Source organism: Aplidium turbinatum, chromosome 14, assembly GCF_918807975.1.
Source record: "Aplidium turbinatum chromosome 14, kaAplTurb1.1, whole genome shotgun sequence".
Lineage (NCBI taxonomy): Eukaryota > Metazoa > Chordata > Ascidiacea > Aplousobranchia > Polyclinidae > Aplidium > Aplidium turbinatum.
In genome coordinates, this window is record NC_137485.1 from 9,894,423 (window position 1) to 10,013,610 (window position 119,188).

The following is a 119,188-nucleotide window of genomic DNA, read 5'->3' on the forward strand; positions in this document are numbered from 1 at the left end:
AACAGCACCAATGGACCACCTCTTCATATATCGAATGGCAATAGCAACTCATAAATGGTTGCGGACTCATTGATCGACACTTATGTACGGACTTATGTATAAGATTAAGCATTATGTAGATGAAAAAACACTGATGATGTTATACTATGCTCTTATATATACTCATCTCCAATATGGCATCACAAGCTGGGGCACAGCTGACTCTTCCAATCTTAAAATTCTAAACACCTTGCAAAACAATGCACTGAGATGTATAGCCAACTGTGACTACTATACAAAACTTTCCCCCAAATATAAGGAGTTTGATATACTCAAGATAGAGGATATTCATCGACTAGAACTAGGAAAATTTATGTTTAAAATCCACCATAATATATTACCAAATCATTTTGAAAACATGTTCACAAAATCTAAAGACATTCACAAGTATTCAACCAGAAGTGCTAAGAAAGAGTCTATATATATTCAGCAAATAAATTCCAATTCTGGGAAAAAATGCATTAAATATGCTGGAGCAACCTTGTGGAATAATATCCCAAAGCAAATCACAATGTTGTCGTTTTCTTCTTTCAAAAAGGAATATAAAAAACAACTCATTTCAAATTACTAAAGCTGATTTTTGGCATTATTTACATTGTTGGCATTGATAAACTGATTTAGGCTACTAGTTACTGACCCATTTAAGTGTTATTTTGTGATAATATTGTTGCTTTAGGCTACTGTTGTTGATAACTTTTTTTTTTCCTTTTTTGTTGTTGTTGTTTTTCTTTGTGTTTGTTTGTTTTTTCTGTACTATTAATCCAATTATATATTGTATCCAGTAAAACATCCCATGTGGGGGCACCTTGACTTAGATAACCGCATGGTTTTTTCGGTGCCTCCATGGTGTACGTAGTTTCCATATATATAAAAAAAGCTATTTGTTATATCTCCTGATGTGTACTTTGAAAATGAATGTGGAGCTATGCCGAAAATAAACTTGATTGATTGATTGATCGGCTGTGAACACTCATATTATGCATCTAAGTTGACCACATTGAATGAACCTAGAACTGTGCAGAAACTATTTACTGATTTATACCAAATACTGTCATGGCGCTTATACTGGTATAACAAACTGAACTGGAAAAACAAACAGACTACAAACAAACTGAAATGAACAGTGTTTCGCTTTTTGAAAAATTAAGATCATTCGCTAGCCCACACCAAATTCTTTCAAATATTTTGGCTATCCCAACACAGTTAGGTGTTGATAGAGCCTCCTTGAAAAAATGCTAGGAAAACACCACTGATTTGGGCTACTTTTTATTTGCAGTTAATCTCTTTTTTAGTATGGTATAACGTACCAAACATACGATCTGGAAAAGCAAGCTACAATCAAATTGGTGCCAAATCGTTACATGTATTGAAAATTAAAGCTAGCTTTCCAAAGGGCGTGTCCGTTTTGTGACTGCATCTAAACCTCATCCCAAACTTGTTCTATCTTGTGCAGACGGGCGATCCTATTGAACGCGCTGTTAAGTTGGCTTGTCTTTACCACGAATGAAATCGTGACGAAAGTTAACTAGTTGACTAATATTTCTAAACGCTATCATGAAAAGTTTTCTGTTTGCTTTCACAGATAGGAATAAGCCGCTGTCCGTTCATACCCAGAGGGCATATCCGGATTACAGGGATGCCAGCGACAAATTTCCAATAAACCTAGATTGTGTGCTAAAAAAAACCCAGATGAGACAAAAAAAACCCAGGTCCAGAAAATATGTAGTAAAGCAGTTAAAAAAACCTACATATGCTTTTAGCACCACTTTAAATCATTACACAGAAGCCTTAGAAAGCTGCAAATAATAACACGTGTATATAATTATACAGTATACAATATGGTAGGCCTAGTTAATATGAAATATAACTATATACAAAAACAAGAGCTTGGTAAGCCTATATGGGCTTACAGCAAAGATTTTGGCTCAAAATTACCTTTATGGTAAAGCGTCTAGCTAGCAAGGTTCAATGTGTGTTTAACCAAAATTTCTAAAACTGACTAGATGTATGATTGAATAGACTAGCTATTTAGGTTAGTTTTGACTTTTGAACTAAACTTTTTGCTGTGTGAGTTGTAGACTGCGGCTGGGGAGAATCATCATGTCTGCTTACAGTTTGGTGTACAACTAACTTGGTTCTTAGCAATATACCCTGCTTAGCCTTTTTCATTAGAACATAACGTTAAAAAGAATAACTCAAATTCACAATAAATAAATGTTCAGTAACACAAATAGCTGTACTACTCCAATTTTTAGTCATCCACATTTTCATAAAGTTGGATCATTTCTTCAGCATCCTTCGCTTGCTCAAGTCTCCGAGCATACCTCTTGTAAGCACTTCCATCTTTCAGATCTTGAAGTAACGCTTTTCCAGGTTCCCATGATGAACATGTGCCATTGTTTTTTGTCACAATCTGCTTTGCAAGAATTCTGTCTGTGGTAGTTTGAACCTTAAGTTTGTTGGTGGTACTTGTCTTTACATAATTAACTTGAGAAAAGATTCTTTCAACACATGCTGATGAGTGGGGCAAGACAGTCAAATTTGTCATAAAATTAGATAACAAAGGAAATTTTGGCTGATCAACACCATCAGTTAGCTTTCGGAGTTCGTACCAGAACTCAGGAATTTTGTTTTTCTCACACTTGGAGTGTAGCTCTATCATCATTCTGAAATTTCTCCATTCATCGTCTAGATCGTTTAACTCGTTTTCTGTGACCAGTGATTTAAAATGGGCTGCTACATTAGCAATGGAAGATGGCATACCAGATGCGTTGGTGGGATCTAAAATTCTCAACTTGGCAATCAAGCTATTTTCATCGAATGGAAACCTTTTTTTAAATTGCAAACAAAGTTCCACAAGAAATCTTACACAATCAGTTTTAAATCTCCGAACACTTTCAACAGAAAGGGGTTCCTGTTCCAACAGGGCCATTGTCCGTCCACCAAAGTGCACAGCTGACATGTTCTTATGATTTTCAGCATTGCTTGGATCTATTTCTCCTAATTTTCTGTGCATGATGTAATCTTCTCTGATGAAAAGACTCAAAATATTTCTATATTCTGTAGAAACCATAAAATACAACTTGTGCAAACGAAAATGCTCACACTGAAATTCCAGGTTGAGACTATTTACCTTTTTAAGAACATATTGTAAAAAAGCAAGCATATGCTTTGTTCCACGATTAACAAGTGCATCATAAATCCGTTTTGCACCATCAACCTTGTCAGTCTTACATTGAGACTGAAAATACAAAACCAACGCTTCCCACTGCTCTAATATACTGCTGATGACCTGTTCTCGAGAAAGCCATCGTGTTTGTGCTAATTTTGGGATTTTATGTTGAGCTGTATCAGCAGCTTTTTGAATCAAAGAAAAATCATTCTGCCTTTTACTACTTCTAGAAAAGTAAGATGTCAAATCTTTTAATAGTGACTCCAAATATGAAGGTAACACAGACACAGCATTGCTTGCACATAGAGCAAAAGAGTGGCAAATGCAACCACAAATAAAAACTGATGGCAATTTATCCTTCAGCAACTTTTGAAAACCATTTTTCTTCCCTGTCATAGTGGAGCAATTATCACTTCCAAATCCTATAACATTACTTAAAGGAATATTCCTTTTACCAAAAAGACATTCAACAGAATGGAACAGCCCTTCTGCAGTCCCATTTTCTACTACAACCATGTCAAGAAGGGCATCAACAACATCCATTTTATTTTGGTCAAAGTATCGTACTACAATAGCCAAAACTTGAGTAACAGAAATGTCAGTGCTTTCATCAATGATTATGGAAAACTTTTGATTTTGACATATATCATCAATAGCCAACTTTTCATGGTAAGCTAAACCATCTTGGATAGTGTATGAAAGCTTGGTGCGTTTCATATCTATTTTTTTTGCAATCGCACTATCAGGAAATGCTTTCCTACAAACATCAACAAGATGATTAATGTGAGTGAATGGTACATGATGCTCAGAAAAATAACCAGCAAGCAATGCTTCTGCTTTGGCAATTTGATCTGACTGCGTGGCTAAATTTTGTGTTAAAAAGGTATTGATTTTCACATGAGACTTTGCAGCACTGTAGTTTTGTTTATGCTTTTCAGTCTTGCTGTGAGCTAACAACATTGATTTATTAGCATTTTTCAGTATGGCTTTGCAACATTTACAATAACTGTTGATTTTATTTGAAGCATCTTCTTTCATTTGCAACCAATCTTTGAATTCAGGTACTTTTAGCCAGTCCTTTTTAAATGATTGTCCATACCATAATTTTTGCTTCTTTTTGGGTGTTTCATTTTCATCACTCATTTTTCTAAGAATACCGGTACTGTAGAAGAAGAGTTTAGTTAAGTTTATAACATTGGGTCTACACTAACAGTCGTATTTCAGTCTTATAGCTTACGCAGCCTAATACCAATACGCCTGAGAAGCGTAATAAATGATGACAAATATATGTATCAATTAAAACCTGCTCACAACAACTCACTAGACTAGGCTTACCAACTGTACCTCACTGACTAACTACAGTACGGTACCGTAGCTGATGCAACCATTTACCGAGGTTTCCAGTGCCTTAATACCGTGCAAGCCCTGTACAAAGTTAAAAACAAAAAAAACCTAGATTTACCTAAATTTGAAAAAAAAAAACTCAAAACCCAGATGTGGTCAAAAAAACCCAGATCTAGGTGGAAAAACCAAGCTCTGGCATCCTTGCCGGATTACGTGCTTTGCAATTATGAAAGTTGGCTTGTTTGTTACCAGCGTTGCCAAATGTCATTTGACATTGAATGGTATTTTTTTTTTTGGTTTCACAGGTGGCGTCAAGCGAGCACCCCGACTGAAATCAAGACACCCATCGTGCTAGCCGCTCAACTTTTCAAATGTCGACAATGCAGTGTGGATCTGGAAAAAAGTTTTAGAAGGACCAGAGTTTTAACCAGGGATCTCTAAAGAACTTTAGAGATCCCTGTTCTTTAGAGTTCTTTAGAGATCCCTAGTTTTAACAAAAAAAAATCTAGAACATATATGGACAGTGGAAAACTTAATGTCCAAAAAAGTAAAGGGGGGTCTGGGGGGCTTGCTCACAGGAAAATTTTGGCAAATATGTAGGTTGTAGAATTTTGACGCAAATTCTACATTAGTGAATATCTTTCTCACTGGCGCCAATTAGTGGATCGGATTATTGTATGAGTCGCTTGTTTATAAATACATTGTTGCTTGTTTGGTGAGACCATAGACTTTACATACGTAGACGAGAAACTTGGCTTTTTTCGTGCTTTATCTCCGTTCCAGTCACGCTTCAGTGGTCCTAACTGACTTCCCTCAGAAGGTTGCGAGATTGCCGGCAGCATATTAAAAAGAACTCTATTGCAGAAAATTAGCGGTTGGTTTGATGAAATGATGCTTGTGTACGGTAATTGAGATGTCCAGTGAGACCTTATCTCATATTATTATTGTTATTATCATATTATAGACCTAGCTTACAGTTGCATTATAAGCATTTCAGCAAGGTAGGTAGGCCCAGATCAAGTTACTTTACTTAGTGGTATAACATTCTGTGATTCCATGGCTCCAAGTTTCTGTTGTGTTCCTGGATGTTCTACCAGGTATAAAAAAGAACACTATGTTTACATTAAGCAAGTGAAAAGTTTAAAGTTTTTGAAGAAAGACACTGATGAATATCAACATCAAGAATTGCTTAATCGTTTGGTATTATCATATCGAAATCCAAATGCAAAAGAAGATAACATAAAGTCTCAAATTCATCGTGGGCAATGTGGAATTTGCGAGAAGCATTTCAAAACTTGTGATTTCATTTTGAGTAAGTTCTGTTGAATTTCATCATTGATTGCTGGTATCAGTTGAAAAATCGGTAGGTTTACAGACAGTAGGCCTATCGGTATGTTAAATATTCATATTGCGTTAGGTGACTTAGGTGATGTTAGGTGCGTTAGGTGACAAGGCGAATATCTCAAGACAGCCTCGAAGCCTACTTTGGTCACCAAAGAGCGTTGGGGAGAAGGCACCAAAATCCCAATATTCATGAGTTTGGATCAGGGATATCTAGAGAAGGGGATATGAAGGCTCGCAGCGATTGCCTTATTCTCATGACACTACCAGGGCGGTAGTTTGTAGTGCTTTAAACATGTGGTTCTTTTTTAAATCGTAGAAAGTTTTGTAGTGCAGCTGGTACAATGAGCTACAGAAGACAGTTAGTAACTGTTATGTAGACCATATTTAAAGAATACTTGTTTACAAAGACAGTTGAAAAGTTACCAGTAAGCTGTTTTTTTTAACAAAGCCTTTGCAGTAGGCTAGATGTAAAGCAAGTATATGGGTAGTTGAATTAACAAGCAACCATGAGCATGCTGTGAATATCCAGGTCTGATGCTAATAGCGCAATGCAAGTTATCATAACAAGATTTATTAAACTACTATCGGTGCCAATTGTCATTTTACGATAAACACAGATTATTTACGATGAACAAAAGCCCTTCTATTGTCAGACGGAATAAAAGCCTTCGCATCCCCTACTTTAGATATCCCTGGTTTGGATACCGAAACAACACCATTGTGTTAAAGCGCGAATTACATCACGGTTGTGCAGTTGGTCAACCTTTCAAGAAACGCCGGAAAGAGTAGTGGTCCATTTTTAAATTTGCTTGTGACTGCCTAGTGTTTTATGATAATGTTAATGTTGAGTTTCTGCAAATGAATTATTGATTGATATTCTTTTTGGAAAAAAAAAACAACAACAAATAACTGGAAATCCTTGTATTCAATAAGCGAAAAGAAAGCAATTCGTTCTCTACTCTAGTGTAAGGTCATAAGAGAAATAACACATGACTTAAAAAGGCAAGCCGAATAACAGATAAAATACAACAATCACAGCCAACAAATAAGAATACGGCACAGAACACAAATAGAAAAAACGAATCACTTACGGTACAGAGTTCAATAGCAAGTTACAGCTTTTTCAAAGAGTTGCGAAGAGACTTACTGTTCTTTGCTGTGGCATTTTCTGCTAATGACTTAGCAAAACGATGGCCCCTAATTTTAAAAAATAAGCGAGCAATTCTGTGGACACACGAGACGCATGGCCTGGTATCTTCAAGATCCATACGTACACACATTTGTTGTATATGTGCTTGGACATGTGGCGATGCCAGACACTCGTTCATAATAGGCCTATTTAAATCGATACCAGCGAACGACTTGCTCTTTCGAAAGGCTTTTTCCAAAGCAATCAATATGCGAAGAAGGAGGTCCGTTATTTCGAGCAGTGAAGAATCCGAACTTTTTTTAACGCACCTTTGCAAAAAATATTTTTTTGTTTCCTTGTTTCAAGATTTGCGTAGCAGATTTTTTATTATTAAGTTATAACCTCCAATATACTTCACTGTTTTTATATTCTCGTCACTGATAACAATGTCTGAAGATTGCTGGCAGCAGCTTCATTCTTCCGTTCGCAAAAAATTATTGGAATGACATCTAAACATTTTAGGAGCTCGCCTATCGAAAGACCAATTTCGCAGGACAACCGCTTAGCGTCTTGAGAAAATAGCCGTAGCCTATCAATCGCCCTTCATCATGACTTTTCAAAATTTCTGAAAAAGAAAGCACAACCATCTCAATGTTAGCTACTGTATATCTGTAAGTGTAAAACAGGAATACATTTTACTTTATCAAAAATCAGCCGACCATAAGCCTTACTCTTACCGCTCTTACAAAAAGTAGCCTAGCAATATTTCTTTTATCATGCACATTGCACACTCTCTAAGGGGGCTGAACTGAATTAAAATCTCGGTAGTAGGACTATTTGACAAGATCAAACTTCAAATGAAATCGGAAACTTGAATGTGGAAACTCCCAAGCAGGTCTGGATCAAATGGTCCTATGCATAACGCCTCCGCCGTTTTCCCGTAAATGGAGGATAAAGATGAAGAATTAAAAAAAGCATGCAACATTCTTCACTAGTTGGTTGTTCTTAAATCGATTGTTGTCATAAAATTAGCCTACAACTTACCGTCGTAAATTGAAGTCATGACTTCAATAGCTTTTGGAGTAATGTCGGAAGACTTCTTTGCCAATCCTGCTGCAACTGCTAGGCACGATCCACGTTGAATTACAGTATTTCCGATAAAGCATTCGAGTGGTATCTGGTTGGTGTATAGCCTACCGATGTATTAAGAGTTAAACTTAAAGCTTTGTAATCAAAGTCACAAAAAACTATCTCATAACTTTTAAAACATAAAGCTTACGGGCGGAAGTCGGTATGAGCGGCAACAGTCTGGGTCACAGACCTTTACGCAGCTCCAAACAATCCCTGGCTCCAAAATAGGCAGTTGTAAAGAGAACCACAACAAACAGTCTCTGTTGAAGTAGATTAACATGTTAAACCATAGATTTTAGACAGACTATATCAACGATAGAGTTGAAGTATTACTAGTAAAAGTTCCGCTGAAATATTTTACTGTCCGAAGCACGGTCTCCATTCACAGTCTCTATATTACTATAGTATATTATTAATATAGAAACTGTGCTCCATTATTACCTCCACGTGTATTTCCCAATCTTCATCAGAAAGGAATAGGTTTTCACCAGACACTGCCATTGCTATTCCTGTATAAGCAATAAGCATGAAGCTTCCGCTTCCAGAAGTTTGAAATTGTAAGAAAGTGTCATTTTCTGTTTTGCCAATGGAAAGCCAGTTAGATCCAGTCATGCGTGGCAAGGCAGACACATGATTTTAACGCGGCTTTGGTTTGTTGCATTAAAATCGCTTTTTTCTTTTTTCGCAGTTTCTCGTCTACGTATGTAATGTCTATGGTGAGACGTTTGAACTTTCAAAGGATATCGCACAAAGAATAGGTTTCCAAGAAATAAGGCTAAAACAAATCATATAAGTGAGTTAAATTTTGTAATAAGGCGATATTGGCTATGTTCAACTTAATTCTTTTGAGACAGCGGATTGTTGATCAATGCTTAACTGAGACTGCTGACTAACGTTTGCATTTCAATCAGCACTCACAGTTTTGTCATGACTGTGATTACAACAAAGTATTGATTACAAATGACAAAAGGAAGAAACTGTTGGCAACAGTCGCAAACATTCTATTATTTGCTTATAAAATTTATAAAAAAAACATTAACTCAGCATGATATAGATTACTGATTTTTGATCCTGTGTGCTATAGCCGCCACATCGACCATTTGCCAAAAAAAACAGTCCTTTTCAGGGCTACCTAATGATAACAAAGAGTTTCTGCCCACATACTTTATGATGTTTATCCTATTACAAACAAACTAGGCTAACAAAAGTGCGATGTCACATGAAACAAAATTAATTTTTTAACTTAACAAAAGTTACGTTTGTAACATGATTTTTTTGTCAACGTTTAAGGTTTGGGCATATGAATCATTTGTTTACACACACGGATGCCTTTGGGAAAATGACTTCGTGTGGTTATGAAAGAACACGAGAATGCAAGACCAAGTCATTTGATTAAGGTTTCGTTACTTATCTTTAATCCATATTTAGGCCTAGGTTTATTAGGCCTATGTGTTGTAAAAAAAAATACTTGGTGGTCACAACGGTAAACCATAATCTCTTCGTGGGAAAATTGTAATATAAATTTCCGGATCCGTTCGTCTGTATACAATGACCGAAAGAAACACTCTTCTGAAAACGTCTATTCAAGAATTGTATTTCTGTAAAAATTTCCCCAAGGCTTTCGAAGAATGGAGGAAACACCGTACCCACTAAAACTTGTCACTACAATACAAATTACTGAGATAAAGACAAAAAATTTGTCCAGTCGGTAAACACAAACAAAACCGTTTTAATATGCGACCAACTTTTCAAGCAACAATTTTAAGAATGAGAGAATAGATTACGATATTTCAAACGCACGTAATCGTCTTTTGTGACGTGATAATGCATTATGACGCTATTCAAGCACCTGTTAAATTTGGCTTACACCATATCTCGTAATTCAAGATTTAACGATTATGTAATGTTTCACAGGTGTGACAAAGGTGATGCAATCTTTGCTTATTTCTAGCAACAGTCCATGACGTAAGACGTCAGGTTCAGCAGACAACGGTTCCATGTGACGTTTGATTTGAAGATTGTCCGTAACACTTGGCTAGGCATTGAACAAAACATAAATATCCGCACCCACTGTCTCGCTGGTTGTTGTTTCTTTTTATTATTTGCAGAAGTTTCTCCATCCAAATAGGACCAATTTTCCTGCTCCTGCACTTGGAGCTGACATCACTTGCTTCCTCAGCCGAGCTTTTCCAGTTGATGTTGACTGCGGGGCGAGTGACAAGAACTCTGACTCTACCATGACCTTCCAAAAGATCAAAGTTCCACACTGCTCTAGAGCACACATCGCTTTCCTATTGATCAGTGTTTGTTACATTACTTGATTCGGACAAGCCATTAACCCACCAATTAGGCTATTTGCATTAACCTACCTGGTTTACTGCATTGCCAACACTTCATATCAAATAATACCAATCTTTCTTGATGGAGCTGATTATACCAGATGAGATGGAGATGAACCACAGATTTGGGGACTTGGAATTAACTGAGTTGGTTAGATCTATGTTTGTGCTTTTCAACCAGGGAGTCGAACCGAACCCGAACCGGATTTTTATAAACCGGTTTTGGTGCGGTTTTGTCTGAACCTTAACCGGAACTGAACCTAAAATTTGAGTTAGCTTAAACCCTAACCGAACCCGAACCGGTTGAAAAAAGCGGTTCACTCCAGCATTACGTCATTGTTCGCATTGTGGTAAGTGAAGTTGTACGTAGCATGTTGTTATCTTGGAAGTCACATTGTACGGATGAATTATAACCTATTCCGTAACACACAATCCACTATCATCGATGGTTTGGAGAGGAATATTTTGAGGTAAACAACTTCTGTTCTGTGACATCATAGACAATATAGTTTGATTGTAACTTGTGCAACAAACAACAAAGGCAAGTTAATTGAGCAAAGCAGTGTTGAGATCAGTGTTGCCAACCTTGCGGTTTTCACGCCCAATTGGGCTAGTTAGTAGTTGGGCAATAGTAGGCCTAGGCCTAATTTTATCGGACCTGAACCGGAACTTATAAAACCGGTTTTAAGTTTCTCCGAACCTGAACCGGAACTGAACCTAATTTTGAAACAATCTTTGAACCAGAACCGGACCCGAACCGGAAAAATCAAACGGTTCGACTCCCTGTTTTCAACGAAAGCAAATCTGTTGAAATTGAGCAAGAAATGAAAAAATGGGAGACAATTAATTATCGAGATCACGCAGAGCGTGAACTGAAAGACGATCGAGTCGCCATTGAAATGCATTGGGCAAAAGCTTCGTTGGGGGGCTGTCTTCGAACAAAGATTGCTCATATATTAAATAAGATATAAAACTGAAAGTTAGCACTTCAATAAACAGTAACATGTTCTTTTAATTGGATTTGATTTAGATTGTTTAGCCTATCATTTAAAATGAAGTTTTGGTGATGGTTTGCATTTGTCAAGTTTAGGTGGCCACCAGATGGAGCTAGTAGTATTTTGGTATTTGGTATTAACATAGTTGGTTAGATCTATGCTTGTGCTTTCCAACGAAAGCAAATTTGTTGAAATTGAACAACAAATCAATAAATGGGAGACAATTTTCTTCCGGTGTATTTTAGTGCATTTCAACCCTGCACTTCTTCCTCCATAATAGTCCATTCCAACGTGTGTGACGTCATCATTTTGTCCGGTTGACCAACAGGGCGTCTTGTGAACGGGTCTGCTACTATTCGGTGAGTCCGATTCGGTGAGTTCCTAACCTCTAACCCCTAACCCTAAACCCCTAACCCTAAAACGGCAATGATAATTAGGCTACGGTACCCGATAATTTAAACAAAAAATTGAAAAAATCCCCCGTTAAGGGATCGAACTCACCGAAACGGGCCATTCCGCTTGTGATTGTGAAAGAACACCGGTTTTTTTAACCGCTTTACTACATATTTTCTGGACCTGGGGTTTTTTGCCTCATCTGGGTTTTTTTTAGCACACCATCTAAGTTTCTTGGAAATTTGTCGCTGGCATCCCTGTTTCTGGTGGCTCACTGAACACTGACTGACCAGTGAGTGAAGCAGGACACTGACCATTGAGCATTGACGAAGCAATGAGGACATTAAGAGACCACCGTCATTCTGGCAGAATAATTTTTCAGCTTTCCGTCTAAGAAAGTTATCCGTGATTAAGTGCGAGGCATAAAATGCGACCAGACATACAATCGAAAAATCTTAAATAAAACTATAATCCGCAACACGCAGTGATGGGCATTATCGGCGATAATTATCGGCGATAAATTTTTATCGCTTATCGTTATCGCTTAATTATTTTTTCAGTTATCGTTAATCGTTATCGCCAAAGGCAATATTTGATTATCGCCGATAATTAATCGCCGATAAATTTTATTTCGGATCAACACACAAGTGGAAAGACCATGAAAAGTAATATTTTTACCAGCCACCTAGTTCATGAAACTAAAATTAAAACCACTTCTTCTTCAGTGCCTGAAGTGTGTGTGCACAGGTAGTTGTCATGGGAGAGGCATGCCCCCTGCAGCGACGGCCCTGACAACACAATAATTTTTAGAGTTGCAAATTGCAATGCAATGAAATGCATGCAACAAGTCTCTTGTTGTTTTGCTGCAATCGGCAATCGCGAGTGAATTTTACAATTAAAATGTAAGCGCACAGGCGGTACAGATTCCTTTGAAGCGAAGCAAAAGAAATTGGCAAGTGGTTTATGAAAGTGTCGCAATACGAGGCCGCTTTTACATCGGAAACATGGTCTTTCGCGCCGCCATCACTGAAACAAGTCATTGCGGAATATGATATTGCTTGAAGCATTTGACATGCAGACCGACATCACACTTTTTGCATCTTGTAGTACTTTTTGCATGACAATAGGCGCATCGAGTTGCGTGGTAAAATTATGCTAAATACAGTATAACCTTTCTCGTTTATCTATGCTGCATAGCCGAGTGGTGAGAGCGCTGGAACGGCAATCGAAAGGGCGCCGGTTCGACACCGCTCATGAGCATACAGTTGCGTATCGAGTTGCGTGGTAAAATTATGCTAAATACAGTATAACTTTTCTCATTTACCCTACCTATGCTGCATAGACGAGTGGTGAGAGCGCTGGAACGGCAATCGAAAGGGCAGGACACTTAAAGGCATGCCTGAAGGTGGACATGAAGATTGGCTTCCTTGCCTTCCCGTCCACTTAATCTAAATCTTCAACCACCGGCCTGTATACGACAACGATTTACCTATGCGATATAGCCAACGCTCAATCAAATATCTTTATTCCCACTAATAATACAGTGCCTATATTGTAATTCTTATCTCAACAACTCAGCGTTCTGCCATTGCTTTAATGATGGTGTTCACAAAGAAAACAGAAAAAATTATCAGTAAATTACGATAATTATGTTATTGTTCTTGAACAAACACGACTAATTTGACAAGCTTGATGGATTTCACAGTATATGCACATTTTTACTACCAATAACGCTTAAGATTACCGATAAATTTTCAAGCATTTTGCGTTTTTTGGAATTTTTTCAATTATTGCTGACTTTGCTGTAAACAGCCCGTAGAAAGCAAAATACAAAGTTTGGAATTTTTATGGTATTTTCATTTGATTTAATTATTTTGCCTACTGCACGTAAGCGGCAGTGTAACTCAATTGATAAAAGCATCTAACTGGTATCTGAAAGTATAATTATAAGCACGGCGGTTACCTCAGTGGTTTGATTCTGGATCAAGAGGTTGAAGATTCGATACCTACTGCCGCTGTTGCGATTCTATTCATGCATAACTTACAAAAAGTTTTGTCCCATTACAGTATATTATGTTCGATTTTTCGTCATGTTGATGAAAACAGTTCGTGCTGCATGGGATTGGGCAGCGCTAATCAAGAAAAAAAAATTATCGTTATCGGACATTATCGGCGATAATTTATCGTTTATCGTTATCGCTTAACTTTTTTTTGATTTATCGTTTATCGTTATCGCTTTAGGCATTTTTCGTTTATCGATTATCGTTATCGCTTAACTGAAAAATGAGTTATCGCGCCCAACACTGGCAACACGTGTCACTTAAATTTTACATGCATCTGATTCAGTATTAAATTACCTTTCCAGGGATGTGCACCAATAGGTGCGCATTTGGAAGGAACTCCCAGCAGAACGCTTCAAAGATGGAGGATATATTTACGATAAACATTAAATAATACGATTTTTGCATAATAAACACCACTCAAACATCTTGGAATAAAACTATAATCCGCAACACGTGCCACTTAAATTTTACATGCATCAGATTCAGTATTAAATTACCTTTCCAGGGATGTGCACCAATAGGTGCGCATTTGGAAGGAACTCCCAGCAGAACGTTTCAAAGATGGATGATATATTTACGATAAACATTAAAATAATACGATTATTGCATAATTGACACCTCTTCAAACATCTTGGAATAAAACTATAATCCGCAACACGTGCCACTTAAATTTTACATGCATCGGATTTGGTATTAAATTACCTTTCCAGGGATGTGCACCAATAGGTGCGCATTTGGAAGGAACTCCCAGCAGAACGCTTCAAAGATGGAAGATATATTTACGATAAACGTTAAAATAATACGATTTTTGCATAATTGACACCTCTTCAAACATCTTGGAATAAAACTATAATCCACAACACGTGCCACTTAAATTTTACATGCATCAAATTTAGTATTAAATTACCTTTCCAGGGATGTGCACCAATAGGTGCGCATTTGGAAGGAACTCCCAGCAGAACGCTTCAAAGATGGAGGATATATTTACGATAAACATTAAAATAATACGATTTTTGCATAATAAACACCACTCAAACATCTTGGAATAAAACTATAATCCGCAACACGTGCCACTTAAATTTTACATGCATCGGATTTGGTATTAAATTACCTTTCCAGGGATGTGCACCAATAGGTGCGCATTTGGAAGGAACTTCCAGCAGAACGCTTCAAAGATTGTGGATATATTTACGATAAACATTAAAATAATACGATTTTTACATAATTGACACCTCTTCAAACATCTTGGAATAAAACTATAATCCGCAACACGTGCCACTTAAATTTTACATGCATCGGATTCAGTATTAAATTACCTTTCCAGGGATGTGCACCAATAGGTGCGCATTTAGAAGGAACTCCCAGCAGAACGCTTCAAAGATGGAGGATATATTTACGATAAACATTAAATAATACGATTTTTGCATAATAAACACCACTCAAACATCTTGGAATAAAACTATAATCCGCAACACGTGCCACTTAAATTTTACATGCATCGGATTCAGTATTAAATTACCTTTCCAGGGATGTGCACCAATAGGTGCGCATTTGGAAGGAACTCCCAGCAGAACGCTTCAAAGATGGAGGGTATATTTACGATAAACAAAAAAATAATACGATTTTTGAAGAGGTTTCAAGAGGTGTCAATTATGCAAAAATCGTATTATTTTAATGTTTATCGTAAATATATCTTCCATCTTTGAAGCGTTCTGCTGGGAGTTCCTTCCAAATGCGCACCTATTGGTGCACATCCCTGGAAAGGTAATTTAATACTGAATCCGATGCATGTAAAATTTAAGTGGCACGTGTTGTGGATTATAGTTTTATTCCAAGATGTTTGAAGAGGTGTCAATTATGTAAAAATCGTATTATTTTAATGTTTATCGTAAATATATCCTCCATCTTTGAAGCGTTCTGTTGGGAGTTCCTTCCAAATGCGCATCTATTGGTGCACATCCCTGGAAAGGTAATTTAATACTGAATCCGATGCATGTAAAATTTAAGTGGCACGTGTTGCGGATTATAGTTTTATTCCAAGATGTTTGAAGAGGTGTCAATTATGCAATAATCGTATTATTTTAATGTTTATCGTAAATATATCTTCCATCTTTGAAGCGTTCTGCTGGGAGTTCCTTCCAAATGCGCACCTATTGGTGCACATCCCTGGAAAGGTAATTTAATACTGAATCCGATGCATGTAAAATTTAAGTGGCACGTGTTGCGGATTATAGTTTTATTCCAAGATTTTTCGAATGTATGTCTGGTCGCATTTTATGCCTCGCACTTATTCACGGATAACTTTTTTAGGCGGAAAGCGGAAAAATTATTCTGCCAGAATGACGGTGGTCATTAAGAGCACTTGAGTTTTAATATTGTTTCTGTTGACAATTTGCAATTTTGATTTAAATGTTCTTACCGTAAATTTCGTTTATTACAATTTAACTATATCTTTGGGCCACAATCGTTGTTTTAAATTGGGCTTACTCTATTAATTATTATCGATCAATTGCTTTTGCTCTCTTGAATGAATGTGTTACAAGGGTGTTAATTGGCTATTCAATCAGAAGGACACAACTTTTGATCCAATAAGGTTAAGCTGATCTTGAAGAACAAGGTTGAAAAAGATTAGCCAAATTCAACTGCTTGATTTGGTGTTTATTTAGCATAATTGTAGAAGGCTACCGGTACTTGAATAAAACATTCTTCTGTATTTCAGACAAATTTTGTAATAATTTGTTATTTATCCTGCAAAACTGAAAATGTAATATAAACGTGTATTTGAAGATTCTCTTGTTTCACTGAACAAATGCTTTAAACGTTTAAACTATCTTAATAAATGTAGTGATGTGTGCATTTAAGTTTGGATCGTCAAACACATCTGGTAGTCTGTTTGGTTCAAGTGCCACATCAACTGGGAATACTGGTATGTAGTACTACCATTTTGCATTCATCAAATGCTGGTATTTACACAATAACAACAATCCAACATTGTATTGTTTCTTAGGGGATGAAATGACTTTTTTGTAAATTGTTGACCACCCTTTTGTTACATTTCTTTGTCAATATTTAACTTGATTAACATGAAAAATGATTGCAAATTGTTTAATTAGATATTTTTTCTCAATACAGCTATGGTAAGTGGCCTATACACAATTGTTAGTGATATCCTACTTGCTTAAAACGACGTAAAATTACTTTTGAATTTTTGAAGCTACATCAGAAGATAGACTACAGAATTTTTTGGAAAGTTGTTTAGTTGTGCATTCTTAAATATAACTGGCTTTATATATACAGAAGTCATGAATTATAATATTAACACTCTTCCATCACATATTCTTAAACATGCAGATGCACTTAACTGTAAAAGAGTTAACAGAGTTTCACAAGAATTGTGTGCATCTGTTGCAAGTAATTGAAAAAATGAGAAGCTAATACATATTATAATGTTAAAGGTATTTGCAAATGCTACCTTGACAGTGGCCTAGCAAAACTTATATAGAATTTACTAGACCGATAGTTATTTCTATATTTCATAATAGGTGAAGTATTACGAAAATAACTGATGTATATATGAAATGGTTTGAAACAGCTTTCTTTTTTGCTGAAAGATTGTGACATGAAGAGTTTCACTGAAGCATAACTTTACTGTACAATGTTAAAAACTACTGACATGCTGGCTGAGCACTTGAGCAGTTGACATAGATAAATTTTGCTGCTATCTTTCCGGACTAGTTTGCTTGATTAATGGCATATTTTTATTTTTTTGTAGTATTTATGGAGTGTTTTTTTATAATTTTTTTAATATAGTTGCAGTGATGTGACAAGTTTTCCATGTACTGCTTCAATAACAAAGTTTATTTTCTGTTGCTGCAAATTAATGACTCAACGAAAAGATTATTTAGCAAACTTAAAAATAAAAAATATGCAGTCAATGCATGACAATAGGTAGGTATGCAAAGTAGGCTAACAAAAAATTTGAAGTTGACACTGCTTCCCAAACCTAATTTCAGCTGTGTGCTGTACAGGGATATCTAAAGAAGGGGATACGAAGGCTTTTATTTCGTCTGACAATAGGAGGGCTTTTGTTCGTCGTAAATAATCTCTGTTTATCATAAAATGACAATTGGCTCCGATAGTAGTTTAATAAATCTTGTTATGATAACCTGCATTGCGCTATTAGTATCAGGCCTGGATATTCACTGCATGCTCATGGTTGCTTGATTCAACTACCCATATACTTGCTTTACATCTAGCCTACTGCAAAGGCTTTGTTAAAAAAGAAAACAGCTTACTGGTAACTTTTCAACCATTTTTGTAAAAACGTATTCTTTAAATATGCTCCACGTAACATTTGCTAACTGTCTTCTGTAGCTCACTGTACCAGCTCCACTACAAAACTTTCTACAATTAAAAAAAAAATACGTGTTTAAAGCACTACAAACTACCGCCCTGGTAGTGTCGTGAGAATAAGGCAATCGCTGCAAGCCTTCGTATCCCCTTCTTTAGATATCCCTGGTGCTAAGCCTATACTTGCATTCATCATTTCTGGATACATTTGTGATTCAATATTTTGTATATATATATAATACATATTTTTACATGAAGGGTTTTCTTTTGGATCAGCAAGTAAAACTGCGCCATCAGCTTTTCAATTTCCTTCTAACACAACAACAACAACGACTGCATCTGGTTTTGCAGGTACAGACAATTTTTACAAATGAGTAGATTTTAATAATACTTAAATACCAATAAAACATGTTGTGGTTATTTTTATTATAGCAGGCAGCAAGCTACTATTACATGCAGTGACTTTAATTGATTGTTGAAGGCCAGACTGAGAATCCATACTTCCAAATCACGATTTGTAATTGTGATGAAGTTGATCATTGTGATGAGATGTGCCAACTGTTTTATGCACACCAAAAATGTTTCACTTTTACTTCATGTGCAATTGTGCATGCATAAGGTAATAATTACGTTTCATGCACCATTATTGAGTGACATAGCAAAAGCTAAATATACGGCATGTGATTTTTTTGAAGGATTTGGAGCCAAATCAACTGCCCCGTCTTTATTTGGAGCTAGCACTGGTATGTACTGTATATATATTTGAACAAAATTTGCTCTCATTCTGTTTTGTTTGTACTTGTACTACGTGGATCTACTTGATCCAACTGTTTTAACCTTGTCTTAAATCTGAGTCACACCATATGCTGGTAAAGTTTATATATATATTGATTTTTTTTATTTTCTGTAAAACCACTGGAAAAATCATATAAGCATCATTTTTAACCTTGCAAGTGCTGAAAATCAAATGAATAAAGCAATTCTGTTTGAAAACCAATTGTGAATATCCATGAAACAGTGGCACTTGTTATACCTGGACTGAACCTGAAGCTTCAGAAAGTGATGCACATTTGTTATGTGAATTTATTTCTGATCAGATAAAAGGCAAATCATTTTTATTTTTTGCATAGGCTTTGGAGCTAAAACAAGTACGAGTGGATTGTTCGGTTCTTCGGCAGGTCAGAAAATGCTTACCGTTCTGTTGATTTCATTATTTGTCCAGGCTATGACTTTAAAGTAGCAACATCTATCTTAACATTGTCTGCGTTTCTTCTTTTCAGGGTTCGGTACCAAAACAACTGCATCCAATTTGTTTGGTGGTGGTGGTAAGTCGTCGTATCAATAATATCGGAATGGCCCGTTTCAGCGAGTCCGATTCGGCGAGTACCCTATTCGGCAATTTTTTTAATTTTCTTTAAAATTATCCGGTACTGTAGCCTAATTATCATTGCCGTTTTAGGGTTTGGTGGTAGGGTCTTATTTCAACGTTTAGCGACGTTAAAACGATGTAAGAGCGGCAATGCTAATTAGGCTACGGTACCCAATAATTTTAAAAAAAAATTCAAAAAATCGCCGAATAGGGAACTCGCCGAAAAGGGCTCTCGCCGAATCGGACTAGCCGAATTGGACTCGCCGAATAGTAGCAGACCCCAATAATATTACCTCCATACCCACTGCAGGCATTTAAAAGACATGGCAATCTTTGACGACAATCATTGTTTTCTGAAATATGGGAGTGATACAAAATGAGATGGAATATTATAATGATGCATATAATCTTATTGAACGAAGTGTGTCATATGATGTGTGAGATCGTTGCATTTTTTTTTAATACAGCTTTGGCTCAGTCAGCTTCATCACACTTGTTTAATGTTGATGTTGGTAGGTTTTGGCGCAAAGACTACAGCTCCAAGTTTGTTTGGGTCAACCACCACACCAGGTGAACATTTTCATTGCAAAAATGATATTAATGTGTTTTTATATTGCTCTCTTTACAACGCCGATGTAAGTTGTTTCCAGCGATTTATGGGCAGACCGTGTAGAGTTAAAGACATAGCTGAGTCCAATGTTATCCTGAACCCTTTCCTTTGCTAATTTTCCAGTTAAGAATAACGTTCAAAACTACTTTTAAAATGCTTTTGGTATGACTTCACATAGTATCGAACCCGCGTCTACCTGTTCAGAGGCAGACACTTTAACGATGCAGCTGGGCTGTCACAGTTAACAACTGAGTTTTTATTGCATTGTTTCGAAACTCTTTTGCTGCGGATTTGGAATCTTGTCCAATGCGGGCGCGATTCCACCAGATTCTATATTCCATTAACATCTGAATTAGCTATCGATTAATTGCAGAGTAGAATTATATTATGTGATGAGATTCTCTATGTGATGAGATTCATTTCTGTTCAAATACGCCGCCACACAAGCTTCTTCTCATTTTTCGTTTTTATCTGTTTTTTTTTTTCATATAGTAAATAGAAAGTAATTCGTTGTTACTCCGCCCAGACAGCAAATCAGTCATTTTCTTCAAGTCCTCAGCCATACAATGCACGATTTTCGTTAATTAATGCTCAAAATATGCTGTTAATGTACTGACACCTTGAAGGGGTACTTTGGTTATGTTTTTTATTATGTTCATTTTTGACGTTTTTATTTAGCATTTGGCGCACAATCGACTCAAAATGCTTTAAAGGGAGGGCTGTTTGGACAGCAGCAGCAACAACAGACTGCTCCACAAACAACACAAGGTTTGAAATGTAGTGCTAAGTATGATTTTACGAACTAAATTACACAAAACGTTCAACCAGTGATATTGTATGAGCAAAGTTTGTTTACAACTGTTTCAGCTACCCATATTGTGATATAGGCGCCGACTTTTATTTTTGCACGGGGTGGCGGATAGCACAATATGGCAACCTAAAAACTTTCAAACTGCATGTTTTTGTTTGATTTTTACTAACCGTGTTTCGTAGATGCAATTGTCTTTTCACACCTGATTTGTAGCTCGATAATTTACAAAGCAACTTTAAAACAAAGCACAGGAGGTATGTCGTGAATTTTATTGTTACGTTGCTGCTCTGACACTTAACATTTGGCAAAAGTATTTTTGCGAACAACAGCTCTGTCAATCCAACTGTTAATCAACTGGTCAAGTTGTAACCGTGAAGCTTCAGCTTGATAAACATTTAAAATTAGGACGTGGTTCAATCGCTGTTGCGTCATGGTAGATCGCAAGTAGGTTTTTATGCGCCTGAGTGCACTAAACGATCGCTCCGCCTCGCAGGTGGTGGAAGGCAACGATAAGTATATTTTCACAATGCAGACCACGTTTGGAAGCATTAATGAAATTGATTCATTGCTTGCAAATAGATCAAATCAAGCAGTTGCGACATAGTTGCAAATCGGTTAGCATCTATCGTATTCTAGTCACGGGAATTCGCTCTCCACGATATTTGATGGCTTCTCCGTTCAACAGCGATTATCCTGCTCGTGCTCGGTTCTTCCACCTCCCTGATCGTGCTAACGCCTTTTGGCAGTGGCACACCTTCGTTTCGTTCAGGCATTTGGTCACTTTCATGCCGACTGAAATCCTGACTAGACGCAACAAAAAATGACTCAATGGAGAGCTGCAATTTTGAATCCTTTTTTTGTGGCATCTTTAAGCTGAATAAAGCTGGAATGTCGGCGAAAACTTTTACTGGACGACGTTTCGTAATTTTTTCTATGATGTAACAAGCAACTTCTATGTCAGACCAATAAATTCCCGCCTCACAGTTTGTCACGCATCGACACGCAATATTACTGCATGAAGTAGATAACAAAATAGAAATTAAAGCATGAAGTAGATGACAGTACACTCCAATTGAAATCGGAAAATAATTCAAAATGCAAAATCGTGAGTAATTGAAAAAGGTTGCTTTTATTATTGGAAATTGGCAGGGGCCCAGGGAGTGTAGCTTTCCTCGAATAGAATCATGTAAACGTGTAAATTTGCAGAACGTTAAAACTGCTAGCCTACTTTACTAAGTGCACTTTTTAAATAAAACTCAAAAAGTTTCGAAAATTGCATTTTTTTTAATGAAATTTGAAAATGAATATTCATTTATTTAGAGGGTGGAGCTATCAATCATCGAGATAATTTTATTTCCAAGTATTTTATAGCTGGCATAATTTATAGCGATATTATGAGCAGTTTATATTTTTCAAAAAAGATTTTTGAGGGAGACAATGGAAAGATCGTATTTTATTGATTAATAAATCCCATTGTAAACCTAACAAATGTAACAATGACTTATGACAAGTAACAAATAAAACGATCGCAACAACAAGGAAAAAAACTCGTAGCCACGTGTTGCGTAATCTTCACGTAGCTTGCTTGATGTTACGCGAGTATCATGCTTGTGACAAAAACAATCATTTTCTTTGCAATACTGTATTGGTTCACCTCTTGCTTTACGTTGACTTAAAGCGAAAACCAATGATCAAAAAAAGATTTAAACGTCCGTTCAAATTACATTTATTTGCAGTAAGTAATGTAACCTAAACGGGGTGGCTGCCACCCCGCCACAGCGGTTACGGGGTGGCGTGGCCACCCCGTAACCCCGTAAGTCAGCGCCAGTGGTGATACAGATATATACGGTACCTGAAGTTTAAACTTGGTTTACGAAAATATTGTTTCATATATGATACTCTAAAAAGCGGTGAGCGACCGAAACACTTGTGTTGTCTTCTCTACTTTAGGCTGGTAGAAGAAACGTGTGAGTTAACACAAGTGTTAAATAAATGTTGTTAATGTTTATCAATTGTATACCCATGAAAAATAATACATACAAAATTACAATTGGAGTTTCTTTTTATTAAAACTTGCTTGTGTACCAAGCGTTTTCCACCGGGGATAAATTTACCGCTTTATGTATCAAGGCCAGTCTGGTAAATTTTGTAAAGGAGAACACTGGACAAGAGGTAAACGAAAGAAAAACCGTTGAGAATCTTTGCCGCACACAGAGTAGGCTGCATGGTTAAATTGGGTGCCTTCTGGTGTTGCGTCCACTGACAGATAACCTCGAACTACGTCACTGCCTAATTGCCTAACAATGCTGTTCATTTCAAATAATTTGCGTTGAATTTGTTCACTCAGTTCAGAACTTTTTGCTTTTTCTCCAGTGTATGATAACACATCTAGCCTCTGTAGGAGTGTAGTTTGTGTTGCTTTTCACTGATTGCCATTGTCTGGTGTCCCAGAAAATGCTGCCAGCGCATTGCTGACAACCGCCACCGCATTGTCAGCGCCTCTAGTGTTCGGTGACGAGCGTGACGCCATCATGACAAAATGGAACCAGATTCAAGCTTTTTGGGGAGTTGGGAAAGGATATTACCGGAAGGATGGAGCTTATGTCGAATTCACTCCTCAAAACCACTTTTGCCGATTTAAAGTAAGTTGACATTCCATGCATTTGACAGCTTGCTTAACTTACAATCTAAAATGTTCTTTTACCTGTAAACGTAGTAAGCATCAAAACTCCATTTTACTATTTGAATTATTATTAAGTTGATAAAGTTTTGAAACAGCCACGTAGTGAATGATAAGTTTGCAAACATAAGCTTAGCGTCTGAGATTATTAAGGCAGGATTATTCATGTCACACTAACCACACTTTGCCAATGAAAGAACTTGGCTTGTTTTATCAAAATTCCCGACCGCATTTGCAACCTACCAACTGCAACTTATTTTTGCACTTTTAAACGAATCAACCTGTATTTTGAACTGTTTTTGCGTAACATTATGTTATGATTAGTCATGTAGGTGATCAAGTTTATTATTCTACCTGTACAAAGTAACTATTTAGTTACGTTAAGTGACATATTCATATCACAGGCGGTTGGGTATAGTTGCTTGCCCACCGCGAAGGATGAAGAGGGCTATGTGGCAATTGTTGCAAACAAGAAAGAATCAGAGATGAAAAGCGTTGGCGAGGCTAAAATAGAAGAAGCGATCCACAAGATCATGGGCGGCAACCAATCCCTCAAAGTTAAGGTCGATACAATTCGGCTTGTACCGGACGACAAGTAAGTTGTGACGTGATAAACGACACAGTCGTCTTTATGAAGCGGCCAACCGGCTGGTAGTAAACAAGTGAAGAAGCTTGTCTAGCTTGAGCTTGCTGCCTTAGTAGTTTACACATTGTTTCTAGCACTAGTTGCTACGTTCATCTGATGAAATTGAAAGTAAAATTAACAACAAACAAGATGGTTTGTAACCGCTCACACATCATTGGCCAATTTTTTAAAATATTGCGTGTTTTATTTTTTTCTTGCCTTCAATTGCACTGCAGTATATAACCTGGTGAAATTTTATTTTGTATGTTATTCGCTCTGAGGATGCGCATTGTCATGGTGCGCGAAACGTCAGTGAAGCAATAAACCATCTTGTTTGTTGTTAATTTTACTTTCAATTTCATCAGATGGACGTAGCAACTAGTGCTAGAAACGATAATTGTCCTGATGAACACCCAAACTTTTCAGTATTCAGTTTACACATTGTCACATTCTTTGTAAAACTATTAGGTTTCTTGTTCTTCTTCTGATAATTAGATGTTGATTGTTGAAAATTGGACAACAGATAATCTAAAAACAGTTATTGAACACTGTACTTTCAGTCACTTCAGGTAGATGTCGCTTGGTTTTAAAGTGAAATATTGAATAAGATCCTTTTGCCACGCCTAGTTTTAGAAGCCCTTGGGAACAAATGCTTTCTAAATCTTTGCAGAAGCGAAATCACTATTTATGTGTGCGAACAGTCCAGTGCTACCGGCGCAGTCCGACGAGTTCCAGCCTCGGAGTTGTACAAGTTCATGCAGCAACCAAACATCCAGCAACAGCTTAAGCAGCAACTTTGTATGGAAACTTGCGTTCCCAGGGTCGCAATGACGGAGGAACAAGTCCGCAGCTTGCTGGCGAACCCCCCTGCAGGTTTGTTACATGAGTCAAAAAAAAAGTTCTTTTGGGTTCCAAAAATGTAATCAATGTTTTTCCATCAGCTCTAGTTTTGAGATTTAATATAAACTCTGCGAGGCAGAATTTTGCCTTGTTTTAAATAAAAGTAGACTAAATCTTTTACAAGTTAGCACACCATGATATACACAAATTACGTATGCTTCATTCTTTGTGGGGCAGCACAGCCTGAAATGAATACTGCACAACTAAATAGTGGCCACTTTCAAATGAAAGTATGTTAGTAAAACTTTGTTCATCAACCGCTGGTTGCCAGAGAGAAAAATGTCATCTTTCCACTTCGTATATAGTTTGTTTTTGTCCTTAAAAGCAATACTTCAATTCCTTAGACAGAGATGGAATATGTTTGCGACACATGCAGTATACAGCCAATTGTGATCGACATGAAATGTGTTGCTTTGAAAATAACACACCTTAAAGTTAAAAGAGTTCTTGTTTTTGTTGAGGTACAATATGTATGAAAAAGTCTGCAAATACCTGACGTCACATGAGGCTATAACTGACAATGTTGATTTTTATAAATAACTACTATCTCCTTGCAGGCATTGACCCAGTCATTTGGGAACAAGCTAAAAAAGATAACCCTGACCCGAAAACTTTAATCCCAGTTCCAATGATCGGATTCGGAGAGTTAAGGAACAGGCTGCGTCTCCAGGAAGTCATGTCAAAGCAGCATCAGGGAAGACTTGATGTAAATACTGTGCATCATTAGTTGAAAAAACTTTTTTTTTTCGATATAATTTGCTTTGCGGGAAAGATACGGCAATAAAGCCTCTTAAGAAGGTATAGGAAAGCGACCCTTCTGCGCATTTTGACACCAATTTCGTCCCTCTGCCATTTTCCTTTACAGAGTTATGGGAAATCCCCTATTTTTAGCTCCACTCGAGTTTCGACCACGCGGTGCCACATCTAAATGACGTCATAACGGAATAAAAATTACATTTTCCACAGGTGTAAAAAAAGGCCATACCTGTCTGTGATAGGGTTTTCAAACCCTTATAAGATCTTTGTTAATGACACCACAACTCACAAACTCAATTTGACAGAAGCAAAGTTTCCAAATATTAAAAATAATCATGTTTTAAACAAGTATTCTGATTGGTTTGGGTGTCAGAAGCATTTAAAAATTGAAAAAAAAACACTTGTGCGGGCAAAAAATAAGATTTTGGTGACCCACCTAACACCCATGCATCAAGAAATGTTATTTTTTATTGTTGAATTGTGTAATGTAGTGTATAATGAACTAGCACAGCAATTTCTTCCATTACATGTACAATAGAAATTGTGGGGTTCTAAAAATGGCAAATTGCAAACGTTTCCCCCACAAGTCAAAAACGAGGGTGGTACTCGAAATTCAAATGGCTGTGATGTACAAACCCTTTGAGATATTCATCTAAAGCTTTGGATTGTTTCGTTTGGTAGCCTAAGACATAGTATGGCAACTTTTCAGCAAAATCTGAGAGGTATCACATTCGAGGTATCTTCATTCTTCATATTGGCTGTTTTCAGGTGGAATGACCCTATTTTGGGTTTATTCAAGCTCGATGTGGACCCGGTAGAGTAAAGTTCATCTTTTTTTTTTAAATATTTTACACAATTGATGCCATGAGAAAACTTATTCATAAAGGGAGGGGGGGTGGGTTGATGCACCCTAACATACGTCTAAACTTTAATTGAACTTATAAACATAAACATTGGTGCTTTCTCTAACCCGTCACCTATTATTCTAATTACTTAAAAAAGCCAATTGACACTCACAGTGCAAGTGTTGCTCTCCATCAGCTATTTTTGAACCCATGATGTCATGTAAAGTAATATAGTGCAACTCGGCAACCGCTTCATAGACACGAGCATTTTTAACGCACTTTTTTTGGTTGATCGTGTTAGCGGAGCTCAACTGTACGTATTAAAAATATCAGTTCGCTCACATGGTGAACATTTTTTTCAGCTCCCCGTAGTCGCCTCCCCGCAGATTTTTCCATTTTAATGGAATAGCTATTGTCACGTCTTTGCTGTTTGATGAGTTGTCTGAGAAAAGTTGGTTCAGTTTCAATTCGTCTTTTCGAACGTCGAACCACAGTTCTCACCAGCCGGCTATGCAGACGACCAGAAAAGTGCTTCCATCGAATTACTGACAACTGTGGCTGATCTGGGTTACACAACGAATTGTGCAAGTTGAGTTCAGTTTCAAAATATCTTCCAGTTTTTCACAACTAACTCACTTTTAGATATTGAGCAAAGGCCTCCACGACATGCAGCAAGAACAAGTCGGATTGCATTCTAAGATTGAGCAGTACAAGCGCAAATTGCTTGAAACATCACACCGTGTATTGCAGGTACATTACATTTGCAAGTCTCCTCCAAAAGAATTACATGTATTGCGAGATAAACTTGCAAAAGAACATTTTTTATGGATTACATCGATAAACTGACGTTGAATCAATGCAAAAGTAAGGTTGAATATGTGTTGGATGGAATAACCCCACGACGTTTCTTTGTAGGTGGTGATCGCCCAAGAAATTTATCGCAAAGCCGGTTATGCGATTCAGTTGGAAGAAGAACAACTTCGTGTCCGTTTAGAAGCTCTGTACAATGAATTAAATGCACCGACTCAATTCCGCGTAAGTGAAAACTGTTTTCTGATATATTTCTTTTAAAGTGTTGTCTGTTATTAACCAAGCAAGTCTTGTACAGGACCGCTCAAATATTATAGGGTTTTTGTGGTGAAGGAGACGGAGGGGCATTGGGCTATGTCCCAGTTTTAAAGAAATGTTTCAGTAATTTAACGAAATAGATTACGACATTTAATATGCTTTGGATAGCACTGTCAAAGCGATTATCAATGTTGCCGAAGACTAAGTAAACGCTGAATCCATGGCTCTATGCCCCCCCCCCTTGCGTACCCCACTGGAGGTTGGAGGTGTGTTAAAACAGCAATTTTGCAGTAAATAGGTGTGTTATGGTAGTGTGGTTTGGGAAGGCTAGAGACAACGGACCTATGAAGCTATGTTGGTTTGGTTTTGAATGTTTATCCTCGGACTGACAAAGCCTTGATAGGCTATTCCTGGTAGTTTCGCATACTTGTAGAGGCTTTTAACGCAGGCCCGATCGCAACTTTCCAAAAGGTACCATAAAAAATTCTCTACTTTGAAATTTTACCAACCAGAGTCGCGCTGATCATTAGGGTAGGCAATTTAACATTTATTACTTCGAACATTGTTTGGTAATTACAGAAGAAAAAAGAGCAATAGCAGTGGTGGGAGTCAAACCCACATCAATGAAATGACTACCATCCCCTAACCCTCTGCGCCAAGTCAGCCGATGGCAAACCGATAACTTAATTTGGCTAGGATTTGCGTTTTTCCTTTGTTCTTTCGAAGTTTCAACATAGGGAATTTTTTGATGGTACCGTACCTTTTGGAAAGTTGCGGCCCGGTCACCGAGATTGGCAAAGTAAAGTTTCATTTCATGATTTACTATGTCAAAAGCCTTTTATAAGTCTGGAAAGATGCCAAGGGTTGCTTCTTTATTTTCCATTGTTTTATAGATCTTGTTGGTTAGAAGTGTATTAGCCTGGTTGGTGGAGTAGTTATGTCTTAAATCTAACTGCTGGGTGTGAAAGAAATTACGCTGATGGAGAAAATAGTATAATCTTGAGTACATGACTTTTTCTAAGATTTTAGAGAAGCAACACAGAAGACTAACTGGTCTACTGTGTACTTCTTTAGTTATTAGTTACTGCAATTGCTTCAGTCTTCTTTTTTCTAGGGTTTGTCATATGGTTTATGCATTCCAGTTTAGCTTTTTCCTATAACCAGCTCTAATTAATCGTCTATTTCAGGGTCGGTTAAACGAGCTTCTCTCGCAAACACGAATGCACCATTTCACTGGCAGTACAGGATCGTTGGGAAACGCTTCGTCGACCAGCCTCGACGGAGACGCTTTGAACGAAATCAACCAACACCTTAGGAAGCAACAGGAGGCACTTAACACCCTTGTTGGAATCATTCGGGATGACATGAACGATCTTAAACTCATTGAAGCAGGCTTACGTTCTGATGAAGTCAATCAATCGCATTACAACAGATAGTCTTTAACGTTGACAGCCTACAGTTCAGTCGCTGCTGCTCTAAAACGCTCATTCCATTTCTAACTCAGTAGGCTAAATACTACTGCACACTGCCTGCAATAAACTATTTCGTACAACACGTTGTGCTATTTCTCGGCAGTTGGATATAACAAGAACTGACAGCGATAGACAGGTGTTTGAGTATTGAGCCTAGACTCATCAGTATCGCACCACTAATTCATGCCACAGGCTCTCGATTGTTGCTTTTGCCTGTCACTTGAATTTTTATCTTCGTGGAAATGTTGACCATAGGTACTAGGTAGACTAGCCTAGAAAGTTTCTAACAGGAGTTGGGCTACAAAAGATTTCCCAAGGTAAAAACTAGGCTCACGCTTGCTTAGTTTTGCAAAAACGTAAACAATAGGAAGGCAGTTCATTATAATTAGCTTCCGTTTGCTTCATGGCTGACCTGCAGTTTGGGCACATAACGTTTTGTTGGCGAAACATCCGGGCGCTGACAGAAATATAGTGTGAAGATGTTAGCTTTGCAAAGCATAAATTGAGCAGCAAGCACCAATTGTAGTTGCTCATTTGAAGCGCATAAGAATCAAAAAGTTGGTTCGGCTTAGCATGGTGGCCTAAAATTCGAACGATAAATTGGCTTAATTTTATACTGTGTCCGAAGGCTAGCAAGTCATTCAGACATTTTTTTTGCAATCAATCAAGTTAATTTCGGCATAGCTCCACATTCATTTTCAATGTAGCCTACACATCAGGAGATATAACAAATAGCTTTTTTTTTATGGAGGCACCGAAAAAAACATGCTGTTATCTAAGTCAAGGTTCAATTTTCTGTGATGTCAAGGAAGTAGCCTACTGAACCATAAATAAAACATTTAACGTTATTTGTTCTAAAACATCCGAATTTCAAACCACAATAATAGCCTACTCTCTGAATTCCTCCAGGATTACCTGGTCACTCTGCTGCTTAGTTCTCTTTCACGGGGAGGTAAAAGTAGGGGAGAACCTCCATCATTGGGACGATTCTACAATGGGACGCCATGTAGTCTATAGCTTGTACCAACAGTGGGATCCTTCAATTTGCATGCATGGCTGGTTTGTTAAAGAAAGTGTGTTTTTTGATACCCAAAGTAAAAAAGATAGGTCACTTGTCTTGAAGATATTTTTGTATATAGCCTACTTGGCGAAGCAGGTTGAAAAAGCATGGTAGCCTAGTCTATATGTCTGGCAGTTCTTAGGACTAAACGTTGTTGTCAGTGAGGTAGTCTTTAAGAAATTAGCTGATTTTTTTTGCATTTGCGGATGGCATCTTACAATGGGACAGCAGGTCTTGCCCATCAATGGGACACTGTAAATCAACTCGACTTATTCGTAAAAAGGGAAACACAGATCCTTTAACTATGAAAACTGTTGAAAAAGCAATACAAACCGGAAAAAATAGACCTGTAGCAAGAGAATTTGACATACCAGGCCAAACATTGAAAAACTGGGTCGACACATACAAAAGAGCCCAAGCAAATAATGATCTTAAAAGCAATCTAAGTTTTCAACCTCATTATGGTGTCAAAAGGATTTTGAATGATAAAGTTGAGAAAAATTTAGAAAACTTTAATAATGCACTACAGTAAATATAATAATCAATAACAAAGTGAATATCAAGTTTGCATTTACGCAGATAATAAATTGTGTCCCATTGTTAGAAATTGCCTGCCCCAATGGTGGAGCCAGATTCAACAATGGGACGTTTTGAGTAACCTTAAAAAACTGTGCGTTATTTCTAAACCACTGGAGATAATGAAATTAAACCAAGTGTTATTTGAAAAAAAATGCATTGGCATAAGTGTTGTAAAAAAAGCACTGCATTTCGTTACAAAATTAAAAAAAATTAGCAAAACGCAAAATTTGTCCCATTGATGGAGGTTCTCCCCTATATAGCTTCTTCACAACCGGGTTGGATGCCAGTAAAAATAGGGGGTTAGGCAAATCGACTGTTGAAATGTTTTCGGTAAAAATCGCCACGATTCATTTTTAAATACTTTGCTTTCAAATCCGTTTTCTCTTGAAGATCAATCAGTTCAAGTTATTACTTCTGATGCTTTGTTAATGTCTGTGTTGAATGGCGAAGCAAATATACCAAACAAATGTTCATGAGATTTGAAGTCCTTGAAACGAGCCAAAAATTCATACAACAATTTTTCAAGTTGGTCAGCAAATTCAGTTTTCTTCTTGGGATGCATTCCATAGTCTCTTAGAGTTGGAAAGTGGAAAAGATTTCCTGTCTGTACGTGAGCTTTCCAAAGTCGTACTTTGTTCATAATGCCTTTTATGTGACCATACATTTTTACGTTCCAAATAATTAAATACAATGGATTAGCGGTGGCCGGCGGGAGACTTCTAAAATGGTTAACAGAAGGTGCGAAATTTACAATAATCCACTCTGTTCACACGTACCAGACTAAACTAAATTATAAACACGTTTCGCGGGCCGCACACAATTCAAAATTGGCACATCTTTGCGGGCCACATAATTTTTCTTCGCGGGCCGCATTTGGCCCGCGGGCCGCACGTTGCACACCCCTGTTCTAAACAGCTGATATTAGTCCCACAGCGGACTTACAACCCCCCTTTGGCACGCGTGTGACGTCACGATATTGAGAATGATGCTTTCAGTTTCCATGTCTCTAAAACAAAGCTTGCCTAATTTTAAGAGAAACTGCATTAAAAGAGCGAGTTTTGCCAATACCAAACATTCAAACATCTCAGCCAGGAATTACCAACAATAAGAAAACATAGAGACTTAGCTTTATTACCAAAAAAATGCCGAAGAAAACATGATCTTATCCTTTTGCTATGCCACCGAACAGCACCATTTCACAGGAATATTTATACCCATATTTTTGTTGAAAATGCTCTCAGGATGCACCAAATTCAAAGTAATTTTTCAAAATTTTCTGGGGGGCCCTCCAGACTCCCCGCCGCTGGGTGTTGCCTTTGGCGAACACGCCGTCGGGCTTTGCCCGCCGGCCGTTAAACCCCCCAAATTCCTGGCTACGTCACTGGTTGTTCATATCTGTTTTTTCTTACTTTTTAATTCATTTTCAAATTTTCTGGCCCCTCCCCCAAAAAAAACTCCTAGATCCGCGCCTGACTCCTGTGATAGCCGTTTTTACGCAATGACAGCAAAAAATGACGATATGTCAAATGTAAAAGATGCTTCAAAATATTTTGTTTCGGGGAAGAAGAGCAGATATTGACAGGAACATCTCACGGATAACTTTCTCGTTATGTTAAAGGTAAGCCGTCACCATCTGTGATCTGTGCAAATGAAATGAAACTGGCAACGCTGCTAGTAAATGCAACAAAAGCACTAAGCAGCAGAAAAAACTGAATGGTTTGAGCTTGATTGTAGATCTGAGAGTGACACCCGAGAATGACTGTTTTACGTATTGAAGTAACAGATTTAAGTGAATGGTAAGTCATTCTCTGTAGCCGCCCCGATAGCTCAATTAGTTAGCGCGTCACTTCTGGAACAAAGAAGCTTCAAAAATCAAGCGGCGCTGGTTCGACTCTCGGGGTGTGCGCTTGAGCAATGCACGTTAAGGACTGCTCTCCATTCAGCGGCATTTAATGGATGGAATAGTTCCCCAGCAACAAGACTTCAACAATCAGAAACTTCACTCTGTCAATCTCGGTGACCGAGCCTGCGTCAGTGACTCAAGGCCTCTACAAGTACGGTATGCGAAACTGCCAGGATTAAGCTCTGCAAGACGCTTTCCCAGTCCGAGGATAAAGATTCAATCAATCAATCTGTCAATTATGTCCACAACTGGTAGTTTGGCTGTTTAATAACTACTTCATTACTATGTTTCTCGGCAGCCGATTCATTACTACATTATTTTATCAAAATACCTGGTGAACACTGAACAGTCTCTCTATGTTTTCAATTCATGACTCGTATGTTGACTATTTTAAATAACATGATGTGTTCTACTGGTGTGAATTAAGCTAAACTGTTACACGATGTATAAAGTGACAATCTGCTTTTATTCCTACATTTCGTCAATCAATCACCACTGACTTCTTCTGAAGACTCAATCAAACACCACTGACTTCTGAAGACAGATCAAGCGGTGCTGGTTCGAGTCTCGGGGTGTGCGCTTCAGCAACGCACGTTAAGGACTGCTCTCCATTCAGCGGCATCTAATGGATGGAATAATTCCCCGGCAACAAGACTTCAATAATCGGAAACTTCACTCTGTCAATCTCGATGACCGGGCCTGCGTCAGTGATTCAAAGCCTCTACAAGTATGCGAAACTGCCAGGATTAAGCTCTTCAAGAAGCTTTCCCAGTCCGAGGATAAAGATTCAATCAATCAATCACTTCAGTCTGTCTTATTGACAAAACGTCAGAATAAAAGCAGATTGTCACTTTATATATCGTGTGATAATTTAGCTTAATTTGCACCAGTAGAACGCATCATGTCATTTAACTAAATGCCTGGTGAACAGCCTCTTTCAATGTTGAATATATTGTTTATTTTCATAAGGTTGTCATATTTATGTCATATTTGACAAAAATACAATGTTTGATATAAGTACAATAGGTTTTTTGGTTTAATAAATGCAGTGAATTTATAATGTACTGGTTTGTTATTTATAGATTGACTAACATGAAATAAATTGCTGAATGCATGTCTGCCATGTGCATGAAACCAACAATTAATTCGAATATGGATTTCCATCATCCTCACTCAATACTTACTCCTGGATATCGGATATTTTTAATGAATAAAAGATTACAGGAAAGGTTGAAAAATCGTGATAACCAATGGTGGGATATGTTTGTTACAGAATTTTTTGAAGATAATGCAACTTATACTTTATCATTATGCCTTGAAGACGGTCCTAAATCTTTCACAATAGGACGTGTTTTAATACCAAGGTTTTACAAAACAATATTTGAGAGTGGAGTAGTAGAAATGAAAGTTCAACTTCATTTTGGACAAAATTACCATGAACTGGTGCTAGAAAATGGCACGACTTTAAGTTGTGGGTTTGCCTCAATGGAAACACAATATGAACAACCGTTTTTTACAAAAATATCCATTGAAGGTCATTTAACAGTAGAGTTTTCTACTAATGAAATGAGAATTCAATCCTGGCATTTTGCAATTAAGAATCACATGGAATATGTTCCCCGACAAGCTCCATTGCACCACCCAGACAGGATAGAAGAGATGTGTGCAAATATTACAAGGGTGGGTTTACCAGCAGATTTGATGAATTATCTCAAAATGTGTGTCATTATTGAACCAATGAAAGACTTGATGTCAAAGGAAAGAGCCACCAAAATGTCACCACGTGACTGCTTAAAGAGCTGTTTATTTACAAAGTGGTCAAATCAGGTTGTCAATCCTTTTGCTGACATTGCCCGATCTACTAAAAAACCATCACGCAAGCATAAAACTTCTAACGCCAATATGAACAAAGGCATGCAGAAGAAGAAACTAGTTGTTGCATCTGAGGTTATGCAAGTAGAAGAACCAACATTGATGGGGTCTCATTTTGGTGCTGATGATGAAAGAGTGATTCATCGCATAGAAAATAAATATGTTTGTAATCATTTACACATTAAATCAGAAGCAAAAGATGAAACTGCTTCTTTTCCAAACATGTCTTCAAGTAATGATCAATGGCCAAACCAAATTATCTTGCCCATATCACAAACCAATTCTGAATTTTCTTGCAAAAGTGAACCTGTTGCAGTTGTGACAACCCCTTTATCAACTTGTGGTTAAACTACATGTCAAGGATTGGATGCATCAACAGTGGATCTTCCAAGTCACCGATCAAGATAAACATCTGATTGGTAGTTAGTTGGTTGAGAATCAGTTAGTACAAAGTTCATTGAGGATCAGTAATCGGCGACTCTAATCAGATTGGAGTTAATGCATGAAGAAAAATATTAGTCCGTGAATTGAACTTCTTCATTGGCTGATTTACTTAAACCGTGGTTGATCCGCTGTTGGTGCATTCACCAGTTGTGGTGCTAGAGATTAGAAAGCATTGCTGTTGTTTTGTGCATCGTTCTTTTAAAGTCCATTGATATTGTGCAACATTTATTACAATAAATTAGGGCTAAAATTATGAAACACTTTCTTGTTGCCAAGGTAATTTTTTTGTTTAGTGTTGTTTGATGTTTACCAGTTGTTTTAAATTACACTATTTTATAATGCATGCCGCCCTCTTTGAAACTGCTATTAGGTGTTAGAAATACTTGAGACATTGCACTAAATGAGTGAAGTGACATTTGGTAACATGGCATGACCCTACTGTGAGTCAAGTCTGCTCAGTGCTCATTCTCATCGTATCAAAAGAAATGACCTTGTTTTAAATGAGTTGTTTTATGAACAGTTTTATTTTGTTGTCATGCAATGTATTATTGCTGTGTGTTGTATACTGTATATCTATATCCGTGGTTTTTATGCACAAACTGTAAGCAGTTATTTTTTCTCAGAGCACGGTACTGTATTTATGTGGGTTTTACTGTTTTGTTTGTACTAGTGTATATATATACGTGTAGGTTATAATGTTAGTTAATAAACTCTTGTGTAATGTCCAAAGATTTTGGAATTTGTTTTATTTCTTTCTAAAGATGATTGGACTGTAGAAATCACTCTTGCCGGACTCGCTTTAATGTACTTTTTCTCAAATTACTGTAGAATCATACAAAGAATATTTTTCCTTGCAAAAAGTTTTTGTCGTTTACCTCACATGACCGTACACGTATTATACAATTGTCTTTTATGCACCTTTCTAAACACTACAAATAGGACCCACATTAGTTTTACGAGTTTGTAGGTTTTGCGTTTAATAGATTCACTGTGCGAACCGTTATTATTGACATGATGTGCTAAAATCATATTTAGGATGGCAGTGGTGGTAGAAATCCGTATTGTTTTGGTTTTTCATTGATGCAGCGATTCACCTTTGCACTTATTTTGAAATTGCTTTTTGAAAAGAACGTCTGCACAAAGTCTGTGCGTAGCGTATTAGATGGAGCATAGCGGTAAATGTATTTGCCACATAAACAATATTGTGATTAGTAAAACATTTTGTATTGTCTGTAAAATAAAACATACGTGTTACATATCTTACGACCTTGACCCTAAATCATTTTTTTATAGGTAGTAATAGTCATTAAAGGCATATTTTTAGTGGCACAAAGTGTTATCCTACCGATAACATTCAACTTAAGCTGAGTTTCATGAAGCATCGGGAACATGTTCAATTGTTCATTATGTCTTGCGCCATGACGTGAACGTCTGCTATTCAGGAGACATAAAGAAACGCTTGGAAAAATGGTCTGATGGCAATTGTGAATTGTACAGATTATTTTTTTGCCAGTATGGCCTGCAAAAGTGCCGCATTGCCTGCCTACTGTGGCGATTATAGCTTGTGCTCTAGCGGTGCAAGTAGACTGCAAAACTGTCAGTACAGTAGAATTCGCCTATAACGGCTTCGTTTATAACGTCAATTCGCCTATTACGTCACATTTCGCTCGGTCCCGGCAGAATTCCTATCTTTTACATACATTGTAGTTCGGCTACAACAGCATCGCCTATAACGTCAATTCGCATGTAACAGCACCCTTTATTGGTCCCCAGACGTCTTTTGTTCGTTTATAACGTCACTTTAAGCCATCACCTTCACCACGAACGGTCAGTCTTTTAATCCAGTTAGCGCTGCTGCTTGCAAAATGTCTTCCCTTTATTTCGCTACGTCGTTCTCGGCAGGATCTTTAACTGAATTAACTTTTTTCCCGCATGAAAAATTATCACGTATAAAAAGCAGCTCTACAGCTGTGTCAAATCCGAAAAAAAACCGAAACAGCTCAAGATCAATGCCTTTTTTGCTAATAAACAATGAACTTTTCTACTACTGTATGTAACGAGCTGTATTGCGCAAATTTCCTGTACCTTTCGCTGTAGGTTATTTTTTTTTAAACAATTTCTTTACTGATTTTTTTGCGTGCCTTTTGTCAGTTTGGTGGTACCCAGTAACCCTGATTGGATTATACACCTCTTTCTTTAATCAAAAGACAGTTGTGGAATAGTTTGCGGTAGTTCGTCTATAACGTCAATTCGGCTATAACGTCAGTTTTTGCAAATCCCCTAGAGGTGCCGTTATAGGCGAATTCTACTGTATTAAGGTGGGTTTAGACTACGTGCGTTTTCCGTACGTCTTTGTTGCGTTACGATTTTCGTGCGTCTTGTCTCAAACAGCTCGCGTTTACACTACTTGCGGTTTTCTTGCGTATTGTGTTACGTAATTTGGAAAATATAGGGTATTCCCCTACATTGATGTCAATCAGCTGATCTAGTTGACATCTTCTGTCAATGCGATCATTGCGATATATTTTGAGTTTTACTTCCTCTGCACAAATGACTTTCACAGAAAGAAACAAGCTTATAACACAAGTACGGTACAGTAATGAAACTCTAGCCTACACTAGCTATCAGCACACTGCCACACTATGATATCAAAGTAGAACACTTTTGAGGGTCATATATTGCAAATGGAGAAACCAATCAATCAATCATTTTATTTTTCGTCATTAACGCGTCCGGGACGAAAAAGATACTAACTACAAAAATCGATATAAACCTACCAGCACGTTAACGAACGGGAAAAGGTGGCAAAACCTTGAAAGGTTTAAAACGTGCCTGAATGAAAAATTATGTAGTAGGCTATATATCAGTAGTTAGCACGGCCACAAAACCCAAAAAACAGATAGCAAAAAATAAAACAAAAACAGAGAGAAGCACACATGTAGTAATGAATGACAGCCTAATGAAAAGTGTTGTGGATTGAATTTGCCAGTTCCAATATTGATGTGGATGATCAGTCATAATAATAATAATAGGATGGAGAAAGAAAACCGGACATAAAAGAAACCCATCCTCAGGCAAAAGCCCGTTTCAATGTGGCCCAGGAGAGCAGGTGTTGAGCTCTTTCTACGGTTAGACTGCACATCACACAGTAGCCTAAGACGATTGAGGTTTGATATCCAGTTTAAGTTATTGTTTCTTGTCCTGGTCCTGTTCTATTGTTTCTTGTCTTGTCCTTGTACCAAAAAAAAAAAATGCTTAACAATATGAAGTGCAGAGTGGCATCCAGACTTTTAAAGCAATGCGAGAAACCTTTAATTGCACCGAGTGGGTTGTTATGTTGCGGTAATATAAACTTTGTTGCCTGTGGACCAACACTGCACCATTGTAATTTTTGGACAGGCTATGCTTTTAGATGTTTTTTTTAATAACTTTGGATTTTAAACTCATGTTTAGCAAACATTTCGAACACTAAACTGTCTATTTCTGGGCTATATATTTTATGATTAGATTAACCTCGCATTCCAGCCATTTTGCTCCTAACCTTGGTATCTTTGTTCAACAACCTTCCTTGTTTCATGACCTTTGTAAAATAACTTTGAATTCTTCGTTCGCTTTTTAATAGGATTGGTTTCTTCATTTAAACGTTAAAACTATACCACAAGCCCACTACTATAAATGTGGCCTTGTTCATGAATATACTGTAGTGCCTACATCTAAGTCAGTGAAAATGGCAAATAGCCTACCCCTTGGGGTCATCAAAAACCTTAGAAAAAGTGCTTTCCTACTTTGCACTCAGCATAAAGAGCACTGAAAATGCCTGCGTTGTAAACCACTGAGTGAGCAATGCATGTTTGTGATAAATATAAAATTATACAGTACAGGCGTATGAGACCTCAAAGATCACTATCACTTGTGATGGACTAAATTATCTGATCGATAGGCTATGGTTTAATAGCTGTTTATTTTCTGCTTTTATAAAATATTATTAGACTAATACAAAAAAACTGAATTCATTCAATTTTATTTGTTACCAGCGAAACAAAAAGATAGAATTTTTGCGTGTTGGCAGTTTTCTGTATAATTGCTTATAGGCTATGCACAAATAATGAAAAAAGAAGATGCACTAACAGAATTAAAAAGGTTGCAAAGTCACAACAATGAAAAACATGGACAATTAATTTTTTGTAATGACAATGTTGACAATCATAAACCACCATTATAGTTGACAATCTATGGCTGTTTATCAACAAATCTATAGGCCTGCAAGTGCAATGGCAGTTATTCACAACAACAGATCATTTGCAGCAAACAAATGCTCTTCCATTAATCTGTCTAATGATGGAAATTACAATTTTTTATATTAACATGTTTGTGTGACACACGCATGGAATAATGTCAGTTAATATTACACTTTTGTCAAAACAATTCTTAGTGCCTAAGAACACATATTATAACATGATATGCTATATGTGTGTTCTTACCATTAAATTCCTTTTAAGGGTGATTGTAATGAAATGCACAGCCAAAGTAATCATAAAAACTCCTGACTTCAGAATAATTCATTTTAAGAGTGATTATAATAAAATGCATAGTCAAAGTAACCATAAAAACCCACAACTTCAGAACAATTGAAGGGTATTATATAATTTATTTTAATATACCAATGAAATAGGCTATAAGCAAAAGTTTACATGTATAGATGTATACTTTTGGAATATTGTATCATACTAGAGTAGGTGTAGATAGTACATTAATTCTGAAGTAGAAAGTGCAAGACTTCAAATATCAACAGCAGAAGAATCATCATGAGTCCGATAAGACCACAAACATATCTGCAAAACAAATCAAATTGCAACCAACGAAGATACACATAAATGCAGTTTTTATGCTCATAGCAAAATATGACTGAGAGACATAGCCTATAAACCTCTGAGAAGGAATATTACTTTATTTTGTCTACAAAGTACAATGGACAAGCCAAGACAGTGTTCGGTGATGGCAATTGTATCCGGCACACTTTGTTTTTATGCAGTATATATGATCAAGATATGCTTAAAGGAATAAGATCATCCTCGTATGAGGTTCTGGGGCCGAGGGTCCATCCTAAAACAAACTAATGTAAACTAGGTTGTATAATAGGAACGGTATAGTAGTAATCTACAAACACATTGCTCACTCAACTAGTTGACAATTAATTTGGCCTATTTCAATGTAGCCTATTATATGAGGTGAAATGTGCCATGTAGGCCTACACTAAGGGAAGTTTGGACCACATTAGCAAATTTTCAAAATTATATTGAAAGCCAACACAGCACTATACAAACCTTCAACAAATCAATCATTAAAATCTCTTTGTGGCCATGATAAAAATAAAATGTTTAAAACAAAGCTTTAATTTGAAATCAAAATTTGTGACACAAACTTCTACAGAAGTCCAATTTTGATAAACTTGGTGAAATATAAAGTGTGTTTCTTGATACAAAAGTTACATTATTAGGCCTTAAAGTGTACCGTATGAAATGTCACCAAAGCAAGGTAAACTTTTATGGGGGGCAAACATTCCAGAGCCCCTCCCACTCTGTTTGTTTTTTAACAAATTTTGCATTGTCTATGTTGTATTACATATTTTCTTTGTTTTAAACTTTGGTGCCCCCCCCCCCCTAATGTTTTTATAGATCCGCCACTGGACATGCCAAGCATGTTTGTGTTTGCGATGACTTTTAAATGTTAAATATGCCTTCAATTGAATTCGTTTTTCTTTGTTGAAAGGCAAATCAAGCGATATTGCATCAAAAGCCTCTACAAGTATGCAAAACTTCCAGGATTAACCTATCAAGGATTTTAACCCCCAACCCCCTCCCCCCTTGGCTACGCCACTGAATCAAAGCTTTGTCAGTCCGAGGATAAAGATTCAAACCAACCAAGTTTTATAGGCCTAACTCAAACTTTTATAGAATTCTAATTTTGGTTTGTTACGTTGTAGGTTTTTCTTGCTTTTTAGAGGCATTTTTGTGTTTTTCGGTTTTAGTTTAAATACCGTATTGTTTTCCTTCGTAGGCTAAATGTTTTTCTTCGTAAATGCGCAACCCATATGCTCAAAATCGCTGGCAAAACCACTTATTGTTGCAAAGTCGGAAGTTCCTTGAAATATATTTTGCAATAAATATTGAACTAGTCTGGCCCGCGACTTGTACGGATTTTTTAATTTTGGCCCTGGGTGCATTTGAGTTTGACACCCTTGCTCCAGTGATAACGCACCAAGGTCGATCAACATAGCAACTGTCTTTTTGCCTTCTTTTTTTATTATTTATTTATTTTTTACTCATATAAATTGTTAAAAAAAACTTTAGGCTACTTGCTTTTTTTTTTAAATTATTCTAACGAATTGCGACCGTGCCATATTTCTAACTGATTGTCCTGCTTTGTTATCATGCCCCCTATAGGCTAACGTCTGCGTTTTGGCGCTTCTACCTTTTTCTAGACTTTGTTTTTTGATCCCTGTGTTTGACATGGTGTACGGTCGTTTGGTCGACAGTCATTTGGTAAGAGTTAGAGTTAGGGTTAAGGTTAGGGTTAGGTTTGGGTTAAGGTTAGTTAACTAACCCTAACCCTAAAATGAATCGTTCTGTCGACCTAATGTCCTGTCGACCAAATGTCTTGTCGACCAAATGTTTGTCGACCAAACGTCCTGTCGACCAAATGTCTGTCGACCAAATGACTGTCGACCAACTGTCTGTCGACCAAATGACCGGGTACCGTTTGACATAGGCCTAATTGTTTTTCGTTGTGATGGACAGAAATAAAAACAAACTGAACTGAACTGAAGGTTCATATTTAGCCTACAAGTAAATATGCAAAACAAAAAACAGTAGATTACTTAAAAAAAAAATAGTAGTCATTGTGGTAAGGACTCTCAATCTGGAGTGACGTCATATACCACCATATGTAAATTACCAGCTGAGATGTGATATTGCGGTCAATATTAAGCCTACTTATCTATTTCATAAAAGCATTGTGAAAAAATCTTAGCCTGTAAACTACTGGTAGCCTAGTCCTACTCACCCTATTATTAGGCTACTTTTAAAAGGTTATAGTTACCTAATCGAATGCTTTCCGCGATGCCATCCTAGTAGATTCTTTGTAAAACTCTTACGTTTTCTAAATTTAAAAAAAAATTGAGATGTTGCGACCGTGCAAAATTTTTAACTGATTATTCTGTTTTGATCTCAAGTACTTTATAGCGATGACGTTTTGTCGCTTCTACCTTTTTCTAAACCTTTGCCATGTTTGGCATGTATTGTTTTCTTTGTGATACCGTACTCAAAAACAAAAATAAACTGAACTAAACTACATACATGTTTAGGTAAGAAACCGTAAGATGTTTATTTTACTGTTGGATTATGTTGTTACAATAAATTACAAACACCGCTTATCCTGTTTTAAACTGTTTCTTCAACGTGTTTTAGATATATTAAAATGTAAACTTTTGTCAATAGTGGAACGATAGGTTTAAGCATAGAGCCTTCTAGTCACGAACATATGCATTCAGACATTAATGATGAAGTGCTTGAGGAAGGAAGCCCTGTTTTAATTTTCCTGATTCATTGTACAAGCTGTGTGGCAGGCCAAGAAGCCTGACAGCAGAGAAGCCTATTGATTGCTGTGTTAATTGAAGGCTATAAGGAAGACTTACAGTAGCCTACAAATATCTTTCGACTGGTTATCCTTAATTATCTAGCGTAAACAATTATAGCCTAATCAACAACCTGAAATCGACTATCTTCAGAGATTTTAATGAAAACTTTGTGCAACTAGCTGATGCTTTGCGCTAAGTTTACATACAGTCAGCAATTTAGCATTATGATACTTTATTTTATGTTTGAAAAGAAAGAAAAATCAAAGACAATTTGTCTAACTTCATTAAGCATTGAAATTGCTTTTGATAATGGCGTAGCAATTTTTAGAAACGCAGTTTCTGTGTTAAAAGCAATAGAGGTATTATAAAAATAGCTTGAAACGCTGGAGCCAAACCAGTTCTCAAGGTTTTATGCAAGAGGATAAAAGTTTTTATTTTAAATTTGTATACTAGCCTACTTGATGGATTTGTCTCAGGAATTACTCTGTAGCTTACGTAAAAACAATCAAAACAAAAGTGAAATGCACGTATGATATTATTAGCATCGTCTGCAGTCTCGTTGAAATCTCATGCTTTGTATAAAATTATACTCTCTTTATCTCCCATTGTGATTTCATTGATTTCGATGCTAACCGGAAACTAATTGATCAACTGAAATTGTCAAACACTCAATCATATGTTGATAGAGCACTGCAAGTCACGATCTGCAACAGTTGCGATAGTTATTTCTTTGAAGCAAGTTTTTTTAGCTTTGAATATTCTCGACTTGACTAAACCGTTAAAAAGATAGTTTGACTCTGACAAAGAGTGAAAACAGCAGGGATCTATGATCATCAGACAATCTTCAAAAGCTGGTTGCGTGGTGCGTTTGAGGGCAGTGCTACAAGCCATGTCTACAAAGCTACTTGTTAAATGCTTGACCCATTTATACCCGGTGACATGCTATTTCATGTAAAAAAAAGTTAGCCTTTGCAAATATTATTGGTTTTGTATAGTGAGTATCACTATGCCTTTCTTGAGAGTTACAAGAAAGAATATTTTTACCCAATGTAAAATGTAGATATGACAAAGACAATGCATCGCGTTGGCTAACAACTTTACAAAGCACTTCTATTTGTCAGATATTCACCTTAGGAATTGGTCGATTTATCTGAATAAGCCACTGTGCTTGCTGTGTTATTTGCTTTGTATTTTTGTGACTAATTTGTTTATTTATTAAAAAGAGATGCTGCAATGATTAAAGATAGAATGCCAGACCTCTTCCGTCTTGCACTTGAGCATCCAGATACCTATCATGAACCTGAACATCACGAGGAGGTCCCTGTACCTGATGATCTTAAACAAGTGCTTCTAAGAGTAAGTAGGCCTACTAGGATAATATTCACTGGTCAACAAATTTTAACTAAATCGTATAATCAGAGATACAAGTAAACTTTACTAGATGAATTTTCGGCGCTTTTCTAGATGAATTTTCGGCGCTACTTCCAGGCCCCCAATATAATTCTGGGCCCTAAAATAACCCCCTGGACCCTTTGTCAACGCTTATGCAATTAACTCCAATCTATGTTACCTTCTACCTTATTTTCCAGGTTGAAAAGATTTTGAAGTTTTTAACTGAAATGAAATTGATGATCAAAGATGTAAAAAACCAACACCAAATTGCGTTGTCGAGTGCCACTATTTTGAGTGCCAACGAGCTACGGAACAAGGTAATTGCCTGAGAGGCATTTTTCACACGTTTTTCAGCTATAATTTCTTTACACACTCTTCTCAATGAGAGATAGTAATTTGTCGTCGTCGTCGTCGTTGTGGTGTGGACAAGGTAGTAATTGATCAATAAGGAAAAGACAATAAACGACTATCAGATCATAAATTTCAAGTAAGGAGTAAAATGGTTGGAACACCGGGTCAATTTCATCAAGAAAATAAGAAGCTCGAAATATAGTTACGAACTAAACTCATGTTCAGCAAACGTCTCGAAAACTAAACTGTCTTCATCTTTATCAGTGCTTACTAAAAATGATACTAAACTGAGCTGTCGTCACCTTTAGTGATATATTTGAATAACACTGAAGATGAAGACAGTTTAGTTTTCAAAATGTGTACTGAACATGAGCTTAGCAACTACAGTATATTTTAAGCTATTTATTTTTTGATAGATTTATAAATGGTTCTCTATATTGAAGTTTACGAAACCTTACTTTTAATAACCGTGATTTTATTTACTCAAAATTTAATCACGTAGGCCTAAGTATTCTCATTTATTTAACTTGATACGCTTATTGTACTGTATCCAGAATATATACAGTAGGATACCGTACATTATATTTTGGATATGTGGTATTGGCCATGACGTTTTCTACTTGCTTAAACATGTGCAGTGACATAAAAAGTTATTGCAATCAATCAAACCCAGCGTTTATTGCAAAGAGTATTTTCCATTTACAGATCACCACTTTATCCAATCGCTTCACTGCGCATGCGCGTAAAACTAAAAATATTCTCCAGCGCATTGAACTCGGTGATCAAGACAAGCTCCGGTACGGGGGCTACGATCGAGGAGGATGTTTCTCTGTCCGTAGAAGATCTAACATCACCGTAAAATGGGAACAGACTTCGTCTTCAATTCAAGTACGTTGCCTTTGAATAAGAAAAACTTGAGCACAAAGTAGAATTTGCGAGAACAAAAAGCTAAAGCTGTAGTAAATCACATACTGAACGATGTTCCAACTGGGAGGTATCACAAAATCAATAAGTGTTTTGGATTATAACACTACACAGTTATTTCAGAAACAAATTAATAGTTAAAATATAAAAGATGCAACATACGTGCAATTGACCCAGTAAATCTTGTAAATATTTTCACATGGTTAAAAAGCAAGTGTCCTAACAAGATTGTCTAGTGTAGAATAAAGTTTTAGTTTAACAAAGTCAGAAAAACGTCGAATTGTGCAAGTTTAACGGAGTATTAGACTGGTTTTTAATTTCTTCAGCAGCAAAAGTTTGCAACAGCGTTAACACAGTCCTTCTTTCAAGTTTTCTATATCTTATGGATAGTCAACATGTTGGTAGCCTACACTCTTCTCCAATGGAATGGCCTACAGTGATAAGTTCCATTTCATCTTGAAAAAGAAAGAGAAACACGTTATAAATATAGACTGTTTTAGTTACATATCTTTAAAATGAACAGGATAATGTAGCATACACTTTGAAATATGAAATGTTTTGCGCGGACAACCTGTTGTAAAACTCTTGATTCTCTCTTCTGATTGGTTGTGTTTTAATTGCTCTTGCGTGCTCTGCGCACAGTCGACTTGTTGGCTTCTGGCGTGATTCGCGAAACTCTTGTTCACATTTCTCTTTGTCCACTTTTCAGTTGTGTTGTGAGGGTTGTGGGGTAGTGACCACTGCATAGTCGCTACTACAGTCAATGTTTCTTCCCCAGATAATGCAGAGTTTGTACCATCATGGGCATTCCAAAGAGCTGATTGGGCAAAGTATTCCAAATTATGCCAAGAAAATCTAAATTCTTCTGTTGTCTCAAATGATATAAATACATTTAACCAAAACCTCTCCGAAACTATCCAACTCTGCGCGTCTATAGCAATTCCTAAAACCAAACCATTCAAATTAAATGGCGTTCCATGGTGGAATGACGATTGTAAACGAGCAGTAAGGAACAAAAAAATAGCACTACAACGTCTTCATCGTACCAGACACCCAACAGACATCCAAGCCTTTAAACGCCTCCGAGCAATTGCCAGAAAAACCATCATCCAAGCAAAAAAAGACAGCTGGAACAATTTCTGCTGTTCCCTCGATAGTAAAACAAAGCTTGACAAAGTGTGGAAAATTATTAAAAAATTTTCAGGCATAAAGGAAACCAAAAGAATTCCCACTCTTGCCACTAAAGCAGAAAGTGATACCAACAAAGCCAACATCCTTGCAGATCAATTTCTCTCAGTTAGCAGCTCAACCAACTATTCAAAAACATTCCGTGAAAATTCCAGTCTTTCAATTTCGAACAATCTACAATCAAAACTAGCAACCCATTTCTACAATAAATCTTACAATTCACCCCTGCAAATGAACGAGTTGAAGACAGTCCTTAAAGGTAATAAAAACACTGCCGCAGGAGCGGACGGCATTTATTATCAAATGTTATGTCATCTACTCTCTTGCAGTTTGAATATCCTCCTCGACTTTTTTAACTACGTCTGGTCAACAGGTACACTGCCACTCAAATGGAAGCATTCAATCATCATCCCAATTCATAAGCCAAACAAACCAACGGGTATACCCTCCTCCTACAGACCAAATTCTTTAACCAGCACCCTTTGCAAAACTATGGAGAAAATAGTAACTAATCGCCTCAGATGGTATCTAGAACAAAACAATCTACTCCATCTTCAACAGTCTAGATTCAGAAAAAGACGTCGAACGACAGATCATATTATCAGACTCCACGACACCATCCAAAATTCCTTATCTTGCGGTGAATCAGTATAAACAGTATTTCTTGACCTTGAGAAAGCTTATGATATGGTCTATCACGACGCAGTCCTCCTAAAACTATATGACTTAGGGATCAAAGGAGCCATGCTATCTTGGATCAAATCTTTCCTGTCAAATCGTACTTTTCAAGTCAAGGTTGTCAAAGCTTTATCTATGGTACCACAAGAAAACTAGAAAACGGAATTCCTCAAGGCAGCGTTATTAGTCCATTACTATTCAACGTAGCGATCAACGATTTACCAAACTTAATTACCTCTTCTACAGCACTGTTTGCAGATGACTTCTGTTTTTGGAAAACAGGAGAAGACATCTCAACTCTGTCTAATATAATCAAATCTGACTTTTCAAAAATCAAAGACTGGTGTGATAAATGGGGCTTCAAGATCTTCGCAAACAAATCAGCGGTTGTGCTCTTTACAAACAAACGTAAATATGATCCGTGTACACTCGAAATAAAAAAATCGTTAATCCCCATCAAAAAAGACTACAAATACCTTGGAATCACATTTCAGTCAAATGGAAAGTATAGCATCCATGCTAAACATGTTGCAGAAAAATCCAAATCAAGACTAAATGTTCTTCGTGTACTGAAGGGCACAAACTGGGGAGCAGGAAAATCAGCACTGTTTTGCATCTACAGAGCCATAATACGATCGGTTATTGAATATGGTATGGAAGCATATTTTGCCACAAACAAAACCACACTCCAACCAATTCTGACATTACAAAATGAAGCTCTAAGAATATGCTCCAGAGCAATGAAAAGTACCCCAGTTTCAAACCTACAACACTACTGCAATGAATTACCCTTGTCACTTAGATACGAGCAACTTTGTCTAAACTACAAAGCCCACATTCTGACATTTTTACGCCACCCAGCACATGACATCCTCGAGGAAAGTTTGCCAAGAAATTTGATCAACACAAGTAACTACCAACCATTCCATTCCCTCACCGAGACAATAGACACGAATATTACCGTAAACCTCATCCAAGAACCATCTATCCCACCCTGGGAAGTCTATATACCCACAACTGACTACACCCTTGTAACTGAAACCTCCCAGCTTGACCATCCAAATGCCATCTCTGGAATAGTCGCTAAGCACCTCACAAAAAATTACTCAGAATTTCTCAACATATATACAGACAGATCCAAGACCAACACGAAAACCGGATCTTCCTTTTTTGTAAACCGCCATGGAATAAAACGCTGTTACACAATTAATAGATCCGCATCTGTGTTCAGTGCCGAACTGTTTGCAATAAAGGCTGCACTTATATGGATAAAAGAGACCAAACAAGGTAAGTCGGTCATCATTAGCGACTGCTTAAGTGCACTACGGACGATTTCAAATCCAACTTGGACAAAACACAGCTTAATCAATGACCTACTTCTGCTTCACTCCAGCATTATATCAAATACAACAAAAGTAAAGTTTTTAACGGTTCCTAGTCATGTAGGCATTCCTGGAAACGAAACTGCTGATTTCTTAGCAAAACTTGCTTCAGGAGCCATACCAGCAATACCAACATCAGCCATTACCCCCATCTCCGCAAAGACAAAACTCAGCCTAAGTGAAGTCAAAAACCTCACCAAAGACCTAGCTCTGCAAAAATGGAATAATCATTATATAAACAGTACCACAGGCCAACTCTACAGATCTATATATCCTGACACCAAAAGTGCAGGAACAAACAAAGTGCCTGACCATCCAACCGTTTTTAGACTCATCACCGGTCACTGCCGTTTAAACCAACACCTCTTCAAGATCGGATGCCACACTTCTGGACTATGCGACACATGTATGACCCCTGAGACTGTGAATCATTTTCTATTTCATTGCAGTAAATATGCAACTCAAAGGAAGTGTCTTGAACAAAATCTGAGCAAGTATGGAATGAACATATCGGTGAAAAATTTTGCTGAAAATCGTCCAACTACTACACATCTGCTGGCTTTTATAAACTCCTGCAATAAGCTCATTTAAATTATTGTTTTAATCACTGTAATCATCCATGTTATACTGTAGTGCACCCGTGTCGTGTCTGCTCCCAGCCAGAGATCGATCGCTTTTTACATTGATTCAGCGTCTTTGGACATTGAATCGGTGTGGAAGGCGATTGATTTGCTGGCTGGGCTTTCCTTATTTTGTTTCAGTTTGTAACACCAAGCGTGCAATTCCAAAGAAGTACTTGACTTTCGTGGGCCTAACCTCCTACAAAAATTTCTTTTCCACTAATGATGTGTTTAAACTACTGTATCGTATTATGTTGTGTTGTGTCGTATTGCACCCTTCACTATGCCCTGTTGCAGTGCCGGTCTTAGGGTATTTCGGGCCCTGTGCGGAATATGCTTTGCGGGCCCCAAACCCAATGACAATGTTCCAATTCAGTAGCGTAGCTTGGTATTTTGAAAGGGGAGGGGGTGGTTTGACGGTCGGTGGGCGAAGTCTGACGGCGTGATCGCCGAAGGCGACACCCAGCAACGGGGGGTCTGGGGGGCCTCCCCTAGAAATTTTAAAAAATTACTTTGAATTTGGGGCATTCTGAGAGCATGTTCAACAAAAATTTGGGTATAAATATTAGGCCTACTGTAAAATGGTGCTGTCCGGTGGCATAGCAAAAGGATAAGGTCATGCTTTTTTTGACATTTTTCGGAAATAAAGCTATGTCTCTATGCTGAGTATAGATGCAACCTATTTCGTCCCCTGAAAAATTCGTAGGCTACCCCGATTTCGTACCCTGAAGTCATGTAATAAAAAAAAAGTTCGACCTATTTCGTCCCCTGAAAAGATCGAGAAATTTTGAAATGTTTGCGGCAACTCCGATCAGCAACTTCGGCTCTGTTGTTTTTTTTCTCGATCTTTTCAGGGTACGAAATAGGTTGCACCCGTTTAGTCTCTGTTTTTATGTTGCTAATTCCTTATTTGTTGAACTCACTTGTTGAATTTTTCCATTGGAAATGACAAAATTACTGCAATTTCTGAGTAAATTGCGGGCCCCCTAATTTGCGGGCCCTGTGCGATCGCACGGTTTGCACATCCCAAAGACCGGCACTGCCTGTTGTGTTCTAACTGTGCTAAATAGCTATTATAATAATGACTGTCGCTAAAAGACCATAGATGTTGTAAAGCGACATAAAACAAACCATAACAATCAATCAATCAATTGTGAGGGTTGTGTAAAGTTTAGGTGCTTACTTTATGTTTATGTTTGGCTATGTTTTATACACAGAGGTTTTATAGAGCCTTTGTTATGGCAACCTTATTAAGTAAATAAAAAATGTCACAACCTATAAACAACGCTTATACAATAAATTGATAATCGTTTTCTAGCAGTTTATTTTGACAATACTTTTTCAAATTTGTTATTATGTGTTTCTAAAAATATAAGCCTAACCGGCATTCAAGATTTTGAAAAATGTTATGTTTGCTTAGGTCACCTGGCCCCCTCCGCAATCAAGTGCCACGTATATCCCTGCTGAAATACGTATGCAAATAATACATCACAACGTTCTTTCACAAAGGTAGGTGATTGTTTCTGTGCATCTTGCAAACGAAACGTTCTGCTTGGTTAATTCAGAAGACTAAATATTATTAATCTTTATTGCATTGGACACAAAGTCCATAGAATTCAACTGCAAAATCTATGCAACCGCGCCTTCCTTGGTGTAGATTATGCGAAGCGTAAACATAGGTTATAGCTTAATGATGGAGTAAGCCAAGTCTAATAATTTCCTTACAATACTTCGTCCTTGTCAAATAATAACAATGATAATGCAGACAAGGACACATGGTTGTGGCGAAGCTTATCGACATGCTTCTGTATTTATTTTCTTTGTGTTAAGCAAATATGCTGAACCCGATCCGGTTGCTTGTGTTGTTTGGTTTTGTATGGTAGAATACATCAGTGAACTCCTTATCACAAAGTGAACTTTTGTTGATTGTAGGCTACATTAAAAATCAGTTCATCGAAAGTATAGCCTCACTAAACGACCAAGATTTTTTAATTGTTTTATGAGCGGAAGTTTTACTTGCCGTAAACACAAGCCGAGTGCACTGCTGTAGTCATTGGTGCAGCGAGCATTCAACAACCTTGTTATAGGGTATAATATGGAAATTTGAAAAGCGTCAACAAGTTTTCCAAGTGATTATTACTGTGATTTTACGTTGTAGTGCACTAAACTAAAATGCCATTAAAAAGGGTATCTCTGGGGGGAATACCACTAGGGATTTCGAGGTGAGAAGAGGTAGTGCTCACAGGGCAGTGCACAAATGCCTGCAGTTAGCATGCTTCCTTGATTACTTCTGCACTCCTTTTGTCACGTGTACTCCGCGAGGCAGTACTCTGTTTTATTCGTATCATTTCATTCTGGCAGGCTAGCGAACAACAGCTTCTTTTGTTCTAGTTCTAGTGTTGAGTTTAACAATCTTACGTTGTGTATTTTGTTGCAGAAATTGCGATTCGATCATTTTTCTTTTGTTAATACATTCAAGAAAAATAACCGTCTTTGTTCATGATCGAATCGCAATAGGATAAGGTTAATTTAAAGAAATTTGTGGAATGGTGGTGATAACATGCGCCTTTCCCAACTGTAATTTTGAAACAGCCGACGTGCCCGAAGCGGTTGCTTGTGTGGTGCTGCAAAGTCACACGTACAGTCATGCTGCTACGACGCGCAACGCTCCAGCGCCCGTAAACCTTGGCCCGAAGCTAAATCGACCTACTGTAGATATTGGAGTTTCTCCAGAAGAATGGAGCGTGTTCACCAGAAGATGGAAGGCTTTTAAAGAAGGTTGCAGCATTTCTGATGAAGCAGCTTCAGTCCAGTTATTTCAATGTACCGGCCAAGCCCTAGGGGACAGCCTTCTCCAAGCTGACGCTGAGACAGTGAGCAAACCTGTAGATGAACTTTTGCTTGCAATGCGACAACTGGCCGTTATACCTGTCGCCACAGGGGTGTTACGGTCAGAGTTTATGGCGATGCACCAAATGCGCGACGAAAAATTTCGCGCTTTTGCAGCTCGTGCTCGAGGAAAAGCGGATATATGTGCGTTCACTACGAAATGTTCCTGCGGGCTGAAAGTTAGTTATACAGATCACATGATCCGCGACACACTACTCAGTGGAATTTCGGACAGTGAGATTCGTCGCGAAATGATGGGAATGGACAAAGTATTGTCGATTCCCATCAACGATATCATCGCCCTTGTCGAGATTAAAGAAATGGCTCGCAATGCGGTACCATCTCATGACGTTTCGGCAGTGTCGACGTTCAAGCGCAAGAAAAGCCAAAGCCCTATTCCAAGAGACCGTGGACACATCCAGGCAGCACCTTCCTCTCCCAATTGGTCACAAAAAACTCACTGCCCTAAATGCAATAGATTATTCAATCGTTACAGAGAAGGCCCCAGAGGTTGGAACACTACGCCTTATTCCCTTTGTCTCGAATGCTTTCGGTCATCTCGTCATAAAAACAAATGGGGCGCTCCTCCTAAAGATGCATCAGTCGGAGCACTCTGTGTAGCACCTACTGTACCTCAAATAGGCACATTTGCCTCAACACAAACTGACATCGCAGCCCGAGACCCAATGTTCTCAACAATTCGTGGTCCTCACCACACATTCCAAAAAGGGCATTGGACACCATCCCGCATGCGAGAACATCCCACAGTTCGGGTAGACATATCTATGGATGACTCATGTCATCAAGGCAGGTACACTAGCGTGATAGCACAAGTAACAGCAATCGCAGATACTGGTGCCCAAATAAATGTATGGTCACTGAAGAACTTTGTGCAATCCGGCTTTGGACAAGAGACCCTTGTACCCGCACCAAACCTAATAGCTGCAAATCGCTCCACTATTTCCATTACAGGAGCATTTCGTGCCATCATTCGGGGTACAGCGCACGGCTGCAATGTTGAACGTCGGTGCATGATTTACATCAGTCCAGACGTTGACAAGTTATACTTATCTCATGACACACTATTGCATTTAGGTGCCCTACCCCCGAAGTTCCCAACTCTAGGGGAACATCAGATCAAGCAAGAAATGGCGCACAATCTTATCGAACCAGAAATCAACGTCGTCAGACTTGTCAACGGTGGATGCACATTACCCAGCAAGCAACTGGAGTCGTGCACTTGCCCTCAACGTGGTGCAGTTCCAGCTCCCCCAACCAAGCTTCCGTTCCCATGCACACCTGAAAACAATGACAAGATGGCAAACTGGCTACTCCAGAGGTACGCCGCATCCACTTTCAACACTTGCCCGCACCGCGCGCTACATTGTATGGCTGGTCCTCCCATAGAAATACATGTTGACCCCAACGCGAAACCAGTGGCCGTTCATACACCAGCGTCTATCCCCTTGCATTGGCAAGAAAAAGTACACGCTGATCTCCTCCGCGACGAGGCTCTGGGAATCCTTGAAAAAGTCCCCCACGGCGAACCCACCACATGGTGTCATCGCATGGTTATCACACGCAAAAATGATGGCTCACCACGCCGTACTGTCGACCTGTCCCCCTTAAACAAATTCTGCCAGAGAGAAACCTTCGCCTCCGAAGCTCCATTCCAGCTGTCCCGTCGTGTCCCCGGAAACACTTGGAAATCGGTGACTGACGCATGGAACGGCTATCACAGTGTTCCACTGCGTCCTTCTGATCGGCATCTCACAACTTTCATCACTCCCTTTGGAAGATGGCGCTACACTAGGGCACCGCAAGGATTCCTATCCTCTGGGGATGGCTACAATCGCCGTTTCAATACCATATTAACTGATTTTGTGCGCAAAGAACGCTGTGTCGACGACACAGTGTTCTATGATAGCCAACTGGAGGAACATTGGTGGCGAACCATAAAATTCCTCACTTTAGTGGGACGGGCGGGCATTGTCCTTAACCCTGACAAGTTTCAATTTGCCCAACGCACCGTAGATTTCGCTGGATTCCGTATCTCAGAAGCAATGGTCGAGCCCCTCCCTAAATACTTGCTCGCCATCCAAGAATTTCCAGTCCCGAATAATATCACAGACATACGCAGCTGGTTCGGATTAATCAACCAAGTAGGAAACTATGCTCAACTGCGTGACCTAATGGCACCGTTCAAGCCGTTCCTTAGCCCAAAGCATAAGTTCGAATGGTCTCAGGAGCTGGATTCCGCATTTGCCGCCTCCAAATCGGCAATCGTTGATGCTATTCGCCATGGGGTAGAAATCTTTGACCCCTGCCGTCGAACATGTTTGCGCCCTGACTGGTCCAACAAAGGCATCGGATATTTCCTTCTCCAAAAACATTGCGTATGTGCTTCCACTATACCGGACTGCTGCTCATCAGGTTGGAAAGTGACTCTTGCAGGATCCCGATTCCTCTCATCGGCCGAACGACGTTATGCTCCCATAGAAGGCGAAGCCCTAGCAGTTGCGTGGGGCCTAGAACAGACAAAGTATTTTACGCAAGGCTGTGATAATTTGGTTATTGTAACGGATCATAAGCCATTGGTAAAAATATTCGGTGACCGTACGTTGGACGAAATCACTAACACTCGCCTGTTTCGTTTAAAACAGCGTACACTAATGTGGCGCTTTGATATCGCACACTTACCTGGCACAACCAACTGCGCAGCCGATGCTGCCTCACGTCACCCAGTATCATGCGATCTCATTGCTGTAGCGTCGTGTGCAGAAAATAATGTAGCAGAAATGGCGCTGGTTACTGCCATACAGGCAGATGCCGCCCATGCCTTTTGCTTGCAATGGCCTGAAATCGTTCGGGAAACAGCCGCCGATCCAAACCTTAGCAAGTTAATGGTAGCTATTGAAACGGGATTCACCTTTCCCAACACCGGCGACATTCGCCCATATCTCCCCTATCGTGACGGGTTCTTTGTTGAAGACGACGTTATTCTATATCATGATCGTATTGTTGTACCACCATCGCTTAGGCCTAGAGTACTCTCAACGTTGCATGCTGGTCATCAAGGTGTGTCTGCCATGGAACGCCGGGCACGTGCTATAGTATTTTGGCCCGGTATGACTAATGATATCCATGCTATTCGTGACTCGTGTACTTCATGTAATCGTAATGCTCCATCTCAAGCAGCTCCTCCCCCGACGCCATGTGATCCCCCAGCTACACCATTTGAGAAAATTTTTGCAGATTATTTTGACTATGGGGGCCGTCACTTTTTGGTCATTGGGGACAGATTCTCTGGGTGGTCGGATGTATTTGCCACGCCATCAGGATCGAGTGCCGCAGGAGCAGCTGCTTTGACTCAACTCTTGCGCTCGTACTTTGCCACGTTTGGTGTTCCTGAGGAAATATCTACAGATGGGGGTCCCGAATTTACGGCTGCCGTTACTGAACTCTTTCTTAAAAATTGGGGTGTGCAGCACCGCATATCGTCATCTTACTTCCCTCAATCTAATGGTCGAGCTGAGGTGGCTGTCAAAACTGTAAAACGCTTGCTCATGACTAATGTGAGCCCAAACGGAGACCTGAACAACGATTCCTTCTTACGTGCATTGTTACAGTTGCGAAACACACCTGATCCTGACTGTGACATCTCTCCAGCAGAGATCGTGTTCGGTCACCCTCTGCGCGACGCATTCGGTTTTGTAAACCGCCTAGTCAAGTTCTCCAATCGTCACATTCGTCGTACATGGCGGGATACATGGAAGGCAAAGGAAGACGCCCTTCGCCTGCGAGCTGGTCGAACCGATAAGGCGCTGGCTCAGCATACTCGTCCTTTACGTACCTTACAATGTGGAAAACGCGTATTTATCCAAAACCAAAACGGCAACTATCCTCGAAAATGGGACAAAGTGGGAATGGTTGTCGAAACGTTGCCGCATGACAAATATGTAGTGAAAGTTGACGGGTCGGGCAGAATCACAAAACGGAATCGACGTTTCTTGCGAGTAATTCCACATACTAAAGCATGTGCCGATCCCATCCCTCCTCAACCAAACATCATTGCTCACCCACAGAGCCTCCCATCATCTTCTTTTGCCCAGCCTCCTGAAACGGACTACTGCCCTCCCCACCCTCCGCATCACGAAATAGGCCCTAGCCCAGAAATTGGAGAATCTCCGATGTTGCTTCTCGATGCAGATCACAGTCCGCCCGCACTCACCTGCCCGACACCAGCCTCAAGCCCGAAGCTTTGTGAGCCACAGCACTCACCTGAACCTCCAAAGCAGCCGCTACCTTTCGATTCAGTGGAACCAACCGAACCCACAAGTGGAGTCCCCCACATTGAAAAATCGCCTGTTTTGCGCCGTTCCACGCGGTCCCGACGGCCGGCATTGGATTTAGACGCATCCTCTGGTCAATGGGTAATCAAGGGGTCGAGCTCGTAAGTCTACAGTTTCGCCTTACGAGCTGGGGGGATGCACAAATGCCTGCAGTTAGCATGCTTCCTTGATTACTTCTGCACTCCTTTTGTCACGTGTACTCCGCGAGGCAGTACTCTGTTTTATTCGTATCATTTCATTCTGGCAGGCTAGCGAACAACAGCTTCTTTTGTTCTAGTTCTAGTGTTGAGTTTAACAATCTTACGTTGTGTATTTTGTTGCAGAAATTGCGATTCGATCATTTTTCTTTTGTTAATACATTCAAGAAAAATAACCGTCTTTGTTCAGGCAGTGGCTTTTCGTCTGCTTTTCGTTTGTGCCTAGTCTAATTTTAGCAGGGTACCTGTTTTTGGAACCCATTGCTTTAATTTGAAATTTTTTTCTCTTTTTGACAAAACACTTTCTTTCATTTCGAATCGTAATATATTAATGGGTAGTCTCGTAAAACTATTTTTTTTAACTTCCCTCCATGAAATTTCATTGCGGACTTCATTGCTTCAGTATGTAACAATCTGTCTTAAAAGATGGTGTAAATCCATCTTGACGATTTCCAAATAACTCAGATTCGAATCTGAACACATCCAAATTAATTTTACTTCTAAAAATTCATTAAAATTTTTTTACTACATGACAACTTAACATAGTATTCATATTGTTTGTTAAAAGATGTTTGCAAAACATTTAAGGCATGGCATACGCTAGGCAAAGACATGAAATGTATGTTTTACACAGTAGGTAGTAACACACATACTTAGTACTAGTACGTAGTAAAACACATACGTAGTGCGTAGTAACACACATAGACTACGTATACGTAGTAACACACACGAACGCCATATGGTTCACAGCTTTCTCTGGGTATAGAAATGTTTATATTTTGTGTTCAAAATTGAAACAGGGTCATGCAAATTTAGGATCCGGATTCGATTGTAAGTTATTAAAAAACGTGATCTAGATCTGGTTGGAATCCATTGAAAAACCGTCGATAAGATTCCGTCGGGTTCCTGTTTCTGCACACCTTTGCTGCAGCACACATACAATTATCGTGGTTTGGTTAACCTTCTGATGCAAAAAGATGTTTTGTAGGTTGCTTACGTGGTTTCTTTACTGTCACTTTGGACCTAGTTGTGTAACAATGTAGTAGATTCAATCTTTTTTTGTGTTCTTAAAGTTGGTTATGTTCAGTATTTGTTATCGTGATACTTACCTTTCTATTTCAGTTTGACTGAGCTTGTCCAGGAGTTTTATACTGAACAGAAGAATTACAATTACTTGTCAGAGAAAAAAATTAAAAGACAACTTTCTATATTGGGAGAGGAAATGAAAGAAGAAGATATTAGCAGGTTGAGGAGATTTGACGATGTGATGTAGCCTATATCAGGCTTCTAGTGTGTAACCATTAGTTATAAGTGGATTTGTGTGACTAGCCTACCTTTTATTACGTTAGATGTAGTCTACTGTTGGCTATTTTAATTGACCTGACTTGCAGCAACTTGTTTAATGCAAATCGATTTCTGAACAGCGTCGCAAAAAAATTAATGTGGTCCCAGTAGCGTTCCAATAACATTCCAGTATATAGACCTAGCTTTGGTTGAGAGATAATTTTTGAATACCATCCGGCATAGACAGATAATTTATAGCAACTTGATAGGATTAAATTGCATAATTCAAAAACAATATATAAAATGAAAGATAACTGCATAAATTCGAACGTTTTCGGAAAAAACTTTCTGCCCTAGTCAGAAAAAGAAATTAATTCGTCTAAATAAAACAACAAATATTCGTGAAATGTTAATAATAAATGACTGAAATTACAATATGCACTGAGCTACTATATACTACGTGCAAACACAACTGAAGAACAGACACAAAAGGTGTCAACGATCTGTTATAAACTATGCGGGAGTGTGGTCACAACACAAGATAGCGAGCGGTACAACGTTTAGGCAATTAAGAAAAATCACTAAACAACATTAAACAAACGTAATTTAGTACAAATTTAACAAGAAAGGTGCCCCTCGAGCGAATAATTACTTGTTGAGCTTAGGGTTTATGCTGCTTTAGTTGGAGTGCTTCGTGAATTTTAGTTTCAAACTCTGATTGACAGTTTCGAATTATTTTGAATAAATCCGATGTAAACTTGATGTTACAACAAACACAGTGCAATCAAAGACCACATTTACAGTATGACCGCAGTATTTGTACAAAACTCGGACGTTATAACGTGCATGATACCAAGGCAGGACAATCAGTTTAATATATGGCACGGTTGCAACACCTAACCATAACCCAATTCTTAAATAAACCTAAGAAAGAGAAATAGGCCTACCGTTGAAATCATTAGGAAATTAAGCAGTTTTCTTGACAAAAGCAGGAATTTTCTCTAAAATAAAACGAATTTATTTTATGTACTGTGAATGCACTGTGGAAAACAAAACATGCGGCGATGTCTTCAACTTCCCGGAACCTATTGGAAAAGTTCCGCGTCCTAAAGTCATTCCAGGACCGGCTTTAAAATACACCGCTGAACCCCTTGTCTATGCTACTGGCTCTGAAATTATGATATAGATAGAAAAAACGTCCAGAGATATAAATATGACTCCTGGTTTACATTTTCGCTGCAATTATAATGAAATCAAAACTTTTGAGTTTAAATTTTGCTCTGCACTAATAGCACTACACCAACAATGAAACAATCATTGTGCTGCAATGTATTTTTAGCGTTAATGAAAATTAGACCATTGTAATGTAAATCTTCAGTACAGTAGAAGGCGACAAGAGAAATTCAGGAGCCCAAATAGAATTTTACAGTTAAAACATTGAAGCATCGAGTAAAAAGATCGAGAGTGTTGTAGCTATATCATATGGCCTGAACCTGCATGTCTTTTGCATTGATGAGGTTATTTTACACCTCGGGGTTAACTTACTTACATTAAAAACAGCTGGTTTGCACTTTGCAATGAAAAATATTTATATGCGCGTAGCATTTCATCAAAATAGTTAAGTTTTCTACAAATTAATTAAAAAATGTAAGGCTGAGGATAATTAAGGTGACAGTCAATTGACCAGTTTCGTCTTGGAGAGGATAAATATATTTTAGACCAACAAATAGGAATTGCATTTTCATGCAAAGTTCATGGTATGTTTATTGATATACTGACCGTTTCTGAAAGAAAGCATTTTACGGCGAAAATGTGACTAAGATATAGGCTACTGTACAGTAATTTATCGGATAGTGGACAACTGAGAAATATTTTCTGCTCTGGTTCCACCTAGCGTTCTTTCTAGACAACCATCTTCGAGTTTAACATAACTCCGATCACGATAGGGATAAAAACGGAAAAAATTTCCGTATCCCTTTTTTAAATTCAACACATATACCTCTGTATGTAGAATGACAGAGGAAAATATTCCCCTGCTCCACCCAAGGATAATGGACGACAAGCAAGTGAGCAAGGAAATGAAAGCCAAGCTCACTGAAGTTGCGCATTTCGAAAGAGAAATTTTAGCCTTAGAGGTAACCGCTTTAAGACTAAGAGGTCAACGAACTCTCTAAGTGTCCGAAACAGACTTTGTTGAGTCAAAATTATAAGAAATTCTTTACTGAAAAATATAGCCTATTGCATTTGCTAACTTTGAACCTCGTCATAGTCTTGCTGAGCCAGCAATTATTGGGTTAAATAGTATCTACCAATTGTAATTATAGCCTAGTTCTAATTTTAAAGAAACATTAGACAAACAAGCTAATAGAGCCAAAGCAGTTTGTGGTTTAAATTGTAAATAGGCCTAACCACAACTTTCTTGCGCTTACGTGAACTAATTAGTTGTATTTTATTGTTTAGAGAAACATTTCTCAACTTCATAAAGCTTTCTTTGTGATGTCAACGCTCGTACAAGAACAAGGGGTCATGGTTGACCGGATAGAACATCACGTGACAATGGCAGGCAATTACGTCGTGTCCAGCAATCAGCAGCTGAAAAAAGCTGGAAAATTACAAAACAAATACAGAAAAAAGAAATGTATTTTTGCCGTTGTCGTTATATTAATTTTGCTTGGAATTGCAGCAATAATTGCTGTTTCCGTTGTTTCTAAAAAAGACCGTTCAACCGCCACTCCTGCTTATCCTCCAGCTCACTTGAGCCAGCCTATGGACAATCAGGATGGTCTTAATTTTAAGATAATTCGAAACTCATAGATTGATGGCAACATGTAAAGATCGTCAATTTTAAAAGAATGTTTCCTGGCACCTCCTTTCAATTCGGAATACAGAGAGTGTCGTGCATCGAAAACGGTCGTTCAAAGCCACATATAAAGAGGAGAAACCGACAAAAGTACGAAATCCTAATCTTAGAAAAGTTAAAGAAAAAAACTCAACTCCCGTATTTTAGTCAGACTGTGTGTTAAAAATGTGACGTTCTAATAGGAAATGCTACTAGTTACCACAATTACGTCATTCTTGTCTCTCTGAAGCAAACTCGTGATTCAGTCACTTCAACACTCCGCAATGGGTGAAGAAACTCTGGCTTGGGCAACGTCGTCTCACATTAATTTTTCTTACACTTGCACTACAATGCTATTGCTTTCAAAGTTTATAAAAGAGATTTTCAGGTTATTTATTTCAAAGCAATGCGAAACAAGAAAAAGGTGATGTGCTGCTTTTATACATACACTGTCGATTGCAGTTGATATCAATAAACTACATTGGCGTGAACGTAAACGCAAGATCAAGCACTTGGCTTTTGGTATCGTGCAAAATTCTACAATATGTGCAGATGCATAACGAGGATTAATTTTGCAAGCATTTGAATCTTCACCAGTATCCTCAACTTCAAAGATCAACCAGGCCAGGAGCTGGAATCTCAACCTTTCGATTTTATTATCACTTGACGAAGTTTTAAAAGCAAACTACTAGAAGATGGGCATTCATAAGTTTAATACAGCTTATTTTTCTCCCTTTAATAAATTGTCGCCATTGAGAGACAACAGTTTCTTCAGGTTGAAGCCTCGTAAGAGAAATTGAAAAACAAGCCATGGCCGGGATTAGCAGGTTTAACAAAAACTAAGCAAGACGTTAATATTTTGTAGCCTATACTACTGTCCGTTACAAAATCTATACAACATCCGAAAGGATTACCGTTAAAATATCATGCGACCGTTCGTTCTACAGACAAGTCTGGCACAACAATGTCTTTTCTTAAAACAGCTGATCGGATTTTTGTTTTGAAAATTCTTTTCGAGTTTGTGCTCCTTGCAATCTGTAGTGTTCTAGTTGGTCTCATATTTTTTGTACGATTTGTTTTGCATTGACATCTGTGAGTTGCATATTTTCAGTAGTTTGTGTTTTAGAAGTTTGGTTGTATTTTTACTTGACTTGAAAAAATGCAAATAAATCTGAACTAGTCATGAACTACGACAAAATAAACGTGTACAACTGTACAAACATATGTCTGCTAAGAATATGAACACAGCAAGCAACTTGAATGTTTGTTACAACAAAGATTATTAGAATGAAAATTCGTTACGTTATATCATTACAACATTATATAGTCTGATACAAAACAGTCTGGGACCTATCTGGAAAGGGCACAGCTGTTCCCAGACGGGCGCACTATCAGAAGCGCCCAATTAACTTTACAATCAATGCAACAATGTGTAATGCGTATTGGGTAACAATAATAGCTCACACAAATGTCTTCAAGTGGAGCAACGAGCAACATGTTTCGTTGTTCATATAGTGGCTGAAAACTCTAGCTATGCTACTGCAAACATCAAGTCAATACATAAACATACACAGAAGAATAAAACTTAAATCAAATATAGTTATTACTATTTAGCTCTTAACAGCCTGTTTCACCAAAGAAGGATCATCAGAAGGTCCTTATTCAAATAGAATCTTTGTGCTTAGACAGAAGATGTGTTTTCAACACAAGATGTTGTGATCACAAGGTTGTGTAATTTTGAATTAATAATATTTTAGTGAGCCTAAATTTGGAAATTTTAGAAATTGGCGTCATTGCTCAGTTGCAAGGAAAAGAAAACACTTTTCAGCATTTATCAGAATCACGTATAGTCGTAAGTTCAATAATTCTAAAACAAAGTGTAAAAAAGTGCAACTTTGCAAGAAAATTCGTTCACAAAGTTTCATTAGCAAAGCTCTGCACTGAAATTTATTTATGAACGTAAACGGTAACAAAATGTTAAAATTGTTTGCTGCGTTTAAATGTTTGTTTTTTTATAAATTTTTTATGTATTTGGTGCATAGACTTAAATTGACTAACTTTGTTTTAAAATTTTTTATTCCTGTCAATAACTTATGGCAGAGGTTTTCAAACCTTGACCTGGTGAGTCGTTTTAATTTCATATATCAAACTAACTTGATCTAATGATCTAAGTCTTCTCGGATCTTTATCTAAACATAGCAGATGATTTATGAATAATGTTTTGAAACTTTGACTAAAAACAACTTATTCCATTGAACATCAAAATTAAATGGATTTATTTCTACTATTGCTATTGTACAATATGACTATATAGTATATATGCACGATAATGTTCTGTCCCAATCATAGCAATGGTCTTAGTACAGCACAGGTTGCTTTCCGTGTAGTTTAAACTTTAAAGCATAGTTATAGTTAATCTAGCGTACATCAATATTATACTTCTTTTATGGTTTGTGTTTATCACACACATATCCCTACGATGCCCAACAAAGTTATTTTGAAAATGATCATTTCAACGTAATGAAAGGAAAGTATGCTAAATTTCAAGGATCAAGCTTTCAAGAAAGGTTTCTAATTCCTAGAAAAAAGTATGCCCAATTTATTAAATCGGTTGGTCAATTCCGTGGTCAAATAGTATCGAAAACACATCGCACAGACATCCATCGGAAGCAAGCAACTTATAATGCCTTGACAAAGCACTTTATTACTTGCTGGAAGCTAGAATTTCAATCTTCAAAATCACCACACTTAAGTTAACAATAACATAAGTCATGCAAAGAAAATCGCATGCAGATGCAGTCCTGTGAAAACGAAATAACAAAGAACAAGAGAAATTTACAACCACAGTCCAGATATAGCGAATTTACTCTTCCTCCTGGGCAAAGACCCAACTTGATACTTTTCTTGTCTAGGGAGTGGATTCTTCTTTCTTGAACGGGAGACATCCTCTTCACCAATCATTGTCTCAGAATCTAAACTGTTTGATCTTTTCTTTCTTCCAACAGTTAGTGACTCTTTTCCTTCAAGCGATTTGCGCGGTGTCGGGATCGGGGCAGCACTTACGTGATTACTCGAATGGTTCTGGTGACGCGACCGGCCTCTGGAATCTTTCTTTCGACCCAAACTGGCGTAATTGTTTGTGTTTTCTTTTGAATGTTTTTTGTCCGGAACTTTTTCAATAGCCTTCGGTAGGTATGTTCGATTTTCGTTGCCATGTCTGTATCGAGCATTTTCGTGTTTTGACAATTTGTTTTCCATGGCTAGTAACTCAGACTCTCTTTCTTCTAAAAATTGTTTTCTTCTATCAAGATCTTTTAGATCGTCAGCAATTTGTTTCTCTCGTTTAGTTAAACTCGCCAACTTGATCTTGTAACCTTCCTCTTCATGTTTCACTCTTCTTTCTCTTGTTTTCACCTTTCGTTCTCTATCGAGTTGACATTCTTCTTCTTCATCTAATTGCGCTTCCAGCATTTGGATTCTTTCCTCAGCGCGTTTTATCATGGCCCGTCTATTGCATAACTTTGCGTGTCCTTCGTCAATATGCGCTTGGCGTGCTCTGAGTTTGGCTTCAAATTCTGTTAACTTTGCTTCGGAAACTGCAAGCTTTGCTTCAGCAACTGCTTTTTTCTCCATCTTAGTTTTATTCTTTGCTTCTTTTTCAAACTTTTTTACCTCTTGTGTGCCAATGGTAGTGCTCTCTCCAGCTGCTGCATGCTCAAGAGGAAACACCAGAGCTTGTGAATTGGCTCCACTTGGAATTTGCACCGCAGCTTTAGTTACTTTTCTGAAAGCTGACATCCTGACACCGAACGACGTACCAGTTGGCAAATAGCTTTCGTTGTTACTTTTGCTGTTTAAATCTGTTTTGCAATGACCTTCAAGCTCATCGCCATATTTCGGCTGGTTTGGTGATATCTCGTAGTTGGCTGTTTTCTGATGCTTTTGCGACTTCTTAACCTGTCTGTTCAACCAAGAATGGCCTTCTTTATGTTCGGAAGACGTCGATTGGGCGTCTTCTTCAGAAGAAATAGTTAAATTGTCGCTCTCGCTATTTGAGCTTTGATCGGCTTTATTGATAGTTGCTGGGTTATCGCAAACGTAATCTTTGAGTCTTGTCTTTCGGCTCCCTCCATCCGTGCCTGTTCTGTTCATCGCTTTTCTGCGATTCTTAGGCCTTCTGCTCAAACTTCCAAAGTATTTTTCTTCTTCGCTGTCTTCACTGAAGCTGTTGCTATGGATACCGGATGATGACGTGACAGGATCGGAATGATTGCGCAATAGAGTCTGTGTAATTATTTCCTTTTCTTTCATTTCCTCATGCAAAGCCTTTAACAAAAGCCGATTTCCAAAAGTGCAGGAGTAAAACGGTGCTTTTGCCGGCATTTTGGCAAAGTATTCTGTAACAAAAGAAACATTTTAAATATTAACATGAATCACCTCTTAATTAGGTCTATAGTACTTTCCATATCAATATTGCATTTAACTTTTTTCAGTTTTCAATTTACGATTTAAGTTGTAAACATAGAGTATGCTTAATTAAATAACGTTAAACATTTAACTATAAATAAAAAAATAGGCTAACGATAAGTAATAAATAATAATGACAGCAAATCAACAATAATAAAACAAAAATATAGCTTAAGATATAGGCTATATAAAACAGCATGTACTTCCAAATGTTGAGTTTTGTTTGAATGTAAGGAAGATAAAAACGTTCCTTTACAAACAATCGTAAAATTTGTTAAACCATAAACCAAGGGATTATTGCTACCTTTGTAAAAATTAAAAAATATACTGCATGGTTGAGTGAATTTGGTGAAAACTCGTCTGAGTAGTAACAAGTGAACACCATCCCCAATAAGTGAGATAAAATATCCATTTAAAACTAGTTCTAAGTGTACTCATCGAAGACGAAAAAGGTCAAGCAGTTGTTACAGTTTAGTGCACAAGAAGTAACTAAAGCGTGCAGCAACAAAATATCGGTGAATATTTGCATTCTTCAAACTAAAGGCAACATATAAATTCATTAGAAAATTAACATTTTTCGAGTCCTTTTTATTTTTGCTTTAGGCTACAGGGTGGTATACTCGAATCAGAGATCAATTCATACTCGAGATTAAATTCGAGATTACAAAACATTTGCAAATCTGAGTTGTTTTTTTTTGTGGGGGGAGTGCGCCTGCGAGACCGTTTCCATCAGTTGCTACTGCGTGTTTAGCAAAATGCAATATTTGAAATATGAAATGTGAACACTACAACGAAAACAAAACATTCAAGAAGTTTTAAGACAAGTTCAGAAGATTTTCTAGTTTAAAAGTTCGACTTCGGAATTCTGACACATGGGCGTATACGGTATATACATCCAGTCGCAAAAGTTTTTGAAGCTTGCAAATCTACTGCAGTTTATCGATCAATCTACTCCTACTCATTCATAAGCCAAAAGCTTGTAATAACTTTATGATATCTATCATTGAGTTTTGTGAGTTCAGCGAAACGCACAATTTCTGGTGTCAGCCTATACTTTTTAAGACAGTAATTTTGTGCTTTAATACTAGGGACTTAATAAGGTACGGAGAGTTCAAACGGCAACTTAATATAGACTTTTTATGATCCTGGTATGCAGCAATCGCATGATAAAGAGATCATTGCGAAAACAGTGTTTTCACACGAAAACTTGCAATGTGTAACAACTGGGTGAAATAATGATTTGGTCATCACTAGGGCCATTTTTATATGACCTTAAAAAATCAATAACATGACTTTATTTTTTGGAAAATATGACTTTATGTGAAAATCGTTTATTTTTACATGCGAACAACGTCACTCACGGAACTAAAGAGTAAAACATACGCAACATAACAGTATTACACATCCATTTTTATTTTAAACCACTGTTGTAGTACAGTTTCATGTAGTGTGGAATGTTAGAGTCTTTGAAGTTACGACTTGGACGTAAAAATGACTTTAGTAAGTTTTACAATCGCTTTGACTTTCGCTGCATTTGATTCTTTCACTTTCGGCATGCTGAACCAGATATTCTCTCTATGTCTAAGTCTCTGTATATATTTAACTGTTATATTCTTCAGTTTGCTACTAGTTGTACTGTATTTGTATATAAGTAGACCAAGGTTGAGCATTTTTGCTTGCTTACCCACTGACTGAACTTCACATGACCTCCCACTTCAATGCACAGAAGTAGAACAGATTGTGTTGCAACACAATGCCATGTGTGACCTCATAAAATATAGGTCTGTGACTGTAAGTGCTATGTAGGCTAATCCTTCAGTTTGCCTTCGTTCAATCAGAAATTGCCTTACTTTCTTAGTGCTTAATTGCTTCACCGCTTAAATTGGTAGGCTACTTTTTATTTAAAGTATACAACGGTATGACTTTATAACTCAAAAATATGACTATATAACTTAAAAAGCTGATTTATGACCTAACCAGGAAAATATGACTTTATATGACTTCATAACTTTCTTAATATACCTCATAGGGATGCGGTTTTTGCGTTAAAATTGATTTCACGACTTACTGATGCATAGAAAAAAATATGACTTTAATGACTTTAAATGGCCCTAGTCATCACTCAAACAAAGCTGTTTTACTGAACCTAGAATAGGATCATAAAGTTTAATTTGACCTCGATTTGATTGCAATCACATTTAGATTGTCTTCAAAAATCGATATTAAGCTACAGCAAAAAAACGAGTCATTGTAAGTAGATTAAGCTGTTCAAAATGTATCTACCTAAATTCTAAAAGTAACCTACCAAATACAATTTTGGTGAAGAGGTCTCTTTCTTCAACCACAGACATATACAACCAAGCAACTACACGGCATTTAACATGATCCATTAAAATTAAACATAAACTATAAGCCACAAACGTTTTCGGCCATACACACGTTAGCCCTTATCAAGTAACAAAAAAATAACTGCTTATCATATCTACAATGAAATGAATAACTGATCTAATTCAATTCAGTGTTTAGATCAGTTATTCATTTTCCTTGTTTAGTGTTTAGATCAGTTATTCATAGTTTAGATCAGTTATTCATGAAAATGAATAACTGATCTAATTCAATTCAGTGTTAAGATCAGTTATTCATTTTCATTGTAGATATGATAAGCAGCTATTTTTTTGTTACTTGATAAGGGCTAACGTGTGTATGACCGAAAACGTTTGTAGCTTATAGTTTATGTTCAATTTTAATGGATTATGTTAAATGCCGCGTGGTTGCTTGGTTGTATATGTCTGTAACCTACCAAATGTAATTATAACTCACGCAAACCTGACAGCTCTTAGGTTGTATATCTAAGCTTAAACTGCTTAATTTTTATCATGTTTGTTATAATAGGCTAGTAAATTTAGTTAAAATAGTCATCAAAATATAATATATCTAACTCTTGTCAGTACAAAATTCTTCCCATATCTGTATATAATGCGCTGTTTGTATCTTGTCTGTCTTCAAATTGTATAAGGTATGTGAACCAGCTGTTCTAGAAGCGGTTTTTGTATCAGGTCGAAACACACCTACCTACGTAAGGCTATACAGTATACCTTATTAATCTGTTCTTAGAGTGAGCTTGCTATATTTTTTCTTTTTAAGCTGTTGCTATTTTATTGAAATGAATTTATTTTTCGATTTTGTCATAAAGTGACCGTTCCGTACTGAAGGAAATTGCAGTTTACACTGATTCGACATCACAAAGTTTGAAGGAGAACAAACCGGCAATTGGTGACGCTCGCTAGATAATGTTTACCTTGATCAAGCTACAAAACAAAAATATACATCACCGAACGTGGTGATTAACTTTCATCCTCAAACAGTTTACAGTTTAGCAACAACCTTTGATTTCAGCTTAAATGTTTTTGTGTTGACACAATCTACAAGTCAAATGTTTTCAATATTTTCAAGCGAACCTACAAAAAGAAACTAATATTGGTCGGCACTTGTATGTGGGGAAAAGAACGTTTTCTCCTTTTACAAAGTTTGTTTTAAGATCATTTCAGAGTGGACTTTTAGTTATTGATGAAAATATAAGTCATATATCTTGTGTTTACATAAACATCACAGATTGACGCAATCACAAACAAAACATCGAAGTTCACGACAGCATTTCAAAACCCGCTACTTTCGCTGTTGTTATTTGAAAACTTCACTTTCTAAGTGAGCATGCTGAGCTATTACACTGAAAGCAACAGTAAAAATAAAGTTCAGTGGATAAGTCTAGTAGGCTTCAAATTCAATTGATTTTCGTTCGAATACAAATTTAAGCTTTTAAAATTCTTGCAAATTGAAGTTTCATGGTATTTCATTCTAATTTTGAGCTTTATGACAGATTTAGAACTCAATGCTAAGTTTTTCGTTGATTTTTTGTCTTAATTTTTCATTTTTTCCCTCAGGCTTATAGGAAGAAGGCTATATCACTTGCAGTAGCTTAGCCTATATACTAGGTCCAAAGTATTTTTCCAAAATTCCTGATACCATTACTAAACTCGAAATCGATTAATTTTTGCTCCAAAGTTGAGTTCGAGTTGGGCAAAAAATGAGTTTGCCGATCTCGAGTTAAAATTTGTTTAATCTCTAGTTAATCTTGTAGTCCTAGAGCAGGACTACTCAACTAGCGGACCGCGATCCGAATCCGGATCTTCTGGGTGTTGATGGTGGACCTCGGGCTTCTGGAAGAATAACCTCATTACCACGTTTCAAGGCCTGAAGCAACATCCTATTAGTTGGGTAGCTGGGGTACCTCCCAACACCTTTGTCAAAAATCCAAGTCGAGTTACATTTTATCCACAAGAATGTGGTTCGGTACTGCTACTGATAGTTTAACTTCCGTGGTTGCGGGTGAAATAACTTATTCACTTGACCGCTAAAATATTCCACTTGTCAAACTAGACCTTGTCAACATTAGTTGAGTAACCCTGTCCTAAAGTGCTGGTCAGTCCCTTCACGTTCATGCAAAGACACACTGACCATCGGTTCAAATCAATTTTTATGGAACAATGTTTTTATCTTTTTGCCCTTTGTAAGTTTATTTTCACCGAAGCACCCTACTTTAATTAATCAGTTGTAAAAGGCATGTGTGATGTTTTCTGACATCTGTGCGGTTTTGGTTGAACACATCTTAGTGGCTATTTAGCCATGCCAACACAAACAGTGTTAAAAGTACATGTATACTTCACAATAAAACGTCATGCAAAAATTTAATGTTTCTTATGACCAGAAAAGCTTATTTTGTTTTCGATAGACAAGTGTCCAGTGTCAAATCTTCTATAAAGGTCTGTTTTACTGCGTATGAGTGTGTTTAAGCAAAACAGCAGACGCTTGCTTACGAAATACATCTCAAGCTCAGCAAAACCACTTAAAACAAGCAAGACACTTTCACCGCAATTAGCCTCGTTTTACACAAGGGTTAAGTGGTTGAGCGTAATCCGTTTAATATGCTAACATTACAGCGTGCTGCAACTTTCAACAAGTTTGTCTTGGTAAAAACATTGCTTCCTCTGTGAAGCCTGATGATAAGCAATGTTGTAAGTTAATAAATTAAATGTCGATTTCTTAACTTAGCACTTTGTAGGTTGCGTTAAGTTCAAAAAGCTGCTGATATTGGTTCAAGCGGTTTGGTAGTTGCTTCACTAGGATTCAAAAACTATTTATCATATGCGAGGTTCAGTACAGCGCGAAAGGGTGGAGAGGGGTAAGAACGGGGCCTTTGAGAGAATAATTTGGGCCCGGTAAAAATGAGATCCTGGAACCACAAATTAAGACACTTCTAAGAATAATGCACTATAAGTTATCCAACAAATACGAGATGGTTTCTTCAAGTTTCCAGTGTCCTTGCAAAGATTACGGCCCCTAAAATCATCGCTGTCCAGGTCTCAAAGTACTGCCTGGACCCCCAGTCAACGCTACTGGGTAAGGTGTCTCATTTACGAAACTGGTGTCTTGAAAATTGTTGATATATTGCATTTTATGCCTTTTTTATGTAGTAGTGCTATCCAAAACATCTAAAAATAAAATTTTGTGGCATTTCAAAGTTAAACTAATAATTCACACATTCCAAAAGTATTTTAGGATGGGTTCCCCTTGGTTTTGGGCCACGGTCAAAAGCTATGTCTGGACTCAATGAAAACCGCTTTAAAATGAAACATGACAAGATTTCCAAAAAACACAACTGCAGTCTATTTTCGAAATATTTTTGTTCTACTTTGTAGTGGCGACTAACACTTGAAAAACTTTGCCCAAGAGCATTTAATCTTGTGATAAGCGGTTCTAAATTAGGCCTAAATAGTACAGTACAAAATTTCCAAAAATACAGAAACAAAACAAAAAAAACCAAAACAAAGCTTATTTAGTCAACACAACATGTTGTTATAATGTTTTTGAAAAATTACAGATAATTTATTCTCGAATCAATTTGGAAAGCTAAAAATTTCACCAAAAGTAGGCTAACCTATGCTATATACTGCGACCATACGCTCATGAACATTAATGCAATGACAAAAGACTCTACCTGTGATAAAGCCAACTATATTTGATAAAATACAGACTGTTAGAACAACTTCAAACATACCTGTGTGTTTTTCATTTTTCCAGCTTTCAAAAACTTCACTTTTGCAGTTTAGTGATTCTCAAAAAAAGTTGATCTCAAAGATAAGGAAAAGTCTTCAGCACAATCTGCAAAGCCTATTAGAATTTTGATAAAGATCAAGTTAGTTATTTTTTAACGAGTTAATATCAACGCCTCCGATTATTATGATCAATCACAGTTCCAGGCTATAGCTTCCAGGCATTTCTTATTAGTCGGCTCTTTACTGTTACCCTATAGAAGCTTTTTAAGTTGCTATTTAAATTTAACACTTTTTTTAAAATTCGAGCAGATAAAGACCAAACAAACGCCTTCGTTCAGTTTGATTTTGCAATAAATTATACAAAATTATCCACTTTTGCTCATACAGGTCGATACGTTTTAAAAACATATTTTCCGCTATTGCTGGAGGCTATTTAATATTTTATTATTTGTCGTTTTGCTATTCACAGTCAGGCAAATCCAAGCGATAGGTTTGCCACATTCCACAAAAATGTTTTCAAGTGGTACGCTTCAGGGAAACAGTCAAACAGACTTTACAAAACTATGATAGACCTAATGAAACTTTTTGAAAAAACTTTGATAAGTTTAAAACTAAAAGATTTATTCACTGACAATATAATGTCGAATCAAAAGAAAGGTACAAATTTCTGTCTTGAATAAAATTTTTGTGCTTAATAATCGTGTGTTTGAACAAGTGGCAAAGCCAGTGATGTGAATAGAAAGAAGTTTTAATTTGGAAAAAGCAACATTTATGAAACGACATTCAATGTGTAATACAATGTCATTAAAACGCGGCAATAAAGTTTAAAAAAAAAATTTTTTTTGGAGAAGGCAAGATAACATTTGAAGGACGATTCTAACCCCCCTAACTACGTCCAACCTCATCTATGTGTTAAATACCGTACAGGATAAGGTTGCTGACCAGGCATTATCAGTAATTATTATAAAACAAAAATCTTGCGTTCTCTTGGTAACTGCCACTACTTTTGATTCGAGTAGAGGCAACGCGCCACTTTTTACCGTTTGGTAACGAGCAGTGGCGCCGGCAGAGGGGGGTAGGCGGGGCAGCTGCCCCCCAATGTTTTGAGCATCATCTTTTTAATTTTTTTATATTATTACATATTGTTATTATTTTTTTAATATTTGGACCCCAACCTGAAGTCAACTCAAGTTGCAAAGGGGGAGGAGGGGGAAAGCTTTCTCTTTTATTTTTAACTTGCTCTTCTTGCTGCTGTTATTATTGCGATTTTGTGATTCTGTTTACGTACTTCGCCTACTGCCTGTCACGTAACAATAATTGTTACCGACTGTTCAGCAGATTGTCTCTTGCTTGGTTCTTGTTTTCACAGCGATTCAGTACAGTATTTGATAATTTCTCTGCCAACTAACAGACTAGTCAAAATCATGAGACATATTTAACTAACAGCCTGTTGGATAACCAGAAAGTGCATTTGTAAAAAATGGTTTTTCAATCTGGAAAAAAGCTACGCAAAATTTCGCTAGCCATGGCAGTTGCAAGTCCCATATGGAACCAAACTGTGATTTATTTTAAATTTTATTTTTTTAACAGATCAGACATGTCAAAATAGTGGGACTTTTGCTAGGCTATATTGCAGTAGACAATAGCAGTAGAAAATAAGAAAAATTAAATAATATATCACTGTCTTGCATGTCTTGCACCAGTGGCGTAGCCAAGGGAGGGGGGTTTAGGGGTTTCAACTTTTCAAATTGAATTTACGGATGTTAATACATTGTTTTCAAGAAAAGCTTTAGCCTATGATATAATTTCACGTCAAACTGTGCAAGGATGCAAGCCATCTGTAACTGCTGAGATCGCTTGTTCGATCTAGATTAACGTCTAAGCAGCTATTCGTTATACAAAACTTGAATACTGTATATCAGAAATAAAGTAACTTCATTGTCTCAAAGCTTTTTGTTTGGCACTCATCAAGATGTATGACGTCTATGACGTTATATTTTCTAAACTTTGGGTTGACTTTATAGCATAAAAGTTAGTGACTTACCGGAATAAGATCGCTTTTTGGATCAACCAAGGAGAAAATTGATAAATAATAAAACTGTAATAATCTCGCAAAAAAAAAGCAATCAACCTATGTCTCTAAAACAAAGTTTGCCTAATTTTAAACGAAACTGCATTAAAAAAGCGAGTTTTGCCAATACCAAACATTCAACCATCTCAGCCTGGAATTAGCAACAAGAAAACATAGAGACTTAGCTTTATTTCCGAAAAATGCCGAAGAAAACATGATCTTATCATTTTGCTATGCCACCGGACAGCACCATTTTACAGGAATATTCATACTCACAATTTTGTTGAAAATGCTCTCAGAATGCACCAAACTGAAAGTAATTTTTCAAAATTTTCTGGAGGAGGCCCCCCCAGACCCCCGTCGCTGAGTGTCGCCTTCAGCGAACACGCCATCGGGCTTCGCCCGCCGGTCGTCAACACCCCCCTTTAAAAATTCTTCACTAATCTGCTGTCTTGCACTGTCAATATTTTGCCCCCCATTGTTGAAGGTCTGGCGGCGCCACTGGTAACGAGTAGCGGTAGCACGTCTCTTTTGCATTATTGTAGCGGTAGCAATAGCGCGCTACTTTCAAAGTAGGAGATGCCCCACTCTAACTATAAATGTAAGCTTAAAGGCACTGTCGTTTGACTTGAGCGCTTTCCTGCAATTTCTGATTGGTTGAAACCATGGGCGCCGATCCCTATAGGACAGTGGGGACATGTCCCCACCATCTTTTTACATGTCCCCACCATCTTTTTTCATTATTTTTATAACGTAAAAGGGAAAATATTAACCGAATGTCACAATTTTATTAGTCAGACGTTTAAAATCTATTGAAAGGAGGGGACAACATTTTTGTTTTATGGGAGGAAACCCCGACCAAGTAAACCCCGTAGCTGTCAAGCTAAAATAAAAAATCTCAACCTCTTGCTAAATATGTGCATTGTGCGGCACATATTTACTAATCTAATTGTATCAAAAGCTGTTGTAGCTTCGCCGTTTATTGGAGATGCTCCTAGTTCCACACAAGAACTTGGAAAGCTAGGCCTATATAGGCTAAAAGGTTTCTGGGAAATTCAAGCATATGTACCTGAATCTTTATTCTAAAGAGTCTTTGCCTCAGGCTGCATCAAAACTGAAACCAATTTGTCCAACCAGATTGCTCACACGTGCAGCTGCTGTAAAAGCAGTGCTTGATGATTCTAACGTCAGTATAATAATAAGTCAGTATTGGAAGCCATAGAAGAAGCCGTGAGTCAATTTGATTCAAATGTAGCAGCAACTGCTATTTGGCTTTTGAAACCTTTTTCTCGTGGGTCAAGTGTGCTTATAGGTTATTATCAGCATGTGTCTGTCATTCAGTGTATGGAACGTTTTAACAAAGCCTTGCAGGGTTGCACGGTGACTGTGGCTGGCATGCTTGAAGGTGCTGAACTTTTTAGTACTGCTCCGCCATCTACGCAATGAAGAAGAATTTCATCGTGTCTTTGTAAATGCTGAGAGGCTAATGGAAGATTGCAACCCTGCGTCATTGAAACTGTCACGTCCCAAAAAGCTCCCAAATCGTGTTCATCATGGACATGGCTGATCTCCTCAACTTTCAAACACCAGAGACGAAATATCGGTCAGAGTATTTTGCAGTCATTGACAGCGCCCAGCAAAATCTTACTGACTGTTTCAAGTCGACCGTTCTAGAGCACTACAAAACTCTACAAGAATCACTCTTTAGTGGAAAGATACAATCACATGTGGTAGACGATTATTCTGAGTTCTCTGACACAGAATCCCTTGCACAAGAACTAAGTTATGCTTCTTTCGAAAGCAGTACAATGGAAAGTGGGTGGAAGATTTTTGAATGATAGGCTATTCAAGAAGATGCCATCCGCTGGTCGGCAAAATGTTTCCGAAAGTGGAACTGTTTGTGCGACTTTTGCTCATTTCACCAGCCAGCTTGTGTTTAGCTGAACGGTCATTTTCAACTTTGCGACGTGTCAAAACTTGGTTACGATCTACCATGACACAGAAACGACTAAATCATGCAATGGCACAACAAGGTTTTGAATTCGATCAACCTTCATGACCTCTCCAAGGACTTCGTTCTTTCTAAAAATCGTTTTTAATTCGCCGGAAACTCGTTGCCGAGTGTTGGGACGTCTGCTGCAATGCTGACACTGCCAATTAAAATATAGGCCTACACACATCGCATCAGATTTGTACCTACTGTATTAGTATGTTTGTCAGAACAGACCCCCGATCTTTCTAGCTCGCTTTGCTCGTCGCCCCTTCCTACCTTTCCTAGTAAATGTCCCCACCAATTTTAGAGAGCGATCGGCGCCCATGGTTGAAACGCTGTTTCTTTGACTTCTGATTGGTCCAATGATTCATTTGTCTTACAAAACTTTTTATGTTTAAGTGCCTACCGACTGACTTTATCAAGAGCGCTGAAACAATAAAATTTACTATCTATTCAGCAGCAAAATGGCACAACACAGAAACATATTGACAAAATGAAATTGCAGGATAGGCTACAAAGCTTAAAAAAGCACAAAACTGTCGCTCTTGATAAAAGCATTCGTGCTGACTGATGAAACGTCGGAAATAAAGCTGGTTAACCTTCTCAACATCTTGTGGTTGCCTAGTTTGTAGTCATCAGAAAAACGCACGATTTCATTTTATAATTAAATGCACTGTAACTGTAGCCCAAATTCAGTAACAGATTTCACCACTAAGTGTCAGAAGTCTTTCCTTTTAATGTTGTCGTGTAGTTGTAAGGCAGCAGCCTATCATGAGTTGTAATCGGAGGCGTAGCTAGCACAAAATTTCCAGGGGAGCAAATGAGTATTATTGCACAATAGTGAGTCCGTTGGTCAAAGCCTTCTTTAATACAATTTTTATTTCTGCAGCTTACGAATCTGTTAATCAGTTGCATAGACAAAATTATTACAGGGAGGATTGCCTCTCTTGACTTAGTTGACCAGCCTATCTAGCATGCATATGGTTTGGTGTTTGAATCTTTATCCTCGAACTGACAAAGCCTTTGAAGGTTATTCCTGGTAGTTTCACATAGCCTACTTGTAGAGGCTTTTGACGCAGGGCCGGTTATCGAGATTGACAGGGTGAAGTTTCCGATTGTTGAAATGTTGTTGCCGGGGAGTTGTTCCATCCACTATAGGTGCCGCTGAACGGAGAGCAATTCCGGAAATGCCTTGCTCAAGGGCACACCAGCGCCGCGTGTTTTTGAGGCGGGCGCTTAACTATATGCCACTCTTCTTTACGTTTTATTTCTCTATGGTTCAACAAAGCAAACTCTCTACCAAAGCTTTATCTTCTTTATCACAATTATGTTGTAAATGCTCAAAGGGCTAATAATTCCACTCACAATACTGGTTCTCAAATGTAGTCGGCTATTTTCAAATTTGTCGTTTTTGCAAAATAATTTGCAAACATTCTCTACTCCAGGGGCCCGCAAATAGTAGGTCGCGAGATCATCTACTCTAGGTCACAAAACAGTTTAAACTTACTATAAATATAACTTGTTTGGCAAAAATAAATGCAAAGTACTTTGCGCAAAATTATATGCTTCTGAAACATGTGGGTCGCAAAAATTTAGAACGATAGGTTTTTGGGTAGCCCCAACAAGTATTTACAGACTCCTGCTCTACTCAACAATACAGTTTACACCACTACCGCCAACATGCGGAGTTTCAATAACACTTTGTCAGAGGTCACAAATTTTGAGCCGTATTGTAGCAAGAGCGCGCTAGTTTCAAAGTAGCAGATGTCCACCTCTGCCTGCGATGAAACACTATCTATGTTAGTCATAGCCTACCTTTTTAGCCGTGAAACTTTTCTCTGCAAGAATGAATCTGATTACTGGTCTCTTCAAAGAGAAGATCAATCCCAGTCAGCAAATCATTCCGTTTTTCTATTGTTTTTTGAATCTTTTTTCTCGGACTGACAAAGTTTTTGATAGGTTATTTCTGGCGATGTTGCATACTTCAAGACTGTAGAGGATTTATTTAAACCACTGACGCAAGGCAGGTTACCGAGATTGGCAGAGGGCAATTTCCCCTAGTTGCTGTTGTCTGTGAGCTATTCCATCCACTAGGTGCCGCTGAATGGAGAGCAGTCCTGAAATGCGTTGCTCAAGTGCACGCCTTGAGAGGCGATCCAGCGCCGTTTGATCTCGAGTCGGACGCTCAACATCTCAAGACATTGGATCAACGAAAAAGAGATTGATTTGTAAATTGAGATTAACATTCAAAAGTAGAAGCTCTTGGTTTTATCACAACCAATGAGAAGCAACCCAAACAGCCACTTTATCTGGCTCAGATCTTCACCAGGTCGGGTACGGATCTGACCAGATAAAGTGGCTGTCTGGGAAGCCGGTCCTAGCATTCAGGCTGAACCACTCGGGACTGTGGTATTGAGAGTTAAGCGACGTCCAATGTGGAGACCAGGTGTTTCTAAACACAGCTTTATCACGCACCATCGCGCTGTTTGCAGAAAAAAACAGCTTCCAAACAGTTAAATGACTTTCTGTGTTAAGTTCAATGAATAAACATTGTAGGTTGTTTGGCAACCACTTATATTCTACCAGTTCAGACCAGGCGGCTATTTAGTACTTTATACATTGCTTCAACGACTACAGATGTTAAACAAGTAGAAAAAGGACATTTGTTGGTTGCAAGAGTAAATTGTTTCAGCGTCATTCCTGGATGGATGACAATAACGAAAAATGCGCAAAGCAAAACGAAAATACAGTACATTTGTGTTTAGTTCACCCACTCAGAAGCTCACGCATGCGTCCGCCAGCAAAATTCGTCTATTTTGCATCGATTCAACGTTTGCAAATCCTTGAAACAATCAAATGCAAAAAAGCGGGAGCTAACCAACAACCGTTCCACTTGTGGAAAGATTAATTCGTGCTCTTCAATTTTGCAATTTCTATTATAATTTAAACGCCAACTAACGCATGTTTGACGTCCCAGCAGTGAAATTAACAACACAATTCGCAATAAGCTGTTAGCAAATTAATTCACATTCAGCAGGAAAAACGGCGGTCAAAATTTCAACGTCAAGCGATGTAACAAAGATGCAAGAATAAAAAGTACCGTGGTGATGTAAATCGTAACAAATTACGTCTCGCTTCGAATATCGCATCCCAGACAGCAAACCAATCGTTTTTTACATTGATGCAACGTCTGCAGATGTTGAATTAATGTAAAAAATGGTTGATTTGCTGTCTGGGATACAGCAAATCCTGTCCTTCTGTCCATTGATCCAACGTCTGCAGACGTTGGATGGAAAATGATAAACTGACAATTGTTTGTCTGGGGAGTTGCATTCATCTCGTTGATGGCAACTTCTAATTTCACAAACAAATAATAAATAGAATGAAAGCAGCAGGATTTTGTTCACTGACCATTCAGTCTCCAAATAAAAAAAGCTGATTTATTGCCTGGATATTAGCCTAGTGCTAGACTGGCTTAGAATTTTAAAAACGAATTTGTTTGGCCGAAACAAACTTTTTCAGAAAAAAACAAAAACGAAACAAAATTACGACAAAGAAATGTTGAAATTCTACATTTTGGAATAACCTGAATTTAACTCTTGACCATGTCATGCTAAAAACCTTAAAACGATTTTGATTGGATTCTTTATTGTGCAAAGCGTTGAGAAAAGTCAAAGTAATACAGCAAAGTGAAACGAACCACAAAACATGAAACAACGCACGGTAAGCTTGCCTGCCTGCTCTAGAGCGACAATAAGCTTGCCTGCTCTAGAGCGACAATAAATAAACCGTAAGATTACAATTATTAATTAATATTCTGAAATTGAAACTTCGAAATTCAACGGTTTGGTTAAGTTGAGATCACCAACAAAAAACCATCCAGATTGTAAAACGAATTTTGGTAGCTGAGGAACCATTTACAGTACAGAGCAATCGTGACGGAAACAATTGCGACTACAAATAAAAAGGCGGAATAAAAGCAGAAAATTTGATCGCACAAAGTTTTGATTCTCATTGGCTTTCAATTGCGAATTTAGGATTAAAAAATCTGTTCCAAGTTTGCATAAGTTTCAGTAGCATTGACAGGTGGGTCCAGGGCGTACTTCTAGACCTTGGCCCGGAACCTTTCCAAGAGGCCCGGAAATATGAAAAAACCCAGAGGGTATTCTACGCAGTGGATACAATGCGTTTTTCTTCTAAATGTCTTGATATGGGGCCCAAAGATCCCATTGGTACCAGGCCCAAGATAACCCTGATAATTCTGATGTAAAGTTAAAAATCTATAAGTCTCTGAGCAAAGGTCGTGCAAGATCACGTCTTCGTTGAATCCATATTTCGCCACAGCATTTCGATCCACGCTGTTCATTTCGATATATAGATATTAGAGCCGACATATTGCTCAAGTGTGTCTCCGATCGGACAATCAGTCCCTTTCGACATTGATTTAACGTCTTCAGACGTTGAATAAGATAAAAAAATAATGTAAACAAGTTAATATTCAAAAACGATTTCAGTTATTGCTCCAGGCCCAATAAGCGAAAGACAAATACATGCAGCTTATCAAATACCATTCGTAATATTTCCCGATTTCGTCCTTGCTACACACTACACAGCTCTTAATTGATACTTCGACGACTGAGTAAAATCCGTCGTTTTTACATTGATTTAACGTCAGCAGACGTTGAATCAATGTGAAAATGACGTATTTTGCTGCCTGAGCAATCCCCATATGTTGACGTGTTCTAGATCACGAGTTCATTTATTGATGCTTACAAAAACATAATGAAAAGAATAGCCACATTCAAGTTCCCCAGCCTCTTAAGTACTTGCTTTCTATACTTATAAAAACAACCTGCTGAGTAGGTTTACATTGGCCTTTATTGGAAAAACTCGGGAAGAGCTTTATTATTTCTTAGAGTCTTTATATTATGTAAATATAGCGCACTTCCACGTTGATGCAACATTCACAACGGATTCGGAATTTGTTTCTTATGCAAAGCTAAAGCAATAATAGCAGACAACTATGTAAAACTGCGATCAAGTGTCTTCACGCACGTTCGCTTACGCATGCATGTTCCTCACGCACGCACACGTTCTTTTACACAATTGCGTCGCAAAAAACTTACAATTCAAAACGAAGAAAAAATTAAAAAGAATTTGGCACATAATAAGAAAACGAAGTGACTATATCCAAGGCAATGGTTGCCAGGGTTTCGATTAAAAAACTTTGTTGCGTGTTAAATGTTGCTAAAGTTAGGAATACAGTAGAGTTAAGGGGGCTCTCTGCCAGGGACATCATTTTTTTTTTCAAATGACAAGTTTTAACGTCTTCAAAGTTTTCTTGAATTAAGGCAAAATTCCTTACCTGGCAACACTAATGCCGTAGATGTAGCAATGTCTCAAATAAAAACAAGCAAATCTAAAGTCAACATTCTTTCCAGGCCCTCTCCTTCTTGGACAATGAAAAAATGCAACCCAATCGTGTGATTTTCGTCTTCCGTCTTCAAAAAGATTTCGGGTCGGCACAGAGTGAACATATGACTTTCCGTGAGAATCAATAGGCGCTTCCCGATCGGTTCTTCCTCTTGGAGGTCAAATGTCTTTGCATGTCTTCTTGCAGGTAGAAGTCGCTTGGGGGAGATTCATATTCTTCCTCGACGCGGCTTGACGGCTTTTTGCGTGTGGCACGGCGGCTGGGCTTACGAGAGATGTCAGGTTCACTTCTTGTGCCACGCGCTTTGCGCTTTAAGGGTTTCGGTCGGAAGCTTACTGTTGAGTGGCTGTGGTCACTCGCATCCCCGTGGTCCCTGCTGCTTACTTTTCGGGGCTTCTTGATGGAGTCCTCCGACTCCGAGGATGGTTGGCTCTGAGGATGCTTTTTGATCGTACTTCGGCTGTGAGGTCTCTTGCTGCTAATGTCAGATGCATAATCTCTAGGATGCGGAGTTTCAACGCTGCCATCACTTAAATGATGCAAGTTCTTCTCAGGATGTCTCTGATACGTCGTAGCATCCTCCGGCACATGCGATGAAGGACCGTTTTTCTTCTCTGGAAAGAAAATTTTACTTTCTGAATATGGTATTATGGTAAAATAGGTATAGCCAATAAAGGCAGATAAATATAAGACGGCATTTGACGTTGGAGTGAGATTACTACCAAACCATCAAACAAAAGTCCGTGTTTTACATCAATTTAACGCCTACAGAACGTCTACGTTACACATACGTTAAATCAAAGCAAAAAAATGACTTGCGACCTAAAGAGTTGGAATCTCACTATTTTTCCCACTTTGCTTTAATCATAATCCCGAAAAAAGTCGCTTTAAAAATCTCAAGGTTTGAAAGCAAAAAAAAACTAAAACCTTGAAAATTGTACAGTAATGTACACGGTCTTGTACCTCCCCTCCTCAACCTAGGTAAGATGAAACCGAACCTGCATTCTCAGCTCTCGGAAAATTAAAAGTAAAATCAGAAGCCGTCATAATGATAATACTTTAGATGTATGCTTTTTGTTTTTGTGTCAGTATTCCAAAATCAGACATCTGTTCAGTGTATATCTGCACAACTTCAATATGACCGACTGTGGGATTGAGTGATTAATTCTGGCAGTTTCGTATACTTGTAAACGCTCAGTACCACGGACGCATGCCTGGTCAACGAGATATTACTTCCGAGTAAATACGGTCACAGTTCCAAGAAATTCCTTTCGTGGGATTTCCAACCCAACCATAAAATTACCTAGTTGACATTCAACTTTATTGCGTGACAACTTTCACTTTTCAAAAGTGTTAACAGGAAAGAGTTGCAACTCATCAAGATTCAACATTTTCAAACCAAGCATAAGTGAACGTCTCCCAGAAATGAAGAGTATGTACAGACAGCGAGTGTAAAAATCTTTTTGTCCACGCACGCACTTTGTATACAGTACATACAAAGATTTAGATCGACTTACTTCCATTCTTCCGACTACCATGGGTACCGTGATCCCCACTGTCGTAATATCTTTCCTTCATCTCCATGGCTTCTCGACCTGCAAAGTATGTTTTGATTGAATATTAAGTCCATGGCCTAGGGTGTTGCAACTGTTGCATTGGTGAGAGAATCAATAAGACATATAGCTAGCCTATTGATAGGACAACAGGCAAAGTTTGGTCATGGTTTAGTGTAACGCCTCAACAAGCTGTGCCAGAAATTAAGTTGGTTCAAATGCTAACAAGTGAACATTGATTGATAGAAAGCAACTGACTCTTATCTTATTAGCACTAGCTTAATCCCATAAAAATCTTCTCTTTTTAAGGTTACTGTTTGGGTCTGTAAAGGCGACTGAAAAGTCTCAAGACAAGACATTTTCGACCAGCTGACGAGTGACCACTCAGGTCGGATCAAACACAACCTTGCCAGTAAATTGTAGCTAACCAATCCAGCTAGCTGGTAACCACTCAGCTGACAAAATACGTTCTTTTTACATTGATTTCTTGGCAGTGGAGTGTAGTGAGAATTGACAGTGATAGACCAGGGCCATAGACCAGCTTTTCGTGGTACATTGACGTAGACAGACGTAAAATTTCTATAAAAAAAACGAATTTTCCAACTGAGGAGAGGCTTGTTGTCTCAATTTCGTACATATGTCGTCGGGACTACAAACCTTACACTTCGCGGCTGCAATAATGTCGTTCACATGGTCGTAAACAACAAATATTCCGCTACCTCAGGGGTGTACCATTGGTTTTCTTGAAGGGCTCGATTTTGAATGAGTTCAAAATTGAAAAATTAAAAGGAAGTTGATCATTCATACACAATAAACACATAACAAAATTAGCTCAAATATAGTTATTATTCTCTAAAACCTTTCCGCTTGGCTTTTTGCTTGGCATTGAGCACTTTTTGTAGTATTAATAGTATTTATTGTTTAACAAAATTAGGTATAAATTCAGATCAATAAACAATCTTTCAACTGAAACCATGAATCTCCCCATGGGTTCTTTGCTTCCCATGTCTTATACTGTATAGAACACATATCTAACAGTGCCACTAAAAACAGATTTTGTGATGCAATTTCAACGTTAGTTCAGGGCCTTCCTACGTAAGCTTTAAGTTTGGTAGAGTTGACACTGCCATATTCTTTATCTTAGTCAAACAACTTTTATACATTCTTGTCTTGAATAAGATATCGTCTTATCTTCGCATACAAGACAGATATGGTCAGCCACCACCCAAGTAGGTTTAAGTGTAAGTTTTTTTTATGACGACATCGCCATTTGATTTGTGACGTATTGGCTCATTCAAAACCAGGATAGAAAATACAAACAGACATCACATTCATCTATATTTTTATGGCGATTCTGAAAAAGCGACGGATAAGTGGCCGTGGGTATCCGGCGCCTATCTCAGTAAACAAACTTTTAATCTCGCAATGGAACAAAAACTGATGAAATATGGGAGGATGTTTCCAACGCGAAAAAGGATGACATATGAAATAAAGCATAACGGCGACGTTTCTGATGAGAAAATTTTCAAAGTTATCCTGTTCAGTCAAACTACAATTCTTTCCCTTCATCCTTACTAGACGCTGAAAACGATGTAAAAGACGGCTACTTTTGCTGCCAACTAGCTTCTAGTTTTTAGGCACTGGATAGATGTGATGACAAGAGTGAAACTACTTTTGTCACGTGGATGTGAGGTAACAAAGGTTAAAAAACATCACAAGGAAAGCACAAGTTTTCTTATCAAGTACTCTTATCACTTGTCATCAAGCAGTTTCACTGCGGGAAGTAACTCTGTAAGTCACAAACAAGCCTAATATCCACATAGACTCGCGTAAGCCAGCACTGTAGAACACAGAACAGCCCTGAAGTCTTACAGTCAAATGAAAATGCCTTGTTAATGTTTAACAGTTTTCAAAACGCAGAACTCACTTCAAATTGAATATAAGTAAACCAAGCATTATTGTTTTGAAATATTTGGCTAGTAGCCAGCGACAAGTTTTTCTACTTCGTCCTGATGGGCCGCGTAAGAGCTTTTTCGTTTCTGTTGCATTTACGACTTTATTCCACTACTGATGGAAATGAAAGTTTACTTACCAGGTGTCTTTCGGCCATAACTTTCAATGTCAGCGTGACTAGGAGCCGCTTGAGGATTGAGCAGCAACATATTGTGTTCGTAGTTGGGGTTATGCATGCTGTGACCGTAACTGTTGTAGGCTATTCTGGGGTCGATGTAACCGTTTGAAGGGGCCATGTGTGGGTTGTGGGTGTGTGGGTGGGGCTTCTGGGTTTCCCACTCCCTAAACTTGAGGTAACCGAACTGAGACACATAGCGAGAGAAAAATAGAACCTAAAATTAAAAAAATAGGTGATGTATTGACTACTGGATTAGGGAAATACCTAGACAGTTCTCTTTTTTTTACAGTAAATATCACAAGGAAATGAGTGAAAATGCTTTTCAAAATTTTTTAAAAGTAAAGCAGCGTGTTTCTGTGAGACATTTAACAGATTATAACATACTTGTACACAGAAACACGAATAAAATAAACAAACATAAAGTTCACTAACACTTGAAGCAAGAAATCTGGTTACCCAGTTGCTAAGCTTCTGATGACATGAATATATCAGTTGAAAGGTTCACTATTACCTATTGGAGGTTTGAAACAAGACCACTTAAAGAAACCTACCAGGTCACAACCAGACAATCGGTCCTTTTTCGATTAATTCAACGTCTGCAGACTGCAGATGTTGATTCGATGGAGAATGGAAGAATTTTACTCGCTCAAAAACAGTTTTATGTTCTCATGAAAGGAATAAGACAATCCCATGCAGCAAAATCCGTCATTTTTCGATGACGAATTTCGTTGTCTGGGATGTTTTTAAAAACAAAATGCTGTCATGCGTGAAAACACACAAGTTGTAATGTGCCTGCAGGGGATAAAGGAAGATAATAAGCAGGTCTGCCACCATTTAATCAAAAAACTAACTACAGTACTGAAGATACACCAGAAAAACATTATATATGAATTTTTAATTCCATATCAAGCAGAAAATGTGGATTTGAAAAACTATGTTCTCCACACATTGAAATTGATATTTTTCCTTAAGAACTTATGTTAGTTTTGAATGCTTGAAAAGCAATGCCAATTGCCAAAGCATGCCATGACAACCTGATTTTTACATTGGAAAATCACCCAACTCACAAAAGTTGCCTTTTCACATCACTTCAACGTGTCTCGATCTAAATAAGCAGTTTTTGTTTGTTGAGCAGGTGCATCACTGATTAACATGGGCTGCTTTCACAAACGTTGTTTCAACAAAATTTCACAAAATTCAGTAGACATACTGTAACTAGACAAGTCCCACATGTGGCTGTTTCGCGAGATAACACTATGACGTCAGTGACAGGTTCATTACGCACGATAATGTGCAAATGGTTACGGTATGAAAAACGTTTGGGAGTCGCTTCAAATTCAACAAGGATTTTTTTTATGAGAAATCAAACACTGAAACTAACATCCAGTATCTATCTATCTATCTATCTATCTATCTATCTATCTATCTATCTATCTATCTATCTATCTATCTATCTATCTATCTATCTATCTATCTATCTATCTATCTATACGATTTAACGTCGCTTGTTCCCGTATTGCGAGAGTGTAAAGTAGCTATTTTTTCAACGTCGAAACGATGTAATAATGCAACTTTATCTGACCGAATTGTATGTGGTGTTGATTTTTTTTGAATACTTAACTAGAATATTGTAATAAGACTATATATAGACCTTGTGTGACACATGCGATTGACATATGACAGAAAACAGCTATCAATTGTATCCAATATTAAAAGCCGACAAAATAAATCAAAAATTCTGTCAAAAATAATGTTTACTTTCCACATTGAACCAATATCCGACCATAATACTGTAAGTCAACGCAAAACAAACCAATAGACTGAGCTATCAGACACGAAAAGCGGTGTCTCACAGAGACAAGTAAGAACGGTTTTAAAGCTTTCGAAAGAAATCTAAGATCGTAGATCGACTTAGAAGTTTGAACCACCACACCACATACAACTTGAACAAATCTTTAAAGAAAATGTACGAATCGATAGAGATGATAAAAGTATGGGGTAAAAACTTCAGTTGTTGAATCTTTTCAATTCGTTGATAGTCCACGCATTAAAAAAAGAGTGCTTAAAACAATAAAACCTCTCCAGGTTAAACTTTCTTAGTCGTTGATACGATATCAACAATCTGTCTCAATCAGGCTTCCAAGTAAAATCAGCAGTCTTTAATAGCCAGTCATGTCGCAAATACTTTAAGTCCATTGACAAAACTTTGAGAAAGTTTCCAAAAAATATGTAAGAGCTTACCAAGGCTATCAAAGTCATGCATGCTCCAATAAACGAAGTCATGTAGAGACTGTAGATGGGGTAGTACTGGAAAAAGACGAATAAAGAATCACATATGTACGTTAGAATTGTTGAGCAGTTCCAGGCTGTGGGATACCGTATCCAATATATAAATAGCAACATCATAATGAATGTAGTTTATTTTAGTTAAATTTAAGAGCTGGAGGAGAAATTCAGTATGCCGTGACATTACTGTAAATAAGTGATTATGAATAATGGATGTTAGCACTTTCCAATCGCTTGTAAAAGGTTTCAGACAGATCATTGTATGTCCGACTTGGAAAAATAGAATTAGAAAATGGGCATAGAATTAAAAGTAGCACTAAAGACTTTGTGTGATTCACATCTTAGAATTATTTATAATGCGTTTATGAAATAGGACGTGGTATAAACATACTGTGGTAGATTTATCATAAAAGGGCCTCAGTTAGTTGTTAGACATCATTTCGGGAATAAAATTAGCAAGTTTTTACTTTGATTCAACGTCTACAGATGTTGAAGCAATGTAAAAGTGGTTGATCTGCCCGCTCAGAGGGACTTCCAAGCATTCTAATTTTACTTGTTATTCACACATGAATGAAAACGAACAAATACATTCAACAAAAATGTGCTGGATTACAGTTTGCCAATTTCATAAAAAATAACCAGCTAGAAAACAAGTCGTTGTTACATTGGTTTACTTCTAAAAACGCTGAATCAACGTAGAGAGGGCGAATTTTAGCTGGGCTTTTGTGCCGTAAGCTGGATATAATTAGACATCATGACAAACTTATTTGAGGTGAAAAAACAGTTTTTGGAATTCTACCATAATTTATTTACATTAAAAATCCACAGGTATATATTGTTTGAAACGTAATATTGAAAACCTTTTAGCTTATTTTTGTTTACTGAACCAGAGAGATGTAAAAACAATGAAACGCGATCGTTTCGAAGCTGGGTATCAAGTCTTACATTCTCGCAGAAACCTTTCAAATCACCACGCGGGGGATTATATCTTCCGCCAGGTCCGCAGATCATCGCAAAACCTGAATTGTGCGTCTCTTTGAAGAAAACCAATCCTGGGAGATAAATATACAGCTATTGTGGAAAAAATGTGTAAAAAATATAAAGTAAAGTTTGGTACGACAAAGAAACAAGAACATGCATTTAGAAAATTCAATCAACGTATTGTCGGCTATATCAAATATAGTTACTAATACTATTCACCTAAAAACTTCAACAGACTGATTGCCCTTACTGGGGTCATCAGAAGGTTCTTATTTAATTCTATTTGAATAAGGGTGAAACAGTCTGTTGAGGTTTTTAGGTGAATTATGAATGGTTGGTTGCTTTATTTGATATAGTTTGCTCTGCTTGTTTTTTGCTTGGCATTGAACACTTTTTTGTGGTTTATATATGCGCAATGATATTTATTGCTTATCGTTGGCTATAGATGGAGAACCACTGATCAAGAATCAGTATCATTGAAAATAAATTGGCCAAAAAGAACGGCGCTCACCATACTGGACTAAATCAATGCAAATCACTTGAGTAGTGCCGTCGCTCCAGTCTGGATTCTCAAGATCCTGACAACGTTGTATTGTGATCATCCATTCGACAAGAGGAACAACTCCAAAACACACCATCACCAACCACATAAGAGAGAGGAAGCCCAAGTATCCTGTCAACTATGAATTATGCAAAGATGGGATAGTCATGTGTTGATGTTTTTCAAAATGTTGTTTTTGTATTGATTTAACGTTAACTGTGCGAAGTTAATGGAGTTTACGAAGCGGAAAGGCGTAGAGTTACACTTGTGAGGAATGAAATATTAATAGAGAGTGTTACAACCCAGCACCTTCTACTGTAACATTCGAAACACAACGAACGCTATCATATGCGCTTCGATGAAGATAACCTCTAGCCAGCAAGCCTCTTGCAAAGCGACTTTATTGGGCACTCGAGATGAAAGGTCCATCGCCAAATAACGAAATCGATTCTTATTGAATAAGCTACGGTACGAGATTAAATTGCTTTGCAATCGTCAGCGATTAGAATTAAGCTGTTGAATGCCAAGAAGTAGCGTTTGCAACTTAAAAGAGGAGTATTTTCTCAAAAAAAAACAAAACCCAACTCAATCATTAGCAAATGATTGTTCGTCTTTGTGCTGAAGATATCTGCCTAATCGACAAAGCAAATTAAAAGTTGTAAAGAGGAATTCAGACTTTTGTTCAATGAAACGTCGCTGCTCGTCAGGAGATATTGATTATCGTGCTTCTTTATTAAGTCATGGAAAGGTAGGCTTTGCAAGGCAATAGAAGAGCACGGTAAATTGTTTGAAAACAGAGGCATAATTGCCTGGAATTGATGGCTGAACGTGATTATCTTTGAAAAACGGACTGTTTCGAGGGTGGTTTCATTGATATTATTCTGTTTCGCCATCCAAAAATTAGTACCGTTCTTCGTCGCTCTAACATCACGCTAAGTTAAAGCAATGTACAAGAACAACTTTTGTCACAAGAGAACTAGTAGTAACCACAGCAAAACGTTTTCCGGAGTAGCAAGCCCTAACAATGTGAGAGGATGTTCAATCGCAGAGTTCTACAATTTCCCACATGGAAAACCCGAAAGAAAACGTTCCAAAACGTAACGTGAACGTTGCGTTCAAATAGAAAATCAAACATACCCCCGTATTGCAACTCCAAGAAGTTCGAGAACATTTCTTTTCGACAGTTCGATCGTCACGTGATCTCTTGCCCCACATGTTATCAACTAGGATAATCCCACAGCTGATTGTCATCATAATGGTGAGGGCTATCAAATAGTTTTGAACACCTTTGAACCTAAACAGAAACAAAAAATAACAACTGCCATCCAGTAACAAAAATGCTGGTTTAGCGTCTGCATACCATGGTATTACTTATGAAACAGTACCTGAAAAGATAGACAAAAACTTAACAAAATGAGAATTTTAATTGACTTGAGCAAAAACTATCGCAGGCTGAACGTGTTCAAAAAACTTCAAACAAATTTCTATAGCACAAATGTATGATTTAATAATTTGACCCAATAAACTGACCTTTGATTTTAGTACTGCACTAAAGTAAATTTGATGTTTGCGTTGACTAGGTCCATAGCATTCTACTGTTGGTAATTTTCAATGCTTTGCAAAGTCAACGTGCTTAGCTTGAATGTTATTCCTACATCAATCCAACGCCATTGGACGTTGTAAAAGCAATCGATACAAGTAAACAACCATCTATTTTGTTAAATCTGAAAATGCTGCTGTTACTCAAGTCAAGTAGCAGGAAAATTAGTAAAAGCTACTGATGGGGTTGCAACAAGACGTCAAAATAGAGAGCTGACAGAAACAAATTAATATAGCTCAAATTGAGTTGTAACACTACTATAAGTTCAGGAGCAGCGTGATTGGAACGTTTGGTCAATCCAATAAAAACTAAATAGCCCAAATGTAGATACGAAACTCAAGTTCCGGAAACAGTCTAGTATTCAAAAAATTTGCTAAACATGGGTGTAGTATCAACATTTTAGGCTTTTTATTCATAGTTAAGTTCGTTGCAAGACTTTAAGCTGGTGCGAAAGACCGTGTGTTCAACGTTGATCACCACATTCAAGGGCAACCTTTAAAGTCCCTAGGTAATCTTTAGCTAGAGCGAGCACACTACACTACTAACAGGAACACATATTTTTCCTGGCTGGTTTCATAAATATTTCATACAAGATACCACGCCACGCATATTCCAGTTGAAAAAAAATTATTTGAACGTTTATACTAAATGGAACATTTCTTGTATCTTTTCATTGCAGTTAGCATCAGGTGAGTTTGAGTAGTAGAAGCCCAAGAGACCGTGAATCATTTTTTCTGCACATTGATTAAATGTTTGTTGGACTAACCTTCTCGCTGGGATGCAGCTGCTGAAGTAGGTTTTGCATCAACCCAACGTGTTTTAAGTAAAATCATTGAAAGGAAGAGGGAAAATAGACCTTATCGAACAGCGTTAAAACAATCCAATTAATCTAAAGCTCCTGTTTGCGAGGATTTTATTAGCACGATATTTTAATTTCTTTCTACACTACTAATGGGGACGAGTTAATTAAACTCGTAATTTTTGAGACAAAGTCTTTTCTGCGGGGTGGAAAGTCGTTTTTACTTTTGTGATCAATAATAATATAACATTGGGAGAGAAGCAATTTCATAGTATATATCATAAGCATAAAGTAAATAAATTGATTGACAACCAAGAACAGGAATTAGGTTGAATAACATAATTCAAATAATAACAAAATCATAAGAACGAATTCAAACGTTTTTGGCGAAGTAGCCTACAGTGTTTGGCCTTTATCAAATATAATAATCAAGTGCAAAAACTGAAAAAACACACTTATAAATAGCAAGAAGAATAATGAACAGCAAAAAATAAATTAGCTGAGAAAAACCGTTGAACCTGCAATCCTGCATGCAAGCTATCAGTACGATTATGTAGTGAGAATGCAGTGACCACTGACCAGACAACCGTACAGTCAAAATTATAACCGTGAAATGGCATACATGAGCTAACGCATCGAAATGAGAAAGATCAACTATGTTCAATCTCTAGTAACCACTATGATGACAGGTGCTGCTTGTATGTAAAAGATCTGTAGCTTTTGAGTAGGCGTGACATTGCTTGGCGTTATAATCGTTAGCAAATATCTTTTTGAAATCTCGTTTGCACAGCCGAAATGGTGCGTTTATTTGCTGTGGGCGTCGTAGCGTACGGTTGCACGTCCTGTCGTAACTCGTTTCGTAACCACGATTTCTGCTGATCCAGGGAATTCACAGAACTCTCTGCTGTTGCAACAACGATTTCACCACAGGAAAAAAGCTGGTATTAGGATTAAACCTGAGCGGAATGGCCCGTTTCGGCGAGTCCGATTCGGCGAGTCCGATTCGACTAGTCCGATTCGGCGAGTTCCCTATTCGGCGAGAGCCTTTTTCGGCGAGTGCCCTATTCGGCGAGTTTTTGAAATTTTTAAAAGGAAATTATCGGGTACCGTAGCCTAATTGCAATTGCCGTTTTTACATCGTTTTAACGTCGCTAAACGTTGAAATCGTGCAGAAAGGAATAAAAATAAAATGTTTGAACTATTAAATTAAAATTCGTCATGTCAGTTCAGTTATTTTTATTTTTGACCATCATATCAAAAACAATACACGTCAACATAGCAAAGGTAAAAGCGACAAAACACGAACGTTAAAACGTGCTTGAATTCGTCATGTCAGTTCAGTTATTTTTATTTTTGACCATCATATCAAAAACAATACACGTCAACATAGCAAAGGTAGAAGCGACAAAACGCGAACGTTAAAACGTGCTTGAATTCGTCATGTCAGTTCAGTTGTTTATCTTTCTGATCATGATATCAAAAACAATTCACGTCAACATAGCAAAGGTGTAGAAAAAGGTAAAAGCGACAAAACGCGAACGTTAAAACGTGCTTGTGACCGAAGTAAGTTATTGAGTTGAAAGAAATTTGGCAAGGTTGTATCACCTTCAGAAAAATTTAAGATATGAAGGAAAAATAAAACATAGAATATGTTACAAAAAAAATAATGTTTATATATGTCTATAAGTTAGTACTTTTGAATAGTTAAAATCATAGGCGCCTAACTATTTTTTTGGCCGTGGGGGCGAAAGCGTGTTTCATCAGCAGCAACGTAAATTCAGCGAAATGTCACGCAGATGGATGACGTAATTATGTCGCCACACTAGGATTGCTTTTATTGCCACACTCGGAGTTATCGCTACGTTCGACCTACCGTTAGTTATTATAAACAAAGCTCGACCAAAACACATGCTATGCGTCTGCGTTGGCTAGCGGTTGACGGACTGCGATTCTTTAAGCTAAGCGCAACATAAAGTTTAGCAACAAACTAGATTTATTAGCATGAAACAAGAGACGAAAAGGTTTACTAAAAGGTATACTGTAAATGGAATGAAAATTACTAACTTGATCATATGCTTGAAAATATACCTGTTGAAAGCAAAATCATTCATGTTTACAGCAATTCAACAGCACGTCACCTTTAATAAATTTAAAAGTTGCTGACATCCGTAAACAGCCCTTGAAAAATAGTTACAGAGAGACGTTTGATTAAGTTTTTGACTTGACATTGCTCCCTTTTCACTACAATATCGCAACTTATGGCTGAGGCTGACCAGCTTTCAAGTTTCAATTCGCTGTAATACGCCCGTTTTCGTGTTGCAGATGAAACAAAAGATGCGCATATTCCCCGCCTTTGAGCGGGTGTCTGCGGATTGAAGTGCGGATCTGCGGATTGAAGTCACTGCGCAAAAAACTATCTACACGCGTCGCACTTTTGAGGCGATTGGCGGGTTCCGGCTGGGGAGCTGGTGCTAAAACTCTTCGTACAGCTACCCTAGCCCTTGTTCATTCCACCGCTGAGTACTGCGCGCCGGTCTGGTGTCGTAGTTCTCACACCCACCAGATTGATACCGCCATTAACGACGCACTGCGTACTGTGACTGGATGCCTGCGTCCCACTCCAACGGACTGCCTACCCATCCTAGCAGGCATCCAACCCGCTGAGCTACGCCGTAAAGGAGCCACGATTTCTCTCGCTCGCCGCGCTTTGGACCCCGACCATCTCCTCCATGCAACACTCAAGAGACCACCACCTATAAAGCAGCGCTTGAAATCAAGACGCCCCTTTGTGCCTGCCGCACAACAACTCCTTAAGAACGCAGAAGAACTTAGTTTAAGTGCGGCACACTGGACGAACCACATGTGGAACACGGAGTGGCAAAATCACACCTCCACGCTCCGTGACTTCATACCCAACGCCGATCCCCGTCCACCAGGGATGTCCCTCGCAAGGCTTGCGTGGGTCAGGCTTAACCGCCTGCGAACTGGCGTCGGCCGCTTTCGTTCGGACATGCACAAATGGGGCCTGGCTCCTTCATCAGAATGCGAGTGTGGTGCCACGGAACAGACCGCAGACCATGTCATCCACCACTGCCTAACCCACCGGCCTCCACACGGTGCGCATGGTCTGAGAATCCTGGACGACGAGACTGCCGAGTGGCTGAAGATTTCCTGCCCTCCAATCTAGCCTGGAAAGATCGCTCATACGCCATCATCATCATCGGGTTTCTATGGCAACGGACGTGTGTGCGCCATGCAGTTTGCGCGAGTCCGTTGTTGTATTGATTATGCCGCTTGTGCGACTGTGGGCAGTGCGGTTTGTACCAGCCCTTGTTACGTTGGTTAGTGGTAACCTCGGGCCGAGACTTCAAGTTCATTTTCACAGCAACCGATTCACTGCCGCGACAATTCTCTGCAGAGGTTTCAACTTTTCAAAGCGACAGCGAGGCTGTTTGCAAGCGCATTAAGTTAAACGCACGCTGCGTCAACGTAGCAAATTATGTTGTTTTTGGGTGCATTCAACATCTGATGACATTGAATCGACGCTAAATGGTAGATTTTTGCTATGTCACAGGCAGCAAAATCAGTCATTTTTACATTGATTCAACGTCTGCAGACGTTAAATCAACGTAAAAGTGATAGATTTTTTTTGTCTGGAGTGGGATTGTAGCATCGCTACTCGTTCTAGTGATTATTTACTGCGAAGCTGTTGCGGTTTGCATTTAAAAATGTTTTCCTGCTGCCGATCGCTAGTTCATCTATTGTTTTATGTATCAATGCAGCATAAAAAGTTGCTCCCACGCGGAAATGTGCGTGGGGGCCTGGCCCCCACGGCTTAGGCGCCTATGGGTAAAATGATTAGTTTGGATCAACAAATGTGTGACCTACACTCTTACAGCTTAGATTGAAAGGAAATTATCGGGTAGGCTACCGTAGCCTAGTTATCCCGACCAGCAAAAATTTGTTCCAAGAACCCAGTTAGCCTAACAGTTCATTTTTACATTGTAGTAACAGAATGAAAAGGCTAACCAAATGTGTGGCCTATCGTTTTAACGTCGCTAAACGTTGAAATCGTGTAGAAAAGGGTGCTTTTGCTGACTAGGATACTTTAAAACTGAGAAACATTCACAGAAGCCCTACGATACGTTGCATTTTTAAGATAATGTATTCAGACGTTGATTCAATGTACAAATGAAATGTTATGCTAAATGGGTTCTTGGAACAAATCGTAGGGCTTCTGTGAATGTTTCTCAGTTTCAAAGTATCCTAGTCAGCAAAAGCTCCCTTTTCTACACGATTTCAACGTTTAGCGACGTTAACACGATAGGCCACACATTTGTTTAGCCTTTTCATTCTGTTACTACAATGTAAAAATGAACTGTGTTCTTGGAACAATTTTTTGCTGGTTGGGATAACTAGGCTACGGTACCCGATAATTTTCTTTCAATCCAAGCTGTAGGCCTCACATTTGTTGGTCTAAACTAATCATTTTAACTATTCAAAAGTACTAACTTAGTTATAGACATAAACATGATCTATTTTTTTTTTTGTAACATTTTCTTTGTTTTATTTTTCCTTCATATCTTAATTTTTTCTGAAAGTGTTGCGACCGTGCCAAATTTCTTTCAACTGAATAACTTACTTCGGTCACAAGCACGTTTTAACGTTCGTGTTTTGTCGCTTTTACCTTTTTCTACACCTTTGCTATGTTGACGTGTATTGTTTTTGATATCATGATCAGAAAGAAAAACAACTGAACTGACATGACGAATTTAAGCACGTTTTAACGTTCGCGTTTTGTCGCTTCTACCTTTGCTATGTTGACGTGTATTGTTTTTCATATGATGGTCAGAAATAAAAACAACTGAACTGACATGACGAATTTTAATTTAATAGTTCAAACATTTTATTTTTATTCCTTTCTGCACGATTTCAACGTTTAGCGACGTTAAAACGATGTAAAAACGGCAATTATAATTAGGCTACGTACCCGATAATTTCCTTTCAAAAATTTCAAAAACTCGCCGAATAGGGCACTCGCCGAAAAGGGCTCTCGCCGAATAGGGAACTCGCCGAATCGGACTAGTCGAATCGGACTCGCCGAATCGGACTCGCCGAATAGTAGCAGACCCAAACCTGAGAGGTCGTCTGTGTAGCAATTATATCAGTCCCAATATGTCAAAACGATTTCCGATAAAAGGAAGATCCTAGTTCGTTTAATTCAAAGAAGCAAAAAGTTTTCTTCTATTGTTTAAAGCTTTAAAAACAATTTGATAAATGATCGTTTGCAATCAAATCACCACCTAACGTTTTTATTTGAACTTTTGAAAGCGCCGAGACTATACAAAAGGTATTTGTTGTTAATCTTTGTTTGCCAAACAAAAGCCTCGAAGTGATTCTGATTACAGTCATCCTGTTAAGTAGACACATTATCTCATGTACACAACAAACCGTTGATTGGTTCATTGCCCACAGATGAAGTATTTGTGTTTTCGCTTAAAAACACGTTTCATGACAAGCAGTACAAGCTTTCAGAATGAGCGTAAAATCAAGTTCGAATTTCTCGAACTTTGATCCTTTTGCCACTTTTTGCAAGCATTAAAAGTTTGAGAAAGTCTTTCCTATCTCCCTGATGATCTCTTTAAGGTCTGTCCATAAAATTTCTTAAAAACGACTGCGCAGATTAAATGAGAGTAAAAATCGATACATTGTGTATGTTGCTTCTGAATATTGTAGCATGACATGTAAAGCTGCAAAAACTGTTCCTTACAGTCACATCATCTACAAATTATTCCTCGAATAGCCTTCGGGATTGAGATTGAGCTGCTTTTAATCAAATAACTTTAAAAGCAACGTTCAACAAGGTGTGGAAACAAAACGTGACTTAGAGGCCAAATGTTACTCGCATATCGTAGATAAAACCACCTATCGAAGTGTCGGTGTGATGACGAGTTAAAGCGTCTGTTTGTAAAAGCTCATCCATGTTGTTATGCTGATTATGTAATAAGCGACGCAAAGAGATGGAACTTTTTACCAGTCTTTGTTGGCGTGATTTCTGATTACATACGCTACGCGTATTTGTAATCTGTAGGTCGCTGAACTTCTCGAAACATTTCTGATATTAAGTAAATAGTAAATTGAGTAAACGTTTCGCCGGCAGACTTGCGTAGCAGTTTGAGCGTTAGGGTTTGGGAGGTAGTCTTTTGATGACGTGGATTCGATTCCCACCCCTTCCACTGTGACGTTTGGCTTCGATCACCGCAAGCCCGCGCGAGAAACTAAATTAGTCTCGCGCTTGCCTTCAGATGGTCTCACATTTTTTGTAAGTTACACGTTTCATTTTTTGACTACGTTGAGCAAACTTCATTAGTTTTGTCGAGATAGAGTTGGTCGTTTTCTTTGTTTGTCACAAAGTTGGAAAAAAAAGGAAGAAATAAAACAAAAGTTGCACGATAGTTTCTTTTTAGTGGCATAGCGTGGCATACTGCAAGTCCAGAGGTTTTTGTCCACATATGAAGTTACTTCACTGTGAACGCGTGGAGGTGTAGGGCGGATGCTGCCGAAGTGTTCTTTTAGTTTGCGAACGAATTGGTGAGTATCCACAATCTGATTCGGGGATTCCCTAAATTCTTGAGGCAACTTCAGTGTTTCACCATAAACAAGTTCTGCAGGTGAGCATTCTAATTCTTTCTTCACTCGCGCACACCACTCCTTTTTTTCTTTAATTACAAAACAAAGTTTAAAGCAAAAATCAACTCTCTGGCTGAGTGCTAGAAGGGTCACAGTGCTAGTCAGCTGGTTCATAGGGAAAATTGTGGTACGTTTAAAGCGTCCCCCGGTCAAAACACTTCATATGCTGCAGTGACCTATAGATTACAAATATCGGTACGCATAGGCATAGCATACGGTACGTATTTGCCCAATCAACAGAAACAAAACATAAACGCTCAATTGTAGAAAGATGAAACTGCACAAACAAACTTACACTTGAGGAACAAGGTTTCCGCGATTGTCCGAGTTGACAGGAGCCCACTCACCAGTTTTGGGGTGGACAAAATACTGGGGAGGTTGATCCAGAGCAGGGTTTCCACTGTCTAAAAATGAAAGCGATTTAAACCAAACGTTTTTAAAAATAAACAAATGCGAAAAACGAAGTAAAATTTTCCACTTAGCACGATTCATTAATGGAATGTCTTAGTAAACACGTACAAAAGTCAATTTAGTCGTATCAGAAGATGCAGAATCAACCATTCGGCAACACTGATCACCAACATACAAACTAGCAAGAAAAAGAGCTACAATTCCTGGGTAAAGGCGCAGCTCTTTCAAGCTTTCAAGGGTAAAGGCGCAGCTCTTTGCTAATAAACTTTAGCCTTGCTTTTAGTGGGTTAAGCCTCTATAGCAAGGGGGGCTTATATCAAACTGTTCAATGAAACAAGACCACAAATATGTTGTTGACAAAATGTTCACATCCGAGATAAACAATATTATTACAAAAGTATTGTGCATATCAGTGGACAGTACTAATAGTATTAGCTCCAGTACTGTGCACTAAATGAAAAGTAGCCTACTGAATTGGTAATATATGAGCAGATCTGCAAAACCACTGTCCCTAGCGCTAGCAGTAGCTACAAAACACAGAGCGATCAAAAATCAACTCACTATATTATCTCACTTAAAGACAGCAAAAAGGGCGAGATATTAAAAAAAGGTTCAGTTTATGGCTTGAATATAATATAATATGGATGCAGTAAAAGGTTTAAATCACCGGCGCCGAGTCCCGGGCGGGCGGGCGGGCCGCGCCCGCCGGACATTTCAGGAATTAAAAAAAAAATTAATGCAATTTAAGTCCCAAAATTTCTGTAACCATCTGCCACCTTCTGATCCTAGCCTACTTACCTTATTCGCAGGGTTTTGTCGCCATATGATAGCCCCTACTAGACCTATTAATTAAGCTATTAGTTTTCGTCAATTATTGCCATTGTAACATTCATGCAACGTTAAACAACGTTGATTCGCCATTAAGCGAGCAAAAGTGTCCGGCCGCGCCGTTTGTCTCCACTCTGCCACTCGTAGCCCAGTGCTATAAATTAAATAAATTGCGCAAACATGCGAGGAACTTCATTTGCGCAAAAGTCTGACCTCAATTTCCACTGCTTTTACATCGTTTTAACATCGCCAGATGTTTTATCGTTGTAAAAACTGTAGCATTGTTCTTCAAAGGAGTAATTTTCTCTCAAAAGACGTTATCAATTAACTCTGCTGCCAAAATGCTCTATTTTGTCATCTCAATCATCACAGTTGCGTCTGTTACGTCACTGATAAGAAATGTGCACACCTGTTGGTTTGGCTGGATGAAACCGTTGGTTGTCATTAGTTGCAATTCAGCTCCTTCGTTATATAACTGTTCTAATTGTAGATTCAATGTAAGCTCGGTTCAATAGCGCAGTTTATCGCTAAATGGCTTCTCGGGAGCTGAATTGTCGTGAAATCGCTTCTGCGTTGCATTACAGCATCTTGTTTCTTATCTGTGCGCCCGCTAGGAGCGACAAACCCACCGATGTATCGTGTGTGTGTTATCGTGTTGTATCAATAATAGTAATGTAATTATGGAACTAGTACAGTATTGCAGTTTTCGTCCCGCAACCCGCACGGCGCACATACCAATCACAAAAAATATGCGGAACTGAATTACCAGGACCAGACGTTGTTGCGTACCAATTACATTTATTATTCTAGTCGGCAGCCGTGGCCGAGTGGTTAGCGCGTTGGGCTCGCAGTCGAGAGCCTGCATGTTCGACTCCAGCCACCCGCACTTGCTGTTGTTTCTCTGGGCAAGAAACTTTACGATAATTGCCTCTACCTAGTGATCGATGTCGAATAATGGGTAGTACCAAATTCACGTCATAAGTAGAGTAGACAACCGGAAACAGACATTGCCGTCGGCTGCAGCGTGGGTCAGGTGTATGTCGGAAGGCGTACACCGATGCACAGCGCTCAAGTCCGCTTTCCCGCAATGCAGGATAAAGATAAACAAACAAAGATAAACAAACAAACAAACCATTACTTGTTTCCAAATCGTGTTAGAGGAGACATATACTTAAATGTAAAACTAGGCTAGCCCAACAACCTCGCAAAATCGCCCTTTTGAAAAACACACAAAATAACCTTCATGATGTGACAGCGTGTTCGCCCGCCCAGCTATTTTGAAAACTCGGCGCCTATGGTTTAAATACATCGTCGATCTTGGATGGATGCAACATACAAAAGTAGTAAGATATGATTCTTTAAAGAAAATCTACTTAATCTTCTACCCAGTAAAACCCAAGTTTATTGCAGTTTTGTGTGGATTTTTTCTTTGAACTTGATGGATGAATTATACACCAACACAAAAAGATACAAAAAATTAAAAAAACCATGGCAATTTATGTGGATTCTACTGTATATACAATACATATAAGCTAACCATAAATTTCGTTGTAAGTTAGATTTCTTTGTTCCACTTGCTATTTGGAAGACAAACAAGAAAATTAAGCACAGGAAGAAAGTAATGAAAAAAAGAACTGAAGCAAAACCTGGTACCCGTTTGTCGCTTCTGTAACCAGGTTGAAATACCATCTCCCAAAACATCAAACAACTGTGACGGTGACCTCAATTTAATAAACGTCCAGAGAACATTAAAGTAGAAAGTGTGCAATCACTATTTACGCTCAGCATGTCTGGCAAGCAATAAAGATAGTACTATATCAAAACATTTTGCAAAAAAATTTACTGCTAGCGTTCAAATTACCTTTGACAGGCCCATAACTCTCGAAAAGTTCTAACGTTCCATCAAGTGCAAGCCAGCCTGCAATGATGTACATGCAACTACCAGCTACAGTAAATACGGTTAAGAATAGCACAGTATTACTGAACAGCATGATGGAGATTTTCACAAGTCTTTGTGATACAATGTCTTCAATTCTGAAAAAAAAACACGTAAAACGACTGCGCTTTTGTGGTCAAAGTGCATAGCTGGTACAGTGCTATTGCACATTGATTACGGTAAATAAGTTCATTTGATTAGTCAACAATCTACATTGTGACAGCAAAGTCAGAACAAAGCATCTTTGTGGTCCTCTCCAGCGGAGTAGAACGTCTGCAACCACAAAGCTTTCCGACAACTTCACTCCTTGTCCTTTTTTAAAACATTCTGTTTCCTAAACTTTGTATTTGGTATTTGACCTGAAAATCAAGTCTTTATCTTTCCCTGTTCTTTCTATATCAACCTAATTTCTAGTCATATGTGTTTATTCATCAAAGACTCAATTAGACCAACACATTTCAGTCACTTCAGTGTAAAATAACTAGATATTAGAAGTTTTAGAACAGTAGCCTACGAAGGCTACTGCTGTTGCTAACCAATCATCTTAGCGTCTCTGACAAAGCCGCAACAAAACAGCCATACCAAGTTATTTCATTTCTACCAACAACATAGAGCAAACCTATGTATCTATTATTAACTTGTCATACTTGTGCTGGCGTTGAATTAACACATCCTAACCTTTCTATCTTTTCTACAGCAGCGCTGTTCAATAGACCGTATCTATTCAAATACCTCGTCTTGATATCGGGTCATTGTGTGGACAAAACAATCTCAGGCGAGACGGATACAGAAACTAGAACATTTATTCATTCGTTTCAGCCGCCACCTGTCAGAACACAGCTAATTGAGAAGAACTGAATTTTTTTTAAGTTTGTTGTGAACGAACAAACAAGGTACTTGACTGCTTGAAGTATTGTGACTGTAAAGCTTGTTTATTGCTGTCACAATGAAGGCTGCTGTCCAAGATTACAAGATTTCACGCAGAAAACTGAATAAGACTGTTCATCAGGCATCTAATTTGAAAGCACGGCAGTCTACGTCCTTCTGATGACAAAATCTGATGCAAGAAGAAAACTAGAATGTTTTTTTAAATTTCACGCACAACAAGAATCCGCGTTTCATTCAAAAATAAACTTAATCTTCACTAAAAAAACTTCTGATTGGTCGGAGAGAAAGCTCTCGAGCGCTACAGTAGGCTACCAATCTACGTACAGCCATATGGTACAGCCTACTATTTCTTTGCAACAACTAACAATGCTAAATTTCAACGTAGGCTACAGCCTACAGCCGCTGACTGACTGGGATTTGACGATGACTGTGAAGTGCGAACAAACTCGTTCATGCTTCAAATCACTCAGAGTCAGCGAGCGTATCGGCCTGACAAAGTGCATCTCTCGCTTATGTTTTTACTCTTTAGTGTCATCTACTGCTTTGTTTGAATGGTTATGATTGCATAACAAGGTTGTCAAATGATCCTGGAGAAACTCAGACAATAATCTAACATTCGAAAATTTTAGGAAAAATGTTTTATTCATAATCCAACATTTAACTCATAACACAGAAAATTAAACGTTGGTAGCGTACAAATTAATGTCCGAATAATTTGTTAGCCGTCAGACACAACATATAAAATTAGTCCATTTTTATTTCGTTGTTTTTCATTGTTATTTCGTTGTTGTTGTTCGTTATTTGTGCATTTGCAGTTTGTGTATTATTTTGTTGTTTTGGATATGGACAGCTTTGTCTGATGCAAATAAATATTATTCTTATTATTATTGCTTTGTTCAAATTTCAAGCCACTTGGCAATCTTGACAGTAGTTGTCAATAACAGTAGTTGTCATAATTTTTACACTTTTCTTTTATCAAACAGTTATTCCTTTATGCCATGATTTTCTGATGTGAATCCCTTTCTCTAACCAGTCTTGCAAATACATGACTTTTGAGTAGCCTACCATGTTCAATTGTTCAAGCTAAAGTCTTTGAATAGCATAAATACAGTGCCATGTGAGCAGTAGCTATCAGTCAAAGCCTATGAGAGGGGGGTACGGAGGGTACGGCGTACCCTTGAGGGCCCTGGCCTGTGTTTGTTGGGGGTCCGAAATTGTGTTTTTATAGTTTACGCGCAAAAATGTTTGGTTAAAACCATCCTAAACGACGAAATTCAAGCATAAAAGTTGTTACTCTTTAGTCCTGATTGGCCCGTAATTTAGCAAAAGGGCCCGGAAAGGTAATTGAGTGCATTGCGAGCAAATTAGGAATCCAAAGTGGTGATTTAATGCTTTACGTACAATTTGATTATGTTTTAACAAGATGTTATGCCCGATGTTTTTATGTTTGAGCCTTGTTAGAGAGCTTAACTTGTACCAGATACATGTAACACTCAGTAACGTTAACGGATTTAACGTTTTTTTAAAAAGCACTCTAAATTAAGTTATAAAAGTTGGTTATTCTCCTGTCGGGGGGGGGGGGGGGTATAATGTAGCAAAAGCAGTTTTGAGAAAAGCCGGATGTTTTGTGAATTTTAAAAACTATTTGAAAAAGGTAGTTTCACGCTTATTTCACTTCAAATAAACTTCGGAGTTGAAGCAGGAGCCGGAGTCAATACTTTCGGAGCAGAAAGCAGAAGCGGAGCCAGAGTAAAAAAAAACTGACTTCATTCACCTCTGCTAGGCATGTGGTGAATGCAAAAGTTAATGAAGAAAGGTTATTGGTCAGACACAAAAAAAACTACTAAATCCACCGTTTTCGACACCACATAGTGTTCTCATCAGAAATAATTATAGGCTACATCTAAGAGAAATAAATTTGAAAACTTTATATTAAAGCTGTACAAGCGACACCTCTCAACAGCACCATCAACAACTGACACACGAATTCAATGCAGGATAGCCTACAAAAAATTAGCGAGGGACAGATCACATGATATGCACAACACAAAACACTAAATAATAGTTTTTTTGCCGCCTGATATTATTAGTGCGCACAGATATCCAATTCTACAGTAAAATATTGTAGGGGAAGGTTTGGTTAGTTGAGCCGGGTAACGGTTGATCCATCCTGTTTTATCGCAACGTCGTGCATGATTAGTCAACCGTTTAATAACGAAAATATGGAAAAACGTGAAGTCCATCAGCACATATAAGTTAGTTTTAGGGATTTTCTACAAGCAGAAAAATTGTGAAGCAGTTAAATGTAAAATGGTAGGTAAAAGTAGTTTTGAGAAATATAAGAAATGTGTTATTTTTTCCTACGATGTTTCATCGTTGTCTTAGGCCTAATCGAAATTCTGGGATAGGTAAAGGTAACTTACTCTTTGTTTTAGTAGTTCTCGTTGCTTGATTAGCCAGTTGGTTATTGGCAACTTTTCATGAATTTTGAAAATGGCGGCGATGTTAACAGTTGAGCCACTTGCAAGGTTCACGGTTGAGCCATGTCTTTGTCATAAGGAATGTAGTTTATGAGCCGATGGTCCTTACGTACTGCCCTAATTTTGTTGTACCGTACTGTAATTGATGCGTAGAACTGGTGGCGTAGCCGGGGGGGTGGTCCACTGCCCCCTTAAACTTCCATAAAAGTAATTCTTTCTGTAATGCGCCAGTTTGAGGGTAATTTTTTTAGCACTCCTCCCCTTATATTTTTCTATAGCAACGCCACTGGTTGCTAATGTTCATTTTCTTCACAAACCTCGCGAAATCGTTTCAGAAAGGTAAAAGCACCTTCGTCAAAGTTTCCTATTCAATGATTCTCAGTGTTTTCAGTGATATAAATTTCTGTTCGTTCAGTTTTCACTGTTATTTCATTTTAAGACACTAGACACAATAGCCTACACAGTTTAAACATTTTTTGATGGTTTATTTGCAAGATGTTCAAGAGAAGAGTTTATTGTGTTTGATGCAGATTGAGCTCTCTTTTGGGATATCTTTTGGAAGTGAAATCATAGTGGTTCCAACCATGAACAATGGGTGGCTCAACCGTGAAATTTAGGGTATCATTTGAGCCGGCTGAATTTCAATTTCAAAATGCCGATAAATGATATAAATCGTGGTCAGTCGCAAACACAAACATGCTCACAAGAACCGCAAAAGACTAAAATTTATCATGATGGATTCGGATTTTTGGTACAGTTTGTCGTTAAATTTTTATTGCAGAAACATCGATTTCTGGCTCAACTAACTAGACCTTCCCCTATGATGTGCAATACGCCTAAGCAAACATCACGCGTTTTGCCCAAGACAAAGGCCCGGAGTGAGAGGGGTAGCCCGGAGTGACTCTTCGTACTCCTAGTGAAAATTTCTCTCAGAGGGCCTGGTATCAGTAACTGAACATAAATTATTTTGCGTAACTTCACAACAATGCAAAAGTATTTAACTAGAAAACTTCGAAGATCCACTTCTACAATGAACAAGTCTAAATCTTCCCAACTCAACAACCATGCTTTTTGTAGGTGTACTGACAAAACTTCAGGCACGCACAATAATTGAGTTTTCATTTCTACCTTTTCAATGTTGGTTTGCTTTTGAACCTTTGTCCTCGACTGACAAAGCCTTGATAGGTTATTCCAGGTAGTTTCGCACACTTGTAAAGGCTTTTGACGGAGGGCCGGTTTTCGAGATTGGTTGGTTTGGTTTTTGAATCTTTATCCTCGGACTGACGAAGCCTTGATAGGTTATTCTTGGTAGTTTGGCATAGGTACTTATATAGAGACTTTTGACACAATGTTCCAACACATGGTGCAGACTTCTTTGTTCTCTTTATTGAATTGGTTCCACAAATAAGTCTTACAGGTAACTAGACCTGTATTGCAGCCCCACCTTAACATTGCAGAAAAAACAAGACTTAAGCAATTGAACAAACAACCCTAAAATGATTCATCTTACACTGAAATCTTGGTTTCACTATCAGAGCCCTCCACCAAGAAGCGAATGCTTATTAAGCAAAGTGTAAAAAATTAAATCTCTGTTAACTCAGTGCGGTCACCCGACTCAAGATCACGCGGCGCTGGTTCGGCTCTCGGGGTGTGCGCTTGAGTAACGCATTTCAGGATTGCTCTTCAATCAGCGTCACCTAGTGGATGGAATAGTTCCCCAGCAACAACATTTCAACAATTGGAAACTTCACTCTGTCGATAACCGGCTCTGTGTCAAAATCCTTTACAATATATGAGGTAAAGGGGTCCCATACTTGATTCAAGTGTCGGGTATGAGAAGATAAGGTGTACATTGTACTAAGCCTTCGGCACTAAGGAGAGTAGGGTGGCCAGTTCCTTTCTCTCGGCCGCCTTTACTTCAGCACCTACGCCCACCCAATTTATTACACCCTGGGTAGAGGTGAGCGGTGTTTTCAACAACCAGCTGAAGCCGGGAGTCGAATCAGGTTTTCATAATTGGAAAGCCAATGCCTTATCCGTTGCGCCATCCCGCCGTTTTCCACTTCAAACTTTCGCTTTCCATTTCATGAACTGGTTGCCTTTTAATTTAAAAAAAATGTGAGATTTCTGCCCTCAGATCAGAAAATCTTCTGAACATGTGGACTTTGCTTTACCAATTAACGCATTTCGATAAAGAGAAATAAGTCTTGATAAGCAAAGTTAAGGTCATCCAAAACAAAATTACGATAGTGTTATTAAAATGTTTGATAAATTTAATGGATTAATATGTTTTATGTCAAAGTATTTGTGACGCGGAACAGAAACCAAAGCCTGCTTCGGGCAACATACACTGTATTAGTTTCTGGAGTTTCTGGAAGTTTCGGGTCTTCACATACACTGTATTTTCAGTTTGCAGGCCGCAAGTTGTACACCCCTGATAAACTCTAAGTCAACAAAAAGTTGTCAGTAAAAATGAAGTCGTGTAGAAATGGTGTCCGACAAATTGGTAGTAAGCAATTGTTCGTAAAGCAATTGTTCGTAAGCAATTGTTCGTAAAACAATTGGTCGTAAAATTAATTCTTCGTAAAACAATTCTTCCTAAAGCATTTTTTCGTGCATGCAGTTAGAATTTGATGTATACGAAGAAATGCTTTACGAAGAATTGTTTTACGGATTTCATTTTACGAAAAACAGTTTACGAACAATTGTTTTACGAACAATTGCTTACGAACAATTGCTTTACGAACAATTGCTTACGAACAATTTGCCTATAACCTGTAGAAATCAAGCGACAGGTTTATCAAGTTCAATATTATTTATCCTAGGAATAGCATCTTTCAAGCGGTCGTTAAGGTAGCCTACAGCTATGCTGACAAATTTCAAGTTAGTGCTCATCTTCAGGGCCTTTGAAAATATTATTTGAGCCCTGTACCAATGAGAGATCCGACGTTCTCTCACAAATTGCCTTTAAATAAAACAATAACATTCGAAGAAATATGAAGTGTTTTTTTAGGTTCTGGACCTCCTGGATCATTTTGGGCCTTTTAAATGATTCCGGCCATGATCCAAAAGTATTCCTGGATTAGATTCTTCATAAAAGCGGCAGCGTTGACTGAAGAACTAAAACCTAAGTCCAGACACAACATCCAATAGTTGATACAAATAAACGTTCGGTTTGCATTCTGCAGGAAGTAGTTCTTATTGCATTGGAGCATTTGAGAACTAGTCCTGTGAGTACTAACAAGCTGTTGGGTGAAATTGAAAAGTTTGTGCCCCTCAGATGAGGCCACTAATTTTAAAAGTTTTCTATTTCCTTAGCTGCAGCCTAAAACCTTCACTTGAACACTTATCTCTGTGGCTGCAGGTGATGTCACTGAAGCTGCGAAAAATCTTTATAAAAATAGCAAACATAGATCTATACACAAACATACAGCAAGGTTGTGATAAAACATAATAAATTAACAATTAACTCATATGTACATATAGTATATAAACACTTTACTTATTTGACAAGCATGTTTCAGAAAAATAAAAAAGATTCACAATTTTTGAACTTTACTAGACGAATGAGACAGTTAAGATGTGAGGAGGACTAAGAATCTTTTTATATGACATTACACACCTGCAAACGAGTGGGATAAAAACCAATCATTGAGCCAACGATATTAATTAGTACGGTAACCACTTTAACATGAAGGAATTCTGCTAATCAGAAACTACGTTGTCCGTGATATGGAAGTGGCTACCGTTTTTGTGATCCTTCTAGCACTAAGCCCGAGAGTTGATCCTTGTTTTTAACTTTGGTTTAGTAATTACAAAAAAAAAGTGTAGGCAGAGGTAGGAATCGAATCAACATCGTCGAAACGACTACTGCCCCAACCCATTACGCCATGCTGTCGACTGGGAAACCTTCAGTTAATATACTTTATATAATTTACTTTGTGCGCCTTTTTACGTTGCGGAAAACGTAGCTTATGATTGGTCGGCTCGAGGTTTTAGTGGCTGTGGCAGAATTGTTTCATGTAAAAGTGGCTTCCATGTAGCGCAAGACAGATAAGTTGGATGAAAAAGTATACGTACATTGCTGTGTTTGCATTCACTGGTCACATTTACAGACGAGTGGTGAGAAGAGAACTGTGGTTCGACGTTCGAAAGGGCACTGGTTCGACACCGCTCAAGAGCATGTGCATGTGTCTTTGTAAAGATACTGAATGTGCATACGCAGCTTCCTTAACTTCCCGTCCACTAATTTAAATCTTCAACTATCCTATCAGCACGACGACAGGGGTATTTTTAAAATACAGGTCAATATTTCACACTTGTTTGAGCTAATAGAAACTTTTAAACCCACTTGATAAACCGCAATGGGATTCCAGAAATAGGCTCCCAGTTAAGAGCCTTTGGGTCATGTGTCATTGGTCTATGCCCACCTGTTACAATAAATCAAGTAGAAACCATTTCAACATACAGTGGGCGCAAAAACGTTTGAAAGAAATAAGGACAACAGTGGCAAAGATCACCAATCCATCTGAGCTACAAATCAGTTTGTTGTCAAAAAAGGCAAACATATTCCGACATAATAGAAATGAATTTTGCATAATTTTCACACTTAGGCTATTTGTATGGTTAACAATTTAATTGATGTTTTCATGGGCTGCATGTTTCAACTGTTATTTAACTACTGACATATGGGGGGGGGGGGTGAGAACATAAGTTTCCGCATATAAACAAAACAAAAATGAAGAAATTCACAAAAAACGTTTCTAAAACAAAATTAGCTTTCTTCAGCTTTTTTTTACAGTAACGGCATCATAATCTCTTATAGTTGAATGTCCATTGTCCAAGTTATTTGAAGATGAAAAGATTTTAAAGAACGTGAGCGCTTTCAGCGTACAATTGTAATAGCCGCTTTTCATCAACTTCGTCGTTATCCTAAGTACTCCTTAAGATGTTCTGATCACGTTTCTTCCTCATCGATCTCCTCCTCTGTCATTACGTTCTTGGTGTTCAAAGTCTTCTGATACAAAAAATCAGTTGGCTTTAATTGTCTAGCTGGAGGAGGCACACCAGACGCTCTTCTTCGATTTTTATCATACCTTGTTGTAGCAGGACTTCCGAAAGCTCCGGAAGAAAATGCAGGAAAGTTACCTGTCAAATGAGATGGAGAGGATGACATACCATGTTTGTAAACAAAATTGAGAGTCTCCTGTGTGGCATATTCTTTCGTATTCGAAATCGGTTTCAACGACGTATCAAATGAATCTTCAGCCTCTTTCGTTGAATCTGCATCTTCTTTTTTGTCATTGTGCTCTTCTTGCAAGACACCATTGCTTTCGTTCTGTGATGGCTCTGTGGATGTAGCACCATCTCCACGACTGCGTTCATCCATGGTTTTTACATCCATATTGCTACTGCAATCAGGAAGAAGTGAATGCGAATTAGAAACCACAAGGTCTTTGTCTGTTGTGTAATCTGTTGACTTATGTGTCAACTCATTTGCTGGAAAACAAAATAAAATGTCTATCAGGCATAAAATCAACAAAAAATCATTCTCACACAAACACCAAATGTTGATGTACAGTAAACACACTGTGCCTTGTATGTGTTATCAATATGTCGAAATATATTATTTCATAGCCTGTAAATTGATTATCCCCCTGATAAAGCAGTCTCTCTATGATTTTGGATTTGATTTAGGGAAAGGGTCAACCATTGCTAAAATAAAAGCATTGGTAACGCTTTTGATGTAAATATGGCAGTTTTTCCACTGACTCTTACAATATCGTCTATAGCCTACTAGAAGCGTACAACAGCCGGCTACATCTTAAAAACTTTCTTGCTTGACACTGAGAAAAGATTGAGATCCTACATTGAACTATTGAAGCGATGTGGCGAAAGTGATTTGCAGTTGAGACCACCAACTTTGTAAGTTTTTACCATCTTTTATCATTAGACAGTCGTTCAACTGAGTCCATTTCACTTTGCAATTACAATCAGCTACAATTTCAGCTAAAACGGCTAATTTATTTTTTCAGTTTTTTTGTGTCATCAACAGTTTATTTCTTTGTTGTGTGTAAGAAAGCAGCAGCGGTCGAGAGCTCTGTGACATGAATTAACGGTGCGATACTGATGAGCCCAACAGCCCCGTGGACAAGCACGTGGCTATAGCTGTCAATTCTTGCTACCCTCGACTGCCTACAAACATTTAAATCATCAAGCTAAACTAGCCCCAATTTATACTTCGCTTACATGAATATTGAGAAACATTTTGCAAATCTCTCTAGCCTACTGTATAAGCAGTTTTTTCAATAAATTAAGGATGGAAATGACTGTAGTGACATTATCCTCAAACTGCATAAGTTCACCAAGCACTCCCAAAGCTTGTTTTCCAACTTGCCTTATGACCAACGAGCCAATTAAATATGCCTTTCCTTTAAAGATTATTTTAATAAACTGAACAGGGTACCACCTATGACATTTGAAAACACAATTATCGATAATGCCAGAATTCAGGTTTATTTCAATTATTGATTTTGTGGGATTTTAGCTATTTATTTTACTCGTGGCTTGCCATTTTGGTACAGCTGTTCAAAACGATTTTGTTTCGTCGAAACGAAATTCTTACAAAGAAGTTACTTCGAAACACATTAAATTTTTGACGAAACGAAACGAAATATTTCGCAAACGAAAATAGTACTGTACATCTGAATATCTACCAATTCCGAACCGCTTTGAATTTACCTAAGCTTCAAACGCTTGCTTGGAAAAATATTCTTAGCGCTAATCTTATCCAAGCCTAGGTGTGCGAAAAACACCAGCTAGAAATTGTTTAAAACAACAATCGAACAACGGATCAATGTTTTTGTCTGTATCTTGAATCCAAGAAAAAAACTGAACTAAAATGTATTTGCAGAGAAGCCAGGACAAGTTAAAGATTAATAATGTGGTGGCCGCAAGAGTGTAATAAATTACATCATGCGCTCGTTTTACGACAGTTTTGGAATGCCCAAAAAGGTCATTTCGTCGTTTATACGAATTACAAATACAAACTCACGTCCGCAGAAAATGCTGTCTCTTCGTTTCTTAATTCTAAGTCTCGTCGTGTTGTAACCTTGTCCGAGATACAGCATATAAATCGTTGTCCAATTGTTTTATTAGTTAGACTTGTTGCACAGCAGGCAAATACAAGCGTAATATTTCGTTAACAGTGGAACATTCTTAGATTAAAAGATTTACATATCTTCGTCCCTCGCAAAGTTATATGTAAATTTAACAATACAGGTGTTGATTATAATTGGCCAACACTTTCAAAAATTAGATCAGTTTTTAAATGTTTCTATGCTGAATGCCTGTATTCTTTTGAATTTTAAAATCGTTTGGAATTCACAAAAAAAACGAAATGATTTTCCTTCCAAATAAAACAAAGAGAAAGGATTTTGGGCCATGACGTGTTTATGGCAAATTGTGCGCAGCTTTATTATTCAAACAGTTGCATGATATCCCAATAAAGATTCTTGTTGAAACCACAACCAAACAATCAAGCACTGATTTTGACTGAGTCTTGAACTACTCATAGTCTTTGGCTACGTTTAGATGAATTTGCTCGTTTGAATAACATTAAAGAGTGTTGCATTTCATGAAAAATTTAACACAAATTTAGCGGGTGAAAAATTATTTCATACTTGTCTGTGTGCTGATTTAATTTTTGTCATTAACTTGTCCGGGACGAAAACGAAAATACCAGTTGCAATTTTACAATAGTATAGCAGCACATTAATAGGCTACACCAAGAAAGGAAACAAGACCTTTCGAGCTTCCAACTTTAAAATGTGTGCGAACAGTTGTTTGTACCTGTAACATTACCACAAAATTCATCATACGAAATTAAAGGCAATTTTTGCATAATTACCTCGTAAATTCAATTCTTAAAAAAATTCTGATAGAAGAATGAAAGAAAACATCATCATTACAAGATGATTACATTGCAAATAGAATATCTCAAAAGAGGTTCAGGCTTGTTTTCAGACTGCTGACGCAATTTCTTGTGTCACGTGATAAGTATATCAGAGTGGTAAAGAAAGGCTGGGCAAACATCGCAAGAGTTCAACCATGTATTTCCATGACAATTTACAGACCCTGTGCAAACAAATGCCAGAAGGGCAACTTCAAATTTTTAACAAAATTTTTACCCGGGCCTGACCAACATATGCTCCGCGTTTTACTCATCTTTGCTGAAAATTGCAGTATTTTTTGTGAATTCGGTGTAATGTGGTGTGAGTTAGAATGGTTTTAAGAAACTATAATATCGTAGCCTATTTTCAAAAGAACATTGTCAGCACTGGCCCAGAGTAAAATTTTGCTGTCTGTTGGTTGGTGTCCACTATTAATTACTGACGTTGTAAAACAATCAAATGAAACATTTCGATCATTGATTTATTGCTACCTGTGTTGTGTTTTTTCAAGCTTCTGTCACTGCAAATCAATCATATTAATATCTTTGCGTGTTTAAAGATCTCATTACAGCTTTATATTTCAAATTTTTCAGCCGTAGTTTTAATAGTTTTAGATAGGTCGTTTTTTTCTGTCACAATGCATCTGTTTATTCTCAATTACAACTTAGATTTATACCAGTGGTTTCTATTCTGGCTTGAATCAAACTCTACTGTATGGTTGAACAACGATGCTTTAGGTTAGGGGGTTGGTCAAAAGTATTTGGAATTTCAAAAATTAAGACCAGAAAATGTAACAGACTTGCATGCTGCAATAAGTTAAGGGTGTCACTTTCTACAACAAAGCCGGAGTCTCTTAGGTTGTTGCTGAAACACAAGCAAAATTGACATAACAGCGCACTGTTAAACAGGATAAGAATCTTAGGAATTAAAAGTATTTGTTCCTATTTTTATTTCGTTGTTACAATTATGTTTTGTGTAATAACTATGTAACCTTTTGGGGTTCGACAAAATATCTTAAAGGTTTCGAATATTTTTAAAGTTTAACAACTGCTGTTTTATATCCACATATTCTGCAATTAAATCAAACAAACGACTTTGACGACAGTTTTCCTTCACTTACAAACACTAAATTCACTTAATGCTTGCAAAAAACGTTGTTGCTGGAAGTAGTTAAATTGAAAGTCATTTTCTGTAGTAAACAACCACAAGCAAGTTACACTAGGCTAGACTCTCTGCTGCTATTTTTATTAGCCCATTTTGTTGAGACAATTAACATTACATGATTCCTATCAACTGCCCGTGTCGGCTGCATGGCCACATTGTGAAAGCACTAGCTTTGGGTCTCTGACAAAGAAGCTGTTTCTACGCTACACATATTTAAAGGTGCACTGCAACGAAAATACATGGCTTTTGTATTTGTAGATCTTTCTGAAATAAAACGTTTTTCAACAATTTTTTTATTTTTTGTGTTACCATTAATTAAAAAACCTAAAAAAAACTTTTTTGAATTGAATGATTCTGATTGGTCAAAAATTTTGATGACGTCATTGGCTGGCAAAGCGGCATCCCAGGTCTACTGTTTTGCGTGCAAACACAAGGAACAAATCGCGTAGGCTACCGAAACAGCGAACAATTTTGTGCTAAGGGAGTTTTTACGCCCTTAAAATGGTGGCTTCTTGTATGGCTCCCGGTTGTACTAACCGGGGAATCGTCAAAGGGGTATACTTTCATCGTTTACCTCTGAATAATGACGACAAGCTGAAGAAATGGATCTCAGAGATGAAACTCAAAAACCCACAGCTGTATACAAGCACTGCCGTGTGTGCAGCAATCATTTTCTGGCCAGCGATTACCAACGTGATCTACAGGCAGAGCTACGAGGCACCAAGTCCGGACACCTGCTCATTCCTGAAGCTGTTCCTTCTGTCTTTGATTTTTCAAGATATGTGAAAGCCACTGTCAATACAGTAGGCTACCCACAAAACTCGATCGACCTAGGTACAAGTCTGTGAGTACGATTGGGCGTTTGGATCGAATAGCAAAGCGAGAAATCAACAAGACGTTGAAACAGGTCAGTAGGACAGTAAAACATTGGCAGCGTAGGCAACTCTGAATACATAGGCTACTTTTGGTTGATATAAACCACTTGGTTCAAGCAAAATATTTTACTGCATTTTTTTCAATGCAAATTTTCCATCCGACTGCTGTCCGAACTGGTGTTGTCAGAGCACGAATCAGAATGATGTTCTTCGCTGTCAAGTCGCCGTCTTTTTGGTTCAAAGAGAAATCCTTGTCTTGTTTCAGACATCTTGTTTATGCTCAATATACAATGACCTATGCAACGTTTCTAAGGCAAATGCATGAAGCTGTTTACTTGGTTGCCCGCCGATGACGTCACAAGACACATAGCGCCATCAGGTGGCCGATTTTCATTTAGTTATATCTCCCAAACAAAAAAGCATATCAAAAAAAAAATTCGAAAAATATAATACTTAAACACTAAAGAATCACCAAAAAAATTTTAATTTTTCATTTCAGGTCCCCTTTAAAGCAAAGAACTGTGTCTTTGGAAAGACACTTAATCACATTCTTGAATTTGGACTTGAAGAGTACCGGTAGCTAAATTGTCTTTCATCGAATCGTTTTAAATCTTCAATTGCTGGGTAAAACCTGGATACAATTAAAATCATCACTTACACAAAGTGCTGAAGCATTTAAAACTTCGGCTTTTTAGCTTGCTGCATGCGACCACTCAACAATTTTCTTTCTTCTTTTCCGTTCACTTTATCTACAGTAATTTCTCACTAACTTGAAACATGCCTGGATAGCGGATACGACACAAAAAAAAATAATTAAAACAGTTCAGTTTCTGGTACTAATTTTACGCAAAACAGCTTGTTTGTCAGTTTACCATGCTGACGTACTTTCCGGTAAATGGATAAAAATTAATTTGTATTCAAAACGTAGCTTTTTTCTAAGCAATTTATTTTCAATTTATCTTGTCAGTAAATTGTACGACATATTGACTTATGCTACCAGTCGCAAGCAACAATTTCTGCCATTTTCTTTTGAATTGCAACGTCATCATCAGAAAGTATTGATTTTTGATAGCTTAACCGACTTGAAGAGCATATACCTATAGCTTATTGTTTGAAGTACCGTACGTCTTTTTCGTAGGAGCACTCACGAGCAGTGGTGGATTTAGGTAAAGGTAAATACAGTAAGGCAATATTGTTTGATGTTATACGCATTCAGGCTATTTCGTCGAATAAAGTGCTTGTTCTTTGAAAACAATTTCAACAAAAAGCGTGTTTAAGTTTTTATTACAAAATAAACAAACATAAGCCTCTTCTATCTGCTTGGAATAGAATAAATGCTTTATTGAAGTTTTTATGCCAAGCGTGCCCTTAGATTGAAAAATTTGCCACATAATCTTGCCCAAGCCATACAATACAATGAAAACTACACACAAATCTCGAAACGCAAAAAAAGTAGATTAGAAGCCTTGAGCCATGTTCGTCCAATTCTTTTGGCTTTACGGTATTTAGAACAAAAGAGTTTTAGAAAATTTTTGAAAAAAAACAAGAAATTTCGTTTTGCTTAGCACAAACTTTTTCGAACGTTTCTTTTTTGTTGTGATATTTGCGTTTTATATTTCAAAGATTACATTTTCAAGAACACGACATTAAAATGGCTGAAAAAATCACAGAACTAAAAGGTGCAAAAATTTAAGAGTAAAAAACTCGACCTTAAATTTGTCCATAAGTCAACTGATATGCAACAAGCAGCGGTACTGCGGTAATACAATGTAGTGGGGGCCTACGTTTTCCTTCTGTGTGCATACAACGCAGTGGTTGTCACACACGTGCTGGAGTCAATGTCACGAAGTTTGCTTGGCCGCTGTTTACGCACACATTGACAGTCTTGCTTTAGATTTCTTCTTGTTGTGAGTAACCATTGAAAGTAGAGTTAAGTCAATGTCACAATTCACAAATAACAGTAAATTGAATACAATTGCACAAAGTCCAACAACTTAAAGCTATATATTTTTGTATTATATAAAAGACAATTTCTATTGATAGTCTGAATTGCAATTGCGCCACGAAAGTTCATTTTATCTCCCAAAAAACAATGTTTATGTGATTCTCACTACTTTTCATGGCGCTTTTTCTTCGCTCATTAAAACACTTGCCAGTTGCCACCAAAAAGTTGCTACCCCTTTCAAAAACTCACTTTCGCGTTGTCTCTGCTTACTTTGGTTTTGCCTTCCATGCGTATTGGAAAGAGCAGTGTTTTTTCTCAAACGTGCTTAACAAACCTTTGCAACTGACAGCCGATATGCCTGCACATCTCAAGTTTTAACGCTTTGCATTTATGCTTGGCTAGTAAAGTAACCCAAAGTCAAGCAACCGAATTAATTATGATGTCCAATTTCACGATTATCGCTTTTTAAATGTGTACTTCTAAGCTTTTTCTGCTTCAGCCATCTGAGTGATTGCTGCCACAATACATTAATATCTCGTAGCGTCTACGTAACACAACGCAACGTGACGAAAATGTTTAAACGCTCAGAGTCACAGTAGCAATGCATCTTGAAGGGCAAAACTTGTTGCTAGTTTGATTGCTTCCTTTTGCAAGTGCATATTGTTCAACCTTTGTCACCGATGTAGACAAAAATGTTGGGAGCGCGAAACTAGATAATTTAACGACAACTTTATTGTGCAAAGTAAACCTTTACGATACGGCAAGGTAATTTGCAAAATAAACAATCGACCGTTAGGTTGTACAATCTCAAGTAGATCTATTGATACAGCGACGAAGTAGCAATCGTTTCAGATCAATGGGAGCATAAGAAAGTCTGCGATAGGTTTTGAACAAATTTGTCAGTTGATCAACTTCTTACTTTTGAACCTAAGTTAAATCCCAATCCCGAAAAGTTTGAATTTTTTTCTTGGGTTTAACAATTTTGAAATGAAAACCATAGTCCACTTTCTTGGGCGTAAGAAGAGGTTAGGTGAAGCCAAAGTACCCTAACAGTAAACTAAATTATAAAAACGTGCTCTTTATTGTATTATTTATCATAATCATAGCACCAAACCAACTGTGTGCCATAAGTGGTGATGAGTATCAACACAGTTCTCTTTTCGACACAAAAGTCTTCTTTTGCGGCTGCAAATGTTTCTCTCCTAGTGAGATGAACTGAAGAGGCTGTGGCTAATTTATGCACATTTTGCAGGCTAATCGTGCATTCGTGCTTATGTAACATGTTGAAATGGTCTGTCCTTTTTCAATGAAAATTCAAAGTGACAATAAACTTGTAGTGAAGTATTCGCTAAGTAGGATAAAATCAGCATTGCACTAAAGGTCCAACTAAATTTAACTATAAGCTACGAGTCACCACAGCAAAGATTCCCAGCAGCAACAACTTAATAAAAAGTGTTCCTGTTAAAAAAAAAGTCGCCATTATTGATAACTATGCTATAGCACACCATTGTAAGCTATTTCTAATAAAACAGTTTAACTCCTGTACTGTCAAACTGAGTTTTATTAAACCAAAAAGCTGCACAAATCCAACAAAAAACAGCTCTCTGCTTCGCAATGAATATCAGAGACTTTTGTAATAAGCGTATACGTTATGCGTAAAGCTAACCGCTATGCTAACTTAGCCTGAACGTTATTCTAAAATCTAGCCAAGCCTACTTCGCCGGAAACGCTCTAGTCTTGTCCATATTCTTGCAAATAAGCTGCACTTGAACAACAAAGAAAATACCTCGTCCAACGGCATGTTAATCGGAGAAAAAGTCTAGAATGACTACTTCCACGCAGAGAAAAGATTGTTTGTTTTTAGTTTTTGCATCGATTCAACGACACCTTGACGAATGAAACTGATTTTGCTGGCTAGGTTATATCAGCCTAACTCATCATCTTATTTGTTTTCACCTTATTTCAACATTTAAAAGCTGTTGAAACGATGTAAAAATGGCAACTTTGCTAGCTTGAGTCTGACAAAGCAAACCACGTAGAACGTCGAATCCTTGCTCGTTGCGAAAACCGTTTTGCTCAAACTTTACCAAAGAGAAAGCAGGGCAACAGCGAAACAGCTTTGGGCATCAAACGTTGAAGTTTTGTGCTCAACTTGTTGTCCAGTTGCATTTATTCATTTGATCAAGGCACCTAAAATGTTTAACTGACTGCAAACTCAGTTTATCAATAAACAAAAGCTTGGTTTTGAGAACATAACGGCTCTTACTTCCACACGCACAATAAGTTTGTTTAATGCAAAGAGAGAAAAATAGGCCACTACAAGCATCGACTGATTGTAATTTTTATCAAAAAAAATCATCATCTGTCAAATTACACATTCGTATTGTTTTGAAAAATGTTGAATTTTCAAAATAAGTATAGCCTACTGACCCAAGGCTCTAAACTAAGCATTTTTACACCATTCATTATATCTAGCAATACTCTTAGCTTATTTTACACTGTCAAGTTATTGAACTAAATCTATGGCAGACAGTTTCATTGATTTGTGTAACTCTTCATCAAGTTCGTTTATATTCTATGCACTTTGCAAAGTGAAACAAGGCACTGGTGTGCGTCGGTTACCTTTAATTTGCTTCTTTGTCTTTAATGGGGAATCCCCCTTTGCTTCACCATTTTGTTTCACATTGACCGATGACGAGCATCCCATGACGTCACCGTCGATAAGTTATCGTCAATATATGAATAATCAATAGATATTATGCTTCACAATCTGATTCATGTGGATAATTTTGTATAGTTTTGATAAGTATTGACGCAATAAATGACCTGCAAGTGTAGACTTTAATATTAAAATGGGTTCGAATAAAAATGACAACAAAATTACCACGGCAACTGATGAACTGCCCAAGGTTTCGTTTTCACAATCCCTGTTCAAAAAACTTTTTAGAAGCCATCTAAATGGAGAAAGAGTTCGGTTAATGTATGCAAAATGAAGTCGACTTTTGTTACAAAGTTTATCATTTTG

General features: G+C 37.8%; 5 protein-coding genes and 1 pseudogene across 5 annotated transcripts; 3 read left to right on the plus strand and 3 right to left on the minus strand.

Moving 5' to 3' along the window:
* The first annotated feature begins 16,673 nt into the window (after positions 1–16,673).
* On the plus strand, positions 16,674–29,515 carry LOC145783206 (nucleoporin p54-like). The gene is made up of 14 exons (XM_082595008.1): positions 16,674–16,875; positions 18,558–18,650; positions 18,995–19,042; positions 19,430–19,477; positions 19,580–19,624; positions 20,185–20,238; positions 20,957–21,046; positions 23,541–23,731; positions 24,174–24,364; positions 25,065–25,267; positions 25,852–26,000; positions 27,538–27,645; positions 27,811–27,930; positions 29,151–29,515. Exons 1-14 carry the CDS (start codon positions 16,797–16,799, stop codon positions 29,397–29,399), a joined length of 1,668 nt encoding a protein of 555 aa, XP_082451134.1. The 5' UTR covers positions 16,674–16,796; the 3' UTR covers positions 29,400–29,515.
* A 4,614-nt stretch (positions 29,516–34,129) lies between these two features.
* LOC145782884 (LIM domain-binding protein 2 pseudogene) lies at positions 34,130–35,197 on the plus strand (annotated as a pseudogene).
* An 8,965-nt stretch (positions 35,198–44,162) lies between these two features.
* LOC145783165 (syntaxin-2-like) lies at positions 44,163–62,236 on the plus strand. Its single transcript, XM_082594958.1, has 7 exons — positions 44,163–44,285; positions 44,519–44,638; positions 45,378–45,560; positions 50,885–50,973; positions 58,025–58,147; positions 60,198–60,321; positions 60,647–62,236. Exons 1-7 carry the CDS (start codon positions 44,163–44,165, stop codon positions 60,998–61,000), a joined length of 1,116 nt encoding a protein of 371 aa, XP_082451084.1. The 3' UTR covers positions 61,001–62,236.
* A 1,387-nt stretch (positions 62,237–63,623) lies between these two features.
* LOC145782885 (uncharacterized) lies at positions 63,624–65,408 on the minus strand. Its single transcript, XM_082594648.1, has one exon. It carries the CDS (start codon positions 65,406–65,408, stop codon positions 63,861–63,863), a length of 1,548 nt encoding a protein of 515 aa, XP_082450774.1. The 3' UTR covers positions 63,624–63,860.
* A 12,770-nt stretch (positions 65,409–78,178) lies between these two features.
* On the minus strand, positions 78,179–100,950 carry LOC145783515 (uncharacterized). The gene is made up of 9 exons (XM_082595404.1): positions 100,785–100,950; positions 97,980–98,088; positions 89,733–89,889; positions 88,566–88,734; positions 88,019–88,125; positions 87,029–87,094; positions 84,749–85,001; positions 82,621–82,698; positions 78,179–81,717 (listed from the first exon to the last, which is right to left on the minus strand). Exons 1-9 carry the CDS (start codon positions 100,912–100,914, stop codon positions 81,224–81,226), a joined length of 1,563 nt encoding a protein of 520 aa, XP_082451530.1. The 5' UTR covers positions 100,915–100,950; the 3' UTR covers positions 78,179–81,223.
* Positions 100,951–107,076: 6,126 nt separating this feature from the next.
* Positions 107,077–118,925, minus strand: LOC145783325 (uncharacterized). Its single transcript, XM_082595171.1, has 2 exons — positions 118,786–118,925; positions 107,077–109,726 (listed from the first exon to the last, which is right to left on the minus strand). The coding sequence occupies exons 1-2, from the start codon at positions 118,868–118,870 to the stop codon at positions 109,185–109,187; spliced, it is 627 nt and encodes a 208-aa protein (XP_082451297.1). The 5' UTR covers positions 118,871–118,925; the 3' UTR covers positions 107,077–109,184.
* Positions 118,926–119,188: the final 263 nt, after the last annotated feature.

Excerpts from the sequence above, each read along its gene's own strand:
- LOC145783206 (XM_082595008.1), top strand. The coding sequence starts at position 16,797 with ATGTGTGCATTTAAGTTTGGATCGTCAAACACATCTGGTAGTCTGTTT. Across the intron at positions 24,365-25,064 it reads CGGCTTGTACCGGACGACAA|AAGCGAAATCACTATTTATG; the intron begins GTAAGTTGTGAC and ends AAATCTTTGCAG. Across the intron at positions 26,001-27,537 it reads AGCATCAGGGAAGACTTGAT|ATATTGAGCAAAGGCCTCCA; the intron begins GTAAATACTGTG and ends ACTCACTTTTAG.
- LOC145783165 (XM_082594958.1), top strand. The coding sequence starts at position 44,163 with ATGATTAAAGATAGAATGCCAGACCTCTTCCGTCTTGCACTTGAGCAT. Across the intron at positions 44,286-44,518 it reads TTAAACAAGTGCTTCTAAGA|GTTGAAAAGATTTTGAAGTT; the intron begins GTAAGTAGGCCT and ends CTTATTTTCCAG. Across the intron at positions 58,148-60,197 it reads AAAGAAGAAGATATTAGCAG|AATGACAGAGGAAAATATTC; the intron begins GTTGAGGAGATT and ends CTCTGTATGTAG.
- LOC145782885 (XM_082594648.1), bottom strand. The coding sequence starts at position 65,408 with ATGCCGGCAAAAGCACCGTTTTACTCCTGCACTTTTGGAAATCGGCTT.
- LOC145783515 (XM_082595404.1), bottom strand. The coding sequence starts at position 100,914 with ATGCTGTTCAGTAATACTGTGCTATTCTTAACCGTATTTACTGTAGCT. Across the intron at positions 98,089-100,784 it reads GAGTTATGGGCCTGTCAAAG|ACAGTGGAAACCCTGCTCTG; the intron begins GTAATTTGAACG and ends TTTCATTTTTAG. Across the intron at positions 89,890-97,979 it reads GGAAACCTTGTTCCTCAAGT|GTTCAAAGGTGTTCAAAACT; the intron begins GTAAGTTTGTTT and ends GTTTCTGTTTAG.
- LOC145783325 (XM_082595171.1), bottom strand. The coding sequence starts at position 118,870 with ATGGGATGCTCGTCATCGGTCAATGTGAAACAAAATGGTGAAGCAAAG. Across the intron at positions 109,727-118,785 it reads GACAAAGAAGCAAATTAAAG|CAAATGAGTTGACACATAAG; the intron begins GTAACCGACGCA and ends TTTGTTTTCCAG.